The sequence below is a fragment of the Thermobia domestica genome, chromosome 13 (assembly GCF_964235325.1).
Source record: "Thermobia domestica chromosome 13, izTheDome1.hap1.1, whole genome shotgun sequence".
Classification (NCBI taxonomy): domain Eukaryota; kingdom Metazoa; phylum Arthropoda; class Insecta; order Zygentoma; family Lepismatidae; genus Thermobia; species Thermobia domestica.
In genome coordinates, this window is record NC_137466.1 from 89,109,783 (window position 1) to 89,231,678 (window position 121,896).

The 121,896-nt window shown below is 35.8% G+C and overlaps 2 protein-coding genes across 2 annotated transcripts; one reads left to right on the top strand and one right to left on the bottom strand.

Annotated features, from left to right (window-relative positions):
- Positions 1-7,387: 7,387 nt before the first annotated feature.
- mRpL45 (mitochondrial ribosomal protein L45) lies at positions 7,388-44,456 on the top strand. The gene is made up of 7 exons (XM_081736041.1): positions 7,388-7,564; positions 16,334-16,453; positions 20,453-20,662; positions 25,611-25,762; positions 29,774-29,822; positions 38,702-38,851; positions 44,049-44,456. Exons 1-7 carry the CDS (start codon positions 7,520-7,522, stop codon positions 44,319-44,321), a joined length of 999 nt encoding a protein of 332 aa, XP_081592167.1. The 5' UTR covers positions 7,388-7,519; the 3' UTR covers positions 44,322-44,456.
- Positions 44,457-50,083: 5,627 nt separating this feature from the next.
- LOC145668315 (prostaglandin reductase 1-like) lies at positions 50,084-120,217 on the bottom strand. The gene is made up of 10 exons (XM_081736042.1): positions 120,076-120,217; positions 108,227-108,361; positions 86,979-87,024; positions 80,147-80,203; positions 69,382-69,576; positions 62,507-62,625; positions 60,972-61,126; positions 57,986-58,097; positions 57,338-57,456; positions 50,084-50,396 (listed from the first exon to the last, which is right to left on the bottom strand). Exons 2-10 carry the CDS (start codon positions 108,330-108,332, stop codon positions 50,283-50,285), a joined length of 1,023 nt encoding a protein of 340 aa, XP_081592168.1. The 5' UTR covers positions 108,333-108,361; positions 120,076-120,217; the 3' UTR covers positions 50,084-50,282.
- Between the last annotated feature and the right edge of the window lie 1,679 nt (positions 120,218-121,896).

Below are 121,896 nucleotides of genomic sequence, written 5' to 3' on the forward strand. Positions count from 1 at the left end.
ATCTCACTGGATCCGGGATATCCGGATCCGAAAATTTTTGGCCATCCCTAGTCTCAAGCATTCCGCTTGAGGGCAGCACGTTACTCATTTTCATTAACACCTTTAAGCGTGTCTTAAAGTCCGTTGAAACCCCGAAAAATCTGAAACGGTGAGACAGATATGAAAACAGAAAAACATGTGTTCCGTCATTTCAAAAGTATAATGTATCAAAGTAAAATAAATTTTTCCAGGGTCCCAGTTGGGGTCCAACTCATTTTTTTCAAATGGAAAGGGGGTCAACTTGCACATCGTATGAAAGTTGGTGTTAAATAAAAGAAGATAAATCAAGTCGCGACTCTCTACGATAATCCGGTGCAAAATAGCGGTGGGTCAAAATATCAACACAATCCTCATTGCAAAGTCTATGGTCACCCCTATGTTTCTGAAACGGTGGAATAGGTGTAGAAACTAAAACACAGATATGTCATTATTTCAAACATATAATGATTCAAAGGAAAAAATGTTCCAGGGTCCTTCGCAGGATCCCAGACGGGGTCAAACTCAAAATGTTGAAATGGAAAGGAGTTCAAATTGAGTATCGTATGAAAGCTTATGTTAAGTGAAAGAAGAGAAAACAAGTCTCGACTCTTGATGAAAAAGTCTATTGCCACTCCTATTAATCTGAAGCGGTGAGACAGGTGCAAAAACAAAACAAAAGAAAACAAAAATTAGAATGTATCAAAGGAAATGACTCGGGCCATTTTGCAATGCTTATCGACAGTCGAGACTTGTCCAATGTCCAATTCTGTATCATTTAACACAAGCTTTCACATGATGTGCTTATTTACCTCCCTTAGCACTTGAAACTTTTGAGTTTGACCCCATCTGGGATGTTTCAGTTGAAATTGGGATATTTCTTTTTTCCTTTGATACATTCTAGTTTTTTTTTTTTTTTTTTTTAACACCTGTCTCACCGCTTCCATTAATAGGAGTGGCAATAGACTTTTCCATCAAGAGTCGAGGCTTGTTTCCACTTTTTTCACTTAACATAAGCTTTCATACGATCCTTAATTTGAACTCCTTCCTGTTTCAACATTTTGAGTTTGACCCCGTCTGGGACCCTGGAACATTTTTTCCTTTGAATCATTATACTGTTGAAATAATGACATATCCAAGGATCTTATAAAATAGAGGATCTGCTCATATGTATCTTCATGCTATTAAATGAATGAAGCCTGAAAACATTCGAGCATCGGCACGTCTGATTGGTTACTCTCGTTTCCGCCATCATCTGATTGGCTACTTTCGTTTTCGCCATGATTGTTGGCCGCGGTAGCTCAGTGGTAGAGCGTTCACCTCTGGTGCTTGGGGTCCCGGGTTCGATCTCAGCCCCCTCCAAGTGAACATTGTGGTGGACAAACACCGTGTGCGTGGGTTTTCTCGGGGTTCTCCCGTTTCCTCCCACTTTCTTCATTCCACCATTTCATTCATTACTCATCATCACCGTCTCCTTTAGCCTAACCGGCATAACCGTGGGACGTAAAACTCAAAGATTTCATTTCATTTTTCAAAACATTGCGATCCTATTGGGCGGAGTGGGCAGAGTAGGGGTAGTGAAACTGTGACGTATGGCTTCAAGATTTTGTTGTAAAGGCAGATCCTCTATTTTATAAGATCCTTGGACATATCCGTGTTTTTCTTTCTACACCTATTCCACCGTTTCAGAAACATACGAGTGGCCATAGACTTTGCAATGAAGACTGTGTTGATATTTTGATCCACCACTATTTGGCACCGGATTATCGTAGAGAGTCGCGACTTCATTTATCTTCTTTCATTTAACACCAACTTTCATACGATCTGCAAGTTGACCCCCTCTTCCATTTAAATTTTGAGTTGAACCCCGTCTGGGACCCTGCGGGGGACCCTGGAAAAATTTATTTTACTTTGATATGTTATACTTTTAAAATGATGGAACACATGTTTTTCTGTTTTCATATCTGTCTCACCGTTTCAGAATTTTCGGGGATGCAACGGACTTTAAGACATGCTTAAAGGTGTTAATAAAAATGAGTAACGCGCTGTCCTCAAGCGGAATGCTTGAGACCTCCCCAATTTTGGTAACTGGTTTTGATCTTACCTTGACCCAAGCTTTCAGGAAATATATATATTACCACCACTTTGTAGGTTCAGGTTCAAGTACATCCCGTGTCAGATTCAGACAATGACGAAATATTAACTGACATAGACGATAGTGAAAGTAATGTTGAAGACGAGTGTTTAGCATATCCACTGGAAAAGTTAATAGGTAAGTAATTTAGTTACTATATATACTTTTAGGATGCACAGTCAAAATTCTTGAGTTTGCTGGAATAGTACATTTACATTATGAATAATTTTGCCAATGTATGTGTCATAATCTCAACTGGAGGACGAGCGAGAAGGGAAAGTCGAGTCCGAAATCCGACAACACCGCGCGGAATATCGTGCACCATTGGCCACTGACCGTGATGCTTTACATCTGAAACACACAGTACACTCATGTGATCCCAGTTTTCATTCTTGATATCTGAGCATTTGAGGTTAAGAAATAAATCGCTTATACATTGTTTCTCGGAATCATATGTTTAACGCTTTAGCTCTGAGAATTTCTAAAAACAAAGATAGTTAAATTGAAATTTACTGTTTCTGGGTATAACTGGGCAAATATCAGTTATGTCTGGTTATAACAAACGGTTCTGCGAGCTCGAAATATTTAACAACCGGTTATAGCGAACCGGTCGGAACTGGCTGAATAGCACCACTGCTTGTAACCTACCTTTTCATTTATTTTATCCCTGTTAAGACTACAATGTATTGGGTACATAATATTTCAGTATAGATTCGCAACTTTTTTATATCACGACCTCCTTTTACTAACCCTCTTGCCAGTAACTCTCATAAGTACTTTCTTGGTTGTAATAAGCTTTTTAGGTAGATTTTAAAATCTACCTACTATGGAGATTTCACACAATCTATCAATATACATGGTGAAATAAAAGTACTCACCACCCTTGAGTATTGAGAACGGGTTGAGGGAAAATGATGAAACTTGAAAATGATGAAAGTGGTCTGACACATCAAATGGTGCTATCAAGCATCATGGCTGCCATCTTTGATTGCAATTCGCAATTTCAAATGCAAAGGGAGTCATTTTACATGTTTTAAGGTTAGAATTTTTACCAGAAATACGCTTATGCTGTTATTTTAGCCCTAAGACAAGTAATTTCAGAGTTACTGTTTCTGAAAGTTTTCTAGTTATGTCCTTAGGGGCTAAACTCACGTTTCGTGGAGGCGGGTGAGATTTTAGTTGCCAAATGTGATTACTATTTCAGAACACTGATGCTAATAAAATTATTTTAAAATAATAAATTTTCGAAAAGTAGTATTTGAAGCACACTTCGCGTTGTGTTAACTTTAAAATTTTTTCTGCAAGCCTATGTAATTGGTTGCTTTTTTCAAGTCGAAGAAAAGTAATGTTTGTGGCGTTCCGAGCACAATGGATCCAAATCAATTTTCAATAAGGTTCAGTTTTACTCAGGAAATGGATTCTATTTCAAACGTAATATCTTCGCAGTCAAGGGTGCGGCTAGGAGGGCAGCCGCCTCAACTCCACCATGAATCTCAGATTTTGGGGACAGTAAGGCAGTTTTAGAAACCTTTTGATAAGCAAAGTCCAACAGAACAAGTTTGAGGTCCTTACACCGAACAAATACGGAGGAAATATAGATGATCAAAACTGGAACGTTGCTTAGGCCCAATTTCCAGAATTTTAAGCAGGCCCGAAACTCGAAAGTAGATCCACCTTTGAAATCCTAAGCCTAAAAATAAACAAGAGAGCAATTTAGGCCTATAGTTCCTTACGATCAATATAAATGGTGGTCGAGGTCCGTATTTATTCGGTATACAAATATACATTTTCGCTATGTCTTGCAATTTGATTGCTATAGAATTAATAATTTTGTTTCGATTTCCTCGCGGCACACCAGCGGCTCATTCACGGCCCACCAGTGTGTCGCGACACGCCGGTTGGGAAACGCTGCTCTAAAGAATGTATGTACGAAGATTGAGAACCAACATGTACTGTATCAATGAATGCCTGCGATATTTCAGAAGCACAATTTAGCAAAGAACTATTTGTTTTCTGAATTCAACACAAAAATTTGTTTCCATATCAGTTCTATAAAAAGTGCAACCTTCGACTACGACACTTTCTCGCAAGTTAACTGATAAGCATTTAAACAGTACAATAAACGTTAAAAACAAAGGGAAAAAAAGAGACAAAAGAAATTGTAGATCACCACACTGACCTGCTGTAGCCACGAGAAATCAAAACATTCACATGGGAAGAAGTCTTTTGAATGAGAAGCACTTTTTGATCATTTTCTTTTTCTGGCAGATTTTTTTACAAAAATGAAATAAAATAAAAATAAACATGTTTAAAACAAGTCTTAAAAAATACACGTGTTTAAAACAAAATGTTAAAAATGTATATAAAATTTGTTTAAAACAAAATCAATTGTTTAAAACAAGTTTTAATCATTTGTTTTAAACATTTTGTTTTAAACAAAACAACCCTGCTTTGTATGCTCCTCCCCCTGACTCTGTTAAATAGTATTCTCGATTTTAGTGTTTTTTTTTTTTTCACTTTCTTATGTGTGGCATGTCAGGATGCGCATTTGTACCTTACTGGAAAGCCTTTGTAAAATTAATCTGCATGCATAAAAACAACCTCTACCTTAAGAAATAACTTCTGAAATAGTACGTGTGGATTTCGTGACAAAATAATTACATTGCAATAGGATAACGTAATCATTTTCATGATACTTCAGTTTGCGAGCATATTATCCATCTGTACGCAATTATTTGGTATTGTTCCAGATCAATAACAGTAAAAACGTCTTATTAAATCAAGAGAAGTCCGTTATATGTTTTTTTTATTTGATAGACTCTTCTTTCTTAATATATTAAATTCTTACCGGACATTCTTGTATATTAAATTCTCAAATTAAAACGTATACTTCTCATTACCTCAAAATTTAACAATGGTTTTGGAAAGTAGCGGTTCGTAGTGTGTACAAGCACCGGTTGCAATATCAAAGGTATGTAGGTACGCGCAAGTGTTCTCCTCCCCCAGCATTCTTGAGTCTTATCCAAAGAATATTCAGGAAATATGAAGAGGAAAGTCTTTTAAGCTCTATTTGTATATTATTGATTAAATTATTTCTCTAATATTGACTTAATATATAAGCTATTTTTTTTCAAACAACCACTATCAATGTACGTTTATATACTATTTATATACAAAACCTCTACACTCATGCTATTGAACAAGAGATAAATTGAATATATAGTATGTGCTGTAAGCCATGAATGATGGCGTTAATCCGAAAAAAAGCAAGAAAATTGCATGCACGCAATTAAACAAAATTATTTAATTATATAAACTATGCATTATTTTAGAATGGAATGTCTTTCTTCGGTCTTTTGGGCTTCAAATTTTTCTATGACTTTATTGAAATCTGAAATGCTGCTCGCCAAGTTTCTCTGAATAGAAAACATCGCTACCGCAAATATTTTCCGCTTTATTTTCTTTAGGGCCCAGAAACACCTCTCTCCTCCGACAATATGCATTTTGTTAGCATTTCTTTGTATAAATATACGGTACAAAAAGTCCATTTTCAGAAACCACGTATTTTTGTCTGTAAAGAATCATGAAATCTAAGATGTTTTCCTTCGAAAATGAAAAAAAAAGTTTAACATTCCAGCAAATTAGGCTAAAGAAGAGATATGAGTATTGGAAGTGAATGATTTGATATTAATTTATGCTCTCCACCAGAAATCGAACACGAAATCATGTGCACGAAAGACACAAAGCTAGGAATTAGATTAGTAGTAAGACATTTTCTTCTTTGAGACTCGATCGACCTCCTCCAGAATAGGATTTTTTTTTAAAAATAAAACATCCCAAGAATTTTCACCTTTGTATTATAAATGTTAAATAAAATCTATTGACTTCGAACGACCGCCCCCCGAAGCTTTCAGCCTCGATGCGTCCCTGCTACCACCAGACTTATATTTGTTCTTTGCGAGTTTATGTTTTGTGAATAACTTCTTTCTTCAAAACGTCTGTATCTCCCTCACCCTAACAATTGAGTCAAGCGCTACTAAGCGGAGGAATTCGTAACTATTACAGAAGCTGACCAGTTGCGGAAGAAAATGCAACCGCAAGAGAGCAATACTTGAAGATAGGAGCGATGCAAGAATAAATCCACTTCCCCATGTTAAGAGACAGGAGCTCGCTGCCATATGCTCAATGTTACTGCTTCCAGTGGCAACGTTCGCTGCCACTGGAAATGTAAATCTCTCTCTTTCTTTCCGATTTTTAATTTACTTTTTTCAGAAATGCATCAATACTGTTTTGCGCTCAAGAGCAAAAGTTTATTTTTACTGATACACTACTTTAATACTTAAAAATATTTTTAGTATTTAAAAAAAATATCCGGTTGCACAACCAGGCAATATATAGTACCAGCCGCCGCTGGTTATGGGCATGCAAGCACTGTAACTATATAAATCGTGTATATTATCAACAAAAAATACTAACAATAACTCCCAGCTCAGATATTAGCTTTTGTTTATTATTATTATGCACCCTTGGAGCATCAGATAATTATGGAAAAAAGTAATGAAAATATATTTTTTCAAGAACTGCCGCTCTGTCTCCCGACGCCATCATACTTGTTTTGTGTTTTCCTGCACTCAACTGGAGCGCTGATTTGCTATTGAATGGTCTTGGATTGGGTTGTTTAAAACAGGACTGAAACGAAATTTCTAGAACGAAACTATTGGGCCTTATGCAGAGTCGTTTTGATGCGTGATTAGTGTCATACTAAAGAGTTCGACTAACATATGTTCCCTGCAGTAGTTAGGCTTTTAGTATGACGTCTTCTTCATCGAATAGTCTTTAATTGTCTTCAGCAAGATTCTTGTTCAAGCTTTCTTGGATCATATACAAGCAGTGTTAGGAACCACGACTAAATTTTGATTGATCCACCCCTGTGCGCTCATCGTAACTATGAGTCTGCCTAACACATGTTGTATTGTAATATAGGTTAAGCAGTATAAAACTTCTATTTTTGGTATTTAAAAAGAAATAGCTGTGCCCCTTCCTCCCAAGAAATTAAAACTGGTGTCGTTCCTGTCTGAACTCTCCTGATTTTGACGATCTCTTTTCCTGGTTGTGATCTTACTTTTAACAATTTAGTTTTGATTTTTTTTTTTTTTTTTTAAATCTCCAAGTGAGAATACATAGGACAATTTTACATTCTTAGCATGCACGATTTATGTATAGGACATGTTACCTATATTGATAAAAGATAAGGAAGAAGAAGAAGAAAGAAACAAGAATGTAAACTTGTTAGTTTGTAAGAAAAACATAAAATCACAGACTTGTCTGTGCATAAAATTAATTTAGGAGAGTATTAACTTTGGTAGCACTATGACTTCGTTTATAGTTTCCAGTAGGAGTATTCGATTTATTGAGGTGAGTTGAGTTGCACAGATCACAAATCTAGGTGCCACAATGATTCAGATTGAGAATAGGGCTGCCTTTTCATAATTACTAGTTATTGGATAAAACCGACTAGAAGTATCTTCTAAAATTTTGCTTATTGTGTTAAAAAGAATGGATATTTATTCCGATAAACTCCGCAAGCAAATAAAATAAATAACTTACCAAAGTTGTCTTCCAAAGACATTGCCAGTTTTGGCTCATAGATTGAATAAAGTTAAGATTACATTTTGTTGATGGTACTTTCCAATTTTAGGAGACGATTTTTAGGTTTGTGTATAGCCCGCTTCCCCCAGTTCTTTGTCACCGGAACTGGAAGAGTCACTACTACTACTACTGATACTACTACTACTACTACTACTACTGATACTACTACTACCACTACTGATACTACTGCTACTTATATCGAGAACAGAACCCAACCAACCCCTGCGGGGCTTCTAACCCGTTCCTACTACTACTACTACTACTACTACTATTGCTACTAACTACCACTACTATTATTGCTACTATTACTACTACTACCACTACTACTACTACTTATACTAAAAGAGAATAACTTCCTTACCGCAAGATTTACATCTTAAATCTTTATAACATGCGATTCCGATTCATTATGAACTAGTATGAACCGTTAGAATCACTATGATTCGTTAAAAATCACTGGGGGGAGCGGGCTTACTCAATCCGATTTTTACATTATCTTTTCTTAGCACAAAATACACACTTATTGCCTTAGTAAATATTTCTGAAAGTAGTTGTTGCATTATTGGGTGCAGATTGACTAGAAAGGATGGGTATAAATAGGAATCAACTTAAAAACATTAGCCGAGTAAGGTAAGGAGTGCAGCAGGGCTATCAGAGTGGTAGCGAGAGGATGCGCCCGTAGGAAGCAGGCACGAATGTTATTCAACCTAGTCAGAACAGATGCGCAACCGTGTGACATTACTCAAGCAGACGGAGCTCCTTCGTGGCTAAGGGGTTAGCGTACGCGCCTTTGGCGTGGGAGACCTGGGTTCTATTCCTGACAGGAGCTCATATGGTTCGGATTACACGTTAATCAATAGGTCCACGTCTCATATAACCTCGCTGCTGAACGGGACGTTAAACTCAAAATCAACTCAAGCAGACGGTTCTACCAAACTCTGACAAATTTCGCTCTCTCTCTTTTTTTTTATTGTTTGTTTGTTTGTTAGAGATTTCAAGTTGGTTCTATCAAATTTTGACAGATTTCTTACATTTTAAGGCTAGGTTAGAGCTTCGAAAATACTGACAACATTTGTTACCTTCAAAATGGCTTTACTTCGTACCAAATTTTGAGAGATTTCTTATATTTTCAGGTTAGGTTTGTGCTTTCAGATTCTACCAAATTTTGACATTTTTTTTTTTTTTTTACATTTTCAGATTAGGTTAGAGCTTACTTATTTACCCTTAGGGTTGCCGGATTTTATAAAAGAAAAACCGGGACACCTACTCATTTAATCAAAGTCCGTTAGTTACCTGTCTTTTCCCGGTTACTACTCACTATTTTCCAGTTCATTCTATACATAGTTAACACAAATGAAGCCCTACAAGGGGAACGTTCCTTATTCCAAATTCCGATTTATTGTGTTTAGCAGGTCCTAAATATTGCGCTGTTTACGACACACCCTCCCATTTATGATTGAAGGAATAGGTTTTTCTCTGTTGCATCATCACCTGAGTCAGAAATACGGTACAAATTTAGCATTTAGCAAGTAAAAATACATTTACGCTGAATTCAGAACAATAAACAAAAACTAAATGTCTTGGAAGACTTACGCAGACTCTCCAAAAGTTTGGCAAAATTCAAAATCCATTATCAAAATTAAACAATACACATAGTTTCATGTGTTTAACTGTCACTTCTTGTGCTAGAGTAAGTTGTTACGGAATTTTAGCCTGAAAATTACTGAAAATTTTATCAGATAAAGGAAAAGATATAAATAAAAATATTGAATGCGGACACAGTATCTTTAGAAATATTTATCCACATATGGAAAAATATATTCACGAAAACAGTTCTCAGAAGAAATTTTGCCTAAGAAGACGGCAGACAGGACGAAATAGTTTAAATGTGGTTAATATGTGGCGACGGAAAGCAGTCTCGCTATAGTTGATACAAAGTTTTAACAATGAAGCAGTTCTGCGCTGCCGATTGATAAAATAACTAGAAGTTAAAGACCGTTACAAGGAAAAATACATTCTTTTGTATTGAAAGTGATATTCAAGAAATTATTTACATACCATTTGCTTCCCTTAGATACCTTTTAAAATCCTTTTTTCCCTCTGGAAGCTAAACAACCCATAGGACGAAAGAATGAATGTGATTTCAAACTTCCTGTTGTTTGTTTGGTAAAATAAATTGGCTACACAAATCTTCCGAAAGCCTTCCGCTTTGAGGTGAGACATACTAGTTCTTGCAGATTGATTTTTTTTTTGGAATTTGAAGGAAAACCGGGACAAACAGGCGTCCCGAAAGCATTTTCAAGACAGTTAATTCTTTTATTGAAAACCGGGACGTCTGGCAACTCTATATCACACTCTCAATTCCTTCACGAAAAATGTTTCACGTGTTTCTACCTGTAAATTTTCTATTTGGTAAAACCATGTGCTCAAGTAAATTTGACGGTGGGTATACGCATAAACGAAGACTATAGAGAAACACTTGAATAATATAAACACACTTTACTTGCGTGTGGCATGACTTTGCGACGCTTCTATGATTACTTTGTACTCTTCCTTCACATAGCACTTCAATTTATCATCTTCATTATTGAGTAAAATACAGCACCTTGTTTACTGACAATTGAGCACGCTCGAAAAATGTTCCATTTATTCTCGGTTTTTCTCAACATAACATTTCTCACCCTTCATTTTTCCATTACTTTTGAAAACGGAACTTACTGTATTGGCATTTACTCTGTTAAGCTCTGCCAGCTAATGAACAGAAGTAACTGTTAAAAAAAAAAGTTACAAATTGCCTGCAGAAGGTATTGCAAGTTTTGGTTTATAGACTAGGTAGTTATGTTACGCTTCGTTTCCGGTACTTCTGTTTTATGGGAATACACTTACCTTCATGAAATATTACTTTCTCTTACAAGAAATAAATGCACTCTTAGTCCCTAGAAAATGTTTCTTAAGGTAGATGTTGCAATACTGGATGTAGAATGATTTCAGGACGGCAGACTATAAAACAAAAACCAACTTAGAATCACCAATCAACTTGTGTCAGATGGGCAATAAAAGCACGAATGCTATCTAACCGACTCAGAGCAGGAGCGCAGTAGAGGGTGCGACCATAGGGAGCAGTCGCGTAAGCGACGATGGTTATGCGAATGAACGAGGACACAGCTTTTCGACACTTCTATGTACACTCATGTCCAAAATTATTGTCGCATGTTTATAAATATGTTGTTGTGGAATATAAGTTGATAACGAATTCGTTTGGTATTTCTTATAATGTTACTATGTGTATAATCGGCAAAGACATGTATGTGTCAAATTTCATGTCAAAACAGCAGTAAAACTTTCTTGTCCATTTAGCAACATTTTGTTTTACTCATTCTAATTTTCGTATTTATAATTCTTTTCCCATGAAATTTATCACAAATATACATTTTCCGATTATACACATAGTATCAGTATTAAAATTACCCTGCAAAATTATTATCGAATTATATTTTTACAAGAAGACAGTTATAGATATGCGACAATTATTTTGGACATGAGTGTACATTCCCTTCACAAAACACTTCACTTCATTTCATCATGTCTCTTTTATTGAGTAAAATGCACCATCTTTTCCATTGACGATCAAGCACGCTTGAAAAATGTTCTCTTTATTGCCGCTTTTTCCAATAACATTTCACTATTTATTCTTGCATTACATTTGAAAACGCAACTTCCTTTATTTTTCCTTATCGCAACATCTTTCCTACACTTTCAACATCGCGTCCTTACATTCATTAATCCGTGTCTTTCGCAGAAATTCATTAGTTTTTTCCTCGTTGGTGATATTTAACTGCGCAAAACAAACATTATTAAATCACAGTCCGCACAGATATTCGGATTACGGATTTCTATTTTCTCAATATACTCGTACCACAATGGGCTTAACTTCCGCCGTAACGTCCACTCAAGTAAAATATCACCAATATACATAAATACTAATTTCTTTTTTTTTTTTTTTTTTTTTTTTTTTTTTTTTTTTTTTTATTCTATCATACTCTATAACAACCACACTCACCGATTCTTTCCGGTAAATTTTGCAAATTCTGAGTTACCAAGGCGGGCCTTAACGGAACTTAACACAATGAATGAGAGGCGTGGTAGAGGTATGATCTAGTAGATGTATAAAGTTAAGTTCTACAGATGGCTCCCCAAATTAAAAAATTTACGGGAAAATTGATAGAATTATACAAAACTTAAACGTCAAATAACCAAAAGAGGTAATAAATGACATCACTGTACGGTGACTAAGTATGGAGAGAAATGAAATTTAATCTTGAACTTAGTGATTTGTAGTTTGGTTCTTTTTCAGGAATCGAATCCTTTGGTTCCAGTGAGTTGTGTGATTTCAAGTTCTTTGGTTTTCCAATCTGATTCTTCTAAAGAAGGGTTCAGTCCTTTCTCTGGGTCGAATCCTTTGGCTCCCATAATTCAGAATTCGCATATGGCTCCTCCAATATGATTCCTTTTTTCAGCCAAAATAGTCAAATAACCGTTATCAACTGATAAGTTATTGATTTTTTTTTTTTTTTTTTTTTTAGATACAAAAAGAAACTGTCGTTTCGATACACGCACAGAAAGTTAATATCTTCTCAAATTCTAGCTTTTGCTTCTTATGCACTACAACTATTATATCAGTGTTGCGAGATATACAGTTGTAAACGTACAAATACGGTAATTTGCTCTTGTACGATATATGGCCGAACTTCTTGACGATACCATCACGTACAGTGTTGCAACATTTGCGTGTCAAAATTTTATTTTTAAACAAAAGGTGTTGCGTGGTGTCATTCTTTCTATATTCCAAAAAGCACTAGTCTACACATTGCCGCAACCCATTTTAGTGAGCTTTGTTGGTGACTTCCTCTTTCATCTCTCAGTAAAATAAATGTAATCAGTGATTTCAGGGAGTGGTCCAGGAGTGATATCCCCCCCCCCCCCCCCGAATCGTATTTCCGATCGTGCCGACGTGGGTTACCAACCTTATTTTTGCAGTAGTATTTTCATTCTCCGTATATTCAAAGTCCCCTGTCGTCGTGAAATCATTATTGAATGTAAGAAAGATGAAAAATCGAAATAAACTTATTACCTTACAGTGGATACATGTTTTTTATACAGTTATTCTGTGCAGTGTAATGTAACCACATGGACAGGGTCATTCCATGTCAGTTTTTGTAGGCCATTTAACCCACCATCTCAGATCTTCATAAAACTTAAGTCACTTGCTAGTAGTACAAGGGTCATAACCTGTGTGAAGTTTTTCCTCTCAAACCAAATAGGTTTGGAGTTAGAGGCGGTCACAGTTTGGGAAAATAAAACTTCCGAGATTCTGCTTTGAGACTACACTTTAAATTTAGAATTTTATAGTACAAGATCTAACAAACATAGCTGCGTGAAAATTTCCACAGAAAAGCATCAACAAAGTTTGTAGGTTTCACGATAATTATTTCATCAAGATAGCCAACTCCTGTCTTTGTTTAAAAAAATATAATGAATGTTATAACTTAACATTTTTATGGAGCGAAAAACACTGCATCACTAAACAAGAATTATCACGAAAGATAAAGGTATTTTGGTGATAATTTTTATCTTCAGCGTAAAGCTCTGCTCTAAAGAGTTATGAAAGAAAAACAGTGGGATTTTGGGTATATGTTGAAATTATTAATAAATGTTATAAGTTGCGCCCAACCAGAACAGAAGGTTTCCAAGTACACAAATACAACATAACCGGACACTTACTTCTTATGAATAATAAATAATCTGAACTCATTCACGTGTTTATTGTGATAAAACAAGTTTTATATGTTCAACGCAAATTAATATCGCTGCTTCAATAGACATGTGAGGTCTCAGTATTACATATATACACTCATGTCCAAAATTATTGTCGCATATCTATAACTGTCTTGTAATAATATGATTTGATAATGATTTTGCAGGGTACTTTTAATACCGATACTATGTGTATAATCGGGAAATGTATATTTGTAGTAAATTTCATAGCAAAAGAATTATAAATACGAAAATTAGAATGAATAGAACAAAATATTGCTAAATGTACAAGAAACTTTTATTTTTGTTTTATTGTCCTTATTTACTGCTCTTTTGACATGAAATTTACCACATACATATATTTGCCAATTATACACGTACTAACATTATAAGAAATACCGGGCGAATTCGTTATCAAATTATATTCCTAGAACAACATATTTATAGACATTCGACAATAATTTTAGACATGAGTGTACATATAGGCAATGTGTTGTATAGTGTTGTCACCTTAAGGGTATATCTGCATTAATTCATACATCCTACGACACCTGCAATTTTAGACGTTTGGGAAATTTCGTTGTTATTTGGTACTTTATTTCTATTGCCTAGTGGAATATTCTAGATCCTATCAGAAGGATATGAAACGTTGTAGAATATTTTACATTGCTTTGGAACAGTTTCGAATTTTGCAGAATATTGTAGAACATTATAGAATAATGTGTATTTTTCCAGAACAATCTAGATCCTTCCGGAAGAGTATGATACATTCCAGAATATTTTACAGTGCGTTGGAAGAGTTTCGAATTTTACAGAATATTGTAGAACTGTATTCTAAATTGTTTTTCCTTTCAGAATATTTTCGAACTGCCTGCAATAAACCATGGCTTATACTATAAAAACAGTCCTTTTGATGTAGTGAGTTCAGTTGTCCACAGACTGGGAAAGAATCTGTCACTACCGTGTCTGCAACACTAGTTTGGTAGTACAGTCTCTGTGTGTTACATAAATAGATTTACTTGGTGCAGTAAGTAATGCGTAGTTAAGTCGATGATTGGGTTAAATCAATTCGATTGGAAGAAGCTGTACTCAGTCAAATGGTTCAATCGTTTCCGTGTTCTATACCTGAAATAAAGCTATGGCCACTAGTCACAAACTCGAACCATGTTCTGTTGAAATTTAAAATAAATAAATAAATAGAAAACACGAAGAATGTCATAAAGTGAGTTACACAAAGAGCAAGAAAATTGGAAGGTTAAAATTTTACTGTCAGAAAAACAAACTCTTCTTGTGCTAAGGTCAGGTATATCCAAAGAAGATCTGCAGACAATCTGTTTGCATCATGATGCATTGTATTTGAGGAAGTATGAATTGTTTAGAGATCATGCTGCGACCTTATGAAATTACACAGCGTTCTAGTGAAGCACTCTTTGCGTAAATCTCTTTACAGTACAGGGAAAAAGTAGCATGCAAGGCAGATGTTCATTTAATCTGTGGACAGAAAATATGCGCATCGTGTGGGAAGAAGTTAGATATGAACATTCTCCAAGATGTTGAAGTTTTATCTGAAAACTCAGAAAAAGTTATATCGCTCAGGAGTTGAACTCCGAAGCAGTGAAAGAAATTTAGAAGATTCGTAAAAGTCACCATTGAAGCTGTATTGCGTACCAAATTGCGCAAGACTTAAATATGGGAAACGTAAAGTGCAGGAGCTTGTAGAAGCTGTAGCAGACAAGACATCCAAAGTTTTAGAAGTTGAACTAAAGCAGCGACAATGACAATGTGGACGTAATCTGCAACATAAGGCTACATATTTAGATCCCCTGGTTTCTTTAATGGATCAGAGGTTGCCTACAGTGAATAGACAACGAAAATTTCAAATTCTTACACTGATCCTTCGATCGTGGTCCACAAAGAAGGTTGCAAACAAATTGGACGTTTCAGAGTACATGGTTCGGCAGGCAAGAAAACTTGTATTGTGTGTTGAAAACAAATTTAATGAGAGAAAAAAGAGGAACCATTAATATGTTTTTTTGGTTATAACAACTTGTCCTAAGGGACAATGGATATAAAAGGTAATGAGACCTTTTAATTGCAAAAAATTATTAAGTTTTTAATGTGAAGTTAAAAGATTGATAAAATTGGGCAATATAATGGGATTGAGGCTGACAGAGGGGGAGAAAGAAAAAAATTACGGAGGCAGCCGAGATGTTAAAAGTGATTTTGAGTTAGCCATGTAAAAAGGAAAAAACCACGGATTTTGGTTGAAAGGTTTTTATATTTACCTGTAAGTTTAACTACTTTCTTTAGTAAAAAAACTCAGCTAAAAAAAAATTGAGCCATTGTATTTTTTTTAAAGCAAAAATTATATTAATAACTAGTAACTTCACGATGGGAATCTTGCCTGTATGCTCTGACAGTGCGAATGCAAACAGTATTCTCCATAAAACCTAAAGCTCAATCTCTTTAGTAAGTTGGAACTGTGATCCAGATGATGTAATTGAACATGACGAGTGGGTCAATACCGACAGAACAGAACTACAAACCCTCATTGCAAGTATTTCTACGTTAGACCGAGGGAGCTAGAACATAAAAAAATCCATTTCCGAATTGGTGACTACTTCCTTATACAAATTTTGTATTTATATATGCTAATATTTATGTATCAAGTGAATTCCAAACCATGCAGTGTATTATAATATTGTTTTATTATTTCCACAGCATATTACGACAAGTCTATTATATCCTTGTGTGAACGGTGCTCAGACAAACTTTCAGATCGTAAGGCACAGGAAAACTAAACACTGGGATCCCAAATTCAAGAAACTTCGAGCTCTGAAGGTAATGGATAGTTTTATATCTTTAAGAATAATTAGCAATTTGAATAAATTAAAATTACTTTAAACTCGATTGTTTCTGTTGTACAGCATTAGATACGATAATTAACTGGTAGTATTAGCGGACCTACAAAATATCATAGTGGTATATGGTTAAGTACAGTCAGCAATGAAACGTCTTTGTTATGGTAGCATTCTTTCCAGCGTTGATTGATTTAGATCAAAGCGATTTATATCGAATTATTTTTTTCAAATCTGTGATTTAATCAAATTTATTTTTCTTAAAACAAATAAAATGCGATATTTCTGATCATTCTGAAACACCGATCAAATGTAAGTCTTCAACTTGCACCTTAATCCGTCTTGCAATATTCTGGTACACAACATATCTGTATTTATTACAGTTCAGTGAAAGAAGGTTAATATTCAAAGTATAGCCCCTCGTGTTGGACTGTCTGCAGACACCTTCCTCCCAGTTTCTCGATTCCATGTGTTGTTCTTAAAGGTAAAGAAGTCAGTCACTGCTGTTACCCCCTCCTGCTGGTTGGTGAAGCATCCTGATTTCAGTAAGTGCGCCATGAATGAAACAGGTACTAATCCGAAGAGACAAGGTGATGACTATATGCTAAATGTGGAATCAAATTTGATACGAACAAGTTCTAAATTTTTTGTTGTGTTTTTCAAGCCGAGTGTAGTTATATATATATATATATATATATATATATATATATATATATATTTCATGTTGCAGCAGGGCGCGCTTTCGGTTGACTAATGCACGATATTTTTGGCGTAATGCAGTATGCACCCTCCTCAACTGTTCGGAATAAAGATCGACATTGATGGTACAATCCGCGGCAAAAAACCTGCAACATGAGCATATATGTTTATTGTGAAATGACGAAGTGTTATGCTCCAAAATAAGTGTGCACGGGAGGAGGCCGAGGTTTATCCTGGCGTGATTCGTTCCACTTAGACGTTATGTTCATTCCCTGTACTGTTAGGCGTAGTTTCACAATACACTTACATCCTCATGTTGCAGGTTTTTTGCCGCGGATTGTACAACCATTGGGAATGAACATGAAGTGAATTACTCTTTCATAGTTTTACTACACACAGATCATGATTTTATGTTCGAAACTTCCCTGTTTGATGACCGGTTCTGGAAGGCCCTTGCTCAATCATTGTTTTTGCTCATTTGGGTTTCGGAAAAAAAAAAAAAAAGTCTCATCACAGCGACAGTCTGTTTAGGGAACGAACATCATGTGAATTTTGCAGTAGTTGTCGGCACACATACACTCTCCTCTCGAACCTGAGCTAGGGTCAGCTCAGTTCAACTCCTGATGGTTTTCCCGAGTTCACGAAGGTGATACAACAGTGGACTGGGGCATGCCGATTGGTTTGACAATCGTTGTGTACTGATGAATAGATCTTCCTCAATGATATGTTCCGTGGCCTCAGAATATGTTACTCTGGGTGTCCGGACGTTGGCTGATCCTTCCATATTTTTACAAGCTGCAGGAAATTTCTGAAACCAACCACTTGTGCTGTAGTTCATTAGACCTTCCTCTTTCGCAATGATAAATGTATTAAATTGCTGCAACGTTATGCCAGATTTCGAACTCATACAGTAACAGTGCAAATATCAGATGTTGTTTAGCACCCATTGTCAGTGCCACTAAAAACTGACTGATGACGCTTACCACACTACATCTTGCACCAGTTTGACCTTGTACTTAAAGTCGAGCACAGTAGATGTACGCGTCTGCTATTTGGGTTGTGGAAATACTGTAAAACTTATGACTCATTCTTGTATATAGTTTTTTTTTTTTTTTTTTTTTTTTTAGATTACAGTTAATGGACCAAGAATTTTGACAATGTGATTTAATGATATCATATATAGTACAGGAGGCTTGAATCCATTTAACATTCAATACTTTCAATTTTTAGTCCAGAATTGTGCATACCATAGTCAATATTCACAATTTTTAGTTCATAATTGGACAAATCATGGTGATACCTGCCATAGCCTATTTATAAATGTATAACGAGCTGAACTGTTTGATTGTATCACTTCAATTAAAATGCGTATTCTAAGAGGGAGAGCGGGGGGGGGGGCTCAGGGGCTCAGTGGTAGAGCCTTCATCTCCGGTGCTTGGGGTCTCTGGTTCGATCCCAGCTCGCGCCGTGTGAACTTTGTGGTGGACAAACACCGTGCTCGTGAGTTTTCTCGGGGTTCTCCCGTTTCCTCCCACCTTCTTTATTCCGCCATTTCATTCATTTCTCATCACCGTCTCCTTTAGCCTAACCGGCATAACCGTGGGACGTAAAACTTAAAGATTTCATTTTTTTAAGAGGGAGAGGATCAAAATTAATGCCAAAAGTAGTGTGTCTCAGGACCCTCTCAAGTTAGGGAAGTGAAACTTGGTATATAAATTCATCATTAAAAATAGTTGGACACGTGTGCCATAGTTTTCAAAAATTCCACTTCTGAGGGGGAAGGAGGAGGCAGTTTTTATGTTATTCTCAATATATATACATAAATAACATCGACGTTGTCTGTTTTATCATCACGGGAAAACGAGAGAACCGTTCGAAAGATTTTGTGAGCATAATTAGAACTTGACTCGAGCCGGATTATATCTTGCCACTTTCACCGAAGGGTTCGAAATTTATGAAGAAATTGTGTATGGCATTCTTTATTAAGCGTAAACAGATTAGGCTACTTATTTAATTTAAACTGCAACTTTGAATAAGCGTTGGATACACTGCAGCAGTAACATTCTTTGCTCCACTGTCCCACTGCGCTCGCCCAGTAACTGGTAAACACAACACTACACCTCCAGCCAAAATCAGCACTATTATCCTGGTCAAGTGATACATTTTACATTTTTAAATATATTTTAAAAATAGTCAAAAACATCTATATCGTAAAATATTACCACATTTTTTCTTAAAGAACTCCGCTGTTATGCACTCCTAGGTGGAAGTTTATCGTTTTTATACTATGAAAAATTAATAATAATGCGTGTTGCTTTTTTTGTAGGAATATACACAAAAAATATATAGTCACCTCATTACTTTAGTGAAAGAATGTTGGTATATGAATATAAGAGGAAAATTAACAAATTGGTGAGATAAAACCTTCTGCTGGAAAGGCGAAGAGGTACGGAAATTCTCTGAAGGGCCAGTGATTTTTTGAAGATGGGTCAGAACCCGTAGAAATCTATGAAAATGCGAAATTTCGAGATAAAAGTTGTGGAGTTCGGTAGAATTTCTTGCAATTATATTTTTATATATATCGGGTGTTTTAAAAATGGTGCCCACGGACCACAGAGCATTATTCTACAAGGCAAAATAATGCAAAAAATATATATATATGTATACCTTTTAGTCCTTATCTGGAGACACAAATTGTACTATGAGGCAACGTCGCAGATAAAAACCATGGATTAGATCTATCAGAGTATCAAATAGTTATATCGATTCGTCGAGATGGCAGGTAAAGTCGATATTGATTGACACTAGCATCACTTATTAATGTAACAATCGTTTCAACTGCTTGTTGTACTCGTAGAGTAACGCTAATGACTTCAAGCTAATCTGTGACGTTGCCACGTTGTAAAATTTTGATTCCTCATAACAGCTGAAGGAGGCCCCGGAGGGCATACCATCATATAATATTTTCCCTTCATTTTGGCCTGTAGAATAGTGCTCTGTGGTCCGTGGGCGCCATTTCCAGAACACCCGATATATATATATATATATATATATATATATATATATATATATATATATATATATATATATATATATATATATATATATATATATAAAGTAATATCAAAAGTAATATGATTCTGGGTTGATCATGTAAATCACGAATAATGATGATAAGAATCAATTTAGGAAATAGGGTAGTACATAGTAAATATAATGAATAAACTCGAAATATTGTTGGATTATTGTTATGGATATTATTGATATGTAACTTTTCTTTCAGTTTATTAAAGTAGAATTACCAGATTTCAATGAGGAGGAAACTCTTTCGAAGTTATCAGAGCAGGAAATCCGTGCAAAAATGAAGGAAAAGGGTATTGTTCCGCCAAGACCATGGATGGAACGTCCTTATTATGTTAGTTGTACGGGAGCAGTATTCGATGCGTACGTACCTCCAGAAGGAGATGGAAAAATGTCCTCGGTTACTCTTCCAGTACGTACATCTTTATGTGTAAGATTGAGATACTTGTCATGAAGTAGGGTGACCAGATTTAAAAATAAATAAAATAAATAAAATTTTAAAAAACATCGATGAACTGGCATAATTTAATAGTCCACTTAGGTATATGCATGAAGAAGGCGGTTCTAACTTTTCAAAAATAATCGGGTTTTATTTATTTAAGCTTATTCCAGTTTTAATTGTTATATTATATTTTAACATTTGACAGGTCGTCGATATTCATATTCTTGACTCTTGAATTCATATTTTTTGATGACTGAATTTCTTGTAGAATGAATGGTTCTTTCTTGAAAATACTGTTGAACTTCAAATAATTAAAATGTAACTACATTTTGCGTTCTGTTTGTATTTCTCTCGGATCACCTGAAGACTTTCTAAAGGAAAGAAGGGACAATTATGTTAAAAACTGAATGTCTGGTCACCCTGTCATAGAGCAAATTTTATGTAAATAATCTGTGATGTTTACAAATTTAGTAAATCTTTATGAAGGCATGCGTATCTATATTTTCACTTCATTTATGTTTATTTTGTTTAGTTTTAGAATCCCACAGTTATAACGTATGAGATAATGGAGATCAGAAACCCACCGAAAATCAATCCCTAGTATTTTAGCTATTTGAAAGCGCTCGTGAAGGGAAGCTACTTTTTTAAGTTTTATCGCTTCACTTGTAGTTAGAAATGAAAAGAAAAAGAAACGGCGTTTTTTTTTTTCTATAAAATGCTGGATTGTTGGCAAAAAATGGAAATTTTAGCTTTCGTAATTTTTTATGATTTGTTTATTAAGTTGTCACTTTTCTTTTCCTGTAGTCATTTCTGCAATTAAAAAAAGTAGATTTACAACATTCAATGTTAGTGAGTCCTGTGTTTAGTACGGGGCTTGTCGTGATTGGTTTTCAGACTGACACTGTATCGGTTGCTAGCAGCAAAGCATATCACAAGTGCCGTTTTTGTTGTCTAACTACCTTACCAAACAGGTCAGTAAGTTAATAATACTAACGGAAGTTTTAGATTATGTATAAATTATAAATGATAATTTTGTTCCATGAAATCTGATTACAACATTTTTCAGAACAGTTATTGCTGTACTATTAAACTTTTTTAATAAAACATATTTGTCATTGAATATTGTCTAATAGATCTACAAATAATTTGTTGGAATTAGAAAATCTACTGCGTCCACCGAAATACCTTTCTCTTTCCTATGAAATGATTGTTTTTTTAACTTGTGATTTTCGTGTGTTTTTTCTCTTCAGAATACAATAATCAAATGCATTTTAAATTATTATTAACATTTTTGGTTTAATGTTTATATTTTGGGGATGAAATTGAACGCAGGAAAGTTATTTTTTGTTTATCTTTTAAAATGAACGGGAATATTGAATTAAACATAAATTATATGAAAGGTAATGACTTGCATGAAATAACAATTTAATTTTAACCTTTAATTTGTTTATGTATTTTTAATTTATGAGTAAATTTTTGTGTAGTATGTTGAATGGTAATATTGGGTATTTTATTTTTGTTAAATAGAATATAATATTTTTAAACATTGAATTACTAACAACAAATTTAAAAAATAACACATACCTCTAATGTTTTTTGTTGTTTTTGGAATAATAATTGGCTTTTTTATAGCTATTTTAAATGGTTGGTGTAACAAATGGATTCAAATCTCCTGGGCGTCATGATAAAGTTTTTTGGTTTTATGTACGTGTTTACAGTAACAATAATAAAATATAAATTTATTAAGTTTAACGTAAACTAATTATTTTTTTTAATTTTTTTTTGTAATAGTAATTGTATAAGTTTATAAACTTAAAATGCAACTGCACAACCCTGCGCTTTTAAATTACTTCGTTTTAATTTTTGTTTTAATTATTTTTTTCAATTACTTATAATCACTCAAAATCACCCCCAAAACCTTTTATTTTTAAATTTTTATTAACTTTTTTAAATTTAAAATCTACCTTCTCAACATAACGTTAAAAGCGTGTTTTTTTTTTCTACTCCAAAAAAACTTTCCAGTTTTTTCATTGCTGTTTAACAATTGCAATCCCTAAAATGCCAATATCCGCAATACTTAGCAATTTTGATATACTCAAAATTGTGTTTGTGTTAACAAACATTTTACAAACTTTATAACATTAAATTTTTATAATTTTTTAATAATATATAATTTAAATTTTGTTTCTATTTTTAACAATTAAAATAATTTGCCAAATTGTAGTTTCCTTAATACCACTGTTATATAATCATTTTATAAATTAAATGCAATGTGAAGCTTTTATGTAATTTGTTTTATTATTTATTTTTTTAACTCTGTTTTACTAAATATTATTTAATAAATTAATATCTAAAATTTATTTATACATAAAAAAATAAAATAAAATAAAATAATCAAATATATGCATACTGCCACATTATAATAGGATAAGAAAGGTGAGACATACTGTTATTTCTTCATTAAAAGAGAGATGTTTTAAAAAGTACAAAATTTCTTAGCCGTCTTCTTTCTAGTTCGTGCTTCTCTACCTATAGTACTACTTTTTGCACACAAGAATTAATACATTGAGTAAGATTTCTTTCCTTACTTTGAAGCGATAGAACTTTAATTTTTACCGATGTGACTTCACTGTCGATCCACCACTGTAGTGCATATTTTATATATAGATTTTTTTTCGTAATAGTAGGAAAGTATGTTTTCTGCCTGGTTAATGGAAAATATTTTAAATATATATATATATAGAATACTTTGACAACTTTCGGTGTAAGAAATTTGATCCGTGTGTAGTTCTGGAAACTTCATACCTAAACTCTCGTTTACGTGAATTTTCTAAAACTTGAGATGCAGTTAAATCACTTTCTCTTGCCCGAAGCCTAAAGAGAACGCTCCCTAAGTTAAGTTTCTCAGAGTCAAGACCCTTGCTAAATCGCTTTCGCGAACAGGGAATCCATAGATTTACTCCATTTCAATAGTTTTACCAAACTCGCCTCTAAATGAGGTGTCTGAAGGTCGGGATCTAGCTAAATCGCCGTCTTATATCTGAAAATGATAGATTCATTCCATTTCATGCAAAGTATTAGGCAGTCGAGAAAATTAAACAAAAATAAATTGCATTTTCAATTCTCACTTATGTGCTTCCTCTAAATAAATTTATTATTTATCATCTGCGATATATTCGAGAAAAACTCGTTCCGCATCTTCGGATAGGACCGAGTTCAAGTTTATATATGTTCCTATTTCTTATACCAATATCGTAAGAGATATTAAAAATGAATGTGCTTGGTCTCCTCGGGTTAGCAGCCAGGTAAATACTATTGTATCTTGCAACATTTCGAGCGCTGACACTGTCCTCACCTTCAGGCAAATATGTAGTGGAAACACCATTAATTCGAAGATATTAAAATTCCAAACACCTGCAGGAAAAATCATGCTTATTGTGTTCTTCGATTGTTGTGGACTATTAAAATTTGACTTCTGTATTCAAATTGAAATCGAAACCACCAACGCAGACCTTACGATTAACTCGTTACTGCAGCAAGTTTTGAATGCATCAAAAACAGCTATCGTGTTATGGTAATGTCAGGTATCAGTATGTTACACGGTAATATTAGCCCACATGTTGCCCACAAAGTGAAGAACTTTTTGCTCAATTTAAGTGTTCAAGTGATAAATGTTGAACCACTCACCCTATAGTCCGAACCAACCTTGTGACTTTCACATTTTCGGATTAGTAATAATAATAATAATAATAATAATAATAATAATAATAAAAAAGGTTTAACATGTTTTGAGATGTTTAATAAATAAATAAAATCACTGGAATACTTCATTGAAGAAATGTCACAATGAAATGTGTCCTAATGCTCAGGAAAGTTTTTCTAAAGAAACAGAGCTCGTGAGCTTAGTCAACTATGTCCTGTGGAAACTTCATGTAAATGCAGTTACTGATTTTCTAGAAAATGTCACCGAACGTCCCCCGGGTATAGGAAATCGTACACAGTCCTGTTTCAGAATCAAATCACTTCGAACCATTTGCCTTCTCTATAGTTCATCGGCACACTATCTATATCTTTCTAGAGTTGGGTGGTTTGTTGTTTCTTCTGTTCCATCTTTTCATTGTGTTCTATAGTTACGTTATACTGACTCTATAGGCATTCAGTTGACTTCCTTAATGCATATATGAAGCTTTCTTATCACAGGTATGAAATACACTGTTTGCCTTCCTGGGCTAAAACCGTGTTATTCTTTTGCACATATTCTTGAAAGTCGAATCAGTACTTATAGGATCCCTGAAAGAAGATTTTTTTTCGCTGCTGTAATTTTTTTTCGAACTTCTTGGTATATTAACTTATTCAATGGCAGTGTCGGTTGTTATTTATTTATTTAGTTTGTTTCCTGTATTGAAGATAGACATGATTTATCCTCATGTATAATTTTCTATTTCTAGATATATTTACTCTATAGAGCTAGTGTATACCTAATGGACCTTCCGCTGGTATTATTTCTATCACTATATAGTCTGCTCCAAGAGTTCTGCTTGCTCTTATCTTTTACATTATCTCAAATTAATATCTGTAGTTGTTTATGTACTTCATTTTGTTGTGTAATATTTCTGTTTACAGTTTCTCAAAATATTTTACTCTATTCCTTCTTTGTATTTTCTAGTTGCGTGTGATCATTTTGACTTAATCGTCTTCAGGTTGGGTGCTTGATCTTTGATCCTGTGTATGTTACAATGCCATATTATTTCTTCGTACTCTTCCTAGTGTTGAACTTAGAAAATCTTGTAAATGGTTCTTTACTATTGTATAAATCTAGACAGATTGTTGTAAATTTATATATATATATATCCATCTTTATGTATATCCATCTTTCTACATGTCATATTCTTAGCATATCTTCATATGTTAATTTAAGGGAGCTAAACAGAAAATCGAACGTATCCAGCAGAAGAGTAAATCCATGATGGCAGTGAGGAAAATAAGAAATTTTGATGAGGACTTTGAACCAGATGACTTTGTTGATCAGGCACAAGAAATCTACTTGAATGCTCATAAGTGTCTTGCAAAGTAAGTGAGGTCAGAATGTATTATGTAGTTTAGGATTGGTATTTTGTGTAGGTGTGTCATTTTAATTACAGTATGGTACTTGTCATGTATCATTTATTCGTATCATGATTAGACTTTTAGTTTTTTTAAAAAAGGAGATATTGTTTGTGGTGTAAACCCTGAAGAGAAATTTGAAATCTTAATAAAGTATTGTCAAGATTGTTATCTATGACTTTTTTTTTGACTGACAACACATTTTACTGAACTATCACATCGCCGTACATTTATTTAGTATTTTATTAATTGTAATATTAATAATATGAATGATAATAGTGTAATCATTTACGTTCCTATAAAATAGAAACTCTGATCATTATTTCTGTCGCTGGAGGTGTTGAATGATGCAGACTGTCTCAAAATTAATTATAATTAATTATTAAATGCTTCCTGATTTTGAAATTCTAAAATTCCGTGACAGTGGAACTCCACCGTCTACTGAACGTCTCTCAAGGTGTGATATCTCAATGCCATTGAGGAGGAAAATTAAATCTGAGTTAGCTGGCCAACATGTTATAGAAGTAGCTCGTATCAAAAGTCAGGTGCTACCAAGTCACTGATTCTTACTTTCAGTTTGCCCACGCTTGCGAAATAATCAGGACTGGTTACTATCGTTTAGAAGTTCGCCCATATATTCCTAGTCCCCTGCGCTGTTTTAATTGTCAATATTTTGGGCATACTAGTTCGTCGTGCAATACGAGTGCAGCTCTTTGTGCTAATTGTGGCCAGGGTAGTCATGGTGCAGAACCCTGAACCCTTTTATGTCAATTGTAAGGGTGAGCATTCTGCTTGGTCTCGTGACTGTTCAGCATTTCAACGCGAGATACAATCTACCTTCAATATTCTTCGCGCGCTTAGCAATATTTATTTGAATGGCTGTATTTGCCGAAATTACATTTCTCACTTTAATCTGATGAAAACTTAACTAATTTTTCTCCTCGCGTCATGTGTGATTGTCAGGGCCGGATTTACACATTTCTAAACCCTTCGTCAAAGCATAATTCTGTGCCCCTAGCCTCTCAAAAAAGATTATTTATAATTTTTGTTAACTTACCAAATGTCTTGCTAGAGAAAAAGTCACTTATCTTCCCTGTTCTTGTAGATGTAGAAACGCTCGAAGCCATATTACGTTCGCTTGTTTTTTGGGGCTTAACCAATGTACGAGTTCCACCATGTGCAATGGAAAAAGAGGCATTGCAAATCAGGGTGGATTGATTTAAATCAGTCTGATTTAAATCAGGATTTTAATCAAGATTTAAATCACTTGATTTTTTAAATAAAAATCGTTGATTTAAATCAAATTCTGAAATAAATTAATTTAAAGTGAAAATAAGTAAAATCCCGTTTCTGTTGTGTTATTTCGATTATGGAAGATAATAATCATAATACAATGAGACTCAAATGTATGTAAGCACAGTATGAAAACGAGTATCATGCAGAGAATGATTAGGAAAAGTCCCGTCTTGAACGGGTAACGAATGAATCCTGCTTTCTTCTCTTAGTAACATAGGGTTTTTAAACTGTTAACTATTCCAACGGGGAAATCACCATGGGCATTTAAGATGAAAATTCTTTTGTGTCCACTTCTATTTATTTGTTTTCAGATAATAGAGGCTTATTTAGAGGGGTCCGATCCCCTCTCCGAAACAAAGAAAAAAAAAAAAGATTTTAAAACTTCAGGAGAAATTTATGTACTAAATACATAGAAATTCTTCGGGATCGTAATATGGCAAATTATGAATGCGTTAAAATATCAGATAATACTTTTGATAAAGTGGATACTTTCAAATATCTAGGATCAATATTAACAGACGAAAACGATATTCACGAAGGAATTAAATGTCGACTAAAAGCAGGGAATTCGTTTTATTATTCAGTTCAAAATCTCTTGTCGTCGCGAATTCTGTAGAGGAATTTGAAGCTTAAAATATATAAAACGATAACCATGACTGTTGTTCTGTACGGTTGCGAAACATGGTCGCTTACTATGAGGAAAGAGCATAGACTGAAAGTATTTGAGAACAAGATTCTGAGACGAATATTCTTACCCAAGAGGAACGGAAATGGGGAATGGTGGAAATTTCATAGCGAGGAACTACATAATTTATACGGTTTACCAAACATTGTTAGGGTCATCAAGTCGAAGAGGCTCAGGTGGGCAGGTCATGTAGCTAGGATGGAAGAAAGTAGGAGCGCTTTCAAAGTCTTAACTGAAAGTGCAATCGGAAAACAATCATTAGGAAGACCTAGGGCAGATGGGAGGAAAGTATTAAGATGGATGTCGCAGAAATAAGAATACTAAGTAGAAACTGGATCCAGTTGGCTAAGGATAGAAGTCAGTGGAGAACTTTTGTAAACGCGGCATTGAACTCCGGATTCCATAGGCCATAGAGTTAGTTAGTTAATTTTAGGCGAAATTTATGTACTTTATATGTATTTCGTGCCGCTAGCTAGTTCCGATTTTTTAAAAATATGCCCCTGCGAAATATCAGTAACTCTCGTGAAAAAAAAGTGTCATGTTGATAAACTTGGTGGTGTACTTTTTTCCTTAATGCTTAAGAAACATTGTTTGGGATTGAAATAGGTTAACGATTGGGGATTAATTCAAAATTAAACTCCAATACTTTCATTTAAATGGCATAACTAACATTTAATACTATTACCTAATGTTTTTGTCTTCAGTTCGCGACTTGTATTATACGAGGAGAAAGATTTGATTTAAATTTAAAAAAATCATTATTTCTTCCCACCCTGTCGCAAATTTTGCAGTCTACTTCATAGTTCAACTTCGTTGCTTTCAGAAAAGGGGACTTCTTCCTCGAATTGGAAGGAAACTTGCACTTCGGTTTAGCCATTTTTGTTTATATAAAATTGGAACACTTCACTTGTAGTGTATTATCAACATGTCAGCTCGTACACTTTATCAAAGATTGCAGATCTCCTTGACTGCCAACGGACAACTGCAGCTCTGCGCTGCGAGTCTGTTAACTTGCTCTTATGAAATCGGAGAGGATGATGTGATAACTTGCTCCAAGCTGTTTCAAGTCGCAGCTTATTGTTCCTTCACTAATAACAGGGTTGCCAGTCAATGCCAGAATTTGTTTTGATTTTTCACTTCACGATAAAAGGTGATATTGAGAGCGGAAATGGGATGGGACTAAAATACGGGACATTTTTCTGTTCCGACTCAATTTACGGAAATGCGAAGCACCCAGGTCCAAAATCGGAACTGTCTCGTTTTTTACGGTAGTATGGCAGTCTTACCCATAGATGGTCAACATTTTAAGCACCTCCACAATCCTCGCCAGTGTTTATTCTGTCTTTACTGATTTCCATAACTCAATTTTGATCTACCGTGTCTTGTAGAAACGACCACCCAACGTTTGTTTCAACTATTTTCAGTTGCACTTGCACCTTTCTTTTGGAAAACTAAAATTTGTATATAATTTCTTTGATCAGTGTCTGTCACAGAGTCCTGAAATCCTTGCCGGTCTCTCTTGCGTCAGCTTTAACAACATAACCCAGAGGTAGATGATTGTTGAGGACCAGAGCCCACACGAAGTTCCGGTTTGTTCTATTCAATATGTATGAAATCATCGATGGAGCTATGCATGTTTGACTCGAACAACCAAATACTTTCTCATATCATTTACCCCATTCTTTTTCATATTTTAAAATTATTGATAGTGTTTCAGAATCTGTTAAATTTATTTTAAAATTAAAAGCAACTACTTGACCAGTATTTAATAGTAAACGGTTTCCATTGCATTTAACTATATTTAATTTTTGTATTGGTGTTGTCTTTATGCGATAATTGCTTTCGACAGAATGATTTAGATGTAAACTAAAGTAGACATTAGTTGTTGTTCTTTATTTATATATATATATAAGTATGTGTACTTTTAACTTATATCTTGTTTAAAATTCTTTATAATTTCCGTTCGACTTACACATTTTCTTTTTCTATTTTAACAGCAAGGATAAGTATGGAATACGAGAATATGTTACGGAACGAGCTTATCCCGTAAGTATTACTTTACTATTACGTTTCAGATTACCTAAATTTAGTGTATGGATGAAATAGTTGTAAATATCGAATTTTCGATGTGCGAAAATAAATTCTCTTTCAAATCTTAAGAATAAAACAACTGAGAATTATTCTCAATAAGTTACTATGTTACGCTTGAATGCTGGAAGGATGCCTTTAAGCGTGTGTTTACAGGGTTTACATGTAGGAAGGAGATCGAGGTGAAGGGAAAATTTAGCTAGGAGGGATTAGAATAACTATGTAAGAACTCGAAAGTACGTGAAGATGTGCTGTGACTATTTGCTAGTTTGTTTTTTGAAGTTTAGCGTATCTTTTCAGCACCGAGACTATGAGACGTGGACTTGCAGTTGATGGAATCCGAACTACCGTAAAGCGTTCAAATTTCAGTACTCTTCCATCACAATTCCACGTGCAGCAAAGGCTCAGACTAACGATGAGGATCAGGCTGTGTTTATTGTCTGTATTGGTTGTCGTTTCTCGTATCACAGTGATATTAATAAAAGACATTTTTCAGAAGAATCAATATATCTAGAAATAAATTTGATTGCAGTTGGAGTGAATTACACTTTAGACTTCAATCCTTTCCTCTACACATACGTTTATTTATTTATTTATTCTCTTATAAGTTAGTAAGGGTACAATTATATCAAAATTTTCCTATTTCGTCCTTACCTTTTCAATTTCCCTATATCGAATCATCTTTCATCCTTCATAGAACAGCATGTTTATCAAATTTAGTAATCAGTTTTCCCACTCACAAGTCAGAGGCAAATCAAGATTGGCAACCAAACGATGTATTTAACATCTAAATGCAAAAAATGAGATACAACTTGCAAAATGAAATCCTAAGAGTTTAGCACACACCCCAAAAGAATCTTAAATACGCCGCTGTCTTTACATACTGAGAATTCCGAATCCCCACGTGTCCACTCCTCTGTAATACCTTTGCGTGCAGATTGAGAATAGGTTGTTAGGTTAGATTAGATTCGTTAAGTAGAGTAGAGTATGTAAAGTTAATATAAGGTCGGTTAGTTAGTAGAGTAGATTAGGTTAAGTTAGTAGGGTACGTTATTTTAGGTTAGTACAGTAGAGTAGAGAAGGTTAAGTTACCTTGAGTAACTTGCATTAAAGAGAAGACCTGGAATTCTATTTTTTAAATGTCACTGAGCAAGCAGAACTGGTGTGTGTGAGTAGCCAATCAGCGCGCTGTCCACGTGATCGTCCACTGGAAAAAGCAAACACATTTGTTTCTTGAAAAAAGAAAGGAGATATGAAGCTTGATTCAGCATCCGATATCAGCAGGTTACATTTAAAATAATGTGTTTGTTTTGCGTTTTCCGTCCCGTTGAAGTAAGAAAAGGAAAGGATGGAGTAAGAAAATTTCGGTATAATTGTACCCTAACATAGGCTTTAGCGAACATATGTTAAAAATAGTTTGGAATATGTCTTTTAAGTAAGCAGGAGTTTAGAAAGTAAATTTAATATTTGAAATGACAGAAATCAGAATTTAATTTTTGCTTTTTAAATAATATTTTCGTTGAGAACTTAGTGGCTATTTATAGCATCTGGCTTTTGAGTCTATTATTATCCTATGCTGAAAAATATTTAAGAATTAAATCTTATATATATTTATACTTATGTAGAACAATGTTGTCTTTTTAAAGAAGAAATCTGGTCAGCTACCTTTAAAAAGGAATATTTTCGTTACCCTATGAACACAATATAGAATTTTGCTTTGAAATCAAGATTCCAAAGTTCTAGACAAGCATTCACATGTAAATATTGTTTTAAACTCCCACGGCAATAAATAATCAGTCAATCAACTTGATTACAACGATACCTGATTACCTAATTATATATACAGATAATTATCAAAGTAATAGACATACTATGTGTTGCAATACGTAATATTTTTTTGAGTTAATGATACTGGACATTCTTGCATCGCGATAGTATTGCGTTAGTCTATATTGGCTGATAGTAAATAGTTCGCGAGGCGGTAGTTAATTCTTGTAAACAATAGTTGTTGGTGAAAGTAGAAGACCCTCTTCGATTTTCACAAAAGAAACTTGTAAGTGTGTCGTTAGTTACAACAAATATATCCAACACTGGCATTGTGTTAGGTATATCATGGTCAACAGATTTAAGATTATGACAGCAAACAAAATTCGTGGCACGACATAATCAGAGAAAAGGGATAGTGGGTGGACACCAAGCCTAAATGAGAAGAATGGTCTAACATTGAATACGTTTCTCTAAAAATTACTTACTCCTAAAACATCTAATTGTGAAAATTTCGGCAGAAAGTTATTGTTATCTTCAGCCAGGGTTTGCCCAAGTGGGCCCAGCCCGAAAAAACCCGGTGGGTTTTTTCGGGTTGGACCCACCTGAAAAAAACCACCTTAAAACCCATCTGGGTTTTTGAGCTTTTTGTTAATATATTATTGCTACAACTAAGTTGATCACATTGAAAGTGATTTTTATCAAATTTTGGACTTTCCTCAGGCGAATTAAATGCTTTCACGTTAAGGTATACAACAACATTCTACATAAGACCTTTATAAAGTTCTGAATGCACTGAATAAATGAAAAAACCTTTGCTTAGCTTGAGATAATTATATAACAAATTAATGTACTGATTATGCTTATAGCCTATTTGAAAACAATGCAATTTTATATTTTAGAAAATACTTTCCGTAAATAGTGTGCTCACCGACTCGGCTATGCCGAGGGACGTTATCCCTCATAAGGGAGACCGGGGCACATTGTCACAATTTCCACGTTTTATTTTCTTGTGATGCTCGTGTAAGGCCGAAAATTATAATTTTTAGTATACACATACTTTGTTATCTTGTGGATAGCATATATTTCTCTGTCCAATGTAACTCGCTCTGAACTGGATTTATGTACTATGTTTTATGATCAATACAGTTGTGACAATGTACTCCATATGCGGGGTAAGTTGTCACAATATATGGGGCAAATTGTCACATGTTATTCTTGTGGCACTTTCCAGAAATTGGTAGATATTATTAATGCAACTATTACTAATGCAAAAAAGACTGTAAATGTTACCAGCATTAAATACTTAGCGTCTGAAAGAGAATCAAAACATAATTAAATGAAAGGGAAAACTATATTAGTTAAATAGGAAAGAAAGTAGGAGCACCTGTAGCTTATATTTTCTCAATTTAAAAGATTTATTGTTACATCAAGCTTTGTAGGAAAACCAAAACTGCCATGAAAACAGAACTAACTCATAGCTAAGGAATCAAAACTACAAACTGAAAGGTCATAACAAAATGACGAAATTATCAAATCATACCCCCCATCTCCAGTACACCTACACAAAATTAGCGAATTGCATTTAAGTCGTTTTTGATTGTAGTTTATGAATTGCAAAGAATTCCTCTGATAGGACTGCTGTATAGCTAGAAGAGGAGTAAATATTATTACGAAATTTAGTTGCGTTTTATTAGTACGCATCGCAAACTAGTTTGAAAATGTTTATCCTTTTGCTTCTAAAAAGTACCATACCTGGAAATCATCGTCAGAGTCACAGTTAATTCACACATAAACCAAGTTCTGCTTCCCTCAGTTTTCGTAGGCTGATTCCGTACATCGAATGCACTGAATCCACTTCCGTACTCGCACTGTATGGATCGCCATAAACTAAACACAATGTATCGTCGTCCTCTGAGGAAGAATCGTAATCTTCTTTGGACCTTCGTTGACATTGTTTATAGGTGCAAAATATTTGCTTGGGGAGTTCTTATAGCAAGATCACCATGTCTTTTCAGAAATACCGGATACCAGTCTGGGCCAGCAATGGCCTTTTCATTCCACGACTCTGGGCATTTCAATCCTAGCGCTTTTGCATAGTTGTAAGCCAAATCGCGAACCTCTTTTGTAGTGAGTCCAAATTACATGTGTGAAGCTTGTTTTGGTATGATACTAGTAATTCTTCCTAGTATTACGAAGAGTAACCTAATGTAAATAAGCATTGGCCGAACTGTAGTTCGCCATCTGTAATACGTGCACAAAATCTTGCCAATGTTCTGTTGTGGTCATGAAATTCTTTAGCAGCTTTAGGCCTACGTATTGATATGGGGTTGTTATTTCTTTTCATAGCTCTTGCTGCAACCAGTAGATCTTCCATTGGTGTTGCTTTCCTCTCTGTCTTTCTTTTGTATATTCTCACCGTCTGCGAAACCGAGATAACCCTATCGTTTGTATTATATATAACACACAGTGGGGCACATTGTTACACTGACAACATGCACCGTCTTATTTGTGACAACTTGCCCCACGCGTTGCCATTACTCTTTTTACAAAATATCTATACCAAACGACAAGATTAGGCTCATACAAAGTAGCACATTATGAAGCTCTATTTGTAACCTACATAACACACACAAAAATATTTGTTTCTACCGCTTTCACGAACACACAAAACAGCAATTTCAGGACTCAGAAAATTTACATTCCGGCACTGAAAACAAAGTTCAACTGACGCAGCACCGTTGTTGCCGCGTATCTCCAATCAAGTACAGTTAGTAGTGACATCTAGTAAGTAAACAAGAAAGCAGCACCGGCGCCCTAATGTTTTCGCTTTTTTTCAGAATTGCTACTGTGACAATGTGCCCCGGTCTCCCCTACGTTTGACGAGTTTAAAGCCATATGTGCCGGTACTACCAGTAAATATGTAGTGCATTAGTAAAACTATTAGTATTATTTCTTACCTTTGTGGTAGCACAAGTAGACCCTATTCTTCAGTAAAATTTAGTTTTCCAACAATAACAGTTTAGTTCAGTTATTTGTTGGTACTCTTCAAATAAGCGTTCTTTAGAATCAACACCAACAATAGCGTAAAAATTCTTGTCAAATTTAAGAAGCTTAATGCTCAGAGTTCCGAAAGCTACTTAACACTTACTACTTCAAGTGCTGAATTCAAACTTACGTACTAGTGGAAGTTTCGATATACAGTAAAGAAAGCTGCATTTTCGAGGGGGGAAAAACGTCGCGAAAGAAATGCTCGGGAAATTCCCGCAATTGAACGCACAAAGCATCGGAACTGAATACTTCAACAATAAAACTATTTCATTTTACGCTGGAAGATAAAATATGAATTATATCTTTGTTAATTGTTTTAAATTAATTTTCTGGAAAGAAACGTCTTGCAACAAATGCTCGGGAATTTCACCTAATTGAACGCACAAAGTATCGAAAGTGACCTTCAAATAAAACCATTTATTTTACGCTGTTAAATTAATATATTTGGTGTTCATATTTGGCAAACGTCAGTGAGGCTTCTGGGATGATTCGATCGTCTGCCTGTACCACACATACTACAAGGTACCACCTTCGATATTTTAAGTTTAAATTTTCAGGGTACAAGCACGAGACACACTAAATTTCCTGTACAGATTTTGGCAGCATACCAACGTACAATTTCAAAATGGTGTCTTTAAAAAAGTATAGCGGGTATCCACGCTACAAAGTGCAATTTTCGGTCTTTTAAGTTGAAATTTTTAGAATATAAGCACGAGACACTCTAAATTAGCTGTATATATTTTGGCGGCTATCTAACGTAAAATTTCAAAATGGCGGTCGTTTTTTCAAAACAGCAGTGAATAGAAAATTGTTGCAAGTTGTGACAATGATAATCTTGAAATATAAATCACATTTTAACACTTTTACCCCAAAGACATTGAAATATTTCGAAAAAAACCAATTAAACCCGAAAAAACCCGATTAAACCCGAAAATACCCGAAAAAACCCACATGGGCCCAGGTGGGTTGGGCTTTTTCAAAAAAACCCGGGTTTTTTCAAACCCTGTCTTCAGCACATATTGTTTCAGCAAACTAAGTTGTCTGTGGAACCACTTCTCGTTAATTATTTTCTTCTGAATAGCATTTCTCTTCTTACTTCCAGTAGTTCTCCATAAAATTTCCCTTCGTGAATATTGAATATGTATACTAATAAACCTCTTTTCGAAAGTTTATTGAACACTACTATGGTTCATCCTACTACGTAAGTGTCTTCTTGTCTGGAACTATCAAGTATACTATATTTGTGGATTTGATTTGTAAGAATTTTCTGGTGACTTTAGTAGGTTTGATTTCCTGTAGAAATTTCAGTGCGTAATTACAGATTTTTTTCTGCAAATATTTTGAATTATGTTTTTTATTATTAAGTCTCATTGTCTATCTAGGTTGCCTGTGTTTAAATTCAATTTTGAATCCCTCTGTCTGATGAAATACGATTCATATGCAATGTGTCAATTGCCCATTGTCTAATATGCCTACAGTTGGCGTATATAATGAATTCATTTTGTTCTTTTCTTCTAATTCAATAGTAAATTTCATTTTAGGATGTGTATTACAAAGTATTTAACTCTGTGAGAAGCGTTTGTAAGTTTCCTTCGTTTCTGTAAATCAAAACGGAATCTTCTGCACATCTATATTATTACACGCGTTTGAAATGATCTAGTTGTGAAATCTGACTTCCATATTGATTCATTACTATGTTCTCAAGTAACGGAGTGAAGGGGCTTCCCATCGCCAGTCCCTCTATGTGTTTACGTAATTTGTTTCCACACGTAAAACAATTAGTTTGTGAACACATTCCTAATATGTTCGTGATTTCATAAATTTCTGGGTCATTGAATCATTACTCTGTGTATTGAATTGGAACTTCTAAAGGAATCGTATGAAACATCTGTGGTATGTTTATCGATCCGCAGTATTCAAAGCGCATATACCCCGATTTAATTCGTAACTTTTATAAATAGTGTATTTAAATTTCTTAGTGTTCTGTGTAATATAATTTCCCAACCATTTGGCTTTTTTTAATATGTTGGATCATTCTTCGTAGATATTATGGGCCTAATTGGTATTTCTGATTTATATAAGGTTGGTAACTCACAAGGAACGGACATGAACCTGTCATCCAAATAAACAAAAAAGTTGTGTTCATGCACAAAAAATTAGGCGCCATGGACAACGGAGTAAATCCCTGGGGCCCATTAACCCTCTTAGTATAAAGAAAATTGTAGACTCGTAGTGAAATAGATATTGCATCAACACTGTTCATTGGAAAGTCATGGTTTATAGTTCATTTTTTTCAGCATGAAACAAGCTTTCCAGTGGTGCTATGTATTGGGCCCCTAACGTACTTGAACAGGGAAAATTGGGAGAATGTCGGGAAAATTCCTTCCAGAAATCCCTACCATCAACTTTGGACCCCTCTGGAGTGGCCCGGGTTAAAAGCACACAATTCATATGTATCTCAAAAAATAGTATAGGGGATAAGAAATGTGTATACCAAGTTTTGCATTGCTAGACGGAATAGGTATGAGGAGAAAGCGTGTACTGGTATACAAACTTTTCCCTCATATGTATTCCGTCTTTCAATACAAACTTGGTATACACATTTTTTATCCCCTATACTATTTTTTGAGGTACATTTGGACTGTGTGCTTTTACCCGGGGCCACTCCAGTGGGGTCCAAAGTTAATGATAGGGATTTCTGGAGGGAATTTTCCCGACATTCTCTCAACTCCCTGTTCAAGTACGTTAGGGGCTCCAATACATAGCTCGTCTGGAAAGCTTGTTTCATGCTGATGAGAATGAACTATAAACCATGACTTTTCAATGAACAGTTTTGATGCAATCGCTGTTTCGCTGCGAGTACGATTTTCTTTATACTAACAGGGTAATTGGCCCCAGAAACTTACTCCGTTGTCCATGGTACCTAATTTTTTGTGCATGAACATAACTTTGTTGTGTTTATCGAATGGACTAGGTTTGATTCGGATGTCCGGATGACAGGTTCATATCCTTTCCTTGTTAGTATGATGAGTAAAGGAAGAGCATCGATAGAAAGGTTTTTGGTAGAGAATCTTTAATCAACCATAGTGTTTTCACCAGTTTATTGACTTTGTAAATGATTTCAACTAATGGATTTAGTTGAATCACGCCATAATCACCACGTAATCCGGTATATGTGTATCTATCTCTCTCTCTATATATATATAACGTGGAAAGAATCCATTTTCCAGTTTTTGTTATATTGACATTTTTCTCTGTCTGTTGTAAACGAAATTGAAAAACACTCTGTATATTTAACATTTCTTTGTTTAACATCTAACCATAATAATAGTACATAAATTTTTAAAGAGGGAGAATGTTACCAAAATTTTTCTGATCAAGAACTGAACATTGTACTTTTGTCCTTACGTAGAGAAAAAACATGGACATGTCGAAAGCACTAACCTTAGCTTCCGAGATATTGCGATTCGCGTCTAATCAGGAGGGCACGTACTTCATTATAAAAACTATACTTATGTATATACTTGAATGTATAGATGGTGTCTATGTTTTTTCTTTATTTCTAACTTTGGATTGTTAGTAGCGAATAAAATAGTGTTATGAAGGCTCTTCACTAAGCTCAGCCCCCACTTTTTTAAAAATTATATTGAATAATTAAATATAATGAAGAACCTAAAAAGTTAGAAAGTGAGTCAGATTGTGTACGCAAAATGCAATTACATGAACTAAAACCGTGTAAATGTGCGTCCCCAACAATTGAGTCGTCATAAACTCGTATCCAAATTTCTGATCTAGAAGAAAGATTTTTCTAAGTTATTAATGTACTTAATGACATTTTGTAGATGCTACCTGTCTCACCTTCTACTTTTTGATATTCTTCATTGCTTTGAAGTTATCCACTAACATTTTTTTTTTAAAAAAAGGGGGGAGGATAAGCATAGGGAAGAGCTCTTAAGTAGAAAAGTTTCAGTGGGACTAAAGGGAAAAAGAAATGTAGAGGTAATTAGAAATTTTAATTTCAGGAAATGATGGATAATGCGAGAGATAAAACAATACACTGGAAGTTTCTGCAATCTCTGGAGCCACCTCGGGTTGTTCATGTCCGTGCCACTGAGTTAATTACTAAGGACAACATATTTGCTCAAATTACTGTTCGCTTTCATACTCAGCAGGTAATAATTGTATTTGCTTTGCCATCTCATACAGTATAATCCAGTTTTCTAATGATCATTAAGCCACAATCAAATTGTCCTAACTGTGTAAATATAATACTGAAAATACTGAAATAACACATTATAGTAATATCACATTATAATAATGTAAGGTTTCGTAAACTGTCTGTCATGTAATTCTCTAAGAAGTGGTACATTCTTAAAACAGAACATTCTCACTTTGTAATATAATACAACTCAGATGGCCTATGTATGTTTGGCTGGCAATGGCTCAACATAACTGGGCCAATTTCAGTGGTACTTTTAATGTGTCCACTGAAAATTAGGTATGGTTATAAGCAACCTATCATCACTCTTTCTGACTTCGTAGAACACGTAAAAGTGGTGCGAAAAACTGACAATTATATGGAAAATTTTACTATTATTTCATGCATCTTTCGAGCTGTTGGACAGAAAATAGAAAAAAGAGTTGATATAAAGAGCCTTGTTACTTCAGAGAATGCGAATATATTATCCACGCTTACGAATTTAGTACGGTGAAGCGGAGGGCAGATTATTTATGTATTTATTTATTTTTTAACTGTATGATCTTTATACGCGAAACTTGATGTACGAGAACATTTTGATACACAATAATCGAAAAACACGTTAATTTACACAAATTTTATCAAATTTGCCTGAAGTAGTGGATGATGAAGGCCAAAACCAAGATTTTAGTGCGGACAAAGATTTCAGTGAATCTTTGGATATACGGGAGCGAAATATGTTGTGCGTAGGCGTTTTAAATACCCAGGAGACAAGTTTGTCATTTGCATACACAAATTTTTAAAGTTACAACCCGAAGAGGTGAGAGTCAAATTCAGTATAGTGGACACTGGGAATTTTTTTTTTCCAACTGCTGAACTTAAAAGCTCGAAATTTGAAATGTGGTAACTTTTTAATATAAAGTATATAAATATCTTATTCAGTTCCACAAATGCTGGAATTCTACTCAGCAATGGTGGAGGACGAAACCAATGTGACGAGGGAAGTAAGGTTTGTCTGACTGTTAAAAAATATTTATATATCTTGAACCATTTGGATATGAAAGCAAAATATTACTAAATGATCCACAGAATACAAATCACATTCACTTACAAATTTAGGAAAGGGTAGGAGAAGAGTAAATTTGAGTATTAAGTACCTGTTTCTATTAAAGTATTGATACAAAATTTTTTGCAAGAGGGCTTTTTGATATGCAGAATACGAATATTTCATTCACTTCCAAGAGTGTTAGAGATGCAGCCTGAGAAGTGTGAGGAACAGATCAGTGAAATGGACACAGTTTATTACTACTACTACTACTACTACTACTAATACTAATAATAATAATAATAAAGCTTACATCACTTCTTACAATTAGAGAGAAGCAAATATTTCCCGGCGCTCCTTCTAATTCGAATACTTAATATTATTTAGGATTTATACTAATTAAGTTGAGAATATTTTGTTTTTAATTTAGTATAGAATACTTTCGATTCAGCAAATTTCCAGCTCTAGCCTCTGGCCTACTAGTTGAATTTGCACTTTCATGCAGTTTGATGTGTTGAAAGAGAAATGTGCAATCGTCGTCATCATACCATAGTTTGTTCCAAATTGTGTTTGACCGCCTGACTAATTTTCAATACAGAAAACTTATTGCTCAAACATACGATGGAGCTTCGATTATGTTTGGTGAGGTAGGAAACTGCAGCCTCTTGTTAAACAAAGATATACAGAAGTCTAATTGTTTCATTGTTATGCCTATAGGCTTAATTTAGTTTTAGGGAAGTCCGTCGACTGTACAAAAGAATGTAAGTAAAAAAAATATATATATATATATATATTTGGTCTAGGAATTAATTCGTGCGGTTGGTACGCACACATTGAAGCTGTAGTACAAACACAAAATACATAAATACCTTAAGAAAAATAATTGTCCATCGCTAGCCACCACTTTCGCCCATCTGTCAGGCAATGTACGGATTCCGTGGCGAAAGAAGTCCTCATCCTTGGAAGCGATCCAGTCAGAGACCCATGTTTCGATATCTTCTGAAGAAGTAAACCGCTGTCCAATCAAATCGTTGTTCATGCAATCGAACAAGTAGTATTCCGAAGGAGCAACGTCTGGTGAATACGGCGGGTGGGGTAAAACATTTTCTAAATAGGTTTTGACCGGTTTTGCGACATGTGGGCGAGCGTTATCATGTTGAACAATAAGTTTATCATGTCTGTTCTCCCATTCTGGTCGTGTTCTGGCCAGAGCTTGCTTCAAACGCATTAATTGTCGTCGATAACGTTCTCCATTCATAGTTTCACCCGGTTGCAGCAGCTCATAGTACACCACACCTTTCATATCCCACCATATGCACAGCATAACCTTTGCACAGTGAATATCTCGTTTTGGTTGTGATGGACCTGGTTCACCTGGTTTCACCCAGGCCTTTTTTCGTTTAGGGTTCTCGTAATGGATCCACTTCTCATCACCCGTAATAATTCGATGCAGAAACCCCTTTCTGCTCTGTCGTTGAAGCAGCAATTCGCAAATGGTTTTTCGTCTTTCAACGTCTCTGTCTTTCAATTCATGTGGAACCCAATGTGACATCTTTTGAATCATTCCCACGGCTTTCAAGCGTTTGGAGACTGTTGTTTGATCAACGCCTAATGCTGCTGCAAGTTGTTCCTGCGTTTGACACGAATCCTGCTCGAGCAATGCTGTCAATTCTTCGTCTTGAAATTTTTTTGGCTGTCCAGCTCGCTCTTGGTCTGCCAAGCCGAAATCACCACTTCTAAACCGTGCAAACCACTTCTGACACGTTCGCTCAGCTAGAGCATGGTCACCATACACTTCCACCAAAATACGATGACTTTCAGTCGCACTTTTCTGCATGTTAAAGTAATGCAGCAGGACACCCCGCAAAAACACTTTATTAGGCACAAATTGCGCCATGTTCACTTAACTACAAACTGGTGTTGTTGACGCTTTAATCCACTGCCCTTTACTACGAACGATACGCGATGACAGGGGTTTGCAACACATGTGTGGATACACGGAACTGTGGGACGCTCCGTTCGTTGCGCCATCTCTTGTCCACTCGCACGAATTAATTCCTAGACCAAATATATATATATATATATCGTGACTCGCTTCTTTTTTCTCGAAGTCTTCAAAAAGAACAAATGCTTTGGATTATGTAGCAACAAAAGTATTCCAGCAGCCTCAAACACAAGGTGGAATTATAGAAGTAGGGTAAATGATGTACTGTATAGCTTTAAAGATAAACTGTTAGAACTCTTTAAATCCATGACGAAAACATCGACGAATAGGATTCTCAAATCAGACTTCGTGCAGCAAAATTCTATCAAACCCTTCAAAGTTTTGACTTCAATTTTTTATTTGAACTGTTTTATGTTATAGAAACTTATTAAATATCTTACAAAAGAAAATTCATGATGTAAGTTACTGCAGAAAGAAAATAGATTACTTTGAAGAATATCTAAGACCATTGAGAGACGGTTTCGATTATATTTAGTAAAAAAATGGAAGAACCTGAAGAGCCACACTTTTCAAAAAGATCAAGGTAATTGAAATGGGATTTGACCCCCTCCCCTTAAAAAATCGTTGCCTATGCCTATAGTTTAAAATGGTTGATACACTGAAAACAGTACTAGATTTTCTGATATTGAAAAACTGGAGATAAGTACTTGTAATATCAACAAACGGTAACAGTCGCCAAGTGTCACGTCACGCCACTGTACATAAAGTAATTATTATACCACTATACGAGGGCCACTATTTATATTTTGAGCCTAACAAGGAAAAAACAATGATTTGTCATTGAAAATTGATTTATTATTTTTCGAAATACTCTCCTTTATGATCAATACACACTTGCATTCGTTCGAACCATTTGTCAAAGCATTTTTTCCAATCTTCTTGAGACACCTCCATAATATGGTTTTTGAACGCATCAACGGCTTCTTCCGCCGACGAAAATCGTCCACGCAAGTCATTCTTGACATTCGGGAACAAGAAGTCGTCGTTGAGTGCCAAATCAGGACCGTATGGCGGATGACCCATCAATTCGATTTTTTGAGTATTCAAATAGTCGGTTGTTAGACGAGATGTGTGAGAGCTCGCATTGTCTTGATTAAGGATGATCCGACGGCGCTTGTTTGTTTTCCGTATTTGACCGAAGACCTCCGGCAAACAAATTGTTGTTTACCATTCAGAGTTGACCGTTTTACATTCTTATAAAGGCACAGTTGCCACATGACCAGTTTTCCCGAAAAAACAAGCGACCATTTGTTTTGATGTGCTTCGAGCGCAAACAACTTTTGTTGGAACACTCATACAGTCGACTGCTGTTTACTTTTCGGCTCATATGCATATATTTATGATTCGTCACCTCTTAAAATCTTATATAGTCTTTTGAAGCACCGCCATTGTATTTATTGAGCATGTGTGCACCAATTGACGCGAGCTTCTTTTCGAGTTTTTGTCTACTTATGTGAGATCCAACGAGAACAAACCTTTCTCATAACTAAATGATCATGTAATATTTTATATATACTGATGGAACTAATGCCTAAGGTTGCCTTAGTCTCACAATATGTCACATAACGATCTTGCAGTATTAAGTTTTGCACAGCATAAATATTTTCGTGAATAACAACTAACTGATTTTGGACAACGTTCGCGAGTTTCGTCAGTGATCGAATGGCGTGCGCGAGTAAATCGTCATACCAGCGTTTCACAGTAGCAAAGGGCGGGGCTTCATCGCCAAATGTGGAAATAAGTTGATCGATGCACTCTTGTCTTGATAATTCACGTCGAAAACCGTAATAAATCATCGCACGAAAATTTTCACGAGTTAATTCCATTTTTCTGTTGTCACGCAATCTTGAAGTCAACGTAAACAGCACAAATAAAGCTATTGACAAAACATTTGAAGTACCTTATGGTCAACAATGTCAAAAGTTTTTATGCAAACAAAAATAGCACCTAACTAAAATCAGTGTTGCCAAGCCTCAAAATATAAATAGTGGCTCTCGTACATTACTTTAACGTGTTGTGATCACTTTTTACATTTTCGAACAGGATAACTTCTTGTACCTTACAAAATACTTACTTTGAGTGTGCTGGTGAATTTAGCAATTAATTCTTTTTGTATTTTAGATGTTGGCTATTTATGACAGATTCGGAAGACTTATGCATGGAAGTGAAATAGTGGCAAAAGACGTATTAGAATACATAGTTTTTGAAAAGCATTTATCAAACCAATATGGACAGTGGAGATTACATAGTAAAATTATACCCGATTGGATGCCACCCAAAGAACCACTGATGAGGACGTTCCTACAAGAGGAAGTGGAAACGCCTGAGCCTGAAGAGAAAACTAGTGAAGTTGTAGAAAAAGAAAAAGAAACTGCAGTTCCAGCAACGGCTTAGAAAATTTATTTATCATCCAATTAGATTGAAAGTAAACCCCATGGGTTTTTATCCTACGTAAATGTATGTTATTAAAGTACCTGTAATTATTAATCCCTATGAGTAGGGGCGAAATAAAATATATAGAGCTCAAAATTTGTTTTTAGTATAATTCAGCTTCAGATGATGAACAAAAAGTGTTTTCTTCAGATAATGTAAGTTAAAATAGTCGTCGATAAATATAATCTTGTCAATGTGTTCTGAAGTGTGGTTACCTCCTGTTTCACAGAATCTCTGCAACGTGCCAGGCTTACCCATTCCTGTTTCGCAGAATCGCATGAAAAGTTTTGATAGGACCTCAATATTAGAAATATTTGGTGAAGTGAACAAAACACCAACATACATCCAAAGAGGTGCGGCTCGCAAAAGAGCCTGTTGCACAAGTGCAATCGTGATTTACTGCAATAAAAACGAATTACAAACACACAGACACGCAATAAACAATAATGGCATGAACCTTACGTAATAAATTTAGTATACAGGTGAGACTCTTAATATCACTTTTTTCATTGGATTGCAATTTCAACTATCTGAATGAATGCAGTGATATACTGCATTAAAGTATGGAATAAGGCCAACCTCGCCAAACCTAAACCTACTCTTAAGAGCCCGAGGACGACTGTCTAAACGTCTCCACAATCTTCTCTGGAAAGTTAAATTGCCTGCTTCCAGTAGCCCCATTCTTGGACAGTGCTTGCTTCAAAAGTAGAATGAATCTGTATATATTGAAATGATTTATGTCTACTTCCTCTTAAACTTGAAGTGCGGCAATAAACCTCGGCATGGTTCGTACTTTTATCGCTGTTATCAAATTGGTTTCTTATTGCCATGAAACATTAATAAAAATATAATTAGTACAATGTAAGGAGTCAAATTCAATATAAAGAAGTAAACTTTCAAAATTGCTATATTAACGGGTGGAAGGTTGCATAGGTGTTTGCAAATCGTCCAGGAAAATTTGTGCCTCTGGAATGTCTGGTGCATCGTCTTATATATATGGAAATGCATCAGGAATGTCTTTAAGAGGAGCGAGTGGAAGTACATCTGCTCTCCTATTTTATTTCCTCACATTATTATCAGCCTTGTAAAGTGGAACCAATCCATTATATTGTACTTTTCTCCATATGGATTGGTTAAAATGAAGCAAACAAACGCGTAATATCGCATGCTGAACTGTTTCTCTTGTAACGTTTATTGCCGCTTGTTCAAAGTCAGTCATAAATTCTTGCACATGAAACTGGAAGCAACAATCTTCATCTCTTTTCTTGATTTGCTAAAGCATGAGTGTGTAAAATGATTGAGTTTTGCTTTGCAATAAGCAGAAGAGGAGTTGAAAAAATGTCCAAAATACTCTCCGTGCAATGTATATAACGTATATGAAAATAGACGTGGACAAAATTTAAATGTTCCATTGTCACTATCTTTTTGTTCCTTTCATTTTACGGTGTGGCGACTTTCACAATAATTTATGAAATAATTTTTTGTTACAATTTGGATATGTGATAATATTACAATGGAATCAATTTCTCAACATCTAATACAAATATCGGCGTACTTCTGGTGAAGTACAGGCTTTCCACAAACGTATATAAAAAGTAAAATGTCCCTTTCTGCGAAACAGGAACACACGCATTGGATTATTTTTCTGTTCTTCACAAGATGGCAACGCTGAGCTTAAAAACAGTTTGAACCTCTTTCTGCGCAACAGGAACACACGCTGAAGTGTTCCTGCATTCATTTTGATGAATTGGATTATCTGATACAATAATGTCTACCTGCTTAATTTGTACTGTATCTATGAAACTATTCAGATTTAATCATGTTATTATCACTACCCAAATTTATCACTTGTGTACATTTTCTTTACACTGCGAATTGCGAAGGAGACAGTGCGAACAGGTTTCCCTATGTTCTCTTGATTAGGAGTGCATTATGTTCTAGATTTTCATTATAGGATTAAAACATAGATGTTCAGAAGCGGAAATGAAAACTAAATAAATAAATTACCAAAAAAATAGAAAAAACGGTACATATGAGAAGCTAATACGTAATTCAGTCGCATTGTAGAGAGTTTCAGTTATGTTACCGATTGAATCTTTGCTAGAGTCTGAATTTGGATTGGAGATATAGACGCAATAAATTTGGTTGAACTGAACTAAAATATTTTGTTCGAAGTTTTTTTATTACTTACATATGCGTTTCTTTTTTTGGTGGGGGAGGGAGGCAAACAATTGCATGAACAAAATTACCAAAAAACTGATTTTGACAAAATTGTGCATGAAGTAAAATCACAGAGGTAAATTATGCCTTGTTGATGGTTTTGTGAGAAATTACTGACACCACATTGTAAGGACTTTAATGAAATGCGAACAAAGTCATTTTATAGAAAACTATCCTAGATAATTCACCGTTAGGAGTAAACTACCCTTTGGTTTTTTCGTGAGAAGTAAGCTTATGCCATATTGAAGGACTTTAATAAAATAAAATCGCGTTTTTTTTTTTTTTTCAGAGAATAATTCGAAAAGAAGTTATTACCAAGAGCAAACGACCTGATTTTGCATGTTATTTATGAAATATAAACAAATCGTTAAAGCTGTTTTCGAGGAAATAGTATCTTTGCGTTTTGTTTTTCATGGTCTGGGCGACTGAACGGTATGACCTTTAGAAGTGTATACGTACATCAGTACTAATAAATGGATAAACATCCAATACTGCATTTACTGTCAACTTACGTTATATTTAACAGGTAAGTTAAGTTCGCAATACCGTAAATTTGGCAAAAACCCGCCAATCACAGTACGAATTGCTATTTCTGTATGGTGAACCCAGCAAAACGCAGACGTGGTAAAAATATACTGCCAAGCATATAAGTTTTATCCATGGTTCGCTTTAAATACAACCTCCAGTATCTTGTAGCCTTTTCACCTGAAAGACAGAAAACATCAGAGGAGCGGGGATCTTCAGAAACCGACGAACAAAGTTTATCGTGAGAACCCAAAACGTTAAATTTGAGCCAGTAGTGGATCCTTAAAATGTGCTAATGCTTCCCTTCATATTAGGTTGGTGATTATTAAACAGTTTGTAAAATCCCTAGATAACGAGTTGCTGGATTCTCGCATCTAATAGGGATGTATTTGTAGCTGTCAAGAGACAAAGAAGCTGAAGTTTTTACAGATCCGCAAGTGAATAAGCATTTCTCCAGATACTCACAGAGACAGAAAGAGACGCTGGAAAGAACTGTGTCATAGTTCTTCAAGAGTTCCTACGCAATCGTACGGCAGAGAACTATGTTCGGCTGGTTAAAAACCTCGTGAAGAATTATGGTAAAACAGGGTGCAAGATATCCCTCAAGCTTCATGTTCTTCACTCACTTCTTGAAACATGTAAGGATAACATGGGAGCGTATTTGGAGGAGTATGGAGAGTGCTTCCAGAATTTCTAACGGTATGAGAATAATTCCTTCGTGGCTACAGGCTAGCGCACGCGCCTTCGATGCAGGAGACCAAGATTCAATTCCTGGGGGCAGCTCATATAGTTTAAATCCCACATTAAGCTGTAGGTCCACGTCATACTTCGGTGCTGAACGGGACACTAAACTCCAAATTAACCAATTATCCAACCAGCTGGAAATCACAGACAGTATAATTAAAATAATATGGGGATTATGGAGTCATTGGTTCGTAAGAGTAATGTATCATATAAACGTCAGTGTAGAAAGCACACACACTTGTAATACTGACGGCCGGAAAGCTGTTTTTCGCCATTGGCACCACTTCTTCTTCTTTTTCTTCTTCTTCTTCTTCTTCTTCTTATTATTATACTTTTAGTGGATGGACAAGAAATCTAATATTAACCAGATTTTCGGAGAGGGAAATTACCTAGTGCAAAGACTATGGCTATCATGATCAAACTAAGGAATATGCTTATATTGAGTAAATATATTTTTTACTATTATTTTAATTTCATTGAACATCAGGGATACCAGTACAAAAAGTTTAGAAGTTACATTTTTGGAGAAAATAACGAAATTCTCATTATTTATGCGGCTTTGGTTTCCCTCTTCTATTCAACATTGGTATAACTTCTACCACTTGGAAGTTTGTTCATTTCTTGGTACAGTAAGATATAGATTGTTTCGTGTAAAATACAATGAAGTTACAAATTTTTAACTGAAGGTCGACAATTTTCCTTTTAAAATAGCATGATTTTAAAAATAAAAACCAATGCACTTTGTACAAAAAAGTGAACATTATTTTCCATCAAATTGAGGCTATATAAGTTGGAAAGTAACCATAAGAACCCAAGGACGAACCGAAAGTTAAAATTTGTTACATGGTGTTGCATAATGAAACCTTTTCTAGTCATTTTACAAGTGTCAAAAAAAGTTTAACGTCCCTTTCAACACCAAAGATATGTGAGACGTGGATCTATAGCTTACAGTCCGGCTCAAAGCTCCTGACGTTTAAGGCGTGTCGTCCTTTTCAAAATATCCAATGCAAATTGGGCGACATTGTCTAATACCTGTGTTCCTGGATTAGGAGAACACAATTTCAAAGGTATGTCCTTATGATATATATGTCACTATAGCGTTAATAAATTTGTAAGAAGGAATTTGTTTTTTTCAGTATCTTAATTTCTCGCGTTAATGTTTCACCTTATACCTGTACACGAAAAGAAGCGAAATCCGACCACGCCGCACCTGCACGCCATTGAACGTAAAGAGGTTTGAGCCGGACTTTAATGCGGGATGTGAACAAATTATCTTTCACCAGGAATGGATCTCAGCTCAATGCGCTGACGGCGCATGTGCTAACCGTATAGCCACGAGGACTCTCTTATGCTCCCAGGACTCACAAACATTCTTTTTATTGGCAGTTACATCATATATACATAAATTTGTGGAAAGCTGTAATATAGAGCAGACAAATATTACCCTTCTGTACCCACCCTGGAGTTTGTGTTTTAACTTGTGGAAATGTCGAGGAAATATTTCACTTTTTAATTATCGCTATTAATGATCATTTTTATGTATGCTGTTGTCACAGATACCAGATTTGTTTTAAAAGCGTTGATGCCAGGATTTCATATTAAAAAAAAAAAAAAAAAAAAATCCCATAGTAGGAAAAATGTTTTAAAATTCCTGCCTCTCAGTACCTCATGGCTTTAACATCATTTCTTGACATACAATAGAGTTATTTCGCTCAGCGTAATTTTGATAATCGAGTGGGATGAAATGTATGCACTCAGTTTCAAAACACTATTGATATACAATAAAATGTTTTATTAACGAGATATTGAAAAAACTTGGTTTACTGACTTGCTGTACACAAATTGGAGCTCACTCTAGCTTTGGAATTAGTATAGCTTAAATAAAAATAAAATTTGGCCAAAGTAAACCCTTATTATTACTGTTCTGTGTTACAAGTGTCTGCAATGTCGTAATTTCTGATGTGTGATGAAGCCAATGATACAGCGCCGAAACTGCATCACAGATAGTAATAGTAACTGTTTGCTTTGTCCAGAATTTATTCTTATTAAGCAAAAGGATGTGTATATCGTACTGAAATAATACAATTAATAAATTCCGTTTTATTATTTACATTATATTTCCCCTTGAAGGAAGTTCGAGTCACTATTAGGCGACCAGGTTTCTAGTATGGCCAAAGGAAATGAGAAAAGAGTGTGATGAACTTTTAAGGATGTATAATAAATAGTCAAATTAATAACTTCCAATTACTTGTTTAATTTGTACTAGATGTCACAAAATAAACTTCATCTCAGTTGTTTGTATTCTAAATATTTATTCAAGGGAAGGCCTTCTTATCCAGTAACCATTGGTTGTAATTGTCATCAATTATTCCTTGCCTAGGATAGCACATATTACATATACTGGGAACTACTACTGTTGAGTCAAAAGGGATTTCATGCCGATTTCACTAGCGCTTTTCCTACATTTCCTCCTTTCATCATTTCGATAAAAGCTTGAGGAAGGTTTTCCAGTCCATTAGTTATGGTTTCCGTGCACTTCAGTTTACCCTGAAATTAAATTTCATGGTTAGCAAAAATGGTAAACAAATAATATTTATTGTAATTTTATTTATTAGATTTTAATTTTAAAAATTTACAACCTTATTTCTTTATATGAACTTATATCAGCGTATCAAATTACTTTCCAAGTTAAGTCACTAAAGAGAGAAGGATAAAGAAAAATACATGGTTATAATAAAGTTGTGATCCAGATATTTGGTAATAATTAGAAATAACGTTATCGAAGTATCCGATTTGAGTAAAACACTATTTTTTTAATCCATCCTTATGTTTATCAGGCAGCGATAAATTGATGCTTACAGATAATACATATTCATTTTCTTTAACGTTCCACAATGATGCTCCGAAGCTAAAAGAGACTGCAATGATGATCATGAATGAAATTGGGAGTGAAGAAAGTAGGAAGAAATAGGAGAGCCCTGAGAAAACTCACGCATATTGTGCTTGTCCATCACAAAAGGTCATTTGGCAAGAGCTAGGATCGAACCAGAACCTGATGCACCAGAGAGGAGGGCTTTACCATTTCACTACCGCTACCCTTCACACGTTCATGTGGTACACCAAACATATGCGACTTTTTTTTGGGGGGGGGGGTCATACATTAAAGGAGCATGTAACAGGAAACAAGTTGAAAACTCAGTTTTCCATTGTATCTTCTGAATTCCTTACGCCGAAACGGGACTTCCATCATTATCAAGTCTCTACAACGGAACTCAAAGCGCTCTACATTTACGGGTGGAACAGTTACCTTCGCACCCATAAAAATAAATTGATACCCTTATTTTTTAAATGAAATCCCCCGTTCCCAGTGTTAGATTTTTTTTTTTTTTTTTTTTTTTTTTTGTCATATGATATCCTAATGGGCAAATTTTAAGTTTGCGCTAATATGTCCGACACTGCTTGCCCTATCGAATGTAGCTTTCATTTAAGGGGATCTTATACCTTTTACCAGTGGTTTCTCAGTCCCCATAAGATAATATGTAAATTTTACTTCATGAATATCTAGTGAAATATGGTACGTAACAACTTAAAATTTTCCTTATGTGTACAGAAAAATAATGAAAATTAAAGGGTTGCTTCAATTTCACGCTTAATGAAATAGATCAAAAGTAATGAACTTTTTAAAAGTAAATTGTAAAGGACTATATATTGAAGATTGTGTGTTCCAATTTGATCTTCGCAAACAGATGTTCTGCTGACAGGCAGGGATTTCCCTCCTCCCTCTTAAGTACTTTTCCAATGGGTGTGGTAGAACGCCGCGTGGTGCCACCCTAATCCCATTTCTTTCCTTCGTTTCTGCAGAGCGGAGATTTTCTGTAAACGTCACAAAGGAAGAATATTTGCTTTGATATAGGAAGAATATTCGCTTTCAATAAGACAATTTGAAATATTTGCTTCTTGCAATTTCCTGTTGTATGATGTATACTGCGAAACCAAAGATCAGGTAGAGAACGTCAATTTCTTCATTACTAATAATTCTAGTTAGATAATTATTGATAGCCACTAATTTCATACTAGTAAGTTTCAACTCTTTGTAATAACACTGCCTCAACAGTAGAAAATAGGAAGGGGGTGGGGGGAGTGTATACTTTGGAGAGCAGAATCAACAATTTGATACAGATCATGGTTGAAATTTAGCTTTCCTTCGCAGCACTAAGTTTGTATAAGACGTTTGCATGGATACAAACTACAGAATTCCCTCCAGTAACTGGGATTTGAAATTCGTGGCGGGTAGCTACTTCTACTTTCTGGCAACGTTAGCTATTTAAATAATTTTCTGAAAGTAATAAAAATAATCAACTTTATTTATTCGACAGAAACGATGGATTGAGCTTTTCGTGAATAAACATACGTAAGTAACATTCTAAAAATAAAAATATACAACAGCCCTTCCGGTTCGTCTATCTAGTGGCTAGCTCGCGCACCTTTGGATCGCGTATCTCGGGTTCGATACCCGGTGGGGGAGTCTTGAAATTTTAACACATCACCAAGGATTCAGATTCCACTGAAGGCTCACGTCTCATAACATCGGCGCAGAAGGGGACGCTAAACTCTAAACCCACCAAACCAACCAAGCTAATAAAGAACGGACGTAGTAATGTCACAATAATTTAGACTACGTGAGTGATTTTCTAAAGTGTTCAGATTATCGTAATAAATATAAGTGGAACTAGGGCCTCGAACATTTCTAGTTCTTGTTACTCGAAAATAAGCAGTATAATATATGCACATGATGTCAAAAAATAACTTCGGGAAGTGAATCCTCAGATAAAAACATAAAAAAGCCTATAGACCAACCTTTGTGCACAATTGCGTTATTTCAGAGATATTGTCCACAGAAAATTGGTCGTAACGTTACAAGAAAGCAATAACTCGAGCAATATTTTAGAGTTTTCCGAAAACGCCTTTAAAGTTTTGTTGTATTTCATTGCAGTATAATATGATTTAGTTCAAGAAATTTAAACGAGAATCTTTTAGTGCTATGACCCGTAACTTTCATTTAATGTTCTCATGTAAGGATTAATTTCCCTAAGTTGTTTGATGTTTTTTCCGAACACCCTGTGAGGATACATAGTGCATCTCGGGTTACGAACTTCATACCTATTCCGCTGTGTGAGAACCAAAATTATTTTCCCATTGAAGTTCAAATAAATACATATAATTAGAATTTGTATGTGTGTGTGTTAAACAAACAATTGATTTAAACCAATAAAATAATATAAATGGTTCAGAACCGAAGTAAACTCAAATAATTCATATCTTTATTCATTTTTTATATTTATACGCAAATTAAATTAGGTCGGTAAATTTCTGACTTTGTGAACTAACTTGGAGGAATGAAGTGTATCTTGTGTATTTTGTACTGATTTCACTTCTTTTTTTTCCTTGTGAAGTGACTCTTAAAATATTCATAAGTACAGTAGATGCAAGATCGGTACAATATATCTTTATCAGGTGTTCTCCGTGGATGTCTGTGGAATTGTCACTTTTGTAATCAGAGGTTCCAGATTTGAGCCCAGCTAGAGGACAATTTCTCTCGGATTCAAAGTGATTAGTGGTTTGTAACCCACTTTAAATTGTAGGTCCTGTCCTTCATAACCCCACTGTTACATAAGAACGGGCTAAAAAAAAAACAAAAAAAAAACTTATTTCTATCCATATGTAATCTAAATAAAGTAAAAGTGTTGTAGCCATGACCCCTTCTTTTTATTATTGAATGACTGCAATTTGAGGGTGCTAATTCGACTGAGCTCCGTCTCAATCTCAAGAAGTGGCCGCAAACTGGTCTAACTCGTGGTCAAAGGTCAACTAGCTCTTTTCGCTCATAATCACGACTTTCATTACAAAAATGTGTAAGTGCTTACGAATTTTATTGGAGATTATGTAACCTAATTGGTTGTCACAAAATAGCATGATGGAAGGTTTTATACTTCCCGCTTTATCTTAACTTAGGCTCTAAGCCACTCTATCTTTTTCTCTTATCTATTTCTTAACTGTAACTGTGTGAACCAAATAACCTCTCAGATGTTTAAGATTTCTTATTCCTTATTACAAATCTAAAGTAGGTTTAACTTCAAGCAAATAATCTTATATATTTATCCTCTAAACTCAATCACTTGTTCAGACGCGTTACTTGGTTCGGCTTATTCAATCTTGAACAGTGCTGAATGGGCAGACTAATAAATAATTTGTGCTCTGCTGGTAAATCATTTGTAAAACTAGTTTACGTATGACCTCGAGTTTGGATTACTTTATTCTTTAAAAAAAAAAATAGAGGCCACGATTATCCGCAAAATGAAGAAAATTTTTCAAATACAAGTAGCAGTGCCACGTGTACATCACGCAAAGGAATTTAGTTTCTGTGGTAGGATATTTTCACAATTAATATTGAAACTGGAAATGGTAGTAGATTTCTACCATCTCCGGTTTTAGTAGAGAGATTAGGCTAGAGACGAAATATATTCTTGGGACGCCTAATTGATTGCAGAAAACCGCTTGTTGTTCTCTATTGCAGTTTTTATTATATAGCCATCAATGTTAAAACCGGAAGTAGTTGATTTCCACCTCTTTTGGTTTGAACAGAGGCTTAAGACAGAAGATAGCAGTTCTTTTAAAACACTGAATAGAAAGCAAAAAACCGCTTCTCGCTTTTACCATTACTGTTCTATGGAGATCACTATTGAAGCCGGAAGTTGTTAATTTCTACGACTTCAGGTTTCAACTAAAGAGGAAAGGTACACGTTTGAGAGCTGCTCGATCAATGGCGTAGCAATATAGGAGGCAGGGTAGACATTGCCTACAGGCGCAGAGTTTCGGTATATTAGGGGGCGTCCCAAGTTTTTAATAAAAAAAGGAACAAATTATATAAATAGAGCACCAAATTTTCGCGGTCTTCCTTTCTGAACATGGCAAGAATAAAAATTCCTGCTTACTTCACTCGCAGTTTATTACATTTGCGTATCAAATTATTGGCATTACTGTAAACTCGTCGAGGTTATGGCACTGTATGATTAAGAAATGAATCATCCTGTATTAATACAGTATCAGTCCTAGTTTACATATACTGAGCTTACTAACTTTAAATAAAATTCTCCTGCGCAACAGGCTTCAACAATTATGATAGATTCTAGGACCTATAAAATCTGGATTGAAACGAGTTAAAAAGTGTTGCCATGATTATGAGACACAGTGCTATTGCCACGTACCGCAGCTACAGAGAACCAAGCACAACCACCAAGCGTCGGTCAAACTGGGCAACTGCGCGGGGTGCCCAAACGAGCACCCCAAAATAAATTTTCGAACGTATTTTTTTAATATCACTGTAATAAAATGTTAAATATAGGCTAGGATTAGGTGGGAGAGGCGGCAAAAATACACTTTGACCGTGAAAATTTTGCTCATGAATTGAGCATTTCTGATCTTATAAAAGAATTCGCATAAGCAAAAGGGAGAAACACTTCTGATTTTGTATACAATTTGTCGATTAAAAATTAAAAAAAAAAAAAAAACTGAAAATAGAAAAAAAATGCTTATAAGCGGTTTCACAAAATTTTATAATTATGTAAAATCGTAACATGCTATATATTAATATGAAAGCCTTTTGGTAATACTGGTTGATACATTATTGTTTATTTATACTACCACTGCAAAAAGGTCCGAATTTTACATGAGTATATTTTACACTCTGTCCAGTTTACTTTTAAAAGACATAAGTTACTCCAACGATATAAAAAGAAAAACGGTCAATACTCTCCCACTGATAATTTTCGGTTTATGACCGTTTCTGTGCGTAAGCATAAGTTATAGATGGTCATGCATGGGGCCTATTCGATAGGGGGCGCCACTAGGGATTTTGCCTACGGGCGCCAAAGGCTATTGTTACGCCATTATGCTCGATTGAAGGAAATCGCTTTTATCTATCTTTTTCCGATGTAGATCTATGCTCGCTCTATGTAGATCAATATTTATTGAAACCAGAAATTATAGCTGATTTGAACCATTTTCGGTTTTAGTAGAGAGTTAATAATAGAAATTAAATATGTTCTTAGAAGCAGAAAACCGGATCCCGCTACATATTACCGTTTTCGATCTATGGTGATCAACGATCAAACCAGAAGTTGTTTGTTTAAACCATTTCCGGTTTGAGTAGGTGGTTTTAATAACAAATTCAATTCCTAACTCTCGACTATATTTTGACCAAATTTGGTGATGACTCATCAAGTAGTTCTTCACTTTTTCTTTTTTCACACACATGCACACACGGGCATGGTAAATATAAAAAGGAGTAGGTAAACCAATTCTAATTATTTAGAAACCAAACAAGGAAAACTTGGTTTTTGCCACCGCTGCATACAATTAATCCGTTCTAACAACAGAAACATCACACTGTCTGCTTTTTATGATAAATAATATAAAATGAAATGAAATCTATCCTTCCAGGAAACAGAAGATATGTAAATATGAAACATTTATACTTTTCTTGGTTGTATAGCTGTGAGTGACAGAGGTGAAAATTACTGCTTCGAAGAAGAATCCGTCCGCTTCAAGCAAAAAAAAAAAAAAAAAAAAAAAAAAGCAATCGGAAACATATGTTCGATGCTGAGGTTTCAAAGATCATTATCTTTGTTCTATGAAGTATTTTATTGACACGTGAGTCACAACACCTTCCACCGAAAAGGCAAATTTAGATAGTTGCGGTCGTGAAGTTGTAGAAACTCAGTGGGGAAGTGGGGGTGGGGGACGGGAAGGGAGACTGCTCAAGACGTAAATGATTATGAAAATGGAGGTGGTAGACATGAGTTTCGCTCCTCAAATTGCCACAATGCATTCCTTCCCAGCATGTGTTCTTCAAAGAATGTCACCCGTAGTAATTTATGAGATATGAAAGTGGTTTCTTGATCCTTTACCTGCAGTAGTGATTATCTCATTACGGAAGTAATTATGCAATTAATCTAAGTCATTAAGTTTAAAATTGAGATAACCATCTCCTTTGTATTGCTCTTTGGCATTCGTATAGAAAATTGCAAGTTTCTAAGTGCAGTATTTTGTAAGATACTTATGAATTAAATTTTACATGTTACCTTATGGAGATTGTGAAGCCTCTGATGATGGGTAGACATCGCCTTAAAGCCCATTACTAAGAAGTATTCAATATTCTCCTAGGGAGCGTTGTTTTGATATTTACTAGTGGTATTTAGGTACTACTTAAGTCATGTTATTTTTAGTTGATTTTATTTTTTAAGTCATGTTTTTTCTCTCTCATATTTACTATAGTTCAAATGATATAGTGACACATTAGAAAGGACATTGGGACAAGATCTAATTGGACATAAGATTGAGGAAAGGAATAAGTTAAGTGTATAGACGCATCAATTGTACAGTAATAAATGTTATGGTTAGTGAGATAGCGAATTGTAATCATGACGTACTTCTCTAATCCACTGGACCATTTGTTTGTTTCCTTCAAGTCGTCTGGCACCGAAACGGGATACAATAAATCCTTCCATTCGTAGCTGTTTCCTCAGGATTAATGGTTGCATCTGTGGAACTAAATAGTGAATATCTATTTAGTGTGTTTTTTGTTTTGGAAAATTTCATGATGAGTAAAACATAACATATAGTATTAAAGTGAAAAATAATTTAGTGACTTGTGCAATCTACAAATGACTTTTCGTTATAGAGAATCAAACTTCAACTTCATACTGTATAGAATAGAGTGTCATGTTGAAATTTTGCAGATGCAGCGACTCTGTATAGGCAGAATGCTCATTACTGGAGCTCAAGATTATTGGTTTGAACACATGTCTCATAATATACGCTTTGAGGAACATAAAAACCGTTTGCTGTGTTATACTGTTTTATCGTACTAACTATTATTCTACCAAATTAACATTCATTTTCATACTCATTGTGGGACGTTGTCTTAAAATTTAATAAGCCGATAAAATAAAACGTATGAAAAGAAAATTAACTTCCATACGTAAATCTTTGATTTCATTTGATTTCAGTGAAGACACAGTTTCCCTACTGACTAGTGTAAAACTGCGAAAATTTATCCATTACTGTGATATACTTACCGTAAGGCAGCTTTAGTGGGTCATCGTTGTAACTGGAAATTGAACCACAGACTGAAATCCTACCGAAGTCATTCATGTGAGTCAAAATTGTGTAGCTGATCATTCCCCCAACCTAGAAAAGAATTATTTGCGACATTTTATTTATTTAATAAGTTCTCTTTCCTCATATGATTAATCTGCCTACGTAAAAACCGAACTTGGGATATCGCGCAACGTTTAACCGTTTAGAAGTTCAGTGTCTACAATTTAATGTGATTTCAGTTGTGATTTTATAAATAGTATAAGATCGTCTAAATGAAATATTTTAGTGATTTAATTTAAAGGAACTTCAGGTACCGTATCTCTAAGTGTGCAGGTAGAAATTAAACATATATAAGTGAACAAAGAGTTCCTGAGTCTTTGATGATAACATGGGACATATCATATAAGGTTTGGATACAAAATTATTTCAATGTAAAAAATATTTTTCTAGACATGTATAGTTATATTCTAGGTGTCATTTGTCCTCTTTCTAATTATTTTGACAGTAAATAAAAATAGAGGAGATAAAATTGATAAAAGCGTGTAATTTTATGTGTTGCTGACAACTTAAGCTGTCATTGTAGTTCGTTCTCAGTTGATTTTTGCATATAATTGAAAAAAACTAAACTTATTGTCCGATAGAAGTTACGTATGGCAAGGTAGAAAGCTCGCAATGTCATGGAAGCAGAGAATAGTGCGTGAGCATAGCTGAATATTATACCGCCCTATTTCCATTTTATACCACCCTAGTGCATTTCAACGTGTATAAAACAACGGGCGAAGGAATGGAAACTCCAATTACGAAAGTTGACTCGGCAAGCTCACGCAACAGGATCTTTTTTATTTTTTTATGTTTCTTTCTTAGTGATACTGCTGGTACATGATAGGTGATCTATCACTACCAAAGTAATTTTTCCCGGATTTTAATATATTGACAACATAATTTCGAGAATATAACGGTATAATATCCTAGAGAACCTTTCGTTTGCAGTAATACATAAAAAAGTACTACTGAGTCAAAGTGATCAGCGCTTCGAAGTATCAGTTATCAATTATCGAAATATCAGATACATCAATTATGACGTCACAGATGAGAAACAGGTTTATCAGTGGTAAGTATTGATAATTTCGTTGTTCTTTTTGGATTATACACTGCTGTATTTTAAAATGTTAATATCGGATTTATATTTATTATTAATAATAATAATAATAATAAGCGAATAATAAATCATAGTAGAGATAATAATAATAAAATAAGAGAAATCGCTGCAACTCCGCATGAAACTAACCTTTGAAACGTATCACATTGGATTAACATTTGCTTTCTGGGTTAAGAACTGCGTATATTTATTCTCAACAGAAACGAAAGATTATTGTAAGTAAGGTTAAATTGACGTCGAAGAATTTTCGTATATATCAAATGATATATATGTGGTATGTGCGTATGTGTGTGTGTGAGAGAGAATTTTATTAATATTTTAACTTTTTTTCTGTATTCTGTAACGTATATTTCAACTTCAGAAAAAAGCTTAGTTTCGATCAGCTGATTTCAGTGACTTACTTATAAGTTAGCAATCTTGATTGGGAAGTTTATAGACCTATGCTTGTGCAGTGACTGTATAGTGCTGCTGCATAATGGAAAATTTACGTGTGTCGATCCATCCATATTATCTGTGTAATTCAAATACCCTTCAGAAGTTTGAGTGTAGAATATGATGGGAAAATGTGTGAGCATAAAATGAAGGATTTGTATTTAAAGATACAAAGAATGGTAGATATTCACGACGCTTAAATTATTTCATAATATATTTTTGTTAGTAGTAAAAGTTTTGGTTTCCATTAGATGGGACTGCGGTGGCTCAGTGATTGCCAGATGGGACTGCGTTCACCTCTGGTACATGGGGTCTTGGGTTCGATCCCAGCAGACGCCAAGTGAACTTTGTGGTGGATAAACACCGTGTGCATGGGTTTTCTCGGGGTTCTTCCGTTTCGTCCGACTTTCTTCATTCCACCATTTCATTCATATTTCATCATCGCCGTCTCCTTTAGCCTAGCTGGGATGTAAAACTTAAAAGATTTCATTTTAATTTCTTCTGCGGAAACTGTAAAAATGCCTACACTTGAACCGGTATTTAACCGAAAGTTTAAGAAAACTCATTGGAAATTTGATGTTATATTTTGTGGTAATGTTCGGTATAGTTCTTTTTGTAATAAAATTATATATTGTTTCTCTAAAGCTTTCTATATCACTCCGTGGCTGCTATTCCTTATGTCAAATGGTACATATCGCTTAACCATTACGAATAAGTGATGTACGCTTTATAAGCGAGTGCTGATACAATTCCTTTTTTTAAAAAAAAAAAAAGAAATGTTTTTGTTTAACGTCCCACGATTATGCACTTTAGGCTAAAGGTAACGGATGATTAATGAAAGTGAATGGTTGTGAAATTATTTTTTGTTTCCACCGGGAATCGAACCCGGGACTACATGGGCTAAATGCGACGTACTATCCACTAAACCAAGGGGGAGAGCCATTATTAATTTTTAATTTGCTGTAGTTTCAAGTATAATGGTTTTTTTCTTGCAAAATTAATAAATAGTTATGAAATGACAGCAAAGCAAAATTAAGTACACGTACGATTAAATATTATCAAATGATATGAGTATTTATTTTATTGTGAGGTAGCAAAATGTAATATGCTAATTTTACATTTTACATGCAATTGCTAAATCTTAAGAAAGCCACAAAAGTTTTGTGAACTTAAGTTATATATTTTATATTTATTTAAAGTTATATATTTTATCTATTATATTAATTAGTTATAGAAAGAATTCGGTCTCGATTTTTTAAAGTAAAGTATATGTCAATATGAAAACTTGATGTTGACTATATCACATTGTGCTATCTCGTCACAGAATTACTAAAAGTGATGGGAAAGAAACAAACCTATTGCTATTTACCTACATTGTCGAAGTAACAATCCACTCCATTAGGGGCGGCTTCATTCAAAGATGAGTCGATATCAGCAGATTTATAATTGTACGCATAGTCAAATCCCAGCTCATTTTTCAACCACGCAACTTTTTCATCGCTTCCAGCAAAACCTATCACTTTACATCCTAGAAAATAACACTGTCATAATATTTAAGATATAAAATTATATTAGTTATTAATTATTGACATGATCAATATAGTCGTATTATTATATCGATGTGTTTTTAAAAAATCGAAAGTACTTTTGCGAAATGAAATTATCAGTTTTCGTAAACATACTAAAATAGTACTAAAATCGACTGCAGCATTCATTGTTTCACAATTTCACAAATGTTAAAACCACAGTTTTTTAAAGCGTTAGAAGACTTTGCTTACAATAAAAACTGAACTTTATTCCTTCTCACAACAGCCCTTAAGGGCTAGGGTGTACCAACCAGCTTTGTCACTCATACCTTATGTGTTGTTAGCACATCCCCTATTTAAGATATAAGAAAACGAAAAAATATGGAACCGAAGTAAGAATTAAGAATATAGTACTTATAGTATCGGGAAATAGAAGCAAATTTCTTCTTACAATTCTATCATGCTAGAGAGAAAAAAGGCAAAAATATGATCTTCAATTGTTATTACGTGTTTTGTGCATCACGATCCATATGAAGTTGAAGTCGAAACGAATATTTGGGTTGTGAGTTATTACAGTTCAAAAAGGTATCGATAAAACACTTCCACTAGTTACAAACCTAGAAAAGAAAACTTCTGTAGACTTAGATATTCTGATTTATACTCTTTGCCTTGGCATGATAGGATTTCGACTGCATTATGTGATAGACCTTAAGGAAAATAGATTGGAAAAAAGTAAAAGTATATATGTGCTGTATAGGAATTGTTTTTGTTTCTAAATTTTCGTATATCATGTATTCTCTTTAGAGCAAAATGTACTTTTTAAAACTTTTTCAATATATTTTCCTTATTCCTTTATCCGTGATAATGACTACCTTATAATCCATTCGAAATTAAATGGAGAAGTATTTGTGCATTCTACAGATTGTAAGAATTATATTTTAAGGTAAGATTATATATTCTGCTTGTATTTTGTCATAAAAGGACAGAAACATATTAAATAAAAATAGTTAAAAGTAGGAGAAAAGTGTCTGATAAACATAAGCTAAAAAAAAGCTCCAATCAAAGTCAACAACGTAGAAAATAACAAAAGTGGAAAAGATGATGAAATAAAGGTCACATTATAACAAATAGGATAGGCAAATCAAATAAATAAATAAATAAATAAATAAATAAATAAATAAAAACGGAAACAGTTTTTAAAAATATATGTGTGATAAAGTAAGAACATAAGAAAAGGGATTTTTGGAAGAAAACTGGTTATTCTATGCTGAGACGAGGATTGTTCCTGTAGCATTCAAGATGAGAGAGAAATCTTCGTACATTTTCCGTGTCGGGTGGCGGATGTAAGTACATGCAACATTGATATTCAAAAAATATCCTACCTTTGATACGAGCTATCTGACCAACAAGATGTCCAACAGCTCCAGCGGCTCCTGTCACCACTACCACCTCTCCAGGCTTTGGTTGGCAAAGTTCAAGAAAACCGAAATATGCTGAATTTCTATTGAAAGATATAGGGTGATAATTTTGTAAGTGTGATTATGTAATCTCTATCAAACGTAAATCTGTACTTTCCACCAAAAAATAAAAAATAAATAAAATAAAATAAAATAAAATAAAATAAATAAATAAATAAATAATCTTTAAACACTATTAGTCTTGTATTTGCATTTTTGATACATACCGTCCCTCTCGAAGTCGAATTTTTTTCAACTTTTCCAGAAGACAAGTTTAAAGATGTTATCATAAATTTATTTTACCGTGTTCTGTCAAAACTTAATTTCATCTCGTAAGTTACGTACCTAACATGAAAGAAATCAAAGTAAATTTTAAAAGAATGTGATAGAATAAATAATGACAAAAGGTTTAAACTTGTCTCCTGGAAAAGTTAAGAAAACGAGATACGCCTCTTAGTCTCGAAAGGGACGATATTTGTTTATGATATTCTTCACGGAGTTATTTATGGTTGAACTGTTACCCACAAAAATTTTCATTGTTTTTATTATATTACTCTTGAGAGTGGAACTAAAAACGTTTAACCCATACGTTAACCTTTCTCCTTTTTATTTATTTTTCTCATCTTGTTTACTTATTTCCTTATAGACCAAGCAAATTTCACAGTTACTCTAGGTCAGCTCTATTTTTCTCAATCAATTAGGCACATCGTAATCATATTTGTTTCTTCGATAATGTAAGTATTAGCTGGCGAATTTTCGAAAAAAAAAAAAATGTTTTTTGATGACTCAACGCCTTCCGTGTCTTACCTAAATATTACTTGTACTGATTTTGTATGACTTACCCAATATACTAAGAAATAATTTAGACACGAGTCACTGAGGGTTTTGACCCCAGTTTAATACGTATGGAGAAGTTCAATATCTCTTCGACGCCACTTATCTACATAATTTGTGAGTGGATTCCATCACCACTCTGGTTTTCCTTTTATGGTAAACTGAAATTCTGTGGGAGTGTGTGATGTCATTTTCCGAGAGCAAATCTCTAATCTTCGAGAAGATCGAGAGACTTCAACAAAACATCTAGGAGAGAAAACATTGACACATTGAAACTGAGATAAATCATCTCAACTATCGGAATTATGGGCTGCTACTTCTCTTTCAAGGTATTGTGTTTTGAGCTGACACATGATAAGAATTTATACTCTGCTTAGATATCGTCGACTTTACCAAATTTCTTTACCTTCTGTTGCACTTTCTTATGAAATTTGAGTACTGTTTTATTTATTCAAAGAGCTACTATTTGATAAATCTATGAGCTACAATCTCAAATGTTTATTTGAATATGAATATTTATGATTGAATTTAAGTATCCTTTCCAGTTAATCAAATACCAGTGATGGAGAACTATCTCCAATATCTACATTTGTGTCCAGTTGAATTTCTTGTCAAATTTACTGAATTTATTTGAGCTAACGAAGGTGTGAAACTGCTCCTCTGTAGTACTGTGCAGAACTACGATTTAATTTACAGGTTTCAAATGATGGTTAGGTATAAGATCTTTCATGTGTTTGTATTTTAATGGAATTTTTTATGGTGTGACTTTTTGCTGAAGATTATAGTTTATATTCTGACATTTGTGGTGGTTTAGTTCTTACGGAATTTTTAGAACCTCTTGCTACACCTTTAGTGAACAATTTACTCGTCAGTGTTTGGGTAAGTTAAAGAACCGGCTTCAATTCTCTGAATCTTTGTCTAGTATACAAACTCCATCTAATTCTGTTACTCGTATTGGTGTTTATACTACTCATTTAGACATGGTGAAAGAGAGAGACCCGATAATACTAAAAAACATTGTTATTTTAAGTCACATTATTAGGCCCGAACCATTTTTTGCTCGTGTAGGGGATGATATTAACCAATATGTAGATAGATTTGATGGTTTGGTCCAAGTTAATAACTGGTTTGACATGAAGAAAAATGGATTTTAGCTTCGTTAATGAAAGATACTATGAATTACTGAATTGATACTATTTCTAAATAAGCAGATTTTCCACTATGACCTATGATGAATTTAAGAAGAAATTTGTAGACGCTTTTCAAAGCACTGTTAACCCTTAACTACTGTTGTCATATTGTGTTACACTAACACTGTTGTTGGGTCTATTAGACCCAGCACTACTTTATGTTTATAAATGATACTAGCTTGATTCAATAATACAAATATCTGTATTTTATGACATTTTTCAGTCCTCGGAATATTTCACAGTAGCAAATACCAAAAAGAAAAGGAAATTTTTTGTGAAAAATTAAATTAAAAGAAATGGCTCTTTTTTTTGTTTGTAATAAAGTAGTTAAACAACTACATTTTTTCTGTGCATAACAATGCTGGTTGTGACACAACAATCGTATTCTTTTGTCGGAATAGTGTTCAAAAAAAGAAATATTACAATACATACACAATTCACTCCATAATAACTAAAACTTGAGGAGGTAAACATGTCTGCACTTTTTTGTTCATTTTTTCACAAGATTCAGACATGGAGTGCACATTGTGTTGGCGCATTCTAAGCAAAAAGGTATGAAACATGACACACATTGGTATTGTGTTTTCCTGTCTTTTGCTGAGCCACAAAATTGACGTCTCTTCCTTTTTCCCAATCTGCTTCCCTCCCTGGCTTGTTGGTGTGATTCGTGTTCGGTAATACCAAGAACTCTCGACATGGATGTTCTTAACTCCAGGCTCATGTGAGGGTTTGACAGTCTGTTTTTGATATTGAGCTGGACAAGTTCACGAGCAACAGCTTTCATAAAGTCTAATCTGGAAAGTGTCTTAGTTTGTGGGAATGCAGAGAACAAAATAAAAGCATTCACCCTTGCAATATCCAGGATGCGAAAAATATAGCCATGGTCCATCTTTGTGTTCGGCGACTAGTTGAATAGACACTGCATTTTTCATCTAAAGAGTCCACTCCACCTTTCGTCATGTTGTAATAACTTATTATTTCTGGTAGTTCGTCCACATTCTCCCTCGTATAGTGCATGGATGATACCAAAATTACTGCTTTACCTTTCTTTGGGATATGTGAGATAACATAATCTGGATCGTTATAAGAAATATCACTATCACTAACTTCGTCTATAACAGATTGAATGTACGATTGAAATCGTGGATCTGTCACTGAAATACTTCGTGCGTTTGCTTCCCTCTCCATTGCATAAACAGCAAATAATATCACTAAAATAGATTGCACAGCAAAATGAAAAAAGTTTCGCTGCCACTGTTGTGGGTCACACAGACCCACCCACAACGTGTAGATCTAACTGCAAGCGTTAAACAATCACAACTGTTCTGCCACCAGTCTCAGTTCACACTGATATGCAGCTACTCGGAAGACAACAGCGCTCACGTGTTAGAAAGTAGTACTACGCAACGTAAAATTTTCTTCACGGGCCTGTGAGACCCACAACAGCAGTTACGGGTTAAGCTGCAGTTAACGGAACAGATGCCTTCTAGGGAACAGAATGAAAATGAAATTGTTGTATCGTATGTTTAAGCAATAAGGAATATTATTTGCGTAATGACAAGGATGGTTCAGTATCCAAACAAATTCAGTTGGTTATTGACGGTTTATTTCCTGAGTATATGAGAATTGCAATTAAGAAAAGAATATGATACTGTTGAAGCAGTATTACCAGAGTTGTTAGAAGAAATGGTTTGTTTTATTTGAACGCAAGGTTATTGAAAAAGTAATCAAGAAAAATTCTTTCTTGGCAAATTCCTCTCTACAGTTTAATTCACCAGAAAGTGGTGCTTTACGACAAATGCCTATTTTCCTGGCTCAGCAATCACAGCCAGCGACACGTACTTTGTCCTCTTCTACTTCCGCTTCTCGGCCAGCAGAGGAGTTCAAAGATCAATTACAAGAACAGTTGAATCAGCTCAGTCTCAAGTTGATTCTACTAAGAAAAGCAGAAGCTCATGTGGTTCGGATTCCACGTTAATTAGTATGTCCACGTCTCATATAGCCTCGCTGCTAAAAGGGACGTTAAAATCACCTAATCTCTAATAGTGGCTACTGGTACCACAATTGGCGTATTTACAGTTTTGTTTCGCGGGGCCTTTGCTAACTGTATTCCTGGAAATGTGAAAATTTTGCAAAATATTTTATTTACTTTAAAATAGTAAATGAAATTTCGGGGGCCTAAGCCCGGAAGCCCCCTTAAATACGCCACTGGGTACCACTGAATCTATTTCGCTGTGACTCGATTTCTTAGTAGATACGAAAGCGATTCAGCAGTGCAATGTTTTAGGCGGGGTATACAGTTGAGAAGTTAGAGACTAGGAGGGCATTACAATACCATGCTAAGATGATTCGCAGCTCTGGTTTGTAACTTATCCAATTCAAACTATTATCGCAAAGGTTTGTAAGCTTCTGCTGTTGTATCTCAATCCAGTGTTGCCAGTTTTCAATTTTAATTTAACTGTACCCATTATCATAAACCATTTAAGTTTTTCACTAAATTGTCATTTACGAATTAGTTATAGCTGTGTTACAATTCTTGGTACTTTTTATTCTCTCTCTCTCTCTCTCTCTCTCTCTCTCTCTCTCTCTCTCTATATATATATATATATATATATATATATATATATATATATATATATATATATATATATATATATCACCATGAATTGATTCCCTTAAAAACTCAAAATTTTATTCTCCCTCAGACATATACACCCTTCAACAATACTTAAAGAATGCTCAAAAATCTATCGTAATTGGTTACACACGTGTCAGTAGTGAAATTATTGAATATGAGTGGAAAGCAAAGATGTGTAATTTGAATTACTTGTTACCGTCACATATCGAATAAATATTATTTTATGTTCGGTAAGCCCACTAGTAATACTTGTATTTAAACAATGAATTAATTACAGCATATTGCAGTTATTCTCAACCTATTCGCGATCCAGTAGCGATTTCTAAGAATTTTTGGTGGGTCGCAAAAGTATTGTATGGAACTGAACTGTTACATCTAGATTAACTTTGTGTGTTTGCATGTATAGGCCTATATAATGGAATTTCAGAAAAAATATTAAGTAGTTTATGTCACTCTTCACTACATGATTGTCTGAAATAAGATATTTTTGAATTTAAGTAAAAATAGTATTAATGACATACATGTGTGTTTTATTTCCACATACGTGCAACGTGTCAAAATGGAAATACTCGAAGTTCTGCATTAATCTCGCAACAATCCAATATATGGAGATATCCTATCAGCTATTCAATTCATCAGAAAATCATATTCTTGGAACACTCAAGGAAAATCAGTGTATTTTGTGCCGTTCGAATCACATTGGTTTTTGTCGTGCTTTGCTCATTTATTAAACACAAAATTCCCGATTCTGCATTTTAATTCTCTAATATCGCGTTTACAAAGTCTTATTTATTTTTCATTGTAATCTTATAAAATGAACCACAAAATCATAAAACGGACTGAGCAACTATTAGCAGTTCATTCAAATATTCAAAAAACGCAGATCTCTATTGTAAGTCCTACGATTATGTCTTTAAAGAACGGATGCTAAATATAAATGGATGACAAAGAATTCATTGAGTGAAAGATACTGAAAGTAAATGGAAGAATTACACGAAAAACCATGGACATTATGTTGATTAAATGTAAAGATAACATTAAATTTTTAGTTTAATATCCCGTGGTTATGGTTTTTAGATTAATGGAAAGGTATTTCTTTCAATAAGCTACACCAGGACTAATAATTGTATAATCGAATGTGTGGTAATCTGTTGGGAATTTTCTTAATATCCTTGAACTATGAAAATAGAGTATTTCAGTTAAGTTACTACGTGCTTCTACATGCGATCCAGTTTTGTGTTGTATAATTTCATTTGTATTCCTACAAAACAAGATATCTATATTGATTCTCTATTAGTTTCTGGTCAAGTGCGACAATGCTCTTAGACGAGAATACGCATAAGCTTTCCCTGGAAGTACGAAGATAACGGAGCAATTTGTAATTTGGTAACCTCACTATATACAAGGAAACACTTTGTTAATATGTACATAGATTTATAAAAAGGTTAAATCTTTAGACTGCAACTGAAGATTGCATAACAGTAAATTTTAAATCTGGATCATTATATTTAATAATGCACAAATGTTAGAGTTACTGGTTTAATCCCAGCCTTCGCCAAGTGGACAAACACAGTGTGCATGGGTTTTCTTCTCCTATCTTCATTTCACTAATTCGTTCACTATTATCACCGTCTCCCTTTGTCTCGACGAATAACGTGGATGCTAAAAATAAATCTAAATAGCAACTACAAATGGGTTTAATTATAAGAAAATTAAATATTTTTCAAATGATAGACCTTTAATTTGATAATAGTCACATAGAGAACAAATACATTCTGCAATAGTTGTGCACCTTTCCCGAAATCCTAACTTTTCTGGAAATTTAGTCTAGTTTTAGGGTTGATTTTACAAATGTCAATATAATTTAACCTCATATTGAATTTGGCACCCCCCGAAATAAATTCCTTCTTACGTTCTTGGTAATAACAGTGTAGGGATGAATGAACTTATTCTTCGACCCCTTTAGAAACATCTATGGTTTTAAGAAGCATCAACCATTGAAACTTACTGTCACCACAGACAACGTGTAACCACAACACCCAAGAAGATATATTCTTTGAAATCGGACCACGTTTTATATTAACGCAAAATAGGCATATTTAATGTTCAGATTATTTTATGTTTATTCTGAAGCTTACCCTGGTCTTCCAAGAGCACCCAAAAAGTATGACGGTGGAATATCAGATCCAAAGTCAGGCATTGGATACACTGTTGGGTATGGACTAGGATCAGTGGGAAACGTGCTAGGATTGTATATTGTATAATCTCTCCAACCAAAGTTGCCCACAATATAGCTGCCGGCGGGGTAGTTGGCATTCTTGGATTCTTGAACCCTGTGGAAAGTCATTACAAAATAGTGAATAAAAAATTAAAGTAGCTTTATTTGTTAAGTTGAGAATGAAATATATCACTCAGAAGCAGAGCGCTCGGTTTTAAACAGTAGTTCACAAGTTCGAAACCTGATTGCACCATTAGGGTTCGTCATAGACTGATATTGCACGCAGGAACTTCTTTGAGGTGCTCATACTAATTTCAGAGCAGAATGTCAAATATGATGATATTCTGAAAATATGTAGTTTACGTAGAATATTAATATTACAAAAGTACAATGATTATCTGCACAACATAGATGCAAAAGTACAAGTATACAATCATATTCTAGGTTATCATTTAAATATATTTCACTCAAATCTAAAAATTTAAACGTGTTTATGAAGAGTTTAAACAAGTTATAAAGAAATATTCTACATAAGGCATCAAATCAAGTTTTCAAAACGTAAGTGAAGAATGCTGCTGTTGTGAACGTCTTATGTTCTTTCTCTTAAAAAGGGTCATTTCATTGCCATTTTTGTGAATAAAGTTTATCTAGCTACAAGACATAATGAAATTGAATTTATTTCTTTGTATTTCTATACACAACGAAATAATCTACTTATCTAGTAGCGAAGCTATAGGGGGCTTGCGGGCAGGCGGAAACACATGGCCACGTTATTACTAACTAAAATATTGAAAACTCTTTATCTATTTCATGGAGAGAATCGGTTTATGCAAAATATTTGAACTTCCTTTCCCCCTTAGGGTACACATTTCAATGAAAGTGTAGGCCTAATTATAAAATCCGTAATATAAGTTACTCTGTTTTTGACATAACTTTGGAACAGCAGTTTCGAGTTTGTCAGGTAGAGGTTTAGGCTTGCTTTTGTAACGTACCGGTTTATCGGTAACGGTACATTGATTTTTGTTGTCTGTGTTACTATTATGTGGCCCCCGTATCGTTCATTAGTGCAGCGTTGATACAGTTAATATGTTTATTGAAGTGTATTTGTTGTTAGGTTAATTTTCCATTGATTCTTTCTTTGATTCATTATACTTGCTTTTGGATTATTATTCTTGACCTAAGCCGTAGGAAACTGTTGACTTGCTATTGTTCGTGTGAAAGTAAACAAACCAATATAAGTGGTCACTTTCGTAAACTTTAGTATAAGATTACCGCGATAATATTGACATTGTCAAGTTATACTAAATCTGAACATCGAAACAGCGTAAATCGGTACATAAGACCGACGTAATATGTAAATACTAAATTTGTAGATTTAATTACGTACACTGTAAAGTTTGATAATATTCCAATGCTTACAAGAATTCGCGGTTGCGATGAATGTTATGAGTGTGCATCTTCTTCGTATTGGTGAGGCTTGGGATTGATGATGACAGTTGCTATTCAACTATCAATTGGCAAGTAATCTGTTACTCTTTTGTTTAGAAAGCTATGTCTGCTGTTACCTGACCCAAATAATTGAGTGAGATTAAATTATCCTGAACGTTTTTAGAACGGTCAAGTTTAACAGAAAAGGGAGAGGATGCAATTTTAATAATAAGATATACATGGTTGCAATAACGAATAATTCGTGGGTGTTTCAAAATAATTACCATATATAGTTACTGTGTGCGAGTAGTTATGTTATTTATATATATATATATATATATATATATATATATATATATATATATATATATAGAGAGAGAGAGAGAGAGAGAGAGAGAGGAACTGTACCAAACCCGGGCCCGGGTCCATAAAGCGGGCCCCCTCAATTGCTGCTCCGGGTATTGGCGTAGAATGCTAGAAATAAGCTGAATTGTAGTTTACCGTTACTGTTGCATACAGCGCTAGTTCCTGAGTCGATCAGTTAATCCTTTGTTCTGCAATCAACATCTAACGAGTTTTCATGTAGTGGAAAGTTTTGAAGCTCCGACGAGCAAGCATTGTTTTCCATAGTTAGTAAAGAGGTAAGTGAGCCAACTATTTATTTATTTAATCTTAATGGTAAGAGGTATCTTTTATGTAATTAGCTAGTAATTTAGACATACGAGTGACAAATTATTTGCAGCGAAAGTAAAAACATGTATGGTCGTAAAGTGGGCCCCATTGTGAATCCTAAAGCGAGCCCCTGCTATGTTGTGCAAAAGTAAAAGATATGTTTCATACCAAATTCTCATGACTCGTGCAATTTATTTATAATTTTCAAAAGGACCAAAATGCCCAAAACCAAGACGAAACTAACAACACAATATCGTGGTCGAGAGCATGTAGTGTTAAGCCAGATCCGGCAAAGGAAAAGACACCGCTGAAGATGAAAGGAAGAGCGAAGAAAGACGATTGTGATTGTGGCTCAATCTCCGATATAATGAAGCAACAACAATATTCTCAACATTAAACGTTCCACCGGGAAAACACCGTCCACGGATGACGATGCCAACTGCATGTTCTGCACTGAAAATTTTTCGAGTGATGCGAGAGTTGAACTCTGGGTCCATTGTGTCATGTGCTTTTAGTGGGCCCATGTAGATTGTAAGGAGACTGGTAAAGTCATATATATTTGTGACTTTTGCCAGTAGCAATCTTAAGTTTGTGAAACATTTCAATTGTCACGTTTAATTTGGAAGTGTAGGTTCTGAAGTTTGAGAATTCTTTTTTTAAATGCCAAATAAGCAGGTTGGAGAAAGAGAGATGTTTAGATTTCTTATTTTTACCAGTAGAATATTGAATATTTCAGTTCTGAAAGTTTCAGTCTTTAAGTTTAGTCTATTTGAAAGATTGCTCTGGAGCTTAAGAAAAAGACATTTGATTTGCTATTTCCGCCAGTAAAATGTGGAATATTTAAGTTTAGACATTTTCAGTTTACAAGTTTAATCTATTTGAAAGGTTGTGCTGGAGTGAAGAAAAGTACTTTCAGGTTGCATTGCGGCCACTAGAATGTGGAATATTTAAGTTTTAAGTTCAATTTTAGTGTGTTCTTTACTTTTCGGAATTTTGTTTCAATTTCTTCTAATAAAGTCTTTTAAACATTCATATTTCATTTTATTTCAACCCGCAGTGTTTAGGATGTTGTTTTTAGCTTAAATACGTAACTCATTTAAAGTAATACAGGTTTTCGCTTTGTGTAATTTATCTAAATTTAAAGGGGCCCGGTTTTGGAACAGTTTTTTCGTATGTCGAAAATGCATTCCATGTGAAAATCCATTTTATCTCAACCTATTTTTTCCTTGATTGTTATAGGAAGAAACAAGCAAAGCAATTACGTATCATATTATTTTCAGCCTGAATAGCATTTTTTTCTGATCGATATTTTCTTAGATATATGGAAAAAACAAAATGGGGGCCCACTTTTGGTACAGTTCCTCTCTCTCTCTCTCTCTCTCTATATATATATATATATATATATATATATATATATATATATATATATATATATATACAAGAAGAAGAAGATATAATCAACAAGGAGTCGGTGGTAGGGACCTCCTGGAAATTTAAAAATTAGGACGGAAATTATTGCAATTTAGAACTAAACCTGTGACTAAATTAACATCTCGGCTAAACATGTGTTCCATTTGGTGTTCCGTTAAAATTCTCTCTAACCTGTTTCGGCTACACCACCGAGCTACTGGTCCCATGGACGCCATTTTGAAGTGGATCAGAATCTAACAAACGTAGGAATCGGAACATATGTGGAATCTCACCCTGAAAGAAAGGAAAGCAGAGTCGGAGTTCTGTCAAGAGTTCTATGTCTATGTGTATGCAGTTCAGGTAACCTAATTTGCTATATTTAATTACCAGAGATTGAAGTTGTTAGCCCAAGATGGCGACGGACCTACAATCATAATGCTACCTTGATAATATAGTGCATGTGTAGGAACTGTGATGACAATTTCATGTTAGTTAAATATGCAAATGTCTCAAGTTATTGATATGTGTAACTAAATTAGTGTTGCGTCACGCATCTTATCCATCTTCTATAAATGTCTCCACTTCTCTATTCCTTCCCAGAGAATGAAATCAGTTGTTACAGCTTTACAACATTCGGTTTTGATATAATGTCGATTTCGAACAATTTCGTTCTGCTGTCAGTATTCCTATTAGCCAGAATCAATATAATTTTCGTTCCGTCACATTGGGAAATAACTGTTATTATATAAATATCAGGAGGAATCATAGAAAATATAATTTAGCCTCATGTATCCGTTCAATGGGAATTCAGCTTCAGTTTGCTGCCCTTCCTATGACAAGACTGACTCATAATTATCATTTTGGTTAGATGTATGAACATCAATGTGGAATACTGTTGTAATTTATCTCTGATGAAATTATTACAATTTTCTTCGTCTTGGATATTTGCATTGAACTATCTTATGTCTTGTAATAGTGATATTATCTGAAAGCAATAAAAGCAATAATTCCAAATTAATATTATATTTTGAGTAGAACATTTCGTTCTATCAGCACACACACACACACACACACACACACATATATATATATATATATATATATATATATATATATATATATATATATATAAGTGTAACGGTAAAATGAACAATTTGTTGGATCTCATGAATGGTATAGTACAGGGTGTCCAATATACAATGCAACTCGGAGTTTTGAACCTGAAGTGATACACAAATAATGGTTATACCAAAATGAAGCCTTCTTCATGCCTATATTTTTAAGCTAGGAAGCAACGATTTAAGTACACTAGGAACCACACAGTGTTGCCAGATGTAACCGAAGGTGTAAATCTTTTTTTTTTTTTTTTTTTTTTGCAAAACGTAAATTGACTCATAAATTATACGTATGGATGTTCTGTCGTTAATTTTCAGTTTGTTTAGTTGGAGTAGCTTGGAAACTATGGAGCAGAAAAAAGAATTTTTCATTTCCATTGATAACTAATCGGATAAGGCCTCTGTGAGGGGGAACTAGGGAAATCGTAGTTTTCATAAGTTAACACTCTGAATTGGCAACCCTGCTGATTTTCAGTGCATCAAAAGGTGTGCTAAGGATCTGTCTACATTAAGCAATTCCTGAAAACAACGAAAAACAAACTTTGAAATTATCATGATAAAATTTTTACTTACATGCACCCGGCAACACTGATATTCATTTCTATGAGGCTATTTAAAGCAAGAGGTATACAAGAACAATTCTCGAACTATTCAAGACGTGGAAACGAACATTCGCAGTGCCATTGAGAACATTAACATTTCTAATCTTCGTAAAGTTACTGCCAATCTGGTGAAACGTATAAACCAGTGTTTGAATCAAAACAGGGGGCACTCCCAGCATCCACTGTAGAGCTATTAACTCATTTTTGATAGTAGCAGTGTTGCCGGGAGCATGTAAGTAAACGTTTTATCATGATAATTTCAAAGTTTGTTTTTCATTGTTTTCAGGAATTACATAATGTAGATAGATTCTTAACACATCTTTTGATGCACTGAAACATCAGCAAAGTTGCCAATTCAGAGTGTTAATTTATGAAAACTACGATTTTCCTAGATCCCCCTCACAGAGGCATTATCCGATTAGTTATCAATGGAAATGAAAAATTCTTTTTTCTGCTCCATAGTTTCCAAGCTACTCCAACTAAACAAACTGAAAATTAACGACAGAACATCCATACGTATAAGTTATGAGTCAATTTACATGCTTTTGCAAAAAAAAAAAAAAAAAAAAAAAATTGAGTTACACCTTTGGTTACATCTGGCAACACTATGTGGTTATGCATGACCAAGGCTTCATTTTGGTATAACCATTACGGGAGAGAGGGGTAGCCCCGGTCAGTTCGATATAGTGTGAAAAACCTGTAGTAAATAGAAGCAGATGATGGCAGCTGTCAGATAAAGTAATTTTGAGAGCGATACAATTGTAGGAGTGATGGGCATTAAATGAAGGCGTGTTGTATTTTTCGCTGCGTTTGATGTAATATTAGGCAAAATATTCTATACTGTAAGTACTAGTCCATTTGATATTTTTATTAAGTGACTTTTTTAGGTAGACACTATGCTTATAGAGTTCTAAAGCAATCTATAAATTAATGCATTCATTTGTTTGTATGTTCGTGTTGACCATGTTTAACTCAAAACATGCGTTTTGGGTAACCACGGTCAAACGAATGGGGTAATGGCAGTCAGTGACCGGGGCTCCCCGACATTAAAATAAACGATAATAAATAAGTCTTGACAGCCAACCCCTAAACAAAGATCATCAAGTGTAATATAACTCAGAGGCCAGAGATGATGAAGTTGAACAAGGAACTTCCACTGGATCCAGACGTATATATATTCAGTTGATGATTTTTTTGCCAATACCAATAGATTTATATTTCAAATATATTAAAGTGTTGACGAAAAATATATGTAACTTCAATGTATAAGTAGTTTTTTAAATCTTCTTTACACGAAACTGTAGTTTATTATCTGTTCCTGTAGAAACACAACTATTCTAAAGTTAATGAATAAATTTGAAATCTTAATGGCGTTGAAGTTTTTTTTTTCATATGTAAAGCATGGGGTAATTCCTGACTGCCATTACCGAACCGTGTGAGAAATAACGGTCAATTGAGTATGCTCATATTTTCGTTTTTAGCTTGGCAATGAAATAAGATATGTATTTTGAATTTGGTCACAATAAACTAAACAGAACTACCTATAGGATCGACTTATCGCGGAAACTTTTCGTGCTTTAGGAGCTAGATTATAATGATTTTTGCTTAGGTGACCGCCATTCCCCCATTCTCCCCTAAGTTCTACTATCCCAAACTCCGGGTTGCATTGTATATTGGACACCCTGTATTTTAGAAAGAATCTGAAGTTTTCGTGCATGGGTTAGTGGCGCGTTTTGGGTTACACAAACTTTGTTATATTTATATTTTTTTTATTTTTTATATGTATTTAAAATTTGGCTTCATCTATTTGGGATTTATAAAACGATTTTTTTAGACACAGAGCGTTTCAGAATTAGCGACTGTGTCTAAAATTTGTGTATTAGCGACTGTATCTATTTTTTCTTCGAGAAGTAGAGACCTACCTCTTAATTCAGCCTGAATATTAGTTACTCCGATACTATTTCATTTTTAAATAACTTGTGAAATTTAGTATAGTTCACTTTTACATTGGTAAGTAGAACGATTACCATTATAAATATTGCACACAGAAAGTTGATGTAGTAATGTGCAGTTTTTAACTTCATTAAGTCCTTTGCAGTGAGAGTAAACTAATGGAATATTGCACGTGTTTGTTGGCTAAGACTTGTATTCCAAACAATTTTCGCAGCGTAAAGAAAGATGCGGTGAAGTGCGAGAAGACTCAACTCTAGGTGACAGCGATCAATTTAAACCCCATTTTGAACCAGATCCTCAATGAGAGCTTCGTCGTCGGTGAGTAAACGAGTTGAGTTGAGTTGATTTTGAGTTTATCGTCCCGTTCAGCAGCGAGGCTATATGAGACGTGGACCTACTGATTAACGTGGAATCCGAACCACATGAGCTCCCGCCGGGGGTGAGTAAACGAATCATGCATATTGGACCTGTGGCAATTTAAATGTGAATTCCATGAGTAGGATGTCATCGGCTTTGAGTTCCTCTAAAATTTATAGGTCTGTGATCGCGGATCGATACCGTGGATCACTAAAGAAAGCAGTGTATTGCGCTTAAGTGGAGGTGTTGTTTTTGACTCGAATTTTGTAATAATTGGATATTTCTATTGGTGCCAAACATAGCTGAGCCCACTTTATAAATTAGGCGTTGTTAGAGATTCGGATTAATCGTTTTAAGGGTGGTGCCGTTCTAGGTTTTGATATGTTGATATACATCCAGGGGAGTGCAATATCATACCAGCTTAAAATAGAAAAAAATGAAGTTTGCAAATTAGGTTCTAGCAGAGCAAAGAGGATGGAGATTATTCCGGAATTTGAAATTCTTTGAAGAGGAGTTATAACTGATACGCCGACTGCTTAAGTAGAGGTTGATGAGCCAGGTGTCGCATTCGGTGGACTTCGTAAAGCTCCGATATAAATAGGACAAACTGGATATCGGGAGCGTCCTCGATCTCTAGGAGATGACACGTTAGAGTTTTGAGAAGAACTACTGTCTTTTAGTTTCGAGAACGAGTTGGTTCCCACCGAAGTTCATGTGGTGGTCCCATAATCGTACGTGGGAGACCCTGATGCTTCCATCTACTTAAAGATGCGAAGCCTTTCGGTGTGAGGTATGGGCCATCGTTAATTACTTCAGAGAGGCGAAGCCTTTAGTTTGTCAATCCAAATATATAAGGGCAAAACCTTCCAAAAGGCTTAAATATCTTTTTGTCAATCCTCTAGAAAGTGTATTTGCACTATTCTTGAAAATGCGTATGCTATACTTCGTCGCCGTTAGTACAATAATAGCTCTGAGAGAGGTTAGGTCCCTCTGCGATGCCGGTGTGATTACAATAATTTTGCGTCCCTAATAGCTACGAGTCTTTTTTGTCTCAACGGCTTCTTGTTCCGGATATCGCGTCTCCTATTTCGCACGTCCATTAACAGATGTTATGTTGTAAATTGCATTTAATTTAAGCATAGTGTGATGTGAATCTTCGACTAGTACTTTTATGATAGTCATGTTACTTCCCATAACTGACACCAGAACATCTTGCTTTCAATATTTCCCTATTTACTTCCTTTGTTGTACCTTTTGCACAATGTTTCTAAAATGATTTCTGGATATGATTGGTGATGTCATTGCATTGTGAGTGTTTGACCTAGCCAGTTACGGTATAAGTAGTCTGTCTGCCTACTAAGGGGCATTGATAGGTCGAGCGTGGGCACAAACCGTGCTCATCCTGACCGACTTTTGCACTCGTTTCCCCACTCTCACCAGGCAAATGCCGAAGTGGTGCCTTATGTAAGGCCAGGGCTGCTATCTGTCCATATCCTTGGCCGATCAGACCGATCTGTAATCACAGACAAGTTAGTGCGTGCACTTGATGCATAAATCCATGAAAACAGTCGTTTCACGATTTCCACGTTGTCACTGGAATTTGTACACGTTTCACGGTCGGTGCTGTACACAATCGTTTCTGAAACCTTGAAGTTCCGAAATTGTGCGCGTGATGGGATTCTAGACTGTTACTGAGAAACATAAAAAGACGAGACTAGCTTGTGCTTTGACATTTTTGACCCCATACAATGAGGAAGGAGATCAACTGTTGGACCACATTGTTCAGAGATGAAATATGAAATTTTTACATGGCTTTACCATCGAAGCGGCAATCAATGGAATGGCGAGACGTGATATCTCTAGTCAAAGTGCAAGCCAAACAGACAATATCTACACCCAAGATTATGCCTACCGCATTCTGGGACCAGTATGGTGTTCTGTTAGTTGAATTTATGCTACGAGGAACAATCATCAACTACGCTGCGTACTGTGCGACCTTGCAAAAGCTTTGACGTGCTATAAAAAGTAAGCATCGTGACCTACTGTCATCTAGTGTTTTGTTGCTACATGACAATGAACGCCCTCATTCTGCTGTTCAAACTCAAGACTTAGACTTTTTGGATGGATACTACTGGACCACCCATCGTACAGCCCGGACCTTATGCCGAGCGGTTATAATCTGTTCCCCTGTGCGAAAAAGTGTCTTCTAGAAGCGTTGAACTTCAACACACGTTATTTAGAGTAGGAAAAATCGTGTAAGGATGGTCGATATCAGCGTAAAAGAAGTCATAAACATGCCTTCCAAAAATTTATATTTCAGGAACCTGCAATGTGTACTCATGGGATTCCCTACCGGGCGTAATTCCTAGACATGTTTCCAACAGAATTCTTAGATATGCTCTGGTTTCAAGGTGGGTCCAAAGTAGACAAAAAGTAAGTCTTGATAGCAAGAGACAAAGAATGCTTTGGGGGGAAATCGGAAGTGTTAGGGACCGCCAGCTTTACGGTTTTTCGTGTTCGAAATAAAGCGTGCTGCAATGTATTTTATCACGGTATACATCTAAATATTTTTTTCACGTAAAAGTGTTAGACAAACTATCGCAGCAAACATGAGCGACTGAGATGATGCCGGTCCCTAACACTTCCGATTTTCCGCTGAAGCACTTCGTGTTCACTGCTGTCAATCTTACATTTTGCCTACTTTGGAACCACGCTAAAGTTACGGCATATCTGAGAATTTTGATGGGAGCATGTCTGGATATTATACCCTGTAAAGAATCCCTTGCACATTGGTGACATATCTATTTTTGAATTGGGTATGTATGTCTTCCTCTACACTGATATGGACCACCACTCCACGGTTTCTTGAATTCGAATTACCTCGGATGCAATTTAGCTTTTCCACGAATTTGGAGAGCCCTAGCTAAGAAGCTATGCAGTTTTCTTCCATGGTCCATATGGAATTTTCTCTTATTTTGTTGTGAGGAATCACCTGTTATACTTTATCGGTATAGTTCATTAACATCTTTATAAACTTAGTGTTTCTATTCGTGTCAATGTATTTTTTTATTTTTTACGTTGTGTATAAAACATGTATGGCTCCTGATTGGACCTCCTAAAATAATTCTAGCTACGGTACTGTACTTACCTCGCTACTTGATAACCTATCATGGTACTGCCCTCTGGTATTAAATTACCTCTCATCCTGAAGAAAGAAGAAAATATTAAGATTGTTTTAAAAAGTATGCAAATCAACGTAATTTTTCTACTTTACATAATGTTAGAATGTCCTTTCTACAACTGTCTAAGCGTATTTTAAGTCTAGTCTTTTTTTAAAAAAAACAGCAGGCCAGAATATTTAGTTGTGTAGGTCCAGAATATTTTTACTACTAATATAGCCAGTTGCTGTTTACTAATACGAAATTATACTTTCTTATGATGGATGAATTTTTGGTAATAATATAGCACTTGTACTTTGATACGAGAGGGAATCAAATATAAACGAACCTTATGTTGAAACCAAAATATATATTGTAGAAAATAGAGACATTGCCACAAACTAATTTTCTGCATAGGCCTACTCTTCGCCTTTATGGATACATTTTCCCCGACGTTTTGGTAGGCGGGAAGCTAGACAGTTGTGTACGAAGGTTGGTCACAAAACTCTAATTCCTAAGTATTTCTTTGCGGGGTCCAAACAGATGAAAATCGCAGGGCGATAAATCTGGGCTGTAAGGTGGATACTGAAGGTTTCCCAGTGCATTACCATCAGTTTCTGTTGCGTAACACCTGCTGTGTTTGGTCTGGCGTTTCGTGGAGGACCGACACTCGGCGAATGGCTTTATGATGATTGTTTGGAAATTTTCATAGCGCACACTAAATTCCGCCTCAATTTGACGCTCAGTGACGCATCGATCTCGTTCGATAATCTCACGAATACGTGCCATGTTGCCATTAGTCTCACTGGTGCGAGAACGACGGGGGTGAACTTCATTTGCAACACGTTCACGACCTTGCTTGAATTCGTCCCATACCTTCACTCTTGTCCACGAAAGGGTATCTTTCCCGAACTCTGCTTGCAGTCTGCGGTAAATTTCGGTTGGTTTGACATTTTCCTGAGTGAGGAACTTGATAATTATGCGTTGGGCAACAGGCACTGGCACACCCTTCTTACTCATCATGGGGGCTACTAAACGAAGCCGGCTGTTCTGGTTCCTGACTCTCGGCAGCCCCACCTACCGACTACACCTGCCCAATTACACCCAGCTAACCCTCCCGACGCTTAGCCAATCAAGGCTCGTTCATATTTGATTCATCTACGTATATTGTACAAGGTTATATTAGCTTAGGTTACCATAGATTTGCCAATTTCAATTTACTAATGAGATAGTCGTCTTTCTTATTGTCATGGGTGGTCTTCTGTAAAGATATGTCATCTTTATTTATAAAAATTTTATTACGCGTGCATTACTTCAACTTAGTCTTGCCATCAGAACCGTGAGACGTAAAACTTAAATATTTCATTTCTTTTCTTTTCTTTCTCCTGCAAATTTACTGCTTTGATATGTTTTACAGCTAGAGTACAACTAACTAAAAATGTCAATTCTCATTGCAGATGAAGAATCAGATCCCGAATATCAACCTGAAGATGGGGATGAGGAGGAATCAGATAGCGAGTGCCCGACTTCTTCACGGGGTGAAGATGAGGAAGAACAGGAACCAATAGATATGGCTGGCTGGACAGTTGTGCTTCATCCACATGAAGATACAAGACCCGACGCCTTGGTTCAGTTTTCCGGTGATTTTGAAGGATTTACACCAGCTTTGGATCTCGATAGTTGTAAGTCAGCTGTGGACTGTTTTGAGGCTTTTGTTCCAGAGTCTTTAGCTAATGATAAATGCAAATGGACGAATGAGAAGGCAGGTATATATTTCATTCAAACACATAATGAGAATATGTAAGTAAACGGAATAAGATGGAAAAATTGACCGTTAGTGAGTTCTACACATTCCTATCTCTTGTGTTCATAATGGGTATTGTGAAGAAACCTAAAAGTCAAGATTATTGGGTTCAAGACATTTTGCTAAATGGTCCTAGTGTGTTTCACAGAAATATAATGAGCAGGAACAGGTTTGTTTCCATCTTAAAATTTTTACGCTTGTCGGATCCTAATGCATACCGACCTAACTCGCCCTTGACAAGACTGCACAGTTCTTTGCCAAACTCAGAGGAAACTGTCAAATCCTTGGAGATCCTGGAACAGTGTTTGCAGTTGATGAGCGTCTTCTTCTGTTCAAAGGGCGCCTACATTTTCGACAGTATATGAAATCTAAGAGATCTAGATTTGGCATCAAATTGGTCTGTCTCTCATCAGGACATCCTCAGTTGAGAGGATACACGTGGAACTTCGCACTGTATATTGGAAAGGACGTCTATGATGTCAGTTATCTACAAGGTACTGAATCCTTGTCAATGTCAGAAAGAGTTATGGTTTTTCTGGAACAGAGTTTGTTGAACCAAGATCAGGAAATAATTTTGGACGATTTGTATATATCTGATAGGCTTTGTGATTATTTACTGACTGTGAATACATAAGCCACAGGAACAATAAGACCTGCCAGAGGAGTTCCAAATGAACTTCCCAATGTTCCTTTGGAAGAACATCAATTTTGTTTCGTGAGGCAAAACAACAAGTTACTTGTGAGGTATAAAGATAAAAGTGATGTTTATGTACTAAGTACGAAACACTGCTGGTTTTGTAAGTAAGGAACGGTACCTCAAAGGGAGAAGAAGAACGGATTTCAAGAAGCCAGAACTCATAGAACACCATAATACTCACATGGGTTCGGTAGATCTCATAGATCAGAATATTGAACCATATGACTGCACACGAAAAAGTCACACGTGGTTCAAAAAGCTTGGACTTCATATGCTGCAAAGAATGGCACGAAATGCACGTGTGCTGTACGAACATGCAACTAGAAGGAATGTTCCCCTCTGCTTATTCATCAGAATTCTGTGTGATGAATTTCTGACAAAATATTCCCCACAGTACACAGTTATTGTGAGGAACGTAGGAGCTCCAGAGAAGTATCAGAAAGTTAGTCACTGCCATGTGAGACTTGGAACTGTGATATCAGTAACAGAAAACAGGAGAAAGCAACAAAAAAAGGTGCAGGGAGTGTCACAAGGGCAAGAAGCGAGTGATGACGACTTTGGTGTGTGGTGGATGTAAGGATCTCCCAGGACTTTGTTCACTTCTTTGTTTCAAAAAGTTCCATGGCATGTCCAAATGACTTTGGAAATAACTGTGTTGTGTGTACTGTGAAACGAATTTTGTGTTTCTTGAAGCCTAAAGTGTCATATATACATAATAGAACAAATGTATGCTTGTATTGTGGTGACATTTCCATACTATTCATAAGAAACAAAAGTCAAACATTTTTATGTCAAGTAATCTTTAAAATTTTGTATTTATTATAATGTACATTGTTTTATCCAACTTATGTAATAAAACAAAATTGTTGAGTAATTTAAACAAAAAATATTGAAACTATCAAAGAAAATAGTTATATGAGACGAGTTGTAACTTTTCAATATGAATATTGTCTTTATTATTTATATAAATTTTGTATTATCGCCCAATAGCAATGCCAAGTAAAACAGCTTGAAAATATCAAGGACAAAGGTAAAATACCACGAATTCTGAAAATCCAATATGGCTGCCGTCAGCCATTTTGTTTATTATATGCATCTACACTAGTGTACCACTTTGTATTACCGCCCAATAGCAATGTAAAGTGTAAGAGCTTGAAAACATCAAAGAAAATAGGTGAAATAATACGGTCTAAAAATTCAATATGGCTGCGGCGGCTATTTTGTTTATTATATGCATGTACACTGGCGTGCAATTTTGTATTATTACCCAATGTAAATGTAAAGTAAAATAGCTTGAAAATTTCTAGGAAAATAGGTGAAAAAAGACGCTCTTTAAATCCAATATGGCTGCCCTCCGCATTTTGAATTTCTAGAAAAAATCCTAAAGCATCTTGTGGACTTCTTGTGTTAGCTGCATAATTCATTATGAATCTAGCATCAACCTAGCTTGAATAAATGATGAGAAATAGGCTTGAAAAATTATATTATTCTTCAAGAAATTCTTTGTCCTCACAACAAGTGGGCGAAATTTTGCTGGTGGCGAAGGGGTTAATGAGCCGTTGCGTCCATAGAGGCAAGCGTGCTCTGTAAGAAACGTTATCGGGAAAAGACTACGATACTGAGTGAGAAGGTGACATTCACGAATTATAATCATATCAGTAGTAGAGATCGATATCAGTGCAATACTGTTCTGTAAACTTAATAATTTGTTAGAATATGGTGGAAAGGACTCATCTAAATAATTACAATCCTGAAAATGCATCTGGTCTGCTTGAGGCAAATAAAATTGCCACAGAGATTGTATGTGTGATGGGCTCATCAAAGAGTGTCATTTCCCGAATTCAGAAAACAGCCATGCGTGTGCATGGTCGCGCAAAATGTACAGCACTACCAGTTTGCAAAAACATAGGCCGGTTTTTGCAAAAGGGAATCTACTGTACTGTCGCTCCAGTTCAAATTGATCATGTTGAGCTTTTGATGTCCAAGTATCTTCAAAGCTACTTCACGATGACTGAATGTGGTTAGATTTTTGCCAGGAAGCCAGTGAAGGTGTTCAATTAATCCCCGACCACGTCGTGACAGATATGATGCTAACGAGAACATCGTGATTTGGACGAAAGGAAATGGTCTACAACGCTGTTCTTAGATGAATTACGGTTCTATGTAACAAGTGATTCTGGACATCACATGGTGTGGAGAGAATAAAGAGCACAATATAATCGCCATCACACTTATGAATTTGACAAATATAGGGGTTTTGGAGTTACGATATAATAATGACATAGTGAAAAATAAAAGACCACCACTGCACACCTTCGATGCAGGATCCACTATTGGAGAACGGTATTATTATAAGGATCCTGAAAGGATATGTTCGTCTTTTCCGTGAACATGGGTTATTGCTTTCTCATCAGATTTACGACAAGAACTCAAAATCGCAAAAATTGGAAATACGAGGATTCACATCTTCAACGACGCTTTGTTTACATGAACGACATGAGGTACTGCTCGTATATTGGTAATTTGATGTATGCGGACCTTTTCCCAAAAGTTATGGGTCAATATGCGTTTATACCCTGGCAATTCTTACGAGTATAAAACGATATTAAAACTACTTAGAACTGCCCTTATGAAGACACTGGGAAGTGAGGACAACAACCATATAGTTTGGCCAGCATATTCGCCAAACATGCCTGGAATGCCCCTGGAAAATGAGTTGCCCAGAGGATCCACCACACCAGACCTAGACTCTAAAAACTAGCCTTAAGGAGAATGGGACATCATATCTTAGCTCTTTTAGACATCTCGGATATCATCTCGAACAGACATGCAGGTTGCTGTGATGTTCGTGATCGCCATATGCTTTAATGGTATGGTTAGAACTATCTATATTCATAACAACTTGGATTTCATGTCCTATTACTTAACTTTTTTTTAGGTTTATCACGTCGTGCTTCTTTGCGTGGCGGGAATCTTTTGACATTTTGTACTCATATATTGATCACCTGATGTACCCGGCTTTGTTCCGAAAAGTTATGGGTCAATATATGTTCGTCCACTAATAATTGTGAAGGAACGAAGAACGATATTGAAATCACATTATTATGTTGACATATTCATTTCACATTATATTATTATTATTGTAGAACAAATTTATACAAATTCTTAATTGAACATTCCACTGCAATCGTAGTCTATACGTCATTTCAAAATATGAAGTCTTCGTTACATACACACCTATCTTCTCATTGGTAATTCTATAATGTTGCCACATCCACTACTAAGAGTTATACCTATATTCTACTTAAATGGAGTACGAAGAAAATGCTACTGGGGAATGTTAAATTGTCGATCTGGCAAATACGTCGTAATTTTTCAGATCTGAAAGAAGTTATTACTATTTGCGGTTAAAATGGGAATAAGTGTCAAATAAAAGACACGAAAATTTACTTTACAATTTAATTTACTTTACTCTTCTGATTGAATTACATGCTGTATTGAAGTTTTCTGTTCTACGACTGCTAAAGGAAATAATGAGAAACGAATGATGGTAATGGAGGGAATGATAAAATAATAATATGCCTAGTTCTCCATAAATACTGTCCCAACTTTTAAGGATGGCTGTACTTCCGCCCGCTGTACAACGTCAAGAGCGGTATCGGTGAAGCGTGAGTCAACGCTGGATGAGCTGAAGAAGTATAAATGTGTCACTTGTAAGTTTACCGCACTATCCAGCGCTTTATTGAGACTGGAACTGTGAAAGATGATCCGCGCCGAGGAAGACCACGCACAGTAAAATACCAGAACACTGCCTCGTAATTAAAATCACAAAATTCTGGATTAATTATTTATAGTCCGAAATTATGAATGATCTCAATAATAAATAACGCGAAAACGTGTAATACACTCTGCCGTACAAGACAATAATATATTCTGCAGAATAGAATTACTGTTACAGTTAGCAATATATAGTAAATCAGACAGCAGCGGGTATTTGTTTTAAATCATCGTTATTCCAACTCAACGCTTAAAGATCAGTGGTCTTTCCTCACAGCGCAAATGCACACATTCGACATACCTGCCGAACTAGATGTGACTATTGCATTGACCGCTAGGACTGATCAATGGAGACTTTCCTGTATTATCAAAATAGAGGGGAGAGAGAGAGAGAAGGAGAGGGAAATGGATATCTTATACTTTCATGAAGACAACAGGATTCCTTTCAAAATAAGAAGATGAACGTTCTTCTCAGAATAGTCAGAAACCACTAAACTACATAACTCTTAAAATGTTTAAACTGACGAAGTTTCTGGTTACTTACCTCATGTATGGGTCAACACTCCAGTATTCAGCCTTACAAAGAATTTCTGAAATAAATAAAGAAAGCGATATGTATTCTAATTTGCCATTCTGAAAGTGATCTCCAGAAGTTAGACGTAAATTTATTGGGATACTAAACATGTTGTTTGAGCTCTTAAACCACGTAATATTCATACCAATGGCTGCTCGTTCATTTACTAAAATTTTATCATATGCTAAGGTTTCATCTACGTGCAAATCGTATTAGCAAGTTCACAGCGTAAGACAGAAGATAAAATGTTATACAAAGACATATGGAAACTACGACAATCACGATAAAATTGGTAGAATTCATACTACTGTTAATCTCTCAGACCATCTCATTAACTTATACCCAATTCTAGATCATGTATCAAACGAATCTTCCCAAACTAGGCCATAAGTCTTTAGGAATGTTTCAATCACGGCCGGGCTTAAGTTGATTGAACTGAACAGTGTGCGAATTAAATAATTTATATTTGGGGGGGTGGAGATAAAATTAGGCCAACAGGACGTAGAATCTGAAGGTGCAATAATTCGAAATGAGGCAATAATGCCTACCCCTACACACACACACACACACACACACACACAATATATGACATCTATAATAAATAAATGATTTATTAATTAATTAAATATACACTACTATTTGCGTCACCCTATCTAACTTTGGACTTTGACCCCGACATTTGTGACGTCATAGGTCAAAGGTCAATGACCTTGGCCCGGGGTCAATGACCTAGGGGTTCTTAGGACCGCCCCCTCTAAATTTTGGCAGGGATACCTTGGCCCACTCCCTAAATTTTGGCAGGGGTACATAGGACCACCCCCTTAAAATTTGGAAATTGCCAAATCTAAAAATTGGGTATGGTGGCCTAGGACCAGGGTATGTACCTCTATTAGTATTGGGTAAAGAATTGCCAATAAGTTAAATTTCGGGGGGTTTTGACCTAATTCATCCCCTTTGATGAGTGTTATTACCTTATATAGTTATATGGGCGTATACGGAGGTCCATTCCGTTTCATAAGAAATGGGTATATTGGTGCACCCCTTTAAAAATTTGGGAGGGGTACATTGGCCCACCCCTTAAGTTTTGGAAATTGCCCAATTTAAACATTTGGTATTGTAGTATAGAACCCTAATATAGATCACTATAAATTTCGGTGGTCCACCTCGTTCCCTTTTAGGGGTACAAAATTGCCAAAATATAAACGTAAGCAATACGTTGTACCACGGGGTTGGTTTTTGACCTAATTTATCCCCTTGGATGAGGTCCTATTATCTTATATAGTTATATGGTCATGTATAGGGGTCCATTCCCTATCATAAGACAGGTACATTGATGCACCCTTTAAATTTTTGGAAGGGGTACCTTGGCCCACCCCTTAAATTTTGGAAATTGCCCAATCTAAACATTTGGTATTATAGTATAGGACCCTAATATATATCACTATAAATTTCGGTGGTCCACCTCATTCCCTTTTAGGGGTACAATATTGCCAAATTTTAGTACAACCATGTGTTTGGTTTTGGTCCAACTTATCCCCTTTGATGAGCTTTTATTACCTTATATGGTTATACGGGCGTATACACGGGTTCATTTTCTATCATAAGACATGGGTATATTGATTCACCCCTTTAAATTTTTGGTAGGGGTACCTTGGCCCACTCCTTAAATTTTGGAAATTCTCCAATTTAAGCATTTGGTATTATAGTACAGAACATCAATATGTATCATGATAAATTCGGATGATCCACCTCGCTCCCTTTCATCGGTAAAAAATTGCCAAAATATAAACATAAGCAATATGCTGTACTAAATTTCGCAATAGTAAATCCCCACGTTAAGCGGGTTTGCATATCCAGGCTCTTAACTATGAAAACATTTACGATCACTCCAACCCCAATCATTTCACAGATTCAACCTGTTGCATATAAGTTATTAGGACGTAAAATTGAATGTAGTTTATACGAAAAAGACCTTTATGCATTGCAAGACCTGTAACGCCCAAATATTCACCACAAACTTATAGTGGTATCGATAGAAACAAAAAAGTGTGGAGCAGGAAACTACTTTACACAAAAGTCTAAAGAAGCTCAGTGAAGACGTACGAACTGTTCGAGCGGTTTGGGTCAATAGTCTATCAATCATATGTTTGTGTGTTCAAACCCTGTAGGAAGTATTGGTTTCGTTTTTATTTTCCTTAAAAGTGTGTTCCTATTTTCATCAGAGGACTGAAAACATTTCTTTGAATAAATCTTTGGCAACTACTTTTCTCTCAAATTCGATTAGAAGGGAACATTATATGAATTGCAAATCTAAAATCCAAAACTGAAAACAAAATATTAAGTATGTTCAATATTTCATTATTATCCTTTGATTTGTAATAAAAAACTAATTATAAGCATTGATGATTTCAGAAGATTCTCCCCGGGTAATGGTCAATATATGAATGAGAGGAAATTGATAGAACATTATTAGTCCACTTTGAGCATGGTCGAAGATATGGCCACGAATTTATGTCGACAGGGTCTCAAATTCTCCCACAGGTCATGCCCTGAAATCATCACTGTTTCAAAGGTTTCCTTAACAAATACCTAGGTAGAATATTACATGTATTTCTCGTTCTACGTTTTGAAATGACAAAATCATAATATTAAAGATAATTATAATACAATAAGCATAAAGGTTTATAGAACTAATGAAGTAAATAGTATTGTGTAAGTTATCGGTTTATAAACGGATTAAAACTAGAATATTCGCTTGCATCGCACTTTAAAGTAAATTCTCTCTATATATAATTCTTAGTGGAAAGCATGTTTTACTCCAATTACTTAATATTTTTAATAATATATTTTTATTGTAATATTTTTACTATTCAATGTCGTATACACTTCATTTCCCAAAGCAAAACCTCGCAAATGTATAGTGGGCTAGTGAATATTATCAAATAAATTAAAGTAGCCTGCGAATTTTAACTTTTGGGTCATTGCATGAAGTATGCTATGCTACGTTTCATATTTCGGTTGTACCGAATTCAGAACAAAAATCTTTTTAGTCACTGCACATCAGGTTTTCTTGCAAATTGCATATTAACATTGTCAATATCAATGTATGTAATGGTTTATTGCTATTCATAACACTGCTACGACTACTGGTACACTTACTAACATAAACAATATTAATATCTTATATTAGTATTTCTAGTGCTGTATGCAACAGTAAGTTGACTCGTAATCACGATATTAGAAACAAACAAGGCAAGGAAACAGGGAAAAAAGTAGCAATGTTTATGGATAAGCATTCACTATAAAACAGTAAGACTCTTAAAGCAAGCAAACGTAAACTCCATAGTGTAATCCGCGCCATTTTAAAGGAGGAAATAACGCACCCATAGGTGATGACTTGGCGCACAAAAACTCCACAGTAGTGGGTTTTACGCCTCTTCCCTGATAAACTGCGTCTTGTTGCGGCCCGCTTGTCACTAGTGACAAAATCTTCTCTCTGCAATAACCAGCAGTAGTATGCAAGCATGTTGCAATTCCACTTTCGTTGATAACGACGTTCGAGTTCCTTGAGGTCCTGATGAAATTTCTCTCCTTGTTAATCACTCACGATTCCAAGATTGACTGGAAAATAATCCAAATCGGAAAACAGCATTAGCACTCTCAAACTCATGTTATGATCCAATTCTTGAAAACACCGTAGCATTCTTTCCACCATGTCTTTATAGTTTGGATTCTTTGTGTTGCCAAGAAAGTTTTTCGCTACATCTCGGAAAGCTTGCCATGTTGAACGCTCGTTCTGGTTCACGACATTTTCAAAATTTGCGTCACCAAAAAGTTTCCTAATATATGGCCTATCGAAGATGCCCTCTTTAATTTTTGCATTGCTGATGCCAGGAAATTTTTGACAGATATTTGAAGCACTCACTTTCAGTATCTAGAGTCTTTAGAAATTGCTTCATCAAGCCAAGCCTAATGTGAAGGGGAGGTAACAGTATATAATGTGCATTAACAAGACTTGCGCGTTGTAAGTTTCTCGAACCAATATTCCACTGCATATCTGGCCATTCCTTTTGACTCCCGTGCACTGCCCTTGCAGGACTGTCCCACTCTCACAGAAAGCATGGGAGTTTGGTATAGTCTGACTAGTGACCCAACAGAAGACCGATGACCTTAAAATCCCGATATATTTGTCATTGATGTTCGTGGTACTTTATCTTGTTCAACATCAAATCAAGGTTTTCGTAGCTTTCCATCATGACAACAGAATAAGCAACTCGAATGGATGCTAGCTTGTTTCCGTTTTGTAGGAGTACACACTTCAAACTCCGCTTGGAAGCATCGATGAAAAGTTTCCATTGGGATCGATCATAGTCAGGCGATCCTAATTCTATTATTAATTCCGGAATTGTGTTGCAAAATACTATATGATCTTCTACGGAAAAGAAAGCAGTAAATTCTTGTTCACGATGCCTGTACCAATAGTACGTCGTCTCAGGCATAAGCAGGTTTCTCTCCTTTAGTCGTGATCCCAGTAGTTCGGCCGATTCCTCCGTGAGACCAAGGTCACGAACTAAATCGTTTAAACCACTCTGTTCGAAAAGTATAGGCTCTGTTGATTCTTGTGGGTCAAAGTCCGAATCGTCATTGTTGTCACTAGGAGGTTCGGAAGAGGCTTCGTTTAGTTGGTCTGGTGGCTGTGGGACAGGTATGTCAGAACCATGGGATACTGGTAAACTGACAGATGGAATTGTAGTTGGCTAAACAATTTTAGCCCTGTTCCTGCTGTTGAAACCTTTCACTTGCACAGAACAAAAGTAGCAATTGGTAATGTGCTCAGTAGGCTCACGCCATACACTGGGGATTCCAAACTTCAATGCTCGTCTTTCACCTTCCATTCATTGGCACAGTTGTTTGATGAATGTTCGACAAATCTTATGTGGTGCCCGCGACTTGTCCTGATCTCCCAATGCTATACCAAAATACGCAAGATAAGCCTTTCGCACAAATAAAATTATATTGCGCCGTTGTTTCATGGGCACAAATGTTCCAAATATATAACAGAATATATCTGGATTATTCTTATAATTTTGACGCTGCGTTCCGAAAAGTCTGCGAACAAGCACTTCACTTTCGTCACTAAATACTAAGCACACATTACGATATTAGGTGCTTCAAAGCACTGAGCACACTTAAGTAGTTCGAAACTGTATGAATCATTCGAACGAAAAGCAATATAGGAAACAAAACAGTGCCGCTAGGCGTAACTACCTTACCGTACCGATAGGCGTACACGATAAGCTGTTGTTTAGCTACCGTTACAACATTTCAAGCCATGAGAGTAATAGCATTTCAACCAATCAGGATGTTTAGTCCTCCTGGCTTGAGACGCATATGAATGAATAGGTAAAACGATTTTCTCGATTTTGTCACAAAATGTGATGTGATGAGACAAAACTAACCTTACTCTTAGGCTTAGGTGGCAATCACCACTTCACAGAAATATATTGCACTTATGCAATAAAATCATCGCAGGCTAGTGTTATCATTTAGTTTACGTAAATACTGCATCGCCCGATTTGAAACTTCGTACTTTAACAACAACAACAACAACTACTACTACTACCACTACTACTACTACTACTACTACTACTACTACTATTAATAATAATAATAATAATAATAATAAAACCATAGCCATACCTTATAAGTATTTCAGGCTTACTCAATAAATGAATTCAACGTGGTCTCTATTCGAAGTTCTATTTATTCGAATCCGATAGAAATACAAAGAGAAAGTTCGAGAACAGGTAAAAGAAAAATGTTACTTTGGTGGGACTGAAACTAACCTTTAAGAGTTACTTTCAATTTACAAATGCCTTAGACACTTTGTTTCTTGTCTTTAAGTTAACTGATTCACTGAACGTATCTGAGTAAGTTGTCTTTATTTTCTACTCGGTTATACACGTTTTACAATCATTTCCTTTAAGCTTGAACGACAGGAACACGAATGCAAAAACATTTAGGACAAATAAAATTCCCCTACCGGAAATCGAACCGGGGACCCCGTACACCAAAGGCACACGTGCTAGCCACAAGACTAGCGGTAAGAACGAATGAAATCTGTTTTGAAGTGTCTGAAATTTATGCCTATTTCGCCCTGATGCAATATGTCTATTGATGTTTTTATGTTTACCGTATTCGTTACTTTGAGGAACGATATATGTTATTTATATAGATTCTATTACGTATTCGTCCATAAATACTATATAAATTATCAGAATTATTCATGATCTTTCATGGAAATTCGCTGGTGCATGCACAGTAGACGGACAGTGTAATTGGAAGGTGAGTTCAACAGAGATTATGTATTTCGCCGACATTATTTAATAACAATATAGAATAGATAGCGAAAACGAGTCTACCTAATGAAGATGGAATTTCGGTAGGAGATGAAATGATGAGGTGTATACGGTTTGGTGTTGATATAGTTGTTGTTGCAGAATCTAAAAAGAAAATTAATAAGATGTAGAAAACTTGAGAAAGGCTTCTGAAGAATATGGGATGAAAATAAATGTTAGAAAGACAAAATCCATGGTGATTGAAACGAAGTGATCGGTGTCAAATAGAGAAGTAGGAGCGGGAGAAAAGAACAAATGACTAGTCTTCGGTATCTGAGTAGTATTATTAGTGATGATATTATATGCGAACGTGAAGTAAAAGCAAGGATAGAAATGGCGAAAGAAGCCTTTAGGATGAAGAAAATACTATTTTGTAGGACCTTGAATAGAGTTGAAAAAAGACTCATAAAATGCTTCGTGTACTGTATTTTACTGTATATATAAGGCAGAATCATGGACATTATGCAAAAATGATGAGAAACAATTAAAGGCTTTCGATATATGTGCGTGGAGAAGAATGGAGAGAAATAGCTGGGTCGTGAGGAAAACGAATGAGAGGGTTAGAAATGGAAGGAGAAAAATATTATTAAGAAGATGAAGAAAAATTGGTTGGGATATTGGTTAAGAAGGAACTGTATCATGAGGGATGTGCTAGAGGGTATGGTGGCAGGAAAGAGAGGGAGGGGATTAATTAGACTATATAGAAACAGAATTAGGCTATTGGCGATATCAAAAGAGAAAAATCGTATGTGAAGATGGAAAGGTTAATAGAAGATCGTGGAGCATGGCAGTTTCTCAGTCACGGTGGCGGAATACTTCTGATATAATGATGCCGATGATGCATAGTAGAAACAGAAAAATCCACTTTACTGTCATTACCAAGCAAAATCAATAAAAAAGAATAATAATAACTCATTTATTTTTTATAAATGTTAAGTCATTTCCAGAAGTTCAAAAATCTTTAACAATGCACTTACAGTTTATTTTTTCTGAAGAATATATTTTTCAATAAATTATTTCGGGCACTAAGTAAGCGGTGTTCTGACTATATGTTTTTCTGAGGTGATACACAACTATTGTAACTTGTAGCAGGTAGGGAAGGATCCAAGGGAACGATCGGGGTGTCTCCCCCCAGAAGAGGGAACTTTCTTATTTTATATATAAATAAAACCCATCCCAGAGTTTGGAGCTTTTAAAAGTAGCTCTAAGTAGCAGTATTACAACCCACCGGCTCCCCCCAGAAGTTCGTCCTGGATCCGCTCCTGACTAGTAGCCTTACATGTATGCAATTTTGTACTAAAATGTAGCTTACATCTATTTAGTTTATTAACTAGCATGCATTTTTAAGCACATTTTGATTGTTTTCCATTCTACCACAAAGAAATAAAGTCTTTAAAATATATCAAAGATTTTGTAATTCGTTGATGTAAACCGTTACGCATTGCACCATAATTACGCAGTAGTAGCTCCATGGAGAGCCAACTTGGGCCCCGGGGCTATCATCGGGCCCGGTATAAAACTGGCAAACTATCATATATTTGCTAGTTACATTATACTAATTACATGAAATTCATATACTAATTATATTACTCGAGTTATACTTCGTAATTTACGAAACAGCCTTTCTTGCTTTCCTGCTTGCAAACGTATCAATGATATCACTAAAGTTTAGCTGACGGGCTAAAGTACACTCTATTATAAGAGTTCCCTTGAATTGTTGAGTCATCAATGACCGAAGGACATTCTTTAGTCTTGCAAGTGCATTAAACGATCTTTCAGCCTCCGCCACAGACAGTGGTACAGTACAAAAAATCCGAAGAGCAACACTGACATTCGGAAAACTGTTTTTAGTCAAGAATTGTGTTGAGCAACTGAAATGTGTCAGAGCAGCATTGAAGTTGATAGATTAAATCGTTTGCAGATGAATCATTTCATTAATGATATCATCTGATACATCATCGCTGTATAGTTCTAACCACGTTCCTACTTTTCCCTCAAGTTCATAATTGCTCAAGTTGGATAATTCCACAAGAAATTGAATCATGCATTGTCTTATAGCAGCATCTAAGGTTGACTATAACACAATCCAGAATTAAAAAAAAAAATGACTGTTTGAAAATTTCTTCGGGGTCTTTTCTTTCTTGTTCTTCAACAGTTCCGTCTGATAAACGTTTCTTGATCACGCGCTTTTCTGGAAAATCTGAAGTGGTTCCTAGATTTCTGCTCACATGTTTACATTGTTGCAAAATGTTTTCTTATTTACTGTGTAGTAGTATTAGATCTTCTATCAAACCGGTGATACTGTCAACTTTGACTTCCAAAGTAACTTCTCTTATTTGCAAGACTATGTTCTTGTAGTGGATAGCTGTCAGTATTTTGAACTATGTTGATGACATAAATATACACTCAAATATGTTTAGGTAACTTTCAACACTCAGTTTGAGCTCTTTCAGATCCCTGATACATTCTTTTACTCCCGGAAAATTAGTCGCAAATGGCTTCACGCATGCCACGCTTGCAGACCAAAGTGTATCTAACATGCTCTAAAGAAAGTATCCAATAGCTTTCTTAATTAAATCACATCTCTGAGGACTAGAACTAAACATATTATACAACTTTTGAAGTATACCAAAAATTTAAGGACAACTTTTAGCTGCCTCAAAATCACAAAGATTTAAGGTATGGCACGCACAAGGAAAGAATAATGCTAGAGGATTTTTCTTACGTATCCGACTTTGTCCACTCACATTACTTCCATTGTCATGGCCTTGACCTCTGCAATCACTAAGCGGAATGTTATTCTTTTCTAAGGTAACGCAAATAAAATCTGCTATTGCATCTCCAGTTTTCTGGTGACAGTCCACAAAGGCTAGTAACGTTCTTGGATTGTATATTTCTTTCTGTTTCTCTTGTTCGTCAATCACCAAACTCAGGAACTGTAAAATGAAAATTGTCTGTTCAACATGTGCGGAATCAGGGGTTGCATCAACAATTACAGAGTAATATTTAGCAGCTTGTTTCTCTTTCAAAATAGCTTGAAGTACATGATCTGCACAACACTGAATGAATTCATTCTGTATCTGGCGACAAATAATTCACTTGTAGTCGATGATGACCCACCTATGAGGCTTTTACATTTATTAAATGTTCTTGTAGCACTGGGTCATAGTGGCTTATCAATTCCAAAATACCTATAAAGCTACGATTTTTGGATCACCTATAAGAAAGCTATCACCGCTTAAGAAACCCTCTTTTCCCCCCAAAAAAAAGAATAACGTCCAAAATTGTGGATAAAGTTTGACTCCACCTTGCACTTTCACTTTTAATGTTTTCAAAAAGGATCATGTCAATGGTGGTCTCATCATTGAGACGTTTAACTAAATTACGCCATAGCACATTTTATGATTTACACTGTAGTCATGAGAGGAAATTCTGTCCCATAGTTTTCTCCAATGATTTGCACAAAAGTATCCAGTTGGGCATGGTAATAAAGATAGCGATAACTCTGGAAGCTTACAGAATAATCGACAAGGGAAGCAAAGGAGTGTTTTCTTTTTTATTTCTCCAAACACACCAGTCTCTAGTAACACACTCACCAGTTTTTAATTTGCATTTAAGCACGGAAAAGGGAAATCTATAACCAAAAGCATCATTGGGAAATTTGAGGATGTGGGACGCGACCATGACACACTGCTTCTTCAACTTCATGAGCTGATGTATTCAAGTTCAGTAATGCACCAATCTCAAAATTAATGGATTGTGAGGAAGCGACGAAAGAAGATTCTTCTTTAAAAAATAGGGACATGTTCATGATGGTCTTGTATATAAAACATCTTGCTACTTCTTGTATATGAGTAGCTATGTCTTGTATATGAGACATCTTGCTGCTTCGACACTAATCGTGTTATCTTCAAGGATATTTTGTGTTTTCTATGTTGCTGCAGAACTACCACTTTCAATTTCCTGTAGATCAATTGTAATTGTATCATTCTTTTTTTATATTTGTTTGTTAGAATTTTTCACACACACACACACACACACACAAATGCTTTCGAAGGTAGTTTGACCTTTCTTTGCATATTTTGCATATTTATCTCTTTTCTCTCGCTCTTTTCGTTTCCTTGCTCTTGATTTATGAATATAATCCATTGTCACATCCTAGAGAAAACGAAACAGTTAGTAAATAACACAACACTTATTGTATTCGTCGGGCCCCTCAGCAGTCCGGAGAAAGCTGCAGCTCCCCCCTCTCGTCGGATCTGCGCAGTAGCTGTGAGTTGGTAAAAAATAAACGTTATTCTTAATGCCAACACATTTCAGTTAGATAATGGATTGATGTGATTAAAATGTCCGTTTGATGTGTCACTTAAATAAGTAATAAGTAAAGAAAGAAAACTGTAATACCTAGTTAGTCAAGGTAATCTCCGGCTGCAGCTACACACTTTTTCCATCGCACGATGGGATTCTGTTGTGGATATAAGCTGTCTAGTGAGAAGGATCTAGGTGGAGATCATGTGACAGTGGATGTGAACATCACGGTGAAGATGTTGATTCAAGGTTATAGGTTTAGATCATGCGACAGTGGTTGTGAACATCTAGCTGGAGATGTTGATAGAAGGATCTCGGTTGAAATCATGCGACAGTGGTCGTGAACATTTTAGTCGGGATGTCTATTGAAGGATCTCGGTGGAGATCGTGCAAGTGATCGTAAACAACTCGGTGGAGATGATGATAGAAGGATCTAGTTGAAGATCATGTGACAGTGGTCGTGAACATCTCGCTGAAGATGATGATAAAAGGATCTACTTGGAGATCATGGACAGTGGTCGTGAACATCTCGGTTTAGATGTTGGTAGAAAGATCCAGGTGGAGATCCTGCGACAGTAGTCTTTAACATCTCGTGGACATGTTGATAAAAGGATCTCAATTGAGATCATGCGACAGTGGTTGTGAACATCTCGGTGGAAATGTTGATTCAAGGATATAGGTGGAGATCATGTGACAGTAGTTGTGAACATCTCGATGGAAATGTTGATCGAAGGATCAAGTTGAAGATCATAGGACGATAGTCGTGAACATCTCGGTGGGGATGTTGGTAGAAGGATAAAGGTGGAGAGTTTTTACTATGCATGTAATTAATATTGTGTGTCATTTAACGTGTACATTATTTTATTGTACTGGTTATAGATATTATGTCTAATTTGTGTACGCAACATTTGTAAGCCTTCTTTAATTGGAGTTATTTACTCTGTTGAAGGCATAAATAAATAAATAAACGTGGGGCGTTAAACTAAAAACACCTGTGGGTGGAAGGTTTCTTTCAGATATTGATGACAAATCAACCAATGTCCTGACTGCCGTAGAAAATCCATTTGCCATCAGAAGTGATAATCCGATTAAGGAAACTTTCCCGGATGTTCCGTACACTCGTGAGAACTGCTCATCTTTAAACGGCGATCTTGTTGGCCAGTGTCCACTCATGTGGAAATCATGTCATGTCACTCATCCGGAAATGAAATTTTTTCAGCTAACCGATTGTACGGAGCCGCTGAATGACAGTGGTATAGTGTATGAATAAGTCGTCTGTAACTGCACAAACACTTTTCTGAAGGTTCGTTTCCAATGTTCCTTAGGAACTCATCAAAACATGATATTGGATACTGGTCGCAGGAACAATTTTCCATATTGTCACCGGCCAATATTTTTACAAACTAATGATATATGTTCATTCACCACTCCTGTCTCAAATCCATTAATGATGATTTTCGCTGCTAGATGTACAGAATATCTGGGGACACGGCACTAGTCCTAAACGGCACAAGAGCTAAAAATCATTTCGCGGCACAAATCCTAAACGGTATAAGACTTAAACGGCACAAGTCCTAAAAATAATTTCGCGGCACAAGTCCTAAACGGCATAAGTCCTAAACGACACTAGTCCTAAATGGCACAAGACCTAAACGGCACTGGACCTAAAAAGCTCTTGTGGCGCTACCATCGCGTCCGTGCCAAGAATACTTGCAATCTGTTAGTCAAAGTTTTAGATATACTGTTTCATATTACAGAACCAGATTCTAGCTTAGTTCTTACAAATAATTTGTATAAATAATATTCTATCGTTCTGAAATAAAAAAAATAAATAAAGCCTATTGTTCTTTCTTGATGTTTGTATGATAGCATTTGTGTAGTGACAAAATATTATTTACCTATCAAATGTGATTCCCAGATCTTTTATAATGTTTTTTTTTCTATTTCCACACCATTGACCTAGTATTAGTAACATAATGTTGCGTTTTAGTTATATACGTCATAAATTTTGCTTTCTTTCTGTTGATATGAAGTTGACTATTTTTACACATATATTTATCATATTCAATTCTTTCCGTAGCAAATAGTTGTCATACTCGTAATTAACTACTCTTTACTCGTTACCATTATAAACAATAGTTTTAATATTACACTGTTCAACAACGAAAATGTAAATTGAACAAAATCAGCTAATTCTTATTGATTTCGTGGTGCTGATCACGAATTTGAAAGTTATTTTTGAATATTAGCTCTACTTTTCGTTTTACAGGCATGTCTAATAATAACGCTTTAAAAATAAATATATTCGCTTCGTTTGGGGTAAAATGTTACACCGATCCGGCAACACTGGAGAAACTATATGAACGCTTGGTTTCATTGTGTTCCTTATCTCAGTAGTGTTCTGCTATTGTTAGAAAAGTCAGGTTTAGTGCAGTTATCAGCGTTTTGGGTGTGACGTTTGTGTAGTGCAGGACATAAAAATGCAACTACAAGTACGCAAAAATACTGGTATTTCGAATGTATATTTTTAAATAGTTGTCGGAACTATTTCAAGTGACATTCTGAGGATTTCAATAAACAAAAATTCCGCGAAATTGTGTAAACAGTGCGGATAGCTTCTGCTACGTGTGTGGGAAAGTGACATTTTCCTCACAAAAGCAGACTATAACACCACTGATAAGAAAAGCCTATCAATATTACTTTGGTTGTAAAACTGGAGACCAAGATAAATCTTGGGCATCCCACATTGTGTGTAACACTTGTGCCAGCAATCTAAGAAATTGGATTAATGGGAAGGGGCGCCCAATGCCTTTTGCAGTGCCCATGATTTGGAGGGAGCCAAGCGACCACACCAGAGACTGTTATTTTGGTATAATTCCTTCCGCCAAGAAGGGAATTTCTACGAAGGAGAAGCGGGCCTTGATCTATCCTAACATTCCTTCTGCAATGCGCCCTGTTCCACATGGAGAAGGACTACCTGTTCCTGACCCACCTAAAGAATACGATCTTTTTTCTGATGATGATCAAGAAGTTGAAGCTCCTGAATCAAGTACTTCGAAGGACCCTACGTTTGTTGTAGAAGAACCTCCCTGTGAACCACATAGACTTACTCAAGAGGAACTAAGTGATCTAATCAGAGACTTAGACCTCTCGAAAAGCAAAGCCGAAATTTTAGCGTCACGCTTAAAGCAATGGAATTTATTGCAGGAAAAAGTAAATATTTCAGTGTATCGGAATAGGGAGAAGATGTTCACTTCATTTTTTACTATGGAAGACACACTTGTGGCATGTACAGATGTAAATGGTCTCATGAGGGCACTTAAAATTAATTACGAACCTACGGAGTGGAGGCTTAGATTCGTCCAAGGTGAGTTTAAAGGCAGTGCTTTTACATTAGGAGCTAGTGGTCTACTATGCCACGCTTAGTTGCATGCATGGGGAGCATGCCCGCGACCGTTCGGTCTATTTAATGGACGGGTACCGCTTCAATGTGTTGCACCCCGCCCGTAGTTTCTCAATATACGCTATTGATCCTCGTGAACGCAGTGCACCGTCAGAATTTGTCCCCTAATTCTGACTCGCCGAAGCGATGTAACCCCCATTCTCTGAGGGAGTGGGATACGCCCACTGCGCGGCCAGACCGAAGTCCTGAATGCCTACCAGTTGACCTACTGGAGGCGGTCCTGCTAGCGAGTCAGGCCCTACCATACTCTGCAGGCATGGTGCCCGAGCGTTATAAGGCGAGCTCACCTCCCGCACATGTTCACCGTTACCCAGGTCCCTGGGATTAGTTCCCATGTGCTACCGAATCCCACGGTATGACCACAACCCGGCAGAGTCCAACCCAATCCGGGAACCTCAGGCAATGCCCGAGGGGGCTCGTGTCCCGGCCCTGCCTACCTCTATCGTTCAACTGGCAACCGCCGTGTGTAGAGGTACCACACACACGTCGAGATGCTGTGCATCTCATCCCGGATCCAATGGTACGTGTAAGTCACCATTTGAGTTTGGAACCGGCCCATATCCTGCAGGGTTACCTCCCTTCCGCGGAATTAGTACCGTTGCCCAGATATCTGGGATTGGACCTTTCCCGTTTTCGTTTGGTCCTCCTGCAGGCAGGAATCCGACTCTCCCCTCCCGGTAGGATCGTCCAAGCAATACGGGACTACCTCTCTTTTACGTGTTGAGGTACCACGTACACGCTGAGATACTCAGTGTCTCTTCCCGGACCCAACAGCACGTGTAGGTCGCCATTTGGGAGAATGGCCATGGCCACTGCTCTTCCCCGGTAAGGTCGCCCAAAGGAGTGTGCTTTTACATATTGGAAATGAACTTCCTTCAATTCCTGTAGGTTACGCAGTTCATATGAAGGAATCTTATGAAAACTTGAAACGTTTACTTCAAGCCATTAAATATTACGATTTTCAGTGGCTCATTTGTGGTGACCTTAAAGTAATAGCACTGTTGCTAGGTATGCAGTTAGGGTATACAAAGTATTGTTGCTTTCAGGGGTGCCCACAAGGGGGGCTATGACGCAAACTGCGTCATTGAAATATTTGGGGGGGTTAAAAATCTATATAAATATGTTTGAGGGTGTGTAAAAATTAACCAAAAAGATTTTTCTCATGGAAGAACACCTACGGATAGACAATTGAGGGGGGGTGCGTCATGGACATAAGGGGGTGGGCACCACTGGTTGCTTTATATGTGAATGGGACAGTAGAGATCGTGGATCTCATTAGCGCAAAAGTGATTGGAGTACCAGAGAAACTCTTCAGCCGGGAGTGAAAAATGTGCAGCATGAACCACTGGTAGATCGTAACCGAATTTTGCTTCCCCCTCTACATATTAAATTAGGTCTTTTGAAAAGTTTTGTTAAGAGCATGAACCAAGAGGATGAGGCCTATAAGTACCTAAGAGGACAATTCCCTCGATTAAGTGATGCCAAAGTTAAAGAGGGTGTTTTCATAGGGCCACAGATTAGGCAACTATTCAAAGATCACAAGTTCGACGAAATGCTCCAAGGTGAGGAGAAAGCTGCGTGGGAAAGCTTGAAGAGTGTTTGTTCACAGTCCTTGGGAAGACACCGAGCAACAAATTACAAACAACTGGTAGCAAAGTTGTTATTGTGCTACGAAAATCTTGGTTGCAATATGTCTCTGAAACTCTACATTCTTCATTCACATCTAGACTTCTTTCCCGAAGATTGTGGAGCAGTAAGTGACGAACATGGTGAGCGTTTCCATCAAGATATTGCAGCCATGGAGAAGAGATATGAGGGAAAGTGGAGTTCTAACATATTGGCCGACTACTGTTGGACTATTGCAAGGGATGCTCCAGATGTAACCTACAAAAGACAAGCCAAGCGAAGACGCTCAAAATAAAATAAACATAATCCTGTACAAGGGATCACTTAAAACTTTTGTCTACATTGCAGTGTAGTCCTTGCACAAAAAGGTATCTGTACATATATTTCATGTTTTGATGTTAATACTGATTTTTATTACGGAATTGTTAATGTTTAACTTGACCACGCTTACTTTATTTTCTGTATCACTGTGAAACTGGTATTTGCACAATTTTGAAAAAGGAAGTACAAGGGTATAGAAAGCTATAGGTTAGGGTACTTCTTAACTCCCCAGCTTATCACATCACAGTGAAATAGATAAAAAAAAGTGATATTTAGGTTTTTACAAGGATTTTGCTTAAATGTTCTATAAATATTAATACATTTGTATTTTATATATACAGCTACTGTTGTACAAGGGCGTTTTTTTTTCACAACCTGAGCTAAGAAAATTCTTCTATTATCATTCCCTTTCATATTATGCTTAAATGAATGTAAAAATCGCAATTTCAAAGAATTTACATACTTTCGATCAAAATTTGTTGAACAGTGTTACTAACATAACTGTTACCGTTGGAATTAACTATTATTATTATTATTATTAATGATAATAATAATAATAAATTTCAAATATGCTACATTTTTTAGACCTGAGCCTTGATTGTACGTGAAGTTAAAATCAAAGGTTATGTAACGGACGGCAAATAATGGCTTAACACCCAGAACAAACTCTTGGCCTCCCACGAGAGGGTTAGTCTGTGTTTAATAATTACAGCAAATTAATAATGTTTATAATAGAATGTGAAAGAAACACTTTAAAAAAATTAAACTACGTCAACATGTTAAAATAATTAAAATAACCTAATTAATCATCCACTTTGTACTCTCATTTGTTTAACTGAACGAACCCAGACCTAAAGGAAAAGAGTTTTCTGCCCAAATCTCATAAGCAGTGGGAAATTTTAATACTATAGAAATTGACTCTCCTTCCCTCTTAGAAATGTAATTTTCAAGACGCTAAAACATATATTTTATTACTTTTAGTTAAAAGTTGGAATACCGAGTTTCACGCATCCAGTTTAAGCAAATCGTTCTTTACTTTATAAATACTTTCTGCATAAGTAATGTGGAACTCGAACATTAAAGAAAGTGCACCCTTTGTTCTTTCCCTTTTATGTGTTGAATTTTCATTTTCATTTTTTTTTTTTTTTACAGTGGAAAGTTTATAAAGATGTCAAGTTTTATTTTACTAGCTTCAGAGATTTGCGAGATACGCTACTCTTTTTTTAAAAAAAATCTTACCCACACTTTTTACGATACGTATTTCCAAAAATTCCTTCTTATATCCTGCTTTCGTAAAATATATCCAAAAAGTCATTTAACTCTTTTATATAAGAGTACAGAAGTTGAAAACAGTCAAACAAATGGACTTTCATGAACAATTTCCGATTTCTTATTCGTACATTTCGCACAAGCTGTAGTTTTAAATTCACGCACTGTCAAGACTCAAGTTTCAAATAGGTAACAAATTAAAAATATAATACTAATAATAATATATTATGTACGTGTGTAATATGTATATATTTATTGTCTTATTGAAGCTTTCGCAATTTGGAAATATACTTTTGGTTTGCTTTTAATATGAAAAAGCCTGCTTCCCTGGAAAAGTTTGCAGGCTACAGCACTAAATTACTATGTATTGGTTTCTTCAAACTTATTGTGTTGCGTATTACATTAATAATTTAGCGTTATTTGTTGATTTTTTTTGTTTATACATATCAACTCTATCAAAACACACTGTGAAATATAGTAACTGTATGCTTTCTTAATGTATATACTCGGTAATTAATGTTCACTTGTGAAGTATCTAGTGCACTTTTGCCCTTATTAAGCAAACTTTGGTGGGCTTTTGTCCCACTCTTAATAAAATACACTCCACGTAGTATATATAATGCAATTCTGAATGCTTGCTTGGTTTCAGAAAAGTCTGGTAAAACATGCTGATTAAACATTTTTATTGAATTCTTTTTTATTTTATTTTATTTTATTTTTTATTTTTTAGAAATTTGTTATAGTATTCTCGTATCTCCATTTGAAAGAAACGAATTTTTAACCAGTTACGTAATTAATTCTTCGAGAGAAATAAGTTATATAATGTAATTCATCTGTAACTGCAGAACAGGTAATAATAATTTTAGTAGTACAAATATAGCTGTTACCGTTGGAATTAGCTACGTTCGTAACATTATTGCCAACTAGTTACTGCATCGTCGCAATTTCGAATGGTGGTGGCGAATTTCAGAACTAAAGCAGGTGAATGAAAACGGCACAAGACCTAAACGGCACAGGACCTAAAAATCATTTCGCGGCATTAGTCCTAAATGACATAAGACCTAAACGGCACAAGACCTAAAAATCATTTCGCGGTACAAGACTTAAACGGCACAAGTTCTAAAAGGCACTAGTCCTAAAAGGCACAAGACCTAAAATTTAGGACTAGTGCCTATACTTTTAGGACTTATGCCTTTTAGGTCTTGTGACGTTTAGGACTTATGAATTTTACCCGAATATTTTAGTTTGAACTTGTGAAAGAAAACATTCGCAAATGTGTGTTATCTGTGATAAGCTTTCACATGATCTTGTTCAACAACACACTGCCTGACTGAAGGAATACCCCAATGGAATTTGTAACGTCGAATGCATGGCCTGGTTTTCATCCATTATTACGTTATAGAGGGTGGTTACCCACCAGACGTAAAACAGCATTTCATTCGCACCAATCAAACACAACAAAATGCAATTGATCTCATACTAGCCTGGGATTAGAGAAAAAAATCAAGTGCGTATATTAATTTAATTTATTATGTGGTCTATTTGTGGGGCACAATAAGAACAAAGCGGGATTGTAAGCAGTGCATTCTTCCCACTTATTAGTATATTCCGGTTCAAATCCAGAAATAGTCATCCTAGTTAAATCTGAAGTGATAGAAAATCGGAACGTGATCCAAAACTCAAATTTTGACTGTTTAAATTACTTTTGCATATAAACAAATATACACAGATAATGTACATGAAATGACAAGACACGTTTATATAATTTGCAAATTGGAAGGACTACGCCTACATAACTTGGTTAACGAGCGCCATGATAAATATTTATGTGAAAATGAATTATCACCAGTGAACAAAAGTTCTCGACGCTGCTCAAGAATAGCTGGATGAATAGCATAACCATACATCAGAACGCTATGAAAATATTTGTCTCACGAGGGAACCTATCCAAGTGTAACTCTGACTTCGAGTCGAGACTATGGCCGTTGGATACCTTGTTCCAAAAGAACATAACACGAAAAGGGATACATCCTCGATCGCAACCGTTGCGGAGATACAAGGGTGAAAAGTTAGAAATTGAGCTCCATATTATACACTACAAATTATCAAATTATCATTATCAGATTCCAGGTCAGATTTTTCGGAAACGGTCGGATAAGGAAACTCAGCGAATGCATATCAAATTAGTGTGGGAAGCACAGCACCTTTTGAATGAAAAATTTGTGTCCCAGGGGCACTCGCAGGGTCCCAGGTGGGGTCCAACTCAAAATTTGCAAATGGAACCGGGGGTCAAGTAGCATATTGTATGAAAGCTGTTGTTAAATAAAAGAAGATACAACAAATCTTAACTCTCTAAATATAACCCTGTGCAAACGGGCAACTGGTCAAAATGTCAATACAACCTACATCAGAAGATATATGGCCATGCTTCTAAATCCGTTAAGTTCCGACAATAACAAAACAGAAAAACACGTTTAAAAGTGCTAGGTATTAAAGTAAAGCAAATTGCTGCAGAGTCTTTCTCTCAAAAGCACCCTCCGATATATTTTATTTTTGCACCATTATTCTAGTTTTCTCGAACCCCACACCTCTCCAAGTTGCCTCACAGTTTCAAGGTCACTTCTTTTTGTCTTTACTATCATGTTTCTCGTTCAGCAAATTCCCCGATAGAAATTTCACAGTGCAATCTGTGAATTTGGGGTCCCGATGCGCAAAGCATATACCATTGCCTTTTCACCTTCTCACCCTCCACGACGATTGCGATTGACAATGTATTCTTTCTCTTCTAGGACACGAAATCCAATGATCATGGTTATTCTATGGTCCATTGGTCATTCGAAGTCACACTTATACTTGGATAAGGTCCGTTGTGCGACTCTGTGAGAAACTCTGCAGCAATTTGCTTTACTTTAATACCTTGCACTTTTAAACGTGTTTTCCTGTTTTGTTATTGTCGCAACTTAACGGATTTGAAAGCGTGGCCATAGATTTTCTGATGTAGGTTGTATTGACATTTTGACCAGTTGCCCGTTTGCACACGGTTATCGTAGAGAGTTGAGTTTTGTTCTATCTTCTTTTATTTAACAATAGCTTTCATACAATATGCTACTTGAACCCAGTTCCATTTGCAAATTTTGAGTTGGTCCCCACCTGGGACCCTACGAGTGCCCCTGGGACACAAATTTTTCATTCAAAAGGTGCTGTGCTTCCCACACTAATTTGATATGCATTCGCTGAGTTTCCTTATCCGACCGTTTCCGAAAAATCTGAACCGGAAGCTGACTTTGTAATGTATAGTATGGAGCTCAATTTCTAACTTTTCACCCTTGTATCTCCGCATCGGTTGCGATCGAGGATGTATCCCTTTTCGTGTTATGCTCTTTTGGGACAATATATCTAACGGTCATAGTCTCGACTCGAAGTCAGAGTTACACTTGGATAGGTTCCCTCGTCAGTAATCCACTCCAGGGATACTCTACTTTGAGACATGGGGACCTTGAGCCGAGCTCTAAGGCAAATTAAAATCATAAAGCAATGTTCACTTTGGAAAACGTACTTCTATGGAACTACATAGAAAGTTTTTACAATAATCCACAAGAAAATTCAGTTGCAGAATATTGCCCATTCCATATGGGTTAGGGGAAAATAGCGACAAATTTTTAATGACTAATAAATTAAAAATTACTATCAAATTACCAAGTTCACCGTTCATTTTTTAAATATTCCATATTACGATATTTGGGATATCGTTTTGAAAGTTCAAGTTTTAATTTTCAGTATGAGTGTCTTACATTATATCTTAGTAATACATTATAATTATATGTCAAATGTACCTTCATCTTTTAGCTGTGGCAATTCCTCTTCTCCTTGCTGAAAATTTTCAATTGTAGGCGGCCCACGGAAATGTTTCTTCAGAATAATCTTCTTAGCTTTAACCATTATCCGAAAATGATAGACTGCTCTGGTAACTGTAAAACAATCGCATTGTGTTAGAATACAGCATTGATGGAACGGGTCATGAACTTCGTGACCCGCTCAGACTCGACGAGTATGTGTGAGATCAATATTGTCATACAATCGGAGGGTATGTATGAGACTGTCTATGAAATTCTAACACACATGATTAACTTATCTCCACCTCTCATCTCTAAACTGATACTTATCTCTTGTTATGTGCGTGTGTCCGTGAAAGCATTGCACTGAAAGATGACTACAAAGTCTATCAGAATATAAACGCATGAGAATCACAGAAAAGAAGAAAACTATATATTTTTCGTATGAGGGATCGTCAACATTTAATTAAATGAAGCTGTAAAGCGTAAGATACCGCTGAGCTCAAAACAGAGTTGTGTTAGATGTTTTTGTACAGTCTATGTTAAAAATTACTGCATTATTTTTCAGTATGGAAAGACAAATAAATATTCAATTTTATTTGAATTAGTCAACACATGATATCTTGATTGGCGTAGCCAGAAACTTAGGAACGAGGGGGGCTCACATATATATGCATGGCAGCCAAGTTCCGCGAAGAAAATGGAAACTGGCCTGCACTGCCGTAAGCATATTATACAGGAACAAGAGTTTTGGATAAAATCGCTGATTTTGAGGCTTTGTAAAAACGATTCTATTAAGGGTAGAAACATGAAATTTAGAATCTAAGGAGATATCCGAGAGGTGAACTCATATGTCAAATCTCACGTTCCTACCTTCAACCATATTCGAGTATTGGACCCCTAAAATATGCAGTTTTCAGGCTCACTGACTCACTCATCAAATTGATTAGGTACTTCCAAATGACATAGAGACGTGAAACTTTGCATAAAGGTACCCTATAATGACTTGAGTATGGAAAAAGTCCAAACTTGAGGAATGTGCTACGGGAAAGTTTTCATAGGCAAAAAACTGTCCACAGCCAAGCAAGAAATCGTTTCATTCACTCATTCATCAAATTGATTAAGTACTTCCCAATGAGATAGAAACGTGAAACTTTGCATAAAGGTACCCTATAATGACTTGAGTATAGAAAAAGTCTGAAATCTGAGGAATGTGCTATGGGAATTTTTATAGGCAAAAAACTGTCCTGAGCCAGACAAGAAATCGTTTCACTCACTCACTCATCAAATTGATTAGGTACTTCCCTATGAGACAGAGACGTGAAACTTTGCATAAAGGTACCTTATAATGACTTGAGTGTGAAAAAGGACCTAATGTGAGGAATGTGCTATGGGAAATTTTTCATGGATGTAAACTGTCTTTAGAAAAGTAGAAATCGGTTCATTCATTCACCCATCACATTGATTTGCTCGTTTCCAATGAGATAATGACGTGAAACTCTGCATAAAGGTACCTTATAATGACTTGAGTGTGAAAAAAGCCCGAAATTGTGAGGAATGTGCTATGGGAATTTTTTTATGGGTGAAAAACTGTTTTTAGCCAATCGGAATCCGGTTCTTTCATTCACGTCACATTGATTAAGTACTTGTTTATGAAATATTGACGTAAAAGTCTGTATATTGGTACCTTATAATGGTTTGAGTATGAAAAAGGCCTGAAATTTAAGTAATGTGCTAAAGGAAATTTTTATGGGTGAAAACTGTCCTTAGCCAAGCAGAAATCGGTTCACTCACTGACTGACTCACTCATAGCATTGATTAGGCACTTCCCAATGAGATAGAGGGATGAATCTCTGCATAAAGGTACCTTATAATGATTTGAGTATGGAAAGTGTCCGAAATTTAAGGAAGTGATATGGAAAAAAATTATGGGTGAAAACTGTCCTTAGTCAAGCAGAAATCGGTTCACTCACTCACTCATCACATTGATTTCGTACTTCCCAATGAGATAAGACGTAAAACTCGGGATAAAAGTATCTTACAATGACCTGAGTATGGAAAAAGTCCGAAATGTGAGAAATGTGCTATGGGAAATTTTTTATAGGCGAAAAATTGTCCGTAGCCATTAGGTACTTCCCAACGGGATGAAGATGTGAATGTCTACACGAAGGTAGCTTATAATGGCTTGAATGTGGAAAATATCCGAAATTTAAGGAATGTGTGGGGGGCGCGGTGGCTCAGTGGTAGAGCGTTCACCTCTGGTGCTTGGGGTCCCGGGTTCGATCCCAGCCCCCGCTAAGTGAACTTTGTGGTGGACAAACACCGTGCTCGTGGGTTTTCTCGGGGTTCTCCCGTTTCCTCCCACTTTCTTCATTCCACCATTTCACTCATCTCTCATTATCACCGTCTCCTTTAGCCTAACCGGCATAACCGTGGGACGTAAAACTTACAGATTTCATTTCATTTTTTAAGGAATGTGCTATGGAATTTTCTGTTTCTTTATTTATATTATCTCTTGGGAAGAATTTACTCGACAGTTTTATGCAACCTGGCCCGTCAAACTGCTACGAGGATTGCCTAACTACCGATGATAATAAGAAACTACAAATCACTCACCTCAACATTGAAATCCGTGGCAGCCACACAGGAAGTGATGATTCATTACTTTTTAAAATCTTCGTTCCTTTTAAATATGTGTACGGTTTTCTAACGGTATTTAACACAAAATATCAGTAGTGTTTTTTGCTTATTATTTTTGAACCACTTCACCGATTATTGCACTGTTTTCATTGTTACTCTCACTAAACATTCACACACACGATAAACACACACTCCACACGAAACGCACTACTTCTCGCGAAACCGAGATCCTTTTTAGGAGCACGACGAACGCACTTCTACACGTTTATAACGGCTATACTCGAGTCCAGGAGGACAGATCACATTAAAATCTGTAAAATCAACCCCAACATTAGACAAAAGTTAACATAGTCGAATTTGGAGAGTACTTCCGGACCACTAGAACATACCCCCTGCTTACGTCTCTACAACTAGTTAAATGTTAAACGAAACGTTATCAGGCCAATATCATGTAGAAAGTTGGGCTACTGAACTAAGAACTGCCGTAAGAGAAATTATTTTTAAGTGGCCATGGTTATGCCGGCTAAGCTAAAGGGACGTCGATGATGAGAATGAAAGAAATAGTGGAATGAAAAAAGTGGGAGGAAACAGAACCCCGATGAAACCCACAAACGCCGCGTTTGTTCAGCACAATGCCCACTGTACGGGAGCTGGATAGGACAGGCTGAACCATTAAATTGACAAAACGTCAGAGATAATAAATACTAATAATTATTATAATAATAGTATTAAAATTTTTTAAGTTACCCTAAGATTGGGCAAAACTTACAGAAAAGTCGGATTTCGTGAAGGGAGGTCCGTATCTTCCAAAATACACTTCCGGAACTACTCAAATTTTAAACCAGAACGTTCCACTAAAGTTTAATGTAGAAAGTGTTCTACTGCACGTTTTAAGAAAAATAACTGTAATAAAAATAATTAAATATCATTGAACAGTAAGGCATTTAATAAACTAACTTTTAGGATATGCAAAGTTAATTTTAAAAGCTTTGCTAAAAATACCTACACAGAGCATAATTCGATGAGCTCCGAAATACGAAGTAACAAAATAGAGTATAAGATTCAGTCTACAAAGCAACTGTTACTTAAGGACATACACTGTTTCTAGAATCGAGATAAGACGAGAAAAGATTACGATAGTTTTCGTCTCGTCTCGATTCTCACTAACAAAGCGTGCAACTGTAATGGCTGCAACTGTGCGAATTACAACGTTATATCCGCAATAGATGAAATTGACACTGGATGTTCGGAACAGACAAATCTTCCGAGCTGACTAGAAAATGTTCCCCTCTTTGGTTATTTCAAAACAAGATTTTATTTTAATTTTATTTTTATTAGTTTGACACAAAATTCGTTTCCATTCTATAATTCAATGTGTTTTATTCAAATTTGAAATTTGAAACATGCAAGGTCTGCTACATCTATAAGGAACATCCAATTTTCCTTTTGAACATTTGTAACTTTTCATTATGGTACAATTTGGACTTTTAATTTAGAGTGTTTCTGATAGAAATTTAGCAGTAAAGTAGCACTCATTCATTTTCTCTCTCTTTTTTTCATTTCTTTTCTTTCTTTCTTTCTTTTTGTTCAATTTGCATTAATAGCCTGGAATGGAAAGTATGACCTACGCTACCTACTAGGTTTATTAGAATGTATTTCGGATCAGTACGTCTAATGACACTACCAAATTTGCAACCGAACCACGCGGAAACAAAGCATGTTTTAAATGTTTGACATTATTCCAGATGCCTCTCGGAGATCTACAGTTCTACTGGAAGTTGAGTATTTTATTTGACCACCAAGTTTCTTATTCATTTAGAGAGTTACTTAATGAATGTTTCAAGCATCCTTAATATTTATATTCATATTATTATTGTTTTATTATTATTATTATTATTATTATTATTATTATTATTATTATTATTATTATTATTATTATTATTATTATTATTATTATTATTATTATTACTATTGCATCATTTATCGGATTTAGCCCTGTGCGATATGTCGCTATATCGATATCGCCGATAGTGATATTGATATATATCAACATTCGATATTGCAAACATATCGACATCGATATAGTAACATCCTAAATTTTAAGACTTGCGATGGATGAAGAAATAAAACTTAATATTTACTATAATGTCTTCTAATGACAATTTCTTTATGACTACAAATTGCAATGTAAATAAATTCACTTGCAAATTTGCAATACTGTACTTCTTAGCCGCCAGAACTTTTCTGTTTCCGAAAGAAGATAAACAAAAAAAAGGACCTGTCAAAAGTAAGTGTTTCGAACTTTGACCTATAATTTATGTTAAGAATTTTTTTGTTTCTCTCTCGAAGATTTCCATCCCTTTTGGCCTTTAGAACAGCTCATTGATGAAAACTGTACACAAGACCACTATATGCACACACGCTCTTAAGCAATGTCAGAAATTTTGAAAAGGAAACGAGTTTTTAATAATAATAATAATAATAATAATAATAATAATAATAATAATAATAATAATAATAATAATAATAATAATAATAATAATAATATATTATATATTATATAACTTATAGAATATAATCTTAATTATATGTAGATTTGTATTCCATCCATTACGCAAAAAGATGTAATTGAAACCATTAGTAAAATCAAGGGGAGTACTACATCTGGGCCTGATAACATTCCATATTATGTCATTAAAGGCTGCAGTAATGAAGTAGCGTCAAATTTAGCGAACATATATAACGCATCATTAAAGACTGGAATATTTCCTTCAAAATGGAAGCAATCATATGTAGTGCCAATATACAAACATGGTTATCAAAATGACGTTAAAAATTAGGCCTATAAGTTTAGTAAGTGTTTGCTCTAAGTTTTTTGAAATAATTGTGCGGAAACATTTATATTTCAATGTAAATACAATACAATTATTTTATTGAAAGAAACTTATAGCAATGTTAGTAAATAATTTACTAATGTTTATGAGTCAAAGTACAGCCATATTAGCTCAATTGTTGGAATGGATGGCCAGATTTTGTTCGAAATGCCACGTTAAAATTGATTGTAGACATAGTCTTTGTTACAACACGGTGTTTTGTGCAACTCTTCAGTTATTTCGCAAAATAACTCAGAACTCACCACGGGGAGATGGTTGCACATGGTTGAAGATGGAGTTGCGCTCACGCACCCACCCGGTAGGCCTATATTGACCTTTGACCTTAGGTCACGTAGTTCTTCTTGGTCGTCTCGAAGCGGGGCATTCTTGTTTCATTCATTTTGGACTTCATTTTGGCTCTAACGTAGATATCGTTTGCGTGCTGTCAGCACTTTTTCAACACAGTCTCGGACACTAGTTACACTGTGCCTTCCACAGCTTGACTATGGCAAGGGAATGTTGTTGTTAAGACTTGTTGAAGTTCTGGTGTTTTCTTCAAGCGGCTGATCCGTTATGTTTTGTGTGATTGGTGGCCCTGTTAAACGTTTAGGCCAATTAATTATGTCAGCAATTTTCGGCTGTAAAGTTTAATTTCGTAACAGTGAAGCCACGTGGGCGGCTTCATCTCAGATTCTTCTGACTGCGGCACTTATTTTATCCTTCTTTAACCTAACGTTCGAATATCCGGATTTTCATCTGCTGTCATCGCTATCAGCAGGTTTTCATGATGAGCGTAATATTCGTTGTTTGTAGAACGGAATGAACTATGCGTTGTAGATTTTCTGGCAGAAAATGTGATAGTTTAACTATGCTTAAACAGATGCATGGCGCCCATTTCGCACGAATGATTTCGCCGTATTGAAAATCAAACTGGAGCGTATACTTTAACAATGTACTGGCACAGTACACGCAACATTGAGCTAGGTTTATCAGTACTGACGTAGTGGCGAAGCATCCTGCAGGCCAATGTAAGTCATCGTGAATGTGATAATGGTCCTGATTTTCTGTTGGATAAATCGGTAGTGCACGTTCCTGTTGCAGAGATAATTCAAAGAGATAATTCTGGTCGCTGCTTAAACGATAGTTTTTTTTATTTCAGACACCCATGTAAAGGAGACGATCGGTGAACGTTCCCAATCTTTTAATTTCTTTCCAATGGGGCTGGAGAATGCGTTGGGTCCTGTCGTCACACCATTCAATTCGGTAATCAGGTATCGCAATGGCAACTCGTTGGTATGAAGAAAGCAAATGAGATGCTGCCGTTTCTTTCTTAGGGATCTTTCTATCTGACTTATTACACCGTGATCCCATCCAGTGTCCGTGGCTTTACCGTCGCTATCGACCGCTTCAAGACCTGACACGTCGTACTGATTCTTCTCTAAAATCTCCAATATAGAGTCGACCAGTGCCTGACTTATGTATGGCATGACCCAAGTATTCTGAACCGGGCTACGAAAGCACTGTGATGTGCTTTTCTGTAACTTCTCGTTGACGTATTTTGCCTATAATTTTTTTCTTGGACAAAAGTTGCATATTTTTTACGTCGAAGTAGATACTTGTAATCGCCAGGTCTAGGTGAGCTTTTACTTTCTGGATCTCCTCACCCAGTTTATCTTTCTCTCTTCGTACCTCATATCTGTTAACAACGAGATTTTGTCTTCTGGCGTTATGAGTCCCACGTCCTGAAATGCGGCAGATGTGATCAAAGCAACCTGTCTGTCTGAAGATCCAGTTCTAAACGCTGCCTCCGCGCTATTTTGAAGACAGGTTATGTTTCCTTCTTGATCGCGCTTCGAAGAAAGATCCCGTCGTGCTTCCCGATTCAACAGCTTCGCTGGATTCTCCTGACGACGCCAGTATCTTCGACCTGTGCTTACCCCACTAGTTGAAGGACCTGCTTCAATACTTCCAGGCTCTTTCTTGGTTCACTGCCCTTCAATCTGTTCAACTTAATGGAAATCGCCTTTGACAGAGATTTGCTTGTTCGGATGTCAATGTTACCCATATTCATTTTCTGTAATGTTCTCTGGTCCACAAGAAATTTGAATTCCCGTTTTGGAAGTTGCGTATCCTCTTACAGCTGCAATCTTCTGCGGTTTTACATTTGCAAGACGCAATATCAAAAAGAGACTTTTCAGCGTGTGCAACAAGAGCTGCACGAAGTAAGGCTTCTTGTCCTTGTCGATTGAAAAGTCTTTCCTTGGTGCGACACATTATAAGAGCATGTTTAAAAAAAAAAACTCTCTTTTCTGAAAGCACTGGAAATGCTTCCTTTACGCCATATATGAACAACTCTTTGTCCAACTAGTTTACAAATGTCAGTCACTTGTAGTTTAGTTATACTTTCGTCACCACTTAGAAAACAATGATAATGTCGCATATCGTCGGCGTACATGGGTAACTGTACTTCACTCATTTCATGTAGAGCGCCAAATAAACCTCTTTTCACTTTTTTCCCATGTTGCTCTGCTATGAGACTTTTTTTTCCTCTTGTTTTCCATTGCTTCCGAATCTTGAAACCAAAGTATGCAAAATGTCACTCAAGTGTATCGTACTAAGAAGACTGTAACGTTATGTACAACACACACTCGTACAGACTGTCTGTCTTAACAGAATCAGTAGCGAACTAAAACCGTTAAAGCTTAAGCTGCAATAAACTGGCCTGTTGAGTTGGTTGCCCGAAGTACAAAATATTTAATTTATAGCACTATCGAACTCGGAGCGAAAATATTCTAAAAACATCAGCGTAGGTTCTGGAGCCAACGAAGCGTGAGGGACGAGCGCGAATTTTCTGGACGGCGTGGGACGTTGCGACGACGCTCCATGGGCGTGCCCAAAGCGAGCAACCACGAAGTTGTGTAGACTGCCGCTAGATGGCGTTTGCTTTACCCTTGATAACTCGGCAACGGTTGGGCCGATTTTGGCGCAGTTTTCGCTAATTTACAGAAAATACCATTCCCTTCACATTGCCAAAACTGCAATTGAATTGATGTATTTTCTCGGAACTTTTGGCAAAATAATTTTAGCAGAAGGAACGAACTTTTGTCACTGACTGTACATAAAAAGCCAAGAGTTGCACAAAACAAATCGCGCTGTAACAAGGACTATGCCTATAATCATTTTTAACGTGGAATTTCGAACAAAATCTGGCCATTCAATCCAACAACTGAGCTAATATGAGTGTACTTTGACTTATTTACTGTCATTGCTACAAGTTTGTTTTAATAAAATAATTGCATTATAACCATCAGGCAACCTTCATCAAATTTCCAACAAAAGTGCAAAACGTTCCACCCTAATATACAGACTGTTCCATCCTATATATATATATATATATATATATATATATATATATATATATATATATATATATATATATATATATATATATATAAGTTGCGTGGTTTTTGCCCGAAGTGGAGTTTTCCTGTTGCGGGTTTTGCCGGAATGATTTTCTACTCGTAGTTATTTCCCGAAATCACGAGCTCGAATCTAAAGTTGAACTCTGTGGATCTATATGAATCGAAAACCAAATGAGTAACTGAAATTAGTGATTTTGTGTCAAATCGCTCCGCTGTCAAGTTGCTCTTTGATTAATTCCATAATCCTTAATTACAAATATCTCAATGTGTTACTAACAAAGAAAAAGGATATTTTAAATCTATGTAACTATTGGCAATTAATTATTGGAAAACTGTTAAGAAAACAAAGAAAAAGGAATAGGATATTGAATGTATATTGCCGCTTTTTCTTCTTTTACTTGTGGAAATTTATTTTATTTCGTGACAAAATGATCTTCATGTATCGTTTCATCTTCTCACCTATAGTAGGTAAATAATTGCATCTTTTTACCTATAGCAGTATGGCTTGGACGATGAAGAGTGAGTCACTTTTATTCTTTTATAGATAGATAATGCTGTAAACTACTCCTGATATGTTTTAGAAAAGTTACTGAATATCTGACATAAACGTAAGGTAATATACACTTCAAGTACATATTTAGAAAATATATTATTATAATTTCATATTTTGTCATATTTTGGACTTTTGATTTTCATATTTTTTTCTTCATACTTTGCCTCTCTGTACTCATTAGTTAACGTCATCCTCCAGTACACGGACTATAATTCCGTGAGTGTACAAGTGAATTTTCCTTACGAACGAATAAAACATCTTTCGCCCAGAATTTTCTAAGTTCAGAATTGAGTGCAACTTGCCAGTCTAAAGTATGACTTTCTCTGAAAGTAGACTCTCATCGTTTCGTTGACAGACATTAGTGTTTGTTCTGTGTAATCTTAAAATTATTTTTGTGGGAGCTCACGTGATTCGGATCCCACACTTATTTTACCCTCACATAGGTTTTTTAGTTTATTTTCGTGAGTAGAACACCTCATTAATGTTATAATAGGAATCTGGGAGTACTCTGTATATAGTGTTGCAGACGAGTCGAGACGAGACAAGACAGAACTTTTGCAATAGAAACATATATAGTTTTCGAGATGACACAGCCCGAAATCTCTTCTCCTGGCCAACACTACATATATATAAAGGTAACCAAGAAAGTTCTGTTGCTTTTTCACCCATCACCTTCGAACATCGAAATCACCTAAGACGTACCTGGAAGATAAAAAATAGTCCCCATCAGCATCGACCACTTTCTGTCAACGTTCTGGAAGGCCGTGGATTCCATCGCGGTAGAACTTGGTGGGCCGTAGAGCGAAGAAGGTATCAAGTGCATTTTGCACCTCTAATTACTAGGGATTTGAACTGGCGTCCCCTAAGGTGATTGTCCAAGGAATAGAACAGGTGATAATCGGACAGTGCAATGTCCGGGGACTATGGTAGATGCAATAGTGTTTGCCATCTAAGGCATAGAATGATATCCCGGGTCATCCTAGCCACGTGAGGCTTAGCCTTCTCCTGTAACTGGAGGACCCCTTTGTGATTCAGAAGTTCTGGCTCCAGAGTTTCAAGGTTTTTCTTGGACACGGCTTAACTGCTGGCAGTACACAGTTGCATTGATGCTCTAACCGGCTGGTGGCAGTTCCTGATGAAGCATGCCACGAGCAGTCCACCAAACGCACAGGAGGACCTTCTTCTGGTGCAGTGCTGGTTTCGGCTCTTTAGGAACCGGTTCATGGGATGCTAGCCAATGATGACGGTGCCGTGGAGCTTCGTACAGGACCCACTTCTCATCACATGTCAACATACTGTCCAGAAATAGCCCCCTCCTCAGACGAGACAGCAAAGAAACACAGGTGTCTACTCGCGTTGCCTTCTGGCCCGGAGTCATATATTGTGGGACCCATCGACTCAACTTGTAGTACTTTCCAAGTTTATGCCGAATGGTTTGTCGACTCACACTAATTGTAGTCCCAGTTTCTCACATGTCTGGTCACTGTTCACCTCAATTGATGCCTGAAGGTCTCTATTTCCTGCATGTGTTGGTCTTCCGGCACGTGGTGCGTTTTCGAGTGTTTCGTCACCGTCATTAAACTTGTTAAACCATTGCTACACTTTCCGCGTAGTCAGAACACCCTCACCAAAGACCTGGCATATTTCCACCCCGCTGCAGCGGCGTTTGGCCCCAATTGAACTCGTTCAGTATACACGCCCTTATGACGCTCTGTGGAGGTCTCATGTTCACTCTGTCCTTATGCATGTTCACGGTGTAACTGAACTGCCACAACCAGGTATTATGTTGGATATACCCACACCAACAACTGACCTTCACCTTATCTCCATTCACATTCAACTCACGGTGTGAGGGCCAATTGAACACAGACCTCCACAAAAAGCGACAGAACTTTCTTGGTTACCTTATAATTTACAATGTTGAACCAAACTTTAACTTATAACTCTCTTTTCTCTATCTTTTATTGTCAGTAAGGAATAACCAAAGCTGCTTCAAACCAATAGAGAGATTGCTGACTTAAAGAAAATTTAAGAAAATATCATATACTGTATATACTAAAAGGAATGAATAAATAATGACGTATACTTTTTAATAGGTATTTAACAACAACAAATCCTAGCATCTTGTTTCCATTATATTTGGATTATATAATACGGAATAGAGCAGAAGAAAGTTTGTTTTCCACATTTTTATGTCTTTTCCGAGCACAAGAGGCAACGATACCAGCATGTCTGGTAAAATTTACTGTACGTGGGAAACAACAAAACAACAAACAATTAAAATACCAACTATTAAAAATGATTGAGGTTTTGTTCAGCGAACGAAGTAACAAAACTTCCATATATCGAAGAAACACTTACCATATGATATTGCTTCTCCAACTGTTTAATACAGTCTCCCGGAACTTCTGAAATGGTGCACTGAAGTCTTCTCTTCGTCGGAAAGATATCTTATCGTCTTGAGTCTCCAAACAACAGATAAGCTGTAGGTCTCTCTTCTTTCACATTTTACTACTAATAGTAAGTACGAATGTTTATAAAAATATGTGAAAAATGCTTATTTTATCATTCAATGTAAATAAAGATTATGTAATCATATTTGAATTTTGTAATCATATTTGAATAATTTTATAAACCATTGGGAGGTACTAAACGACACTCGGAAATAATGAAGGTAAAATTCTCTTCACTTGTAGATATGTAAATAGAGTGTTTCAAAAACTGAGTTTTTGCACTTTTGGAACATTATAGCTCTAAAAGCGTTGTTTCTTCATATATTTAGATTTTTCTTTATCAATCATCTCATGGAATTTGGTGGCAGTATTTTTCCGCAACCTTATTCGCAGGGTGTACAGTAAAATGTGACAAACTTATTCAAGACAGAGGCTGACTGGGCCACCCGGATACCCGGAAATTTCCTAATGGGCCCTGTCCTCTGCAAAATCACTTAAGATATTGCTCGATAGTTATAACTAATTCAAAACTCTGTTCTCGTTCATAATAACCAGTGGAGTAACTAACGGGAACGCAGTGCTAGCGAAGAGGGTCACAGGGAAAGGAGGTCCCTGCCCAATCCGTAGCCTTATTTGTTGAAAAATCAATAAGACAATAAAAACTTCTCAAAAATACACGTAAGTTATTAACTCGAAAATGCAATCTCGTCCATAATTTATGTATTCAATGTGATGCGCAATCGATAACATATAAAGCGCATGGAGCTGATTCTCCTATGGTAAGAAAAACCGTGTTAGACATAGAGTTGTTGGACGCGAGTGGTGGCGAAAAATAATGGTCCCCTGAGCACAGCGGTGATGTCAGAAAACGGGCCCAAAGCCCCAGAAATCGGGCCCCGAAGCTTCGATTTTGGGTCCCTTTTATTCACCAATGAAATGTGTATTTTTTGGACGTGGGAGGTGGCAATACAAAAATAGTGGTCTCCTGAGCACAGTGGTGATTTCACAAATCGAGTCCGAAGCCTGATGTCCCAAGATATCGTGCCCCGAAAGTATAGGGACGGGTCCCTTCTATTCACTAATGAAGCATGGAGTTTCCGCACGTGGGTGGTTGCATTGGAAAGGGTCGGTTTCTCCTGAGCACACCGGTGATGTCGTAAACTGGCCCGGGCCCGAAGTCCAAGAAATCGGACCACAAAAGATTTGCATGCCATATTCTTCATGCTTTTTGCTCAGAAAAGTAAGATTCCTTATTATCCTGCCTGAATGATGTTCAACCGAATATTACAAGATAATGCTGAGATGCTGCATGTCAATACGGGACAATCGAATAGAAGGACCCTGAGCCCAAACATGTGGGGCCAGAATTCTTGGGTTTCGGGCCACGGAACCGATTTCTAAGATCACCTCTGTGCTCAGGGGACCCGGTTCTTTCCAACGCAACAACTCGTGTTTCCGACTCCATGCCTAGCACGGTTGCCTTACTATAGGAGGATTTTCATGGAATATTCTCCATGTTCTTATCGAAGAGTAACAAAGACATTACAAAGCTGTGGAAATTAACGGGGCATTAGATTGGGACAATTTCTTTTTAGCATATACAGGATGTTTCAAAACCACGCCGACAACGTTTGGAAGGTGATTCCTGACACCAAGATAAGACAAAAAGTATAGACTAGCCCAGGTGCACAAATACTTCCTTTCTGAGTTATAGGCTGCCAAAAACATG

What these genes read in the sequence shown, in the direction of transcription:
- LOC145668315 (XM_081736042.1), bottom strand. Translation starts at nt 108,332, where the DNA reads ATGGTTAAAGCTAAGAAGATTATTCTGAAGAAACATTTCCGTGGGCCG. An exon ending in GCCACAGCTAAAAGATGAAG is followed by an intron (nt 87,025 to 108,226) that starts GTACATTTGACA and finishes TATTTATTTCAG; the next exon opens with AAATTCTTTGTAAGGCTGAA. An exon ending in TGGTCCAGTGGATTAGAGAA is followed by an intron (nt 50,397 to 57,337) that starts GTACGTCATGAT and finishes ATTTAATTTCAG; the next exon opens with GGTAAACTGAAGTGCACGGA.
- mRpL45 (XM_081736041.1), top strand. Translation starts at nt 7,520, where the DNA reads ATGACTTCGTTTATAGTTTCCAGTAGGAGTATTCGATTTATTGAG. An exon ending in AGAAACTTCGAGCTCTGAAG is followed by an intron (nt 16,454 to 20,452) that starts GTAATGGATAGT and finishes CTTTTCTTTCAG; the next exon opens with TTTATTAAAGTAGAATTACC. An exon ending in TTACGGAACGAGCTTATCCC is followed by an intron (nt 29,823 to 38,701) that starts GTAAGTATTACT and finishes TTTTAATTTCAG; the next exon opens with GAAATGATGGATAATGCGAG.